We start from the raw sequence: 137,449 nt of genomic DNA on the forward strand, positions 1-137,449 counted from the left end.
GACGTCAGTTGAGCAGGGCAGGAAGGTAGGTCCAGCTGCAGTCTGGGCACTCTTCACTCACAAGCAACTCTGAATGGGGAAAAGGCAGATGAAATCCTGTCCTGGAGGAGCCCTGTCCCACCTCCTAAGTCTCTGCCTCACCTCTCCAATCCCTTTCATAACGTCAGAAAACATGGGAACCACGCTGGTGTGTGCTGAAGCCCAGGAGTGGAGATCTGTGCTGCACAACTACTGGTGAGGACCAATGGGTGGTTGCTAGGAAGCAGCCCCCCCCCAGATGTTCATTGGAGTTGCCGTGGTGATCACTACATACAGGGCTCTGTTACATCAGAGTGTGATAAGCCCGCCCTAGGGAAAAGAGGCCAAGGGAAGGCCAGGACTGAGGAGGTAGGAGGGGCCTTCATGTGTTGTTTGCTCTCTCAGCCACTCAAAAATGTCTACCAAGCACCCGCCATTTGCCAGGTGTGTGCCAGGCACACAGGGCTCAGATGCCACCAAGTGCAAAGGAAGTTCCTGGGAGTGCAAAGGGATAAGTAGAGAGAAGGACTAACTCTGTCTAGGGAAAAGGAGGCCGGGCTCACAGTAGGGCCATCTGAGCGGGATCTTGAAGGATGGGTAGGAGCTAACAGTTCAGAAGGCATGGATGTGTTCAACAGCACATGTCTGGGTCAAGGGCAACCGGGAGCAGAAGGGAAGATGCACCTGGAGCTGTCTGAGCTGGATGCCCAGGGATCGGGGACCAGGGAGTGAAACTAAAGCAGGGGTGGGACAGTGAGGGTCCTCTCTCCTCCCCTTTGACCACAAGAGCTGCAGAAGGAGAGTAACAACATTTTCTTCAGAGTAGGAGGAGGCAAGAGCCATTGGAGCCAGCACTGGCTCAGTCCTGTCTGGCTGTGGGTGGGGGGATACAGGGAGCGCCTCCTGCACGCTCAGCCTTTCAGGGTGTCCCCAGGAGGAAGAGAGCGTTGTGGCTACACTTGGGGTCCCCAGAATCTGGACCTGCCACTTACTCTGGCCAAGTTCTTTAGCTGAACTTTCCTTGTGTGGGAAACAGACATAACCCACCTTAAGGGTGAGGACGGCAGTCGGATGAAATCATTTTTGTGAAATGCCTAGCGCATCGCCTGGCATAGACAGAGACATCACAGGTAACTCTGAGCTAACTCCACAAGCAACCCAGCAGCAAGTCCGTCAAAATATGCCAGACTTGGGTCCCTTCGTCCACCTCCACAACTCTCCCTGGCCCCTGGCCCCCGGGCTCCGGTCATCCAAGCCACCCCATCACCTGCCTAGGTTAACAGTTGCTTCCTCTTTGGTCTCCCTGCTTTTGCTGGTCTCCTGTATTCATGATCTGTTGCTGCGCAATACTATTACCATGAACTTGCAGCCCAACACACGCTTATCATCTCGCAGTTGCTGTGGGTCAGGGGTCTGCGCATGACTTAGCTGGGTTCTCGGGGTTGGGGTCTTAGAAGGCTACAGTGGAGGTGTTGGCCAGGGCTGCAGTCTCACCTGGGTTCCACTGGGAATGCTGTGGGTGGGATACTGTTCCTCGTGGTCTCTTGGACTGAGGGCCTCAGGGTCTTGCTAGCTGTTGGCCAGAGGCCATCCTCAGTTCCTTGTGTGTCCCCAACATGTGACTGGCTTCAACAAAGCCACCGAAGAAAAAAGTCTTCTCACAGGATGGGCACTACAGTCTTCTGTACTGTCATCACTGAAGTGGCGTCCATCACCTTTGCCACATGTCGTTGGCTAAAACCAAGTCACAGGTCCCACCCACACTACAAGGGAGAGGATCACACAGGGCATGAGCATGAAGGGGCAGATACCACCGGTCCCACCTGGAGTCTACCCACCACATCACCTCACAGTCCTTTCTCACCTCAACGGCCAAGTGATCCTGCCAAAACCTATCACAGATCACATCACCCCTGTAATCAAAACCTTCCAGCATCTTCCCATCGACCAGAGTAAGAGCTGAAGCCCTCCCATTCTGCAAGACCCACCTGATGTGCTGCCTCCCCACCTTCTCTGCCTCAGCTCCTCCCACTCCCCCAATCGCTCCCTTGCCGCAGCCATGCTGGCACAGTCCTGCCTCAGGGCCTTTGCACTTGCTGTTCCCTCTGCTGCAACTTCCATTCCCCATGCCCCAGACATCTACATGACTGGCTTCTTGACCTCCGTAAGGACTCTGCTCACCTTCCCAGACCACACTTTTTTAAAAGACAACCTGGCCCACCCCACACCCCCATTCTTCTTACTCTGCCTGCTTCCATTGCATTTTATCCCCATCTGACAGACTATGTTTGATACATTTGTTTCTGCTTTGCCCCCAGTGGGATGCGAACCACATGTGAGATGGGAGGAAGACTTTTGCTCACCCCGTGGAGGGGAGAGAGGTCAGCCCTCCAGCCCGCCCGGCCCCTCCACTGCAGACCTGGCAGGCAGCAGCCTTCAGCCCTGCCCCAACCCGCCAGCCTGGGTGGACTTGTTCCCTGGCCCTCCGGGACTCTGTCCTCACCCCAGAAGGCTGGATAGCGGAGAGCCAGAAATCTCTGGTATGTGGGGCCTAGAATTCACCTTGCAGCCCCAAAAGAGGGTTCAGGAAGCCTGTTTCTGGGAAACCCAAAATCCAGCCACGTGGGGCTGGTCTATTGGGTTACTGTCTTCTACTGCAGCTTCCTGGCCACACTGCCGGAGCCCCCCGCCCTTCTCCCAGGGGCTGACACTGCCTCCCCAGCCCCTCCCTCTGTTGCTCCCAGAAGGTCTTGTTCTGAGGCAGGAAGGGTGCCCAAGTTGGAGGCTACCTTCCTTTTGTATCTTCTCCTATTCTGGGAGGCCCTAAGGCCGTGCGACACATCTTTGGATACTCATTTGGAAGGCCAGCTGTCCCCACCCACAGGGCTGGGCCTACAGCAGGAGGGGTTTCACCTCCCTGGCTTCCTGGTACCCCTTCCCACCCTTCCCACCTGACCTTCCAGGTAGGACCCAGCATGCTCTGGGGTGGGGCCCGCAGGACATAGATAGCAGGTGGCTTCAACTGCCAAACTTGAATGTCTTCAGTGTGGCTTTCCCAGCTAGAGGGTGCTATGAAGGTTTCTTTACTTGGGGGATTCTAAGGAATCCGATGGAAAGTTCGGGCAAGGATGGCGACCAGGAAGAGGCAGGCCAACACGCCACTCAGAAAAGGCAAAGTTTATTCCAGTGTTGACAGGGAAAGGGTGAACTTTGCACAGCAATTCTAAAAACATGTCAATCTCCTTCATCTAACAGGCACGAACCAGCTGCAGGTCCTGCTGGGGTCACTAAACTGGCTGGAGTTATGGTGAGCAGGAGAGAGGTCATGGCTCAGGCCTTCCCGCCCTTCCCCTGGGACACACGGGTCTCTGGCGGAGCCCGGCGGAACCACTCGGACCAGGAGCCGTCGTAAACGGCCACGTCGGGCTTGCCGCAGAGGTAGGCTGCCAGGGCAATGTGGCAGGCAGTGACCCCCTTGCGGCACGTGGCAATGAGGGGCTGCGAGAGATCCACCTTCTTGTCCTGGAACATAGCACGCAGCTCCTCTGGGCTCTTCTCGAAGCCGTCCTCGGTCAGGAAGTCCATGAATGGCATGTTGACTGAGCCGCGGATGTGGCCCGAGTCTAGCCCTGGGTGGGGGCAGAGGACACAGGTCAGGGGAGGCATGCGGGGTGGGGCCCGGAGGATCCACTCAGCCGTGGCTGGAAGGATAGAGAGCTTCACAAATAAAAGTAACATCCTTGCTCTTGTTGAAGCTCAATTTATTCCCAGCCCTATCTACCATCGATGCTCATGACTTAAGACATCTACATCCCCTCTCCTAAAAGCTGTCTTGAAGCAGGGATGTCCAAAATCATAGCTGCTTAAGAGGATAGAAGTATGAGTCTCAGGTCTACTAACCTTGTCATTATCCTTTACCTGGGCAAGTCACTTCACTTCTCTGAGCCTCGGTTTTCTCATCTGTAAAATGGGCTCGGTGGTACATACCTATCTCACAGGGTTGTTGAGAAGAGCAAATGAGACAAATTAATGCAAATGCTGTGTGCTGTGCCAGTGGCTAAAAACACAGCAGTGAAAGGGAGAGACACAGCCCAGGCCATCCGGGAGCTTAGAGTCTAGCAAGGAAGACAAACATTAAACAGATAACCATGTAACTCATTGAATATGAGGTCCCTCCATTTACAGATGAATGCGCCAAGGCCTGGTGCAACGGCTCACCTAAGGCCACACAGAGGGGTAAAGGCAGACCCAGGACTACACCGGGTCTGCTGGTTTTCCTGTTAAGCACACAGGTGTGGAAAGAGCATGTTACCTGGTATTAGATATAAGGTCAAATCTCACCTTAAGCAAGTCATGTCAACCCTGAGCCTCAGTTTCCCCATGGGTAAAATGGGAACTAGAGTACCCACCTGTGTCCAGGCTGCTGTAAGGAGCAGTTGTCACAGGGAAGCACGGGCCCACCCGCCCTCAGAGGCTGCAGCCCCCACCCCTTTCCGCCTGTGGGGCAGGGGGAGAATGGGGTGGGGTGGTCCCTTTCAGACTCCTCGGAGCACCTCTGAGAGCTTGGATGGAAGCAGGGTGGGGGTCTAGGCTGACTCTGGGGTCCTTCCTGGAACTGCCTCGGCACCCAGTGAGGTCCCTCTGCCAAGGCTGGCGTCAGAACAGCCAGCAAGTGGGGCAAAAAGCGGCAGGCCATGCCAGAGCTGGCGCCACCCACAGGGCCGAGGCCTCAGGCCAGTCCCCTGAGAGCCCCAGGCTGCTCCTCTCTCCCTCAGGCACCCCACACCCTGGCAGACCCGGGCACTGGAGGTGTGGCCCGACAATCCCACCACCCCGTGAAACCTGGGCTGTGCGGCAGGACAGGCGCAGGGTGGCAGGAGTGGGAGGGGAAGGACCTGACTGTGTGGCCAAGGCACACCTGGAGTCACGTGCAGCAGTGTGCAGCCAGGCAGGCCCTGCACCTGCGCCTCAGTCTCCCTTCTGTGGAATGGGGAGAGAGCCTCACCCACCCCACAGGTGTGTGGGGAGGCTCAGTTACCACAGGTACAAGCCCCTCGGGACCCCAGACGCACAACAGGTGCACAATCATGCCAGCAGTGTCCTCGTCCCCACACCCCAGGGCCAAAAAGGATTCCAGCACTCACTAGCACAAGGCAAGAGTTCTTTGATTGAGTAGATGTCCCAACTTAAAATATTATGGAATTTCTTCCTGTTGTGATTTCATCTTTTTTGTCAGGAAACTTTAATCTGAGATCAGACATGTTCTAACCGTAGCAGTGAGGAATAGCCGAGCTGCTGGCTTCTAGGGCATTCTTCCCCAAGAAACCCAGCTTGCTTTTTTTTTTCTTTTTTGAGACAGAGTCTCCCTCTGTCACCCAGGCCAGAGTGCAGGGGTGTCATCATAGCTCACTGCAACCTCAAACTCCTGGGCTCAAGTGATCCTCCTGCCTCAGCCTCCCAAGTGGCTGGAACTACAGGTGTACACTACCACACCTGGCGAATTTTTCTATTTTTAGTGGAGACAGGGTCTCACTCTTGCTCAGGTTGGGTCTTGAACTCCTGACCTCAAGCAATCCTCCAGCCTCAGCCTCCCAGTGTGCTAGGATGACAGGTGTGAGCCACAACGCCTGGCCAAGAAACCCAGCTTTAAAACGTTTCAGCGTCCAGGCAGTGGGCTGGCTTTAAGTGCATTTAAAAGCACAAATGTTTGAACGCTGTTCTGTCCCTTTGCCCCCATCCCCAATGAAACAGCTGTGTCGTTTCCTTCTGCTTACACAAAAGGCCCCTCTGCTGAGCACAGATGGAGCCAGGGAGCTTCTGTGTGTCTGGCCTCCCATACCAGGCAGCCTCTGGAGCCGGGGTCCTCCTTTTCATCTCTGCCATCGAGGGTCGGCTCAGGGCCTGCCTGGGGAATTTAAATGAGCAGGACCCAGCGGCCTGTGTGTGGGAAGGGCCACCATGGAGCTGGGCCAGAGAACCTGGGAGAGCAGCCAACCGGAGGAAAGGTGCTTCGGGCCTGGAAGCAGGGACCTGCTGTTCCTTCTGAGTCCACTGGCAGCTGCAGGGTGCTGGCTCTCCACGCTCCCAGGAGGCAGGCCACCATTCTCACAACCTCTGACGCCAGCCACCCTGAAGGCAGGTTCTCTCAAGAACTTTATCTTCCTCAATCCTCACAAAGCCAGGGAGGTTATCCTCCCAGCACAGGTGGGGAGCCCAGGCTCAGAGAGCTGAGGTAACTTGCCCCAGAACACACAGCAATGGTGTGTGAAGTGAAATCAGACTGGTCCAACCCCAAAGACTGAGAGTTGTTTGACCACTGTGAGCCTCCCTGGAAAAGGAGGCCGAGGCAGGGACTGGATGAGACGAACCTCTCATGCTCCTCAAAGGCTCAGAGGTCTGGGACTTTGTGTTCCAACTTTGGCCAAGAAGATGCCAGCCACGTTGATGAGTTAACATCCCTCATCCACTGACAGGATTTTCAAGGCCAGGCAAAGCAGTTTGGCCCTTTCTGATTTCCTCCTAAAGGCACTAAGGAACCCAGCACGGGCAGCCCCGCACCCTCCCACCTCCCTCAGCCCTAGGAGGGAGGGACCGTGGCAGAGGGGCCCCTTGGTCCCATAAAGCAACACCGTGGAGCTGGGACCTTTCCCCCAGGCCCCAAGTTTGCTCTCAGCTTGCCCCGCCCACAGCAGTGGCCTTGGGAACAGCCAGCCCCCACTTTGATGCCTGTCGACCGGGTCAAGTCTCAGGCCCTCTGCCCCACTAAGGTCTCTTCTCCCTTCCCCAGCTGTGAAGAGGGACCAGCCTACCCTGCCTCCTCCCCTGCACGGCTGCCTCAGGCGCCCAGGAGAGGCTGCACGTGAAGGGTTCTGCAGGTAAAAGGCGTCAATGTCCTCTTCACCCTCGCCCCGCCAAGGGGGACTGTAGAAAACAGTATTTATAAAGAAACTGGATGGGATAAACTCCTGCCTGTTTCCCTCACTTCCCCCTGCCCTCCTTTAAGCTGTGCAGAATTCAGTTCACAAAGGGGGAGAAGAATTCAAGGTGAAGGGACTTGCCCGAGGCCACACATCAGTGCCACACCTGGATGTAAACTCAGGTCTGACTCCTCTCCTGCACCTCTTACAAACAGGACCGAAGGCATGTGGGGACACAGAACTAAGGCCAGAGGGGACGCTGCGTGACTGAGGCCTTGCTTCCAGCTCCTCCTGGGGTCGCTCCTTCCGGGGACGCTCAGGGCCAAGGCCTGTCCCCCAGGCCTGCCACCTGCATGCCCCTGTGTGTTATATCTGGACTGCTGAACCCACTGGTGCCTCCCTGATCCCACCCCAAGCTGGGGACTGTAAATGTGGCAGAGCCTTATGTGCCTTTGTGTCCCCAAAATGCCTCGTGCAGGAGGCAAGTAAAGCCTCTTAGGGAATGAGATGCCACTGTTGTGCTAGATGGCCCTGGCCTTGGGACAATGCCTTATCTTTCTCAAAATCCCTTTCCAGCCATGGCTGCATTTAAATAAATACACACCCAGGGTAGGCCTGAGGCTATTCTTCTCATTTCAAGATAAGGAAAGCCAGAGAGGCCAAGCAATTGGATTGAGGTCACCCACAAAGGAGTGGCTCAGCTAAACTGAGAGTCCATGCTCCCTGGAGCTCCAGATGGGAACTGGAGGAAGTGGGAACAGGATCAGGGAGAAGAGGAGGGCCTTCAGGAGGCATTTCCTGCCACAGGCTGTTTCCCCTCTCTGTGCGAAATGAGAGTGGGCTGGGCCTGGCATCTCCAAGCTCTTCCTTTCACTTACATCTCAGGCTGCTTCAAGGCAGGCTGGGAAGCAGCAAGACAACCGCCCCCACTGGTCCTCCCCCAGGGGCAGCTTAAGTCCCCAGGAGAGGAGGCCTCTTGAACCAAGGTCAGGGGAGGCGACTGCAGGTGTCCCGTGCCAGGAGTCTCTGGAAGGTGCCAAATGAACTTGAATCTTCAACTCCAGACTTTCAGAGAGCAAGCCAGGGAGCACAATATGGGCATGGAAAAAGCCTCACTGGGGAGGGCGGAGGCTGCATTCCCCTGACTCTGCCACTAACTAGCTATGTGGCCTTGAGGCCTGCCTCTGTGCACCTCAGTGTCCCCTCTGTCTGATGAGGTAAGCTTTCAGGAAGAGCGTATGCAAAACAGCTTTTGTAGCAACCTCTCCCTTGGAGGTCCAGACAGGAAGAAATGTTTTTCAACAAGTTAGGTAAAATGTTGCACATGACTCAGACTCAGAGGAGGAGCTCTGACTCAGGAAAGAGCCACCAGGAAGGTGCTGGCCGCCCTGAGCTGGGAGAGGCCTGGGGAAGAGTGCGGTCCCTGCCACCTGCCACTGGAGGTGTCCAGGCAGGCACTGGAGGGCACCTAGCAGGAGTGATGACAGCAAGACTCTGGTCCTGCGTCTAGGAAAGGCAAGACCTCTGGGGTCCTCTCTGGTTAGGCGGTTCTAACACTCAGCATTTCCTCTGCTAAGGTCCCCTCGCCCCTCAAACAGGGTAGAATCCTTCCGGCCTCCCCTTCCACAGGAGGAGGACTCAAAAGCCATCTCCCTGGGGATGTCTAGCAGAAGGGACTTCCTCCTAGCCCTGGGAGGTGGGGGTGGTGCAGGATGGGACGAATCCTGGTTTAGTGCCATGCTTTGAAACAAGGTCAGGGCTGGGTTCAAATCCTGGCTTCTACCGCTTAACTGAGCAAGTAACTTAATGTCCTGGCATCTCAGTTCCATCTCACAGCTAACATGGGGGTATTGTTGGATGGGATAATGCAGTGTCAAGCGTCTAGCATGAAGTGGCAGCTGTTGTTACAGCTCTGCAGACAGGCTGCATCTGCTTGGGGAAGTTACCAACCAGGCTGACTTTCGCAAACACCACCGGTAAGGGAGCCCAGGAGAGCCGAATGGCGGGAGGCGGACTTGGGGGAAGGCACTGCGGATGTCTGTAAGGGTTTCTGGGAGACCAGAGAGGCCCTGAGAAGCTGAGGTGTCTTTGGGAGCCTTCTGTACAGCCATGCAAACTTTGGCCCATGGGCATGACGCCCTTGGGGTACCCTAGTGCTCATGGGGGAGCTGGTGCCTGGGAGTGGATGTGGGTGGACATGTCACCAGTCACTTCTGCTGATGCCACTCTACATGGATGCTAGGTCAGTTGTTAGCACATGGCCATGGGGAGATATTTGTAGGTTCTCATACATGAGAGCTGAAGAAGCCTTTAGGTTTGGCTCCACCCTCTTATTTTAAGGATAAAAGACTGAGGCCTAAAGTGGGTACTTAGGGCAAAACCTCGAGCGGGTCCCCGTCTTCCTTACTCCCTATCCCTGCATTGGGCAATACTCCCCGGGGACCACTCACCACTGGGACACCTACCTACTGCATCCGGCTCCGGCTCGGTGCCCAGGTACCGCCCTTGGGACCGTGAATCCACCAGCCGGAACCTCTTGGATTCGAGGTTCTCCAGCACCTGCTCATAGGTCTTGAGCAGGGAGCGGTCCAGTGTGGCTTTGAAGATGGCCGGCTCCGGGTGTGAGGGCTCAGATGTCACCGGGTGGCCCTCCTTCAGCCAGTTCCGGAAGCCACCATTGAGCACTGACACTGTACGGTGGCCAAACACACGGAACATCCACCAGACCCGCGGAGCATAGAAGCTGCCCAGGTTGTCACCATCATACACCACCACGTGCGTGTGGTTGCTTATGCCCAGGCGGCCCACGTAGTCGGCGAAGCTCGCCTCGCTGGGCAGCATCATCTCGTAGGGCGACGCCGTGTCCCGGCACTCCTCTATGTCAAAGAAAGAGGCGCCAGGCACATGGCGCTCTAGGTACTCCTTGCGGGCGTCACGGGTGCCCGGTGAGTACCAGGATGCGTCCAGCACCCGCAGGCCCGGCCCCAGCTTGCCAGTCCGGACCGACTCCGCCAGCCACCTGGTGGAGACCAGCGCCCGGTAGAGCACCTGATGAACCATGGTTTCAGCTCTGCGTGTCACCTGGCGCGGGTGGGAACCAGGAAAGAGAGACAGGTATGAGGAAGGCTGTGTGTGGCACGGGATGGGGCCCGGGAGGAGGAGCTGTTTCTCCCACCGCACCCCCCCAGGGTGTGGTGTTTATAGCCACCAGGGGTTCAGGGGCATGCAGCCGGGTAGGTTCGCAGAGTCCCTAAGGAAGGCCGGCCCCGCCCCTACCGGGGCCCCAGCGCAGAGGGGGCGGGGCAAGAGCTCCCGAGGGCCCAGCTGGGGGGGCTGGCCCGGAGGCTGTCTGGCCCCTGGAAGCTACAATACTCGGTCCTGCCAGAAAAGAGCAGAGAAAACATGCCCAGAACTGGGGAGACGGCATCCTGGACTTAGAATCCCCTTTCCTGGGAAGGCAGAGGGATGGGCGCACAGGGGGAGCGCGGCCGGAGACCCCCAGGGGCCCTCGCCCGCGGCCTCTCGGCAGCCCCGGCTCGCTGGCCTTCAGAATGCCCGAGTCCGGCCCCGGCTCGGTGCCCTCTGCCCTAGTTGGGCCAGGGGTTCCCGGGGCACCCCGTCCCGCTCTTGCCACCGGGATCCTTCCCTGGGCCGCAGGTGGCCCGGCCAGCGCCCTAATCCCCAGCGGCCATGGCGCCTGGCCGCCGCCCCCACCCCGCCGCACTCACTCGCCCTGGCCGCCGCGCTGGCGCTCGCCCCGGCCCGCTGGAGAAGTTGGCGGGTTCAAACCCCGAGCTCACGGCTCCCCGGGCGGCCTGCACCATCGCGCCGCCGTCCGAGGGGGGACCCCGCGCCGTCAGCCGCGACTCCGCGCCGCCCGCGCGCCGCTGCGCCAGTCCCCCGCCGCCCCTGGCGCGCGGCGCCTCCCAGACCCGCGGGGGGCTGCTGGGGGCACCAGGCGGCGCGGGGCTGACGCGGGGCCCCGCGGGGCGGGGTGGGCGGCCCCCTCAGGCCCGGCCAGTGGAAGGCGCGGGCAGCGGCGGCTCCGAGTGGCCGCGGCTGTGGGCTGTGCCGGAGTCTCCTCCCGTTGGCCGGCTGCAGGTTGGTGGCGGGAGGAGGGGATGGCTGCGGGTGCGGGGAGGGGGCGCCGCACCGCGGGGGCCCTGGCGGGGCCGTGAATCCCGGAGCCCGAGACCCGGGTAACTGCCGCGGCCTCGCGTTTCCTTTCTGGAGGGGGAGGTCGCCCTTTGGGGTGCGCGGCGGCGCGGGGCTCTCCCGCGGGGCCTGAGCAGAGGACCGGGCGCAGTCCCGTAGGGAAGGCGTGCCCCGAGGTCTGCCCTAAGGATGACTGCGGTCGCTTGGGGCGGCCGGCAGGGTGAGGTCGTGTTGAGTGGCGGGTGGGGAGCAATGGGTGGGGGGTGTAGTGACCTGGTGCCGCCAGAGAGGCTGGGGGAGACTGTGGACGACTAAAAAAAAACCTTCAGAGAGGCCAGGGAGACCAGGCCCCCCTGGCCAAGAGATTTCAGGAAGAGAAACTGGGAATGAACTTGCTGGAGTGAAAGGAAACATCGTCAGGGCCTGTTTGGTGTGGCACTTTGCTGAGACTCCCACGGTGTTGCTCAGTTCCCGCAGTAAGCCTGCAGGGCAGGCCCGAAAACTTACTTAAAGATGGGAGAGAGGAGCAGAGCAGGTTGCTGGAGGACGCACTTGGAGTTGGGGCTGGGCCTAATCGCAGTCTGAAGCCTAAGTGGTAGTAGCTGCCTTTGTTTACCTGGCTCATGCCTGAAGCCTCATGCTTTTTTAAAAAAATTGCCTTTGTTTTTAATTCGACCTATTTAATCGTAAGTTCCCATAATTTTTAACAGTAGCTGTGTTTAACAACCAATTGGCAAAATTCCTGAAAATCTAACCATTGGCTCTTGCAAACTAGTAGGACCCCACTGCTCCTGCCCAGCCTTTGCTCCAGCTAGTCTGGAAGGCTTTCCTCATTCCCCTTGTCAAAAAATTGGTTTTGTTTTGCTACTTCTGACAGCAGTCCTCTAAGCCTTGTGCTTGGCAGTCGGGGAGGGAGGGTGCTGGGAGGGACCAGGCTGGGGGAAGTCCTCGAGGAGTGGCCAAGCTCTGCTCCTCTGGGGCCCACTCTGATCTGGCCTGGGGCTCACACTTACCTTAGTGTAGCCGTGTAGACCCCCGAGGTGGTGGTATATCTTGGGGTCCTTCATTCCCAGAACACCCCCACCTACAGTGATCCTGGGCCCCTATGCACACAGGCACCTGGTCGCTTTTTCTGGTCTGCCCCTCCCTGACACCCACAGCCTGTCCTCTCAGACCCTGCTCCACTGCCTGCAGGCCTTTGTGAAAACTGCCAGTCAAGCAGAGAGGCTGGGGCAGGGTGATCTCAGACCTCTGAAGTCCCACGCAAGCCCTGAAATTCTAAGGTTCTTAGATTTGCTGCTGTCAGTTCAAGGGCCACCAATGACAGTACTGGAAGAAATAATGGGACTTTATTAAACCATTTTTAATGATTATTAAAACCAGCCATGTGTAATGCATTCTGGTGGCCCTCTCCATTCATTGTTTAATCTCTGTGAGCCGTGGGGCTTGGAAGCTCCATTACAAGGAACAGAAACCACCCAGGGATCCTGACATGGCCACCAACACACAACCAGTTAAACAGCAGAGTGGGATTTGCACTGACTTTGGGGAACTCTGACTCCCAAACAGGGTCCTTTCCACTCTAAATGGATCCTTGGGGTGGGGGGGAACCAATGAGGATCCTCATGAATGGGGGGAAGGGGCTGCTGCACCTCACAAATGGGTTCTTCAAGAAGGAACTGCAGCACCCTCTAGCATTCCCAGGTGTGGCATAACACACAGATTATTGGGATCGTCCCTTAGTTAAGCCTCCTTGGCAGTGTCCTTATCCTGAAGGTCAAGATGAGGTTTCCTGGGCCCCTGAAAGGTCAAATTAGTTTGGATTTTCACTTCCTCCAGGAGCCTTCCCACCCCTACTGCTCCCCTCCTAGGCTGAGATCGGGGCCCCTCTGTGCTCATGTTGAAGTCTAGACTCAATTACACTGTCTCTTGAGCAGGCCCAGGGCCTGTCTGTACCCCCAGGGCCTGGCAAAGTCCAGCACAAGGCCAGACTGTGTGGGCAAAGTGAGTTCCTAAAAGCCAGCCCTGAGGATACTGTAGGGGGTGGCATGGACACAGAGTGTCACACTGTGGACTCATTATGTCCTGGTCATCACGGCCCCTGGGGCTAGGGAAGTCCAGCCTTAGGAGTTGAATTCTGGCTTCAAATCCCGAGGCTCCCCTGACCAGCTCTGTGGCTGAGGGCAAGGCACTCCTCTAACTGCCTGTTGCCCCATTCGTACAACAGGCATCCTAATAGCTACTAGAGGCTGTGGTGCTTAGCATGTGGCCTGGCCCACAGGGGAACACCACAGATGTGTTCTCTACCCACCCCCTTCATCTCGCTGGCAGGACAGCCTGGTATGGATGGAAAGGTTGTGCCCTGCACAGGGGCCCAGCTGACCTGCAGCCCCCACTCCACTCACCCAGCCCTGGTGGGGGCTCTGCCTCTGCCTGGCAAAAGGGACCCGTTTCTCTCACCTGCGCAAAGGCACCTCATAGACTGTGGCTGCCCAGCACAAAAGACTTAAAAGTGAAGAGTCTACACCCTGGAAGGTTGTAGGCTGACACGTGGGCTGGGGAGCTGGTGGGCTCCCAGCCTCTGGCTTGCAGGCGGGGAGGGGGAGAGAGGCGCTGCTGCTAAAAGAAGGGCCAAAGAGAACGTGCAGGCTGCAGGGGCAAAACCTGGCCTTGCAGGTGCTCCCAGAATCAGCACAGCCAATGTTGCTGAAAAGTCTGTCGTGCCAGACTGCATAGCGTGAAGCCTGGGGCCACTGCGTCAAGTTTGTGCACTTCTGTGAGCCTCAGTGTCCCCCTCCATGAAATGGTGACAATAACAACAAACCTCTTAAGACTACTCATTCAACAAATAATTGAGAGTTTACTGTGTCAGGTATTGTGAGGATGAAAGGGTAAGGACTCAGTAAATTCCAGCTACTGATCCTATTAGGCGGCTCATGTAAATGCTTGAGGAGTGAGTGGACTAATTACAGCAGGGACCTTGGTTGGTTGCAAATGAAGCTGAGCTGCCTCTTAGGGACGGGCTGAGACTTTGCCCCAGTTTGCCTTAAAGCGCCCTCAGGGCCTTCCCCTGCACAGACCCCTACTCACTTCCTTCCCACCCAGCAAGTGGAAGTGAGGGACGCCTGGCCCTCTCCAGGGTGTCATGGTCATTCGGTGGCTGGGAGCTGTGTATTTATGCAAGGCCTGGCAGCGGGAGGGCCCTGGCAACCAACATCTGTGCTCCCGTTCAGCACCGCTGGTGTCTGCATTCCCCTAGAGACTCTGCCCTGCCCCTGCCCCACCTTCCTCTGGGCCCTTGCCCCAGCCCCAGCTGCGCCGGCGTCTCCCGCCTCAGGGTCGCCTCTCCTTGCTTCACTCCTGGCATCTTCCCTGTCGCACAGGACTGCAACCCGAGTGTAGCTGCCATGGCCCCTCCGCAGCTCTTCCGCGCACTCGTGTCGGCGCAGTGGGTGGCCGAGGCGCTGCGGGCCCCGCGTGCCGGACAACCCCTGCAGCTGCTGGACGCCTCCTGGTACCTGCCCAAGCTGGGCCGCGACCCGCGCCACGAGTTCGAGGAGCGCCACATCCCGGGCGCCGCTTTCTTCGACCTGGACCAGTGCAGCGACCACACCTCGCCCTACGACCACATGCTGCCCAGCGAGGCGCACTTCGCCGAGTATGCGGGCCGCCTGGGCGTGGGCGCGGCCACGCACGTCGTGATCTACGACGCCAGCGACCAGGGCCTCTACTCGGCCCCGCGCGTCTGGTGGATGTTCCGCGCCTTCGGCCACCAGACCGTGTCGCTGCTCGACGGCGGCCTCCGCCACTGGCTGCGCCAGGGCCTCCCGCTCAGCTCCGGCAAAAGCCACCCGGCGCCTGCGGAGTTCCGCGCTAAGCTCGACCCCGCCTTCGTCAAGACGTACGAGGACATCAAGGAGAACCTGGAATCCCGGCGCTTCCAGGTGGTGGACGCCCGCGCCGCCGGCCGGTTCCGCGGCACCGAGCCGGAGCCCCGAGATGGTGAGAGCACAGGACGACGGATGGAGGGGTCTGGGGGGCCGCCTGGGGCGCGGCGTGTGCTCTGGGCACTGCCCTAGGCTTGCCTTTGCCTTTGAGGGACCCGCACGGGCTGGGGGAGATTTAGTTTCCAGTCGCTGCACTGAGTCGCACTGGCTTTATTCCTAAAGCAGAGCCGTAATATTAATACTTGGCCCCTCCCTTCCTGTGGGCAATGACTGCCCCTACGGGTGAGACCCAGACAGTGCCCTCCCAGCCCTGTGCGTGTGTGGGGGGAGGGCGGGCCCCTAGTGTGGAAACAATCCCAGAGGGATGCGTCCTGGTCAGGCCTGCCCGCTGCCCCTGAGGATGATGCAGTGAGGGTCTCTCCCAGCCTCCAAGGCTTGGAGAGGGGTGAATGGAGGGGGCGTGAAATAGAGGTGGCTGCTGCCCCGTGCTGGGGCAGAGCCTTTTCCCTGTGGGCTGGATCTCCCCAGGCAAGAAGCCTGTGGGAAAGTTCTGTATAATGCAGGGAGGGGGCCCCACGACGCAGTCTGGTCAGTGGCCTTTCAAGAATCCCATGGGGTAGGTCCTGTCATTGTACAGAGGAAGAAGTGGAGTCTCACCCGGTCTCAGGATGCAGCCCAGGCAGGATTCAGACTGGAGCCTGCACCGGGAACTCCCCAACCCTCTCCTGCGCTTTCAGGGGTGCAAGGAGCTGGCCACTCCTGGGAAGCTCTGTCTGGGTGGCCATGCCCCAGATCGGGGTCGGAGCCTCTGCTCTGTGCTTCCGGGGCCTCTGGGGCTCACCCTGGCCCAGCACTGTTTTGGATGGCCTGAGGGCACGGACTGTCCCTGCTCCCAGCACATCCTGAGGACTAGCCCAGGACCTAGCACAGAGTCGATGTCCCAGAGAGGCTTGGTGAATTCAGAAAGTCCTGCCACACAGAATGCTCTCGAGCAGTGTTGATACTACTCCAACCATAGGAAATGGCGGGTAGCCCACCATTTTTGAACCTACCTAGGTGGCAATTTTGTGTGGTTCACCCTCATAGGGGCACCACCTTGATCCTGTTGGGTCCCCCAGCTCGGCCCCAGGGGTGGAGCAACGTAGGACAGCCAGCTGGGTGCAAACCAGAGCCCTGCCCACTTGCACGGACTGTGTGACACCTGGCAGTCGCCTCATCTCTTCTATCTGTGGAAAATGGGAGCAGGAACGCAGAGCATAAGGATGCAGAAGCGTGTGGAGCACGCAGCCCCGTCCGCACACACGGGCGTGCTGTGCTCGGTCACGCGCTCATCTGTAAGATGGGAGATGATGACGCACACCCAGTGGGCGTGTTGTCGAGATGAACTAAGTTCAGTGTCACGGAATCAGTGGTGAATACCGTCCCCCGTCACTGTCACCATCATTCCCACTCCACAGCCTGAGGCCTGGCCAAGTGCACCTGTAACTTGCCACATCGGGCCAGCAGTCAGGGGAAGAACGCTTTGGTTGGTGGAGTTCAGGGTGCAGGGACAGCCCTGCTTTGTGTATAGCTGGCTTGAGAGCTTGCTCTTCCTCCTTGCTCTGGGCTGGTCCCTGTAACGTCTCTGACTGAGCCCAGTTTCTGCACCTGTTCAGTGGGGATGACGACCCATCCCAGCCTCTCCTCGGCCCCAGGAGTGCCGTCTGCACGCTGCACTCTGAGCATAGACACCGGCCTGGGCCAGCAGCTCCCCATGGAGCTCTCGCCCCACAGTGGAGGGACACTGAGGGAGAAGCTGCTCTAGAGTCCAACCCTAAAGTCCGAATGGCTCAGATTTCAATCATTAGCTGTGATGGTCTATTTTGTTGCAACTCTCAGTCCTTTCATGAAAATGGGAATATTGGTAACACCCACCTGATGGGAGGTGGGGAATACATAATAGGTGTTTGGTTTTCAGGGGTTTGCAGAGATGTGGGTGAGGTGACGATCCTCTTAATTAATAGTTCTCTGGGTTTGCCTATCCTCTTCTTCCTGCTGCAATGAAAACAATCTTTTATTTATTTTTTATTTTATTTTATTTTATTTTTTTGCTTGATATGTACCATATGAAAACAATCTTTTAAACATGGAAGTCTGGTTTCCTTTGGTCAGCTTGAAGGCCTCCGGTCTTACTCCAGGTCAAGTCATCCGCACCCACCTGTGCTTCCTCTTGGGCCTCTGCCTCCCCACTGTCTGGGCTTTCTCCACGGTGACCTTTAACCCCTCCAAGCAACACGTGATTCCCTGCACCCATGGGATTCCCTCTGCCTGGGAGCTCTAGGCCTCCACTGCCCAGACCCCTTTACCTGGCTGAATTCTACTCATCTTTCGGGCTTTCTCAGAGAAGCATCCTTCACCCCCAGGCACAGCCCACCTGGGGTTAAATCCTCTCAGCTTGGGCAAGGTAGTGTTTATGCTTCATTCTCCCCCTCTGTACAGAAGAGAGGATAATTGCTTCTTTCCTACACAAGCTTGGGGTTGGTCAAAGGAGAAAATACAGGTGAGGGGCTCTAAACAGTGCCCGGCACAAAGGAAGCCTTCAGTAACGGCAGCTGCTGTCATTACTGGTGTTGGGCCTTTTTGTAACACCCCTCATGCTTGTGATTACTCGGTTATCGCCTGTCTGCCTGCCAGATCCAGGCCCCTTGCCTGCAAGTGCTGCCCACCCTAGCTAGGCAGGGGTCTTATCTATTGCTTTGTTGTCCCCAGGGCACATAATTAGGAAACTTTGGGGGCCAAGTGTGATTCTGGTGGTGTCTGATTCTCAGATTCAAACATCAGCCAGCAATATGCTAGATGCTTTGACCTTAGGAAGTACTTGGCCTCAGCGTCACCATCTGTAAAATGGCAATGCCGCTGAACAGTGCCTGAGTTTCATGGTGTGAGAACTAAACGAGATGGTGCACATGGAAGGTTTAGCGCCATGCTTGCACAGGACGCTCTCAGCACAGCAGGCTTCGCAAACGTGGGTGCCATTCACACCATCCTTCTACATGTTCCCTCCCTCCTGCCCCTGCTGCAGGCATCGAACCCGGCCACATCCCCGGCACTGTGAACATCCCCTTCACAGAATTCCTGACTGCGGAGGGCCTGGAGAAGAGCCCTGAGGACATCCATCACCTGTTCCAGGAGAAGAAAGTGGACCTGTCCCAGCCGCTGGTGGCCACGTGTGGCTCCGGCGTCACGGCCTGCCATGTGGCCCTGGGGGCCTACCTCTGTGGCAAGCCCGACATATCCATCTATGACGGCTCCTGGGTGGAGTGGTACATGCGTGCCCAGCCCGAGGACATCATTTCTGAGGGCCGGGGGAAGACCCACTGAGGCCGGGCCGACAGGCAAGTTTGGCGATGCCTGGGCTGCCCGGCCACCAGCAACGCACAGCCTGGTTGTTCCGACTCTGCTTTAACCAACAGAGTGTTTCTTTAGCCAACTCAGGTGGCATTTGGGGTGACATCCCAGAGGCCAGGAATTCCATTGACTTGTGGCTGCCAGTGAAGCCCGGAGAAGAGGCAGCAGGCACGGGGGAGGGAGGCCAGAGCTCTGAGATGCCCCACACGGTGCTGAGCTGAGGCCCCGCCTCCCTTCCCTTTTACTGTTGAGGAAATAAAACCACCAAGTGCCAAATCCTTGTAGCTGTGGGGCTGCCTCAGTGTCCCTAAGGAGCCAGGGGTTCCGGCATGCCCCACCCAGGCTGCTCTGGGGAGCCCAAGGATCTTGGGGGCCCTGTCTCTGCCTTTTGTACAGTGCTGGAGTCCCAGAGCCCTGGAATGGCCCCTAGGAAATGGTCCTGCACGCTGTAATCCTGAGGGTGACTCCTTTCTGGCTTCTGGGCTATTTAAGGTGAATTTTGCTGTGACATGTCTGGGGTCCCACTAAAGCACCCCCACCCAGGTAAATAGTACCTCTCATTTCAAGAAAGAGATGGGTCCAGAGCTTAATAGGAGGCTGTCGCAGCCCAGCCAGGATGTTCTGGGCAAGGGCTGAGTCTGGCTGAATTGGAGAAGAGTCTGGTTCTAAACTCTGGGAATTCACACTTGGAGGCTGCTCTCTGAAAACTGCCGGAGGTGGGCAGACCCAGGGAGCTTGATCCTTTCTGCTCAGGGAGAACATCCTCCCCACTTCCCAAGGGTAGGGCTGCTTCCTCCTCCCTCTGGATTTACCCTTTGTGAGGAGGTGGACCTGAGTGTCTAAGGAGGGCCCAAATGCCCACCCAGGACCCTCCCCCTCTTTCCAGCCCCCAGACACCCTCTCAGCAGCAAAGGGGCAGTGTCCCATCAGTTGTTACTGGGGAGAACTCTAGAAGTTACTTTGTCTGGCCTCCTTTGGAAATAAAACCAGAGAGGGGCAGTGACCTACTCAGGTCACACTGTGAGTTTATGCCAGAGTCTGGATTTCCTGACTCTGAAGTTCCTCCTTCTTCCACTTGGCCCTGCGTCCCATCAACTCCTCTCTGATGCTGAGTCATGTCCAAGCCCACAGGGGTGGGAAAGACCAACAGCACAGATTCTTGGTTTTACAAATAAGAGCCCAAAAGTAAGTCCCACCCTCTCTGAGCTTCAGTCTCCTCATCTATAAAATGGGAATAATACGTACTTTGGAACAGGGAATTCAGACAAGAACCTTTCCAAGGGCCCATTGTAGAGTCCATTTTTCTGGCCTCAGCACTGTGACGTTTGGGCTGGATAATTCTTCACCGAAGGATGCTCAGCAGCACTTCTGGCCTCTGCCCACTAGATGCCAGTAGCACTGCCCAACTGTGACAACCAAAGATGTCTCCAGATGTGGCCACATGACCCCTGGAGGGCAAAAATCACCCCAAGTTGAGAACCACTGCTCTAGGGGCAAATAACACAGCTGAGCACAGTTGCAGGAACAGTGTAGACAGGGAGCCCCAACGTGCAGGGCCCATGATAAGGCCCTTCCCCTGGAGCTGAATTTAGCAGGTTAGAAACCGCCTTCCTTCCGTGCTGTTCTCAGACAAGACTTGTTTTCCCTCCCTGGAATTTCTCTGCCCTTTAAGGAGACGAACTTGTCTGCAAGCACGTGAGGTTCTGATCGGGCCCCCTGTCCCAGCTGCTCCACACAGGCTGCCTGACCTTGGCCATGCTGCTGAGTTCAAGATGGGCATAGTAGTACCTTCCTGGGAAGTAGGAGGATTAAATGAGATAATCCACAAAAACTTTTCAGCTTGGTGCCAGTCACAGAGTAATCACCAAGTATTACCATTATTTTTTAAAGGACTTTTTACTTATTCTGTGTGTTAGGTGACATCTGTACCTCTGGCATTGGGGGAGAAGGAGCAACAGATGTGAGAATTTTTTTCCTGTCCTCACAAGGCTTCCAGACCAGGGAGGAGAAGCTAGTCTTTTATATCATATCTCCAGGGAGAAAGGAGTACTGTGAAATGATCTCTTTTACAACAGGTGAGAAAACAAGCTCAGAGAGGTTGAGCCATTTGCCTAAGGACACACAGCTAGTTTGAGAAAGGAGCCTAACTAGATTCAGAATTCGAAGGGTAGGAGCTTCTAGTGGATCTTGCCCGCAGTGGTTTTCCAGATTTTAGGATCAAGACGAGAATAGAAACTCATGTGACAAACTCATGGCAGATTGCCACGTGTTTCCCCAGTTCCACAGAGAAACCTTGACCGATGGTATTTGGGCAAAGGGTTTTGGTTAGGCTCCCTTGCCCCACCTTAGTCCAACCTCCAGCAAGGAAACTGGAGCTGATCCAAGCTGGGGCTTGTTTCTTCTGGGAAGGTCCTTGATGAGTCTGGACCAGTTCAAAGGTGACCTGCACAGAGGTGAGAGAAAGGAGATCTAACCATGCCTTTCTAGGGTTCACGGAGCTTCAGTTTAACTTTGCAAGAGCTGCTCCGTCCTGCCTCCTGCGAGCCTGGACTCCTGGAATAATTAGCGCTTGCTGCACAGGCCTGGCCTCAGCCAGAACCCACCCCTTGTGTTCAAGACAGGAACTTGCAACACTGGGCAACGCTGATGAAATTGTTGTGCACTTGGCAAATATTTGCTAAGCACCCTTCTGTGTCAGGACAGTTGGAAGTGCATTTCCCAACCTTGTCTAACCAGCTGCACTGGAATGTTTCCACTCCCTGGGTCACTGCCTGGAGGGATCAGGGTCCAAAGCCCCATCCACACAGTGGACCTAATGATGGATCAATGTGGAGATTTGGCGCTTGTGCTGTGGAATCGGCTTTGCGCCAGGCCCCAGAAATTCTGCCTTCCTGTCGGGGCCTCAGTCTTCTCATCTGAGAAACGGGAGCAAACTCAGTTCTGCCACGCACAGGGTGGGTGTGATGTCAGATAAGGTAAAGCTCAAAATAAAGTGCCACACCTACTGGAATAATGGCAGCTATATAAAAGCACAGTGGGGCTTATTATCCTTGGAGAATGAGTCATTTGGGGGAAGATGAAATGTTCAGGTTAACTGAAAGTGTTATTTTAAGCACCAAAACTTTTAGCATATTAGCCTATTGGGGGTGGAACGTGGGGTACCACGCGTGCCTGGACTCCCAGTGGCTTTGTTTTATCACTGTATTGCCATGATAACCTTCAGGGGCTGCTTGCCCCTAAACTAAACAGCCCCACCTGTTACGACTTTTCGGTACTCAAGTCCTTGATACTGCGAACTGTCCTCACTGGCTGCCCTTGCAGTTTGCTGTCCGCGTCCTCCAGAGTCCTCCTCAGCCTGCTCCGAGGTGAGCCCCCTCTCTGGATAATGCCACCCGTTCCGATGGTCAGACACTGTGCTGAGCCAGTGGCTCTTGTGTCTGGCCCTCCAGCAACTTGTGCTCTCCTGAACTCAGATCCCTGCGTCACCGCCTGCTGGGCCCCTCACCTGCTCCTCCACCGATGTCCCCACCCAGGGGTCGCTGCGCCCAGACTTGGCAGCCAGTGAGCTGAGAGTCCACCCGCTTAGCCACATCCAGTGAGCACCAGGGCTGGTGGAGTCCACCTCTTCCCACTGCCTTGGTCCAGGGACCCCCACCCCAAAGACACACACACACACACACACACACACACACAGCCTGTCTCTTCCGTTAGTTCTGGTGCACTTCCTAGGGACAGGCCCTGTACCGGGATCTGGGGACACGGAGGATGAAGGCAGTCCCTGAGGGGGGTCCCTGGCCTGGTGGGGGGGGGCAGACACAGACCCTGGCAGCAGTGTGTGTGGACTACCTGAGAGATGGAAACAGAGAGCCCGAGGAGGTGGAGGGGCTGCTTCTGGGTTTGAGAGGCACCGCCACACAGGCCACCAGCCCCTTTTACGAACTCCCTGGACTGTGCCCCCTCGCTCCAGGTGGAGACGGGTTCAAAGTGCAGCCTCTGCAGCACCCTGACTTCTATTCCCTGGCCGTGTGTGTAGGAGGGGCCTTGATGTCCCTGCCTGTGACACGGGGTGACCCACTTTATAGGGGTGCTGTGAGGATGAATGATTTGATTCATACAAAGCACCGAGAAGGGAAGCTGGCACAGTAAGCAGCACATAAATGTTTGTATTATTAATATTACTGTTTTACCGATATTCTGTCCTGCAGCTCCGTTCCTGCCTCCCTCGGCTGGGCTGTAAGCCCTTGTCGGGTGATATGTCTTGTACATGTTTCTCTTCCTGGCACCAGGACAGTGACTGAGATGGACGGGGTGTTGGGGCTCAAAACGTTACCCCAAAATATAGCGCTTGACACGAAGCAGCCTCAAGGCCTCGCTGACCTCCCCCTCGTCCTGTCTCTCAGTTCTCTGTCCCGCCCGAACACAGGGTGAAGCTATTCTCAGAAGTTTCTTGATGTCCCTAGAAACCAGCCCTGCCAGAGAGGAATACAATCGCCTGAAATTTTATTAACTGGAGAATATTAAAACTCATATCACAGAGGAAGAGACTGAACATTAAATACCCCACCTAGAGCTCAGATGAACTTCGTCTCAAACTATCATCTGTTCTCCATCCTATTCAATTTCCAAAGAAAATTATTCACTAACCATTGTTTGAACATTGGGCCCATTCATCTCCCCCTAAAAATCATTGACTGTCCCTCAAACTGCCACATTTCTCCCACCCGCTCTCCCCCGTGAAGAAGGGCATGTGAGCATCTGCGTGCACCCCCCTGGGTTCCTGGGTCATCACTGTGGTTACCCCATGCTATGCACATCAGTGTAAATTCTGTATACCTTTCTCCAATTTACCTGCCTTTTGCCAGTTGATTTTCAGCGAACTTTCAGGGGGTGAAGGGGAAACTTTCCCTTTGTCTCTACAAGGGCCCGTGAATGTTTGCCATGCATTGTCAGGGCCGAGAGAGACCTTAATAATCCTTCCTGTTTATTGGGTGCTTTCCACCTATCAGGGAGGATGCTAAGTGCTTTGCCTCCATTTAATCTAACAACCCTGAGAAATAGGGGCTAATATCCCCCAATTTACAGGAAAGGGGGCATAGACAGATCAGGTGACTCACCCATGGTCACAGGTCTGGGGCTGGGCTTTGAGTCCTGGACGGAGTGACTACAGGGCTTTCCCCTGCCAGAGGACAGAATTGGGGAGGGGATCATAGAAGGGGAGCGGGCTTCTCTTGGGTGGGGAGGTTTCATAAACCCCCTACAAACACACAGGCACACATGCACACACACACATGCACGTGAGCACATACATGTTCACGCTTTCCTACACAGGTGAGGAATCAGGCAACCAGAGTCGAATTTACTTGCCCAGCTAGATGTGCATTCTTTCATATGTTTCTCCAGGACACATTTTAAAAAAAGATGCGCTCCCTCTCTTTAAAAAGGAGGAGTAACAATCCGCAGAGAAAAATGCAAGGGAGGAGGCCATCGTCGGGTGCTAAAACCCAGACACAAGAATTAGCTGCAAGCAGGGACAAACTGCAGGCTGTGTGGCCAGGATGGGGCAGGGGCCTCCAGGAGTTCCTAGGTGGGCTGGGTGTCAGGGGGGCTTTGTGGAGGTGAAGGAGCAGGCAAGGAGCTAATTGCCCCAGGACACCTGCTGGTCTCCCCTCCTCCTCCTCCTCAGCCTTCCTCCCCTGCCAGCCCCCACCCCCCTCATCCCTCTCACAGCCTCTCACAGCCTTCCCCCATTTCAGAATCACGAAAGGCTTGAAAATCAGCTACAATCCCATGAAGAAAGCAACTCAAGTAAGAGTAACTGGGCTGAGTGGAGGCAGGAGGGCTTCTCTCCTGAATGTGTGAGTGTGGGCTTCCATGTTCATGGGAGCGACGAAAAGCTAGAGCCTCATCAAAGATGGCGACATGTTTAAGCTGCCCGGTTGCCTGTAAAATAAAAGAAGCAGTAGCTGGACATGGTGGTGGTGCACATGTGGTCCCAGTGACTCGGGAGATTGAGGCAGGAGGACTGCTTGAGCCCAGGCGTTCAAGACCAGCCTGGACAACACAGTGAGATCCCATCTCTTAAAAATAACAAAAAAAGAAAAAAGAAAAGAAGCAAGAAAGCATGTAGATATGAATTTTGTTCATCTCAGTTTATTTCTTTTTCTCCTTATGCCAAGTGGCAGGTAAGTGCTCCTCCCCAACGTGTGGAGCAGGAATGAGAGTACAAACTCAGTAGCAGACTGCGCTTGCTCTCCTGCCAGGCTTGGGCTGCACACGCAGCACCTGAAGCGGGAACCGGAGCTGAGCCTGACTCTAGCAGAGGTGAGATGCGTGATGGACAGGAACAGGCAGAAACTACTAAGACAAGAGACCAGAGCAGAGAGGCCCCTGGGGGCATGGGCCCTCCGGCATGCCCACCCTCATGCCGCCTGCCTGCTCCTCCCTCCCCCGGCTCTGAGAAATCCTGGTTGCCTGACCACCCTTTCTAGGCCCTGCATTCATGTCCAGCCTCTGCCATCTTGACTCGATGGCCCTTGGTGTGACCCACCGAAGCATTTGCTCTGGCCGTGCCAGCTCCCGCCTGGACTTGCACATCAGCCTCCCAAACCCTCACAAGCTGTCTTCTTCTTCCTTTCCTATAGCATGGGCCGTGCCAAGAGCCAGGCAGCAGCAGGCAGTGGGAGAGGAGAATCACGGGCAAGAAGGGGCAGGTAGGACCCCAAAGGTCCCCCATGGAGGCTTGGTCCTTGGCCAGTGGTCAGTGGGGAGCTGGCACTGGGCTTGGCCCCCTGGGTTGGGAGGTAGGGTAGGATTGTCAACTTTAGGTGAACCTGAACAGAAAGAGCCAGAAAGAGTTTTTGGAACTGAGTCCTTCAAAGGCAGCCCTGGAGGGTGAAAGCAGGAAGGAGAAGGGAGGCAGAGCCTTGGAGCAGTGGGGGGAAGCCCAGGAGGCTGCAGCTCTCCTGGCCTGGCCATTGGGTACGGTGGGGATGGGTGCGTTGCGCTGGCTGGCAGGTTCAGAGTGGGGCAACATGTTGCAATAGACAGTGAGACAGAGTATCATTAGAGGAGGTCACATGCTGGCCCATCAAGGACAGCACAGTCAAACAGTAGTTGCAATAACTGGGCTGTTATCATCACACTCACATGCCAACCTATTCTGCTGCCTTTTCTTTTATTTTTTATTTTTATTTATTTATTTATTTATTTTTTGAGACACAGTCTCACTCTCTTGCCTGGGCTAGAGTGGCATGGCGTCAGCCTAGCTCACAGCAACCTCAAACTCCTGGGCTCAAGCAATCCTCCTGCCTCAGCCTCCTGGGTAGCTGGGACTACAGGCATGCGCCACCATGCCTGGCTAATTTTTTTTCTATTTTTTTAGTTGTTTGGCTAATTTCTTTCTATGTATAGTAGAGATGGGGTCTTGCTCTTGCTCAGGCTGGTCTCAAACTCCTGAGCTCAAGCAATCCTCCCACCTCGGCCTCCCAGAGTGCTAGAATCACAGGCGTGAGCCACCATGCTCAGCCCCTTTGTTTTCAATTGTCTGTAAGAATTCACTTATAAAGACTGAAAAATATATTAATAATAGTAGAATAGACAAGTGGAGGAGGCTGTGAATTCACTATTTCTAAGTAATTGGCTTTTTAGAAATAAATTATTGTTTGAGGAAATAACACCTCTACTCTGAGTAAATTTCGAAAGGATTCCTGGGGAGTCTCCCTCCCAGGCCAGCCCCCAGGGAGCCAGTTCTCTTCTCCGAGGCAACCACTGTTACAGTTTCTTGTGTATCATGCAGAGATGATTTGTACATATAAAGTAAAACACTTAAATGTGTGTATAATTGCTTCCCTTTTTTGTTTTGTTCACAGCACTTTGTTGAATGGGGAAACACTAGAAGCATTTCCGCTGAGATCAGGAACAAGGCAAGACAAGGATGCCCATGGTCTCCACTACTGTTTAATACTGTACTAGAGGTGTCAGCCAATGCAATTAGACAAGAAAAGTCAAGTAGAGGCATAAGAAGTGAAAAAGTGGGAGGAAAACTATCTCTGTTTTCAAATAATATGACAGTATACCTGAAAAACCTCAGAGAATTAGTAATAAAAGTTACTCAATGTGGGTGTGGTGGCACATCTATAGTCCCAGCTACTCCAGAGGCTGAGGTGGGAGGATCTCTTGAACACAGGAGTTCAAGACCAGCCTGGGCAACATAGCAAGACTCCATCTCTAAAATAAATAAATAAATAAATAAATGAAATGAAAAAAATAAAATAAAAAATAAAAATAAAAGTTACTCAAACAGCAAAAGAAACCAGTGAGCCATAAAATTAACATATGGAAATCAATAGCCTTCATTTACTCATAGCCATAGCCAGTTGGAAGATATTATGGTAGAAAAATCACAGTGACAACAGCCACAAAAAAGACTTTAAAAGATTAAGAAAGGAAACTTAACAAGTAATGTGCAAAGCCTCTTGAGGAAAACTTTAAAATAAACTCCTAAAAGACCCAGAAGTAGATTTGAACAAATGGAAGATATCCCTTGTCCTTGAATAGGACAATTCAATATCATAAAAATGTCACTTCTAAGATAATTTATAAATTTGACCTGACCCCAATAAAAACAACAATAAGCTTCTTTATGAGGCTAAAGATGCTGACACTTAAGTTCACATGGAAAATAAAATATGCAGGAGTAGCAGGAAAACACTGAAGACAGAAGGCAACAGAGGAACTGACCCTACAAGAATACCCTAAAGACCGTAATTGAAACAGCACGTGGCTTGTGCGTGCCCGGACGCAGGCCGGGGTACTAGAATAGCAAGTCCCCAAATAGGCCCAAGTACACAGGAAACTTACTGCGTGATAAATGTGGCATCTTAAACCTTGAGGCGAAGATGGACTTGTTAGTACAGGTGCTGGGACACCCAGTGAGCGCCTGGAAGAGACAAGTTGGGGTCCACATGTCACACCATGCACAAGAACAGACTCCAAATGGATCATGGATCTAAATGGAAAAACGAAATGATCCAAGTACTGGAAGGAGATAGGGGTGAATTCCTCTATACCCTGGGTATGTGGAAAGGTTTTCTAACTGACTCAAAATCCAAATACATTGCAATAAAGCATTGATTGCATAACAAGAACAAAACACTTTCGCACAGTAAACAAAAACCCCAATAAAGTCAAAAGAAAACTGACAATCTGGGAGAAGATATTTGCAACATATATCCCATACAAAGGGATATCCCTAATATTAAAATAAAAAACCTCTCAAAAATGGAGATCATGAAAGACCAAAAGTCTGATTTTAAAATGACTTCTTTTACCCATGAGCAGACAATCCACATACCACACACACACAAATTTAAAAAATGGTCCTTAAACATATGAAAAGATGACCATTGCCCTTCACAGTTAGAGAAAACCATCTTAAAACGTCTGGGAGATACCATTTCTCACCTATCGGGAAGGTGAAAATGAAAAGTCTCACAACACGCTTGGCGTTGGTGAGGCTGTGGGAAAACAGGCATTCTCGTATTTGCTGGCGGGAATGCAAATTGGTTTCATCCTTTTGGAAGGAAATTTGGCGATATCCAGTGAAACTATATATGTACTTACCTTTTGACTCAACAACTCCTCTTCTAGGAATTTACCCTGAAGGTACACCTCCAGCAATATGAAAATACTTCTGCATAATTGAATTACTTGTTACGACATTATTTGTAAAATATTAGAAACAACTTAAATGTGGAATATATATGTTCACACGCAAGAATATCTGCACATGAATGGTTGCATAGACTATAGTGCAACCACACAGCGATGTATTGTGCAGATGTGAAAAAGGAGGGAGATCTCTTGAAATGATGTGGAGTGATTCCTAGGATATAATTGTTAAGTTAAAAAAAAAGCAATTATGCTATCTTTTGTGGAAGAAAGAAGGGGAAATTAAAAAATATGCATGTATCTATTTATGTCTGTAAAAAGAAACATCAAAGAATACAGCAGAAATGAATGAGATTGACTACCTGAGAGGATGGGTGGGAACAGGGTGGGACGGATCAGGGGTGTGGGTGACACTTTTCTACTTACCCGCATATGGCTTTTTGCACAGTTTTGACCACACTAAAATAAATCAACAAAGATGGGGGAGGGGCGATAAAACGTAATACATATAGAAACAAGTGACCCTAACTCGACTTCAAATGGATAACATAACCACACTAAATAGAGCAGGGGAGAATTAATCCAATAACTTCCCTTGCCCTCCCACCCTCCCAAGTAACTCTTGAACACGTTGTGTTGGCGGTTTGGACTGTATATCCTCAGGCAAAAGACAAAGTGAACAAACGAAAAACCTCTGAAAACAAATACTGAACTCTTCTTAGGTTTGTTTTCACAGTGTTACAGGTTACCAGTGATAAAACTAGGACTGAGCAATTAAGTAAATATATTAAAGATACTGGGAATGAACTTTTTCCCTACTGGAGAGAGGAAAAACAGATATGGAAAGGGAGAGGCTAGAACGCACTCTGCCATGCTAGACCGGAGTTGGAGGCATCAGCGTGAACTCAGGATTTCTAAGATAGATACAGAAACAGGCGTGTGACAAGGGGGTGTGTGTGTGATTCCTGGGTCTAGCTCTATTCCCTGAGAGTGCCTGGAAGCAATGACAGTCTCCAGAACAATGAGTCCCCCAAGTGCTCAGCTCTTGGTTTTAAATCCCATTAACCAACAAAAGGAACCAGCGCTGCCTGGGCAGGGAAAGTACAATATGAGCCCAGATCGTTTTTGCTGAGCCAGGAAGCAAGGGGGTGCTCCAAGCATAAAGGGGACATGTCAAAAGGAAACAGGAACAGGGGCGGGGGCGGGGGTTACTGTTTAATGGGTAGAGAGTTTCAGTTTTGCAAGATGAAAAGAATTCTGTGAATGGATGGTGGTGACGGTATCACGACAGTGTGATTGTACTTAATGCCACTAAACTGTACACTTCAAAATGATGAACATAAATTTTACATTATGTGCCTTTTACCACAATAAAGAAAGTAAAGTGTTTTATTTGAGAACCTATTTTTTTAAAAAGATACAGAAGCCAGCCTGAAGGGGCTCCCATTGACCAAGTCTTAGACAATTTGAGCATTACAATAAATAATAATAGTAACAAATTATAACCCGTCCAATAAAATAACGATCTAATAGTGCATATTGATATAAATGAATGAATGAGAAGGGAAATACCTTCCGTCAATAGAACGCCACGCAATAAATGTAGAAGGAATGATAGAGTTAGAAAATCACATAGTAATAATTATTTCAGGCAAGAATAATCAATATATACTAAACTTAATGATGAGATAAATTAGTTGGATGAGAAACAGAATATTAACACAGTCTCAGTGATTCTCCCCTAAGATACTGATTAATTCAAAGGGAAAAGGAGTAACTGGCAGACACCACCTTAGCAAAACGATCAGAGCTAACCTCAGCAGTAATGGTGACATCAGATTCCTCCAGATACAGTGCACTAGAAGAACATAGCACCACTTCTGGGGTAGTCTTGGTACATCACCTATATTCTTCAAAGCTAAAAGACAGAGAAGCTTCCAGATCAAAGCACTAAAGAGGCATGACAAGGGAATGCAATGTGTCCCAGATTGGATGCCAGGCGCTTTTTAGCATTGCTTTTTCTTTCACTGTAGAAGACATTAGAGGGACAAATGGAGAACCGAAGAAATCCATAGTGTGCGTCAACGTTAATTTCCTGACTTTGATAATTGTACTGTGGTTATGGAGAGAATGTCCTTGTTTTTCAGAAGCTACCCCGAGGAGCTTAGGAGTGAAAGGTCATTAACTGCAGTTTATTCTCAAACAGTTCACAAAAGCAAGGAAGGTGGGGAGAGAGAATGAAAAAGGAAACATAGTCAGGTGTTAACATTTGGTGATTCTGGGCAAACGCTCTATGGGATTTTTTTTTTTTTTTTTTTGGTATAATTTTTGCAACTTCTTTGAATCTGAAATTATTTTCAAAACGAAATGTTTTGTTGTTGTTATTGTTGTTTTAGTGCAGGTTTTTCTGATTCAGTTTCAGCTGAATTCTAAAACGAGGAGCTGGACCCTCTAAAGCAGTTCTTCCTACCAACGTGCTTAAGACCTACTTGCAGAAACCTTGGGAAACACCCTGTCTCCTGCGCAGCAGAGACGGGACAGATGCTTCTGGGAGCAGCTGGACAGCAGAGGGATGCTTTCTCTAGAGGCAGTTGTTGGGGTGCCCCATGGTGGGAGGTGCATGGGGTGCCTCCCCTCTCTGCAAGCTGAGAGGGGCTTCGAGGAGGCCATCTGCAGAGCTTGACCTGTGTGTCCCGGATTCTGAGGGGCTGAGGCTGGGCAGGCCCTGTGCCTGGAAAATCCTATAGGTAAGATGCTGGCCTGGCCAGCCGCTCCTTGGTGGGCTCAGGAGAGGCTGCCGTGCAGGCGAGTCTTGTCAGGGTGGCGCAGGCCTGCTGGCTCCTGGGTCCAGCTGAGGAGCTGGGTGCAGAGACGGCTTGGAGCTGTCCAAAGGGACTTTGTGCAAGAGGGCTGGGGGAGTTGCAGGCAGTGCAGCGGGACCCAGTAGAGGGGATCCTTGGACACAGTGTCCCAGGTGGCCAGCTTGAAACATCTGCTCCAACCAGACCAAAGCCACCTAGTGAAGAAAGAGCACCGTGCAAGGAAAACCTTTCCTGCCCTTCCTTCTCCTACCCCCATCCGCACTCCCCAAGGAGGAGCTGAGCTGGTGAGGGTGTAGGTGCAGGGGGAGAGGCTGGGGCCAGAAAGAGCACTGAACACCCCTTGGGCCCCTCCCAAGTTCATACATGTCCCTCTGGCTGCAGGGGAGGGAGCCCAGGGGGACAGGCAGTAGATCCCTGGTCCCCTGTGATCAAGCTGTGTCATCGAGAGGCGTTGAGTGGGGAGAAGAGGGCCCGGGGGAGGCTGATAAGAGTCAGGCCGGCTGTCACAGCCTCAGAACCCAGAGCTGAGCTGCTGAATAGAGAACCCACAGGAGCAGACAGGACTCCACGGCTGCCGGGCTGCGGCTCCAGCCCTCACCAAGGGCCTGGGCGGGCAGGGGCGCCCCTGCTGGTGAGGCTGAGTCACGGCCACACCCCCGGCCCTGTGGGGGCAGGCTGGGGAGCCCTATGAACCCCAGGCCAAGGTGGCCCAACAGGGGCCTCGGGACAGCATCCCCACCAGGCCCCACTGCACCTTCGTGCAAATTAGAGAAGGCAACCCTTGCTTCCATTCCTTCAGACCTCCTACGGCCCTTTGGAGACGTGAATGGTGCCCCCTGGAACCTGTGGACTTGGTGGGCTCTCTGTGAGCTCTTCCAGGAGAGCGTCGGATTCTATTCTATTAGTAATTCATTTCTGAAACTCCAAAGCCCCACACTTGAGGCAGGCTTGGTGAATGCTGACAATTAGACGAAGTTCTAGGTAAAAGCATGGCAACATACTTGTTACCTTCTAAATGTTCAAGCCTATGGACAGGTACTCTAGCCTCTCTGGGGATGATACTTGCAGCCCAGGACTTGGCACATTGTAGGTGCGCAGTCGTAATAGCTAATATTCACTGCATGCAAGAGCACTAAGCAGTAAGTATGAATCACATTATGATGTAAATACTGCAAATGGTATAAAGTGAGGCTTGAAGAAGTTTCGTACCTAACTAGCCAGGTGTTGTGAGCAGGGTGCTATGGAGCAGAGATTCCAGTCCCGGACCTTGGGCTTCTGGAAGCCCTTTCTTATGCGCATGTCGTTCTGGCTGGTCAGAATGCACTCTCTGATTGAACATGCCTGTCTCTCTCCTCAGGTGACTTGAAAAGGTACAGGCTTAAAACCAACACCCACACCGAGAATAAGTGAAAGAATTGGTTCCCAGGCAGTTACAAGGCTGGATTTGATATAAAGAGCAAAGTTGAGGCTAATCAGAATGTTCTGACATGCTGAACTTGGGGAAGAGGAGAACTGAATCCAAACACCCCAGCAGGGCTGAAGGACGTCAAGGAACTGACAGCGGAGGGGAAACAAGCCACTCGGGGCGGGCACGAGGCTGCTAAAGTGAGGAGGTTCAAGGCAGGACTCGGCGACGTGCTCAGGTGAGAACTTCAGGATGTGTTTTGTGCAACTTCAGCTCTATCTGCAGCAGAGAGACTCTGGGTCACTCTAGGTCACAGGGGTTTAGCATGTGGGAATGACAGCCACTCTGCTCTGGAGCCTGGGTCACTTGGGCGGCCCTCTCCCTGCCTCCAGCCCTACTAGGGAGGAGACGGTGAGGTGGGTTCAACCCTGACCAATGGGGAATGGATGTCAAGGGGCAGCCTTTGTCTCGGGCACTGATCTTGGTTCCAGACGACGACAGACAGGGCAGGACGGGCTGCACAGAGCCCATGTTCACTGGTCTCTGCACGGGTGCTGCAGCAAGTGCCCTTCACAGGTTAGCACGAGGTAGGTACTATTATCATTCCCAATTTAGAGATGGGGAGACTGAGGTTCACAGAGGTCAAGTGACTTTCTCAGGGTCACAGCTAGCAAGTCACAAAGGCTGGGCTGCTGTGCTTGTCTGGGAGCCTGTACCCTTGACCGCCTGGTCCTGTCTCCCTTTCAAGCCGAATCCAGAACTGTATTAAAAAGCGCAAGGCTGCTCTTCCCAGAAGTGGACACCAGGGGGCAGTGTAACCAGCAGAAATTTGAAGTCTGGCTGTCCTCCAGCTTAACCGTCACCCTGAAAAGCATCTGAGGAATGTCTGGTTTTTAATATTGTCCTCTAAATGGAGAGGACATGCAAAAAACCATGAAGAGTGACAGACCGTGATTACAGATAGGGCTATCTGGGAGTCCATGTTTTGTCCAAGCCTCTCAAGCCCACCTCTCCAAACCCAAACCCTCCTCTTGAGCACAGACCACCTCTGACATCCTCATCTCTGCCATCCGGTTGGTGCTGAACAAACACAGGGATGACCCAAATACTGGGTTGGTGGAGGGAGGAGTCAGAGGTCCTCTGCAGAGGTGGGCACACCCCCTCCCAACCCCAGGCTTTTCCACCCAAACGTGCCATGCCCAAAGCCCAGGCACAGGCAGGGATGTGGTGGCATCTGTTGGCTCTATTTAAGGGTCTTGGGTCTTGCCCCCTGGTACTTGGCTGTGTCCCTCCTCAGTGAGGTTGTTGCTCCAGGTGGGAGCATTTTAGGTGCTTGCAGGGATAGGTGGGAGCTACACTGGCTTAGCCAAAGCCATTCCCTCCACTGTGGGACCAAAAGTGCTGGCCAGCCTCCACCTGATACCTCCAGAGCTGTAGCCAATGGACAGCTTCGGCAGGACGATGAGCAGCCCTGCACTGGGTTCAGACGGGCCTGCGTTGGACCAGCTCTAGAACTGCGGTTTCCTCTTCCATAGCATGGTGTTATGAACACCTGCTACAAGGGCGCTGGTGGGATTCCATGGGAGGTGGGGGAGCAGAATGGCCATTGGCTTTGGCTTCAGAGTCAATGAGACCAGGCACTGAGGCCGGCTCTGCTCTTGGTACCCATTTCCAGCACGACCTAGGAAGGGCCCACGATCTCCGAGCCTTGGTCTCACCGTCTGTAAGATGGGGGTGGGAACGAGATCGATCTCATGGGGTTGTTGTGAGAATCACAAGAAATAATTCAAAGGCACTAGCTGGTCCAGAACAAACCCTGAATAAACGACAGCTGCTGCTCAGGGTGGTGTTACAGAACGTCTTTGGCACACAGTAGACGGCAAACTTGTCTTCATTGACTAAGTACACATGGTGCGTGCGGTGATGCACTTAGAACCGTGGCCAGCACATGGGAAGCAGAAAGCAGTTAAATAAGATATTAAATAAAAAGGACGTACAGCATGGAGGAAGAAGACCTGATCCCTATCCTAAAGTCAGGCCCAGTGTAGTTGTTTTTTTGTCCCATTCACCTCCACTGTCAGGCCCAGTGTTTGACACCTCTGATACCTGCAATATGGCAACAGGCAGCACAGGGATGGTGTCTGTCCTCAAGGATTTAACTGTAGGGAAAGAGAGGAGAACATGGTGCTGTGGGAAGGAGGGGGCCTCTGGGCAGGTCCCCCCCAACAGGAATGTTGGCTCTTACCCTCCCCTCCCCATTGCGCCCTCCCTGCCCCCAGGATCTCCCCACCCCTATTGTCCCCGTTGTACAACAATGCCCGATCAAGCTGCCCAAAATGCCACATCCATGACGTTCCTCCTGTACTTAAAAACTCAGCGCTGTCCAAGTTCTGCTGCAGGGCCCGCATTCCTCACTGGGGCGGGGCAGCCCCAGGTGGGCGGGGCAGCTCCAGGTGGGCGAGGGCTGGCCCAGGAACAGTGGGGGCCGATCCACATCTGCCCCAATCTGGCTGTGCAACCCATTGGAAGTTACTCAGGCGCCTCTAGGCCCCGGTTCTGTCACATTTAAGGAGTAGGTTGGGCCAGGCAAGCCTGGCTCCTACAGCTCTAGGATGTTGAACTTCACCTTCCCAAATTTCACTCCTCATGTAAACTCGTGTTTCATTCAAACTGGCCCACACTTGGCATCTGGAACACTCTTGTTCCTCCCACTCCAGCTTTGCCCTTTCCTCTGCTCCCATTTGATTCCCCCTCCCCTTCCCCATCTCCTGAGACCCTTCCCAAGGCCCCTTTCTCCAAGACCCCTTTCTCCAAAACCCCTTTCTTCAAGACCCCTTTCTCCAAGACTTTTCATGGCCTCTTTGGGGGGGTCTCCTCCGCTCCCAAGGCTGAGGACAGCTCCATCTGTTCTCTCCAGCCCATGTTGCCCTTCTGAGTGTCACACCTGGAGGGACAATTGTCACTTTCCCCACAAGCACTGCAAACATAGGTTGCCCTTAAACTGAGCTCCTCATCCCCCTGCCCGCTCCCCCAATCTGCCTCTGCCTCTCACAACCACGGTTGACTTGGTTCCAGCCAGGAACCAGGGTGTCAGCCTGACTTCCCCTTCTCCCTCTTCCATAGCCCCTTGAACCTGAGTCCTTCAGTTCCACCCCCTAAGTGCCCGTTGACTCCACCTGCTCCTGTCTGGTCCTGCTGACACCGCCTTGGCTTGGGCTGCCCTTACTCCTGACGCAGACACAGGTGGCCTCCTAACTGGTCTCTTCATGCTCCAAAACATCCTCCCTGCAACCCAAGGGGTGGTCCAAGTTGCAAATCTGACCATGTCACTCCCTTGCCTACAGCCCTTAAGTGGATAAAGAAGTATCGCCTGCTCCAGTTTTGCTTTCGCTAACAACGGTCAAGGGCTCACTAAGTACCAGGAGTGCTGCCGATCCTTCAGGGCCAGTTCACATCCCATCTCATTCATCCGTTCATCTGTTCGTCCATTCCTTCAATATGCTAAATGCCAGGGACTATGCTAGATGTTTACAGACATTATACAATTTAATCTAAACAAAGATCAGGGTCACAACTATTATAACTCCCTTTTGCAAGAGAGGAAACTGAGGCACAGGGAGGAAATTGCTCAAGAACACACTGGGGAGTTCCTAGGAGCAGGATCCTAGTGGGTCTTTGACTCACTCCCTGCCAAGAGGAAAGGCTTTATGGAGAAAGCAGGGCCTTGGGTGGAAACTTCAGTGTTCAGCATGTGACAGTTCAGCGTGTGACACTGGATCAATGAGGAAAGCCCCAGGCCCCTCCCCTATAGTCCAGGACCAGGACCGGAACAGTAAGAAGAACAGCGTCCCCTTCAGCCCTCACCCCTCCCTGGTCCCAGACCACACGAGTAACTGGCCCTCCTCCCTCCTGCAGTACACAGATGGTCAGTCTCCCCTCCAAGTTACCTGGGGAATAACTCAGAAGGGGACCCACAGAACCAATCCCTCCTCCTTCCTGATTTACAGGTGGGAAAACTGAGACCTCTCCCAGCATCTCACCCTACAAAAATGCAGTTCTCGTGACTTTGATCTAGTGCCCCTTCTACTCTTCCTCCCTCAAAGTCTTTCCCAAGGATCCCTGATAACCCCAGGTCAGGGAGCAGGAAAGAGGCGTTGGTGGTGGCAACGCACCTGGAACCCACCTGGGTTGGGCTGCCCTGCCACTCACTGGCTGTATGAGTCCACAGTCACTTCACTTCTGTGGCCCCATCTGTAAAATGGGTACAGTAATACCAGCCTCGCAGGGTTGCTGAGAGCTTAAACGAATAATACACATACACAAAACATCTGGCACATAGAAGGTGCTCAGCTAACCTTAAGTCCAACTGCTGTCCTCAAAGAACTCATGCGGTGGGAAAGAACCCACTCCCAGCCACCCCTGGCCCCCGCCCCCCAACACACAAAGGGCAGGATGACAAGATATCCGAAAACAGATACAGGCCCATGCTGTGGGAACTTCAGGAGGGAGAAGTTTCTTCCCATGTCGGCTGTTTGATAACCAGACTGCACAAAGGAAAAGCCCGAATGCGAGGACAAACGGGGGTCTCACTCGCTGTTCTCCCAGTGTGGGGGCCCCGGTCTTCCCCAGACACAGGGGCGTGGCCAAGAGTCCCGGGGTGCGGGCCCGCCGCAGCCGCAGAGCAGGGCGCGCGTGGGGCGGGCGGGGACCCCCGCGGCGCCGCCGAGCCCGCGCGGACTACAGCTCCCGGCGTGCCCCGCGCGGCACCCGCCGCCCCCGCGCCGGGCGGAGGATGCAGACGGCGGCGGGCGAGGAGGATGGAGGCCGGGGAGGCAGCGCCGGCGGGGGCGGGGGGCCGCTCCGCGGGCGGCTGGGGCAAGTGGGTGCGGCTCAACGTGGGGGGCACGGTGTTTCTGACCACCCGGCAGACGCTGTGCCGCGAGCAGAAGTCCTTCCTCAGCCGCCTGTGCCAGGGGGAAGAGCTGCAGTCGGACCGGGTGAGGCCCGCGGGGTGGGCGGCGGTCGGGCCGGGGTCCTCTGCTCCCCAGCGCGGGGCTGCTCGGCCTGGCCCGCCTGCCGGGCTGGGGACCCCGCTGGGGTGGCTTCCGAGGAGCCGGAGGCGGGAAGGACTGGCAGGAGGACGGGAGGGGAAGTGGATCTGAGAGTGCGGGATGTGTCCATTGCCGTGGCAACGGGACAACGCAGGCCGTGGCCATTTGGAGCTTTTGAGCGCGGCCCGATGGGCCCTCTCCCCCTCTTTTGGGGCCGTGGGGAAGGATAGACATGTCGGGCCTTCTCTCTTCCCCAAAGGGGAAGGAGCTGATGAGCCTGCTTTTCCCTGCCCTTTGGGGTGTGGGTGGCCGAGGGGTGCCCGGTGCGGGGTGGAGGAGTCCTGGGGTGCCTTCCAGCTGGGCTTACTCTGGGAGGAGCACTGGCCGGGAGGACACCATTTCTGGGCTCCCGTCCTGACTGCAGCAAACTGCATGACCTTTCCCTGCTCTGGGCTCAGCCTCCTCATCTGTGACCTGGTCTGGAGTTGACCTCTAAGGTCCTCTGTCCCCTACATCCTGTGACCGTCGGATACGCTGACCTTGGGCAAGTCCCCTTCACCTCTTGGTGCCTCTGTTCGCTCTGTAGAGTTGTACTGGTGCCTGCCCTGCCTGCCTGCAGGCTGCTAGCGTCCAATGAGATAGTGGCTCCTTCGCAAACTTGTAAACATCCCCCGAAAGTCTAGGGATTTGGTGGAGCTACTGGGCCTGGCTTCAGGGGGACAGCCTCTAGCAGGGACATTCACTGAGCCCGGCACTGGGCTGGGTGCCACTCAGACCTCCTCTCACTGGGTGCTCACAGGGACCCCTAATGATGGCGGAGAGGAGTGAGGCTCAGAGAGGCCAAACCACAGGCCCAAGGTCACATAGTCAGGAAAAGGCAGAGGCAGGGTTTGAACTCAGGTCTGTCTGACCCAGAGTCTTTTTTCCCATCATTTCCTCCTTGTTTCAGGGAAGAGCAGACTGCACTGTCCCTCCTTCCCTCCCTGCAGTCCTTTCCCGGGCCTGTGGTGAGGGCACATGTGCAGGTTTGGGCAAGGGAGAGGCCTCACTCCTCTCTCGCTGCCTGTCCCTTACCTCCATAGGATGAGACCGGGGCCTACCTCATCGACCGTGACCCCACCTACTTTGGGCCCATCCTGAACTTCCTCCGTCATGGCAAGCTGGTGCTGGACAAGGACATGGCCGAGGAGGGTGAGTTGGTCCAGGGGGCTGGCCTGGGGCCCACATGCTAGCCCTGCCAGGGTCTTCTGTGGCGGCTCAAAGCCATTTCTCCCAGTCAGGACAGACGTCTGCTTTCTCCCATGTTTCCTGCGTCTTGCCATCCCAGATAGGGCCGCATCCCAAAGCATCCACCTGGGCTGAGCCTGCGGGCTCTGCCAAGCTGACAGGCCCGAGCTTTCCCTGGGTGCTGCTGGGGAGGTGATGGAGACACAGGACAGAGGGAGCCAGTGAAGCCCTGCGGCGTCTGTCGTGGGCAGGGCTGCCCTTTCTCCCTGGCCTCCTGGGAAGCCAGGTATGGACGGTCACACCCAGAGGCTGGGCTCGGGAATGAGGTGGAGACAGGCGTGGGAAGAGCTGTCACTCTCTTTCTCTGGGTGATCTAGTATCTCAGATTCTGCCTGGTGAGGGCTTGCAGTCGGCAAGTGGGCGGGGCGGTGACTCTCCCCTAAGGCTGGCAGCTCTGCCGCACCGTGCTGGTTGTAGGTAGAGGCAGGGGGCAGCGAGAGGAGTCTGCTCCCCAGCAGGGCTTTGGTCCTTCCCAGGCCTGGGTAGCTAAGGCCCTGTAGGTAGATGTCCACATCTGGACCTAGCAGATGGTGGGGAAGCCCTGTCTGGGAGAATGACTGCTTAGCAGAGCCCCAGCCAAGGGCAGGGACGATAGTCAGTGCCAAGGTAACTCTTCCTTGGGGTATAGGGTATGGTCTGGGTCGGCTAACCCAGTCAGGCCAGCTCATACATGTCACTTCTCTCGGCATCTCCCATGATGTCTATAAAATGGGGGTGGTGATCTGCATCTTGGAAACACACTTTGGGACCACAGATGTGAGTCCTGTGCCTGGCACTTGTGCCTGTGTGTGGAGCACAGCCCGTGCCTCCCCACTCTGGTCCGTGGTCTCCCCTCCGTCACCCCTGTGGGATACAGTGGTCGGGAGGCCAAGCAACTCCCCAGTAGGTCAGGGCTGCGGCATCAGAGCCCACCATAGGTACCTGGCTGTGCAGAGCCCCAGGGGAGCACAGATGCCATGGGCGTGGTCTGGGCTCAGGAGCAGGTCCCACGGGGAGGGGAGGTAAACACTCCAGCTGCGTCACAGCCAACACTTGTTTACAGGTTCTGGGTTTCAGAAGGCCCTGCTACTCCTGGCACCTTCTGACAGGGCTAGGGCCCCTGCAGGGGATCTGGGGGAGACTTACTAGCTGTGTGACATTGGGAAAATCACCTAACCCTTCTGTGCCTCCGTGCCCCCATTGTGAAACGGGTGACAATAGCACCCAGCTTGTGAGCTGTCGCAAGGATAAAAGGGCTAGCACCAGGGCAGCATGTAGCTCGTGTAGCGGCTATAAATACAGACGACGCTTTGCTCGCTCACCTGCGCTCATCTCCTGCTGCGCGACCCGGTTCCTAACAGGCCACAGACTGGTACCAGTCCGAGGCCCGGGGTTGGGGACTGAAGGCTTATGAGCAACAGAAATTTATTTCTCAAAGTTCTAGAGGCTAGGAGTCCAAGAGCAGAGTGCCGGCATGTAGGGCTCTGGAGAGGGCCTTCTTCCAGGTTGCAAACTGCTGACTTCTCGTCTATCCTCACGGCAGAAAGAGAGCGCCACTAGCTCTCTGGCCTCTTATTAAAAGAACACTAATCCCATCATGGGGACTCCACCCTCCTGTCTTAATCACCTCCCAAAGGCGCCCCCCCCAATACCATCACACTGGGGATTAGTTTTCAGCATATAAACTTTGGGGGGACACAGACATTCAGTCCGTAAAAGGCCCTGTCCCCAGAGGCCCATCAAGGAAAGGGCCTGAAGGCCCCCTGCCCTGTAGAGCTTAGGGGAGTCTAAACACCTGGGAGCTCCTTCCACTTCACTGGGGGGGGTGACTTGCTTAATCTGTCAGGTCAGTTCAGTTGTAAAATGGGGACAGCGATACCTGCTTTCCTCATGTCCCCAGGACTCGTGATGAGCGCGCGGGGGCCTTTGCAGACTGTGAAGTGCTGCAGCTGGGTGGTGCACAGGCACAGAGATCGTGCATTTCTGGCGGGAAAACACGGGCTCCGTAGTCTGAGGAGCTTGAACTTACTCTGCCACTTGTTGGCTGTGCGACCTTGGACAAGCTGCTTCTCTGTCAGAGCCCGAGTCTCCCTAGTTGTTCAACGCAGAGGATGAAAGTACCTACTTCTCGTTCTGTGAATTAAATGCCGTCAAGAGTGGAATGTGCCTCCCACGGTGCCTGGCGCTCAGCATGTGCTTGATCAGTGGGGGACACGTACTCAGGGGTCAGCCAAGGCCCTCCTCGTGGTGACATTCTAGGGATCGGTCCCAGCGAGCCTGCTGTCTCTTGGTAACCCTAGAGCAGCCCAGAGCGTGGACTGCAGGGGTCCCTGGGTTCCCATGCTCAGCACAGTGGGAGGGACGCAGAGCTGGCTGAGGGGCGGCACCGGCCCCTTCCACAGGGAGCGTGGGCTCCCAGGGAGGAAGGGCTCCCTCTTGCCTGACCTCTGAACTCACAGATGCTCAGCTCACCTCTCAGATGTGGCTGGAGCAGGAGGTGGGTTTGGAGGCAGAGGGGACAAGGGGAAAATGGGGCTTGGGGGCAGTAGGAGTGACCTGGCTGCTCTGTCTTTGCCAGGGGTGCTGGAGGAAGCGGAGTTCTACAACATCGGCCCGCTGATCCGCATTATCAAAGACCGGATGGAAGAGAAGGACTACACAGTCACCCAGGTGGGACGCAGGGGCAGGTGGGGAGAGGGAGGGCGGGAGGCACCGGGGCGGGGGAGGCTGAGCTGGCCTGTAAGGAGAGGGTTGGTGTCAACGCCCCAGACTGCCCAGAATGGGAGACGTGCTGGGGTTCTATACCTGCCTTGCTGTGTGACCTTGGGCCAGGTACGCCCCTCTCTGGACCCTGATTTACTCTCGTGGGATATAGAGGTGCTGAGAGCTGCTGTCCCTTCCTCACAGGGGTCAGTGTGGGGGTTCGGGGGCCCTGCAGGGGTATGAGTAAATTGTGCATTTTGTGGCATTAGGCAGTCCCTTACTGGGCACGTCACAAGCTATTGGGGCTGGCATTTCTGAGCCTGGACCCTGGGCCTCAGTGATCAGTCTGCGGGAGGAGGTGGAGAGATTGTCTGCCCACCTGGAGGAGACGTGGGGTTTGGGGGACAAGTAGTGAGGCGCCGTCTCCCGGCCCTCTGTCTCCTGGAGGGCCTGACTAGATTGGCAGCCCAGAATGTCCCCCAAGCCCCGCCATCCTTCCCTCTTGTACCACCTGTGTCCCAGTTCTGGCTCTGCCACCCTTGAGCTGGGTGACTTGGGCAAGAAACTCATTCCCAGTGAAAAGCCCCATAATCCGCAGAGCTCTTGGAAGGGTTAAGTGAGGTCATGCGTGTTGAGTGCCTGGTACGCAGTAGGTGCTCAGGACATGGTTCCCTCCCCGGCCTCCTCCCCATCTTTCTCTCTTTTTTAGGTACATTATTGGGGGGTGGGAGCAGGTGCTTATCCCCCCCGGGGTGCCCGGTGCTCCCACAGGTGCCCTCCACGTGGCCCTTCTGTCCACAGGTCCCACCCAAGCATGTGTACCGCGTGCTGCAGTGCCAGGAGGAGGAGCTCACGCAGATGGTCTCCACTATGTCTGACGGCTGGCGCTTCGAGCAGGTGGGCTGGGGACATGGGCCACCACAGGGCCCACCCTGGTACCTCCCAGTACAGCAGGCCCCTCCCTTCCTGCAGCCCCGGCCTTGGGTTCCCCACCACAGTCCCCACCTGGGGTCTTCTTAAATCAAACTAAATGAGGTTAGGAAAGACCGCACGGCAGCAGATTGACCGAGCAGGGAGAGGACAGGAGCCCCACTTGCCACAGGGCAGCTCCAGGGTCCTCGAGGGCAGGGGTCCTCGCGGCAGCTGGGTGGTGATCTACATGGTGGTGTGGGCAAGTCTCATAATGCCAAGTGACAGCTCAGGTGCCAGGAGACCAGATCCACAAGGTGAGTGGAGTCCACCTTGAGTCCACGTGCCTTGTAACTCTCGAGTCAACACCGTATGATTGTCACAATTGCTTAGGCATAGCTTCCAGGGTCTCCCCGAGGGACATGCCCAATTAAGAGCATTGCCACATTCAGGGAAGCCCAAAGCAGTGGCTTCCTGTGCGGTATTTATGTGCCCTGTGGTTCCTCCCAGTCCAGATGCAGTTTACCAACCAGGGGAGATTTTTATCCTGAGCAGCGTGGCCCTAGTAATACAGCCGAAGTCTTGCCTCTCGCGCTTCCAGAGGAACAGAGCCGGAAAGTGACCCTGGAGTCAGATTGGCCCTTAGAGAAGGAGGAGGGTTGGCAGCCTCTGCTCCACAGCCACCCACACGCGCCTGCAGTGGAGACTCAAGCAGGCAGAAGGCCGGGCCCCCCAGGGTGGCCTGGTGTGTGACATCGAGCCCAGGGCAGGAGCCGCAGGCTGGCTTCGCCTCTAGGCCTAACACTGACAGAGTCACCACCTTGCCCAAGTCATGTCTCCTCTCTGGGCCTCAGTTTCCTCATCTGTGATGGGGGCTAATAGCACCTCCTTTGCAGGCAGGACTGCTGCGAAGATTGGAAAGGCCATCAGTAAAGTTCCTAGCCCTGGGTGGGACTCCCTGCATTGGCCCTAGTGCCATGCAGATTAGAAGAAGTATTGTAGTTAAGTCTGTAAGACTCTCAGAAGGGACTTGAGATCCCATATTCAATCCCTGTCCCCCCCCTCCCCTGCTGGGGACCTCCAGCAGGCTACCACCTCTCCAAGCCTTTTCTGCCAAAAAGGGTGACATCTTTCTGCCTGCTGAATGAGGGTCTCTGAGGGCTGAATGAGACTTGTCCTGTACAAGGACTTTATTAGCCAGAAGGGCCCTGTGGGTGTGGTTTATTCTAAGGACCCCAGAACAAAGGCGAGGCCACTCTGAGAGCCTGCGGGGGTCTTTGGCAATTGCATAGGCTCTCAGATTGAGCAGGTCAGGGGCCACTGGTCATTCGCCCGCAGCATGAGGACTGGCACCCTGTTTTACCTCTGCTTTCAAGAGTGAAGGGAATATTCTGTGGGGCTCCACCATGCCAACCTACCCTGCAGCCTTGTCCTGGGGCTGCACCAGCCACATTTGGGACAGGGGCCAGCCTGCCCGTGATGGGCCTCCACCTGTGTCTGGAAAGGGGCCGCCTGGATCTGTGGCCAGGCTGGGGTGGTGGGGAGGGGTGCTGGTGATGCTGCCTCCCTTTGCCAGGGCTTGGCCAGCCAAGCCAGGTGCAGAGGCTGGTCCTGGGGAACAGACCAGAGGTGCAGATGGGAGGGGAGGAGACTTTGCAAACCCAGGAAGAGGCCTGAGCAGGCAGCAAGGTCAGGACGTAAGCTGCAATCTTGACGGGTGCCAAGGTCCGCCTCACCCTGCCCCACTGCCCCCAACCCCAACCTGCGTCTGTCTCCCCATGCTCTGCCCCTCCAGCTGGTGAACATCGGCTCCTCCTACAATTACGGCAGTGAGGACCAGGCGGAGTTCCTGTGCGTGGTGTCCAAGGAGCTCTACAGCTCCCCACACGGGCTGAGCTCCGAGTCCAGCCGCAAAACCAAGGTGAGCCCCACCCACCCCAGCCCTTGCTGCAGAAGGCTCCCCTCTCTCTCCACCCCCCGCCTCTCCGCGCCATCCTGCCGCCTTCTCTCTCCCTCCCGCTGCACATGCATAACCCCATGGTCACAGCCGACGCCATCCATCCCATGCCGCTGCGGTCCTGTCTGCTCACATGTTACCCAGGCCCAGGCTGGGGAGCAACGAGATGGGACCATCCCGAGTGCATGGCCAGGGCGGACTCAGGTGCCGCTTAACGAATGAGGGCCACATGGTGGCCACTGGGTGCTGTGGCATGAGGGGGAGTATGCTGAACTAGGTGTCAGGGGGCAGTGTGACATCCTCTGTGTGACCTTAGACAAGGCCTGTCCTCTTTGGGCACCTTTGTTGTGTTCTCTGTGATGTGAGAGGGGTGGACTGTATACTTTCTATGGTGGCTTTAAGCTGGGAACTTCCGGGATCCCAAATGGCCAATTTATTCCCCAGGGGTGGGCGAGTGTCCCCAGCTGGTGCGAGGAAGCTGGATCTGTGAATCCCGCCCCTTTCCCAGGCCTCCTCCTTGGGCGCCCTGCAGGGCGGTGGCCAGCAGCCCTGTGGGGCCCAGCCCTGTGTTGCCGCCCTGGCCTGCGAGGCAGCCTCCCCACAGCACGTCTGGCAGCATCTGCCCATAAGGGGAGGCGGTTGAGCAGCGATCCTGCCACCCTGGACCCAGAGCTGGTCAGACACCCTCAGGGCCTCCGACAGGGCTGGCAGAGCAGGCGTGAGCCAGGGTGGGAGGAAGACTTCCTGCTGGGGCCTACCCTGTGCACTGGAGACTTAGGAACTCTGGCTTCTGTCTGTCGTCTGCCTGCCTCCCTCCCTGTCCTGCTGTGACTCCCCTGCCCACCCCACCACGCTGGTGCCAGTGGCTGGCGCTACCTTGCAAGGGCACAGAGTGAGGCCTCTGCTTCTGCCTGTCTGGCCCAAAGCCCCCGGACCGGGGTGCCAGAGATGGTGGCTGGCGTCCCAGATCTGGTGGTCTCTGCCCTGGGGCTTCCTTGGCCATGTTTCTACTCAGGGTCAGTCTTCCCAAACAAGGCCCTCCCAGATGCCCCTCGGGGATGCCCCAGCCACATGCCCACCCCGCCCCCCACCACAAGCTCTCGTCCCAGCCTCTGTAACGGCAGTCAGACCGCCCCCTGAGCATCCCTGCAGGGCCCATCCTCCGCTGGGTTCCCCACCCTCCCCCAGCTGCCCAGGGGGCTGGAGAAGATGCCCCAGCCCCTTTGGCTGGCGCCCTCTCCCCTCCTGAGGTCCCCTTCATCTTGCCTGAGATTGGGACCCTTGGGGACAGCAGCCAGCAGGCCCTGGCCCCCTTGTTAGTGTCTCCACTCTTTCTTCCCTGGGTCCGCCGGCTGGTTCACAGAGCACGGAGGAGCAGCTGGAGGAGCAGCAGCAGCAGGAGGAGGAGGTGGAGGAGGTGGAGGTGGAACAGGTGCAGGTGGAGGCAGATACCCAGGAGAAAGGTGCAGCCAACCCCCAGGAGAATGATTGCTAATCAGAGCCGGAGCCTCCCGCCCACTCCCTGCTGGAGCCAGCTGCAGAAGGGGACCCCGGGGCTGCGGGGGGTCGGGCCCGCCAGGGTTAGCTCAGCCACTCGCCTGGCCTCACCTGCATAACCATCCCTTCTCTCACTTTCTCTTTGCAGCCCAGTCATCTCAGGATCCCGCTAACCCTTCCTCCCTCCCACCACCGCCTCCTCCGCCTCCTGCTGGAGGTCCTGCCTCATCTTCATCCACCTCCTCTTCCTCCTGGATCTCATCTGCACCCTGCCTCTTCCCTCTCTGCCCCTGTCCGGGTTTTCTCTCTGCCTGCTCACGCCTCCCTCCCGGGGCTGCCCTGGTCCCAGCCTCCTGTGCCCTCCACCCAGGCCCCCCGGCCCCGTATCCCAGAGCGTCTTGCCTGCCGCCTCCTGCGCCCCTTCCAGCACCTCCTGCCTCCCAGCCTGGGGAGGGGGCGTGCAGCTGCACCTCCTCTATGCCCACCAACCCTGCCGGGCACCTCTGAGGCTGGGCCTCGACGCAGGCCCTGCCCTGTCCTGCCCCGCCGCCGCCTCACGTTTCCTCCTTGCAGGTTCCCGTCTGCACCCTCTCAGACCTGAGGCCGAGCTTGCAGTGAGGGCTTCTCCTGGGCCCCTCGCCCGCCCCCAGAGCTGCCACCCCTGGTTTGTAGCTTGGCGGAGCTGGAAAGGGGGGTGGAAGCGAAGAGGGTGCTCATCTCTTGTTCCTTGGACTTGAGCCGAGCTTTCTGCTACTTTTCTCCACCCACTAAAGTTTCGCAACTGATCTTGGCCTTGGGGGCGAGGCTGTGAGAGGAGAAGAGAGTTAAGGGGTGGGAACTCTGTCCTCCCACCTGCCAGTCAGCCCGGGGCCAGGCTGGGGAGGAGGGAAAGAAAGCTGAAGCCAGAAGCCTCTGCCTCCTCCCTGCACGTCCAGGAGGTCCTGCCTCACTGCCTGTGACACTGAGTTCCCTCATTCTGTGGGGATAGGGAAGACGGCCGCACTTGCGTACCCTTGGCCTATGAGGAGTCAGCCAGAGCCAGCTAAGGATTGCAGTGTGGCAGAAAAGCCTTGGCCAGGTGCCCACGAGCCCCTACTCTACCTTATCTGCCTGCTTTGTGACCTTGGGCAAGTCACTGTCCCTCTCTGGGCCACAGTTACCTCTGAAATGGGGACAGACAGCTGGTCTCTGTGCCTCCTTTTGCCTGGGGCGGTGCTGACCTGCCTCTCCTGGCCTTGACCCCGGGGTCAGAGTCTTGGCCGCATCTGGCCACCCCTGGGCAGATTCCAAGATGGGGCCTGGGGCTCCTGGACGGGTTGGTTGGGGTACCCCTCCTGCTCCCCTCCTCCTCAGTTCTGAACCCGCCTCCTCCGGGCCTCGGCCCCCCTCCCCCCCACAGAAGGGAGCCTGTGACTCACCTGCCTTTCTCTCTCCCTCTCCCCCCCCATTTCAATCTCCTCTCTGCATCACCCCCTCCTCACCGCCCGTCCTCTCCCATCTTCCTGCCCCTTCCCCTCCCCCTCTTATTTTCTAGCTGTTACAAGCCAGAGGCACCCGGATGTGAGGCCCCAGATCACCTCCAGGGACTTGGGGTTCCCATCTGAAATCCTTTATTTTTGTTCCACGGGGTGGGCTCCCGGCCTGAGACGGAAGAAGCGCTCTCCCCGCTGCCACCTCTGTCTGCGCCTGTGGGGCTGTGATGCACCCCTGCCTCCAGGGGCGGGCGGGAGGCGCACTGGGACCTCTCAAGGCCTGAGGTGGGCCCTGGGACCCCTGGGCAGAGCCACCTGCCCCTGGCCAAAGTGTGGCACTGTCCAGCTGCATCTCCCAGGCCCCCATGTCCCCTCCCCCGGGTACCCCTGCTGCATGGTGGATGCGCTCCCCCCCTGCCCAGTCACATCACCTCCTTGAGCCCTAGGCATCCAGGGGGGTGACTCCTCCCACCCCCCCACATCACAGGGTTGTGGTTAGGGTGCAAGAGAAGCAAGGCCCCCGGAAGCCCTGGGGAATGTCTCGGGGCTGCCCTCCCCTCCCCTCCCCCTGGAGGGGGAGGACCCAGCCCCAGCCCCAGGCAGAACGCTGGGTCTGTGAGTGGAGATTCAGGGACTGGTGGGGGTGAAGCGTGTGGGGGTTTGGCCCTGTCAGAGGAGGGGTGGGTGACTTGGCCTTCGCTTTGGCTGTCCCACCTACCCACAGCCATCTGCATCGCTGGCAGAGTGCCCTGGCCTGGCGGGGGGCAGAGGGGGCTCGGCAGGGGCAGTGGAGCGACTCAGGAACTTGTGATAGGGAAGGGGACACTCCCCTCTGCCGAGGGGAGGGTCGGGTGTGACGGGGCTGAGCGAGGGGCCCCTCCTGCATTTGGCCTCCTCGGCTGGGCACGGGCTTCTCATCCGCGTCCGACCCCCACCATGTAATAAAACCTGAAACCTAAAGAAACAGCCCGGCCTGGCCACCTCCCTCTTTCTCTGGACCACTTGTGGGGACAGAGGCTAAACTCAAGGCAAGGTGGACTGACCCAAAGGAATGGGGCTTTTCCTAAAGCCCAGGGACCCTGCCTGTGGGGGTGAGGGGCTGGGGGGCACTCTAGCTCCTCTGCCCAGAGGCCAGACAGGGAGAGCACCTACTCTACGCGGCTGGGAGCCAGCAGGTGAGAACTGTAGGCAGAGGCCCAGCCTGCCTCTGCTGCATCCTGACCCTGGGATGCCCCCTCCACTGCTGCTCTGACACCTCTGCCCTCCCTACTGCTGCCACCCTCTGCCCCTACTGCCAGGAAGTATGGACACCCAGGACCCCACACTCTCCGCCTTCTCTTTCCTGCCCAGCCAGGACCCCGGCCCCTCACCCCACCCTGGCCGATTCCCTCGACTCCCTAGTCCTGCCTCGTCTCCCGGCTGGGCGGCAATCCCTGCCAGGCAGTGCCCCTAGGTGAAGACCCTCCATGGGCGGGGTGGGGCACCCCCCTCACCACTCCCTCTGGGGACACTCCACTCCCAAAGGTGACCTCACATTCTGCATCCAACTTTGCTTGCAAGGGTCACCAGGAGGCTTGTCAACAGATTACCCTCCTCTCCACCAGGATTCTGATCAGTTAAGACTGGGGTGGGGCCCAGGGATTTGCACTTTAGCAAAGCACCCAAGGTGACCCCAGCTCTGTTCTGCCCACCCCGCTGAGAACTGTGAGCAGCTTTAGCATCCTGCCCACCAAGCTGGCCCATCCCTTCCGGCAGGACCCAGCTGGGGCTCTCCCTGTCCCCTCCCTGTCTCCCTGTTCCACCTCATCCACCCACGCACAGGTCAGCGGCTCCCCTCTCCGGTCTGGGTCCCCCTCGGAGCACCCTCTTTTCCTTCTCCCAGTTAGGCTTCAAGAAAGAGTGGTCCACACTTGTCTCTCCCACACCCACCTCCAGCTGGCCTCCTGGCCCCATCGCCACTGCCCCCGTGGGTCCTGGTGACCCTGCGTCCTGAGCAAGCCTCCGGTCCATCGCACTGTGCAGCTCGGTCCAGGCCCCATCCTCTCCCTGACGGCCTCACTGCCTGCAGCTCCCTCCACACTGGTGTCAGTGGGTGGTCCCGAGATAAGAATCCACTGTGTGACCCCTCTGCTAGAGCCTTCCATGGCGCCCCACGGCACTCAGGGTCAAGTCCGCAGCTCAGCTCCAGGCTTCTCGTCATCCAACCTCAGTCTGCCCCCTGAGCTCCTCTTCAGTCCTTCCGCTCCCAACGTCTGCTCTAACAAACACATGACTTGCTGTTCCCTAACATGCCATGTTCTTTTCGGACTCTACGCCTTGCACATGGTCTTCCCCTGTCTGGAATGCCCTTCCCCACCTTGGCCACCTGTGAAGCCCAGCTCAAGTCTCATCCTCCAGGCAGCCTTCCCTGACATTCCTGGTGCCACCCATAGCCCCCTCCGCTTGGTCATCCTCCCCGCTGTTCCTGAGGTCAGGGGCGTGGCCCTAAACAGTCCTTGGCACAGTGGGAGCCCATGAAATGCTTGTTCAGTAGGTGACTCAGACAATGCAGAGGGAGGGAGAGAGTCGTGCTGGAGGGAGCCAGGAGGTCCACACTGCCTCCACTGCTAACCCCCAGCGCTGTCGTGAGGGCTGAGGATGCCCTTGCCCCTCTCTTGAGTCTGTTTCCTCCCACGGTTCCAGAAAGAGCCCATCACTGGACTGATCCCTCACTCTGACCTGAGGGTCCCAAACCATTGCTTTCCTGGGGTTTCTCCTGGGACCTGGGCAGCTGCCCTGGAGGCTCCAGCTCTCAGTGGCCACGCCTGCCTCCCCTGACCCCACCCAGCCTTCTGGACACCAGGGGAACAGGCTGAGCAGGAAGCAGGGTCTACTTCAGTCAAGGGCATGAGGCTGGTGCCGGGTCCCCATTCAAAGTCCAGCAGCAGAACGTTGGGTCAGGTGGCTTTATTCCCCAGGGCGGCTGGGCTCATCTCACCGCCAGGGGGAATCTGGGCGGTGAAGGCCCAGATGGCAGGTAGGGGAGGGGCAAGGACCCTGGAGCCGGGGCTTCCCCATCCTTTGGCTTATGGTGGCAGCTGGCCCACCCAGCAGTCTCCAGGGCTCACTCTGAGGGTCCCCTCCTGTGGGGCACCTTCCACCCCCACCTCCCACATTAGACCGGGGCTCCACAGGCTGGAGGCTGCTCTCTGGAGCCAGGGCTGCCCCCGCAGCCCCTGTCCTGGGAGGGCGTTCTCAGACACTCCTGATGGGGACCTGGACGCCAGCATTATCACTGCGGAACCACTTGCCCGGAAGGCAGGAAGGCAGGCAGCCGTGCAAGAAGGGGAGGGAGGAGAGAGATTGGGAGACAGAAGGGCTGGATGTGAACCCCTCCAGCAGGGACTGGTGGGCCTGGGTCCGGGGACGTCTCGACCGCCAGCGGGGGGCCCAGCTCACTCCTCCTGCCGTCACTGCGGCAGACTTCAGGGAGCAGGTTGGGGACACGATGCCACCTCCTGCCTCCATAGGGCCTGCCTGCCCCTGCCTGGTGCATGCCCTGGGCTCTGAGTCCAGCAGGTAGGCCCCAGCTCTCCAGAGGCAGCTCCTCAGGTGAGCACTTGCTGGATCCAGCCGATCACACCTGTGATGCGGGTGTAGACGCCAAAGTAGTTGGGCCGGCCACAGCCCAGGCCCCAGCTGACCAGTCCTGCCAGGAACCAGCGGCCACTGGGTGCCTTGCACACCAGCGGACCACCCGAGTCACCCTGAAAGGGAGAGAGAGGAGACAGGGCTGCGTCAGGGCAAGGGAACTCCCTTCCGGACAAAGGGGTGTGGGGGCCCCAGTCCTGACTGTTGGGAATTTGCTGGGTGCAAGAAAGTCACGTCCTCTTTTGAAGCCCTGCTTCCCTGCACCTGCTAAATGGAGAGAGCCCAGACCAGCCTGCCCCAGCGGGTGCCGGCTCTCGTGGAACCGCATCCCCACGCCCCCACTCTACCTCTGCCTTCTGTGGCTGACACCCCTCCCTTCCTCCCCATGTCCACTTTGCTGTGTGACCCTGGGCCAAGTGCCAGGGTGGGCAAGAAGCAGAACTGGGTTTGGGCCACCACAGGTTCTCTCCTGATCTGTGGCCCTGTGACCCTGGGCAAACCCCTGACCCTCTCTGAGCTTCAGTCTCCTCATTTGAAAACTGGGGACAGCCATCGCCACCTGGCTGGGAGGCTGGGAGGCTTCAGCAGGCAGATGTGCGTGAAGGGCCAGGCCCTCCTCTTGCCCATGCCTCAGGGGAGTCACCTGACAGGCGTCCTTCTTGCCCTTGCGGTAGCCGGCACACAGCATGCGTGGTGTCACCTGATAGCGGTAGGCCTCGCTGCACAGGTCCTGCGGGATCAGCTGCACATCCACCTTCTGCAGCGCGTTGCTGGTGGGGCCTGCCGTGGGGTCGAGGGCGAGGTGAGAAGGTCTGGGTGGCCAGGAGCCCCCCACTGTCCTTTCCATTATTCCCCTCACACCCCATGGGCTCTGCCCACCCCACCCCTCCTGGGCGTAGCGCCTGCCCTTCCACCTCAGTCACCCGTTCTGGCTCCTTCTCTGCGTGGTTCATGGTGACAGAGCCCCCAGCCAAAGCCTATAGGACTAAGGTCTTCCCCAGCCTCCTGCCCCTCCTCCTGCTCCAGCACCCCTGGAAAATGGAAAATGCTAATAATTAAGAGCCTCCACCCTCGCTGCCCAAGGTGCAGAGGGCTGGAGCTTGCACTTGGGCATGGAGTCCCTGGCCTACCCCTTTGCCTCACATATGTCTGTGACCTCGATTCTCCTTAAATGCCTTCTAGAAGGAAGGGAAGAGCCAGGAGGGTAGGGGGCGGGGGCCTGTGGACCATATTAAAAGGCGATTTTCTTCTGTAAAATCCAACCCAGTGGAATGCCAGGACTAGAGAGCCCGGGGGCTGGGCCCCAGACCCCTGCCCCCTCCTCCACGCCCAGATGTTGCAGCTGTCTCCCTCAGTCCCCTGCCTCGTGTCCCTTGCTCACCACCCTCGCGCAGGGCGCCCCAGCCCGTGATCCAGCAGTGCAGGCCCGGCTCGAAGAAGTGGGAGCGCGCGGGCAGGCAGACGGGGCGCACGGCGGCCGAGCGCACCACGGGGTGGTCGAGCTGCAGCAGCGCCACGTCGTAGTCGTGGCTGTCCTCTTCGTGGTACGGGTGCAGGAGCAGGCGGCTCACCTTGAAGGACACCTCGCCAGGCCAGCGCGAGCTCTGCCACACCTTGCCCAGGAACACGGTCCACAGCGCTGGGGACGCCATGCTGGGGGCAGGGGCGGGAGGAAGGTGTCCTGCTGCACAGCTGCCTCTGCCCATCCAGGGACCCTCACGATGGCCAGCTTCCCCGCCTGGGACACTGTCGTCTACACCCACCCCTCCCCTTCCCGCGAAGGCCGCCGCAGCCGGGGGCACAATGTTCGGCGTTTGCACTGGAGGCACCTGCCTGGGTCCAACCCCAGCTTCATCGCGCCCTAGATGCACATGTGTGCCTCTCTAGGCCTCTGTCTCTGCATCTGTGAAATGGGAGTGGCATTTTCTACTCATGTTCTTGGGAATAAAACCATGTATGTAAAAAATTTAGCACAGTGCCAGGCCCGGACAAATATTTCTCTTTTTTTTTCCTGTGCTCTTTACAGACTGGGGCTGCCCTGAGCTCTGTCGTGGGGAGGGAGCGGGAGTTGAGTGTGCAGGAGCCAGGAGGGCCCCCGCAGCCTGGATGCCAGGTCCGCCCGCGGCCTTGAGGCCTCTCTTTACCTGAGGGCACTGCGGAGCCGGGCATGGGGCTAAAGAGAGCGGGCGGTCAGAGCGCCCTGGCCCCTGGCAGGGGACGAGAAAGGGAGCTGGCCTCTGCTAGGGGTGGGCTCTGGAGCCTGGCCCGGCTGGAGGTCAGGGGAGGTTTCAGCCCACCAGGTGGGCAGGGAAGATGGCCATGGGGCTGGACGAGATGTCCCCTGGGGGCTTTCCTGGCCCTGCCCACCACGCCGTGTTGGCTCAGTCACACCTGGGGGAGCATGGCTCATGACCAGGTCGGGCAGTTCCGTCCTTTACTGTATCCCCAGCGTCTAGCACAGCTCCTTGCACATAGTAGGGGCACAACAGACATTGCTGAATGAATGAATGGGTGAACGAATGAATGAATCACTGACCCAACTTAAAGCAAGATACCAAAAGTAGGTTGCAGAGAGGCTGGGCGTGTCTGTCGGGGAACACAGTGCGTTCACGGTGGAGCCAGGATTAGAACCCCTTGCCCCGGCAGCCAGGCTGGGGGCTCTTCACCCCCATCGCTCTGTCTGTGAAGAGCTCCGACACACTGCACCTCCCGCCCGGCCTTCCCTGCCCACATCCCAGTCTCCGCCCGCGCCCGCCCCCTCACCTGTCCTCCTGGAAGCAGTGGGCAGCCGTTATCACCCAGCGGTCGGCGATGAGGGCCCCCCCACAGATGTGTCGACCCCGAACCTGGAGGCTGGCCTGCCATGGCCACTCACCCTCGGAGGACACAGCCCCGCCCACGATGCGGCTGGAGGGGCCCTGGAGGCCACAGTCTGGGGGGGCAGGGGTGGACAGAGGAGGGGGGGACAGGCCCGTGAGACACGGACAGAGACAGAGGTGGAGCAAAGGAAAGAGATGGAGAGAGACAGGGAAAGAGAGGGGCAGAGGCCAGGACAGAGAGAGACGGGAGGACCAACTGTGAGATTTCCCGCCGTGGCCCCCCTCCCCCGCCCCCCGATCTCAGCTTGGGGCAGCTGCGGGCTCACCACAGTGCTGCTCATCAGAGCCGTCCCTGCAGTCGGGCCACCCATCACACTGCGGGTTGGGCTTCTTCACGCAGCTCCGGTCTCCACACTGGAAGGTGAATGTCCCGCAGGGCACCCCTGGGGTGGAGGGGTGCAGGGCACGGAAGGTGGGTCTCTGAGCCCCAAGGAAAGATGGAGCCAGAAGAGGCCAGGGGGTGATGGGGGAGGGGTCTCTTGATCACACTGAAGTGTCCCCCTGAGTCTCCTTTAGGGTCTCCTAAAAGGCCATGTCCCCCATTGTCCTCTACACTCCGACGGGTGTGTGGAGAATGAGGCTGTGTCTCCCCTCTCAGCCTGGGGCTCCTGACACTGGTCAGCTAAGGCTCCCCCCTCAGCTTGGCAGTGCCCCTGGCCCTGCTGGCTGCCCACCTTCTCCCTGCTCTCACCAGCCTGGTCTTTGCCTGCTGTCCTTCCCTCTTGCCTATTTCCATTTTAGCTCTTGTCAAGGCCCAGTGAAAAAGCCTACCTCCGCTAGGAAGCCTTCCCTGCCTGACCTCCTCCCTGCCCCCAACCTTCCCACACTACTGGACATGATGTCCAGGAGGCTTTGCGTCAGGAGAGTCTCCTATGATATCTTCCTGATAACAGACCACCCCGGAGGGTGGGGACCACATCTCTGGTGTCTGTTCCCACTTCCTCACCCCACCTTGCCTATCCTTGCCTAGTCTGCAAGTATTGGTCAGTTGGGTGGATGGATGGGTGGGTGGATGCATAGAACAATGGACCCAGGCAGAAGGTTGGGCAGACCAACCAATGGTGGGTGGGTGGTCCAGCAGGGAGACTGACAAGCAGCTGGAAGGATGGATAAATGAATGGATGAAAGGACCAGTGGGTAAACAGGTGGCTGGGGAGATCAGTGGATGGCTGGACGGATGGACAGGTGAACAATGACAGACAGGTAGTTGGGCAAAGCAAGATGTGGGTAGACTGAGAGTTCAGTGGCTATGGAAACTGATGATTGGACAGGTCGGTGGAAGGATGGATGAATGAGTGGATGTATGAATCGGTGGAGACAAGGTGATCGGACCGGAAGATGGACAGCCGGAAGGATGGGCATACAGGCGCAGGCACAGGGGCGTTGGTGGGTGTTTGCGTGAGAGGCAGAAACCCCTGCAGAAGCAGGCAGCAGGCCAGACTCCGGTCGGGCCCCCCTACCTTGCCGGCACTGCTCCTCGTCACTGCCGTTGAGACAGTCAGGCCGCCCGTCACAGACCCGGGACAGTGAGATGCACGTGCTGTCCTCTTGGCACTGGAATGTGGCTCTGCAAACTGTGTGGGGACACAGAGGAGGCGGGTGGGAGGAAGCCAGAGGAAGCCAGCAGGACCCGGCCATGCCCATAGAAGGCACACTGTACAGAACGTCACCAGCCACAACAGCTCTCTCTCAGCTACTTCACACATGCATTTCTTTCTTGCTTTTTTTTTTTTTTTTTTTTTTTTTGAGACAGAGTCTCACTCTGTTGCCCGGACTAGAGTGCCGTGGCGTCAGCCTAGCTCACAGCAACCTCAAACTCCCGGGCTCAAGCGATCCTCCTGCCTCAGCCTCCCGAGGAGCTGGGACTACAGGCATGTGCCACCATGCCTGGCTAACTTTTCTACATATATTTTTAGCTGTCCATATAATTTCTTTCTATTTTTAGTAGAGACGGGGGTCTTACTCTTGCTCAGGCTGGTCTCGAACTCCTGAACTCGAGCAACCCACCCGCCTCGGCCTCCCAGAGTGCTAGGATTACAGGCGTGAGCCGCCATGCCCGGCCCCACATGTGCATTTCACAGCAACCCTGTGGGACCCCCATTTCATTGGTGGAAACAGAGATGAAGTGACTGTTCCAGGGTCACTTGGCTGAGCCAGAACTTGGAGCCAGATGTTCAGTTTCCACATACGAGCCACCCTCTCCAGCACCGCGGCAGGACCCCCGGCAGGCACGTCTCTTCCCACATATTTAAAACTTTGTCGGGGCAAGGAAGGGGCTGTCTCCTGCCTGAGTTGTGGCTCTAGGGTCCAGAAGCTGGGGTTCAGAGGGAGAGTACTTTTCCAAGAGAGCCCTGGATTAGGGACCCACCAGGACCCTGAGCCCCTTCTCCCAGGGCTGGGCAGTGTCGAGAGCAACTCCAGGGAGAGCTGGCCGCTCCTAGTCTGAGCCCCTGGGGTGGGCGGGACCAGGCCCCCTTCAAGGGAGGGAGTTAAAGGACTCTGTCTCTGCCTAACAGCCGCCCCCGTCCCCTCACCCACTCTGTTCTTTCTTGGAGGGCTGCCAGCACAGAAGGCAGGGGGGATAGCCTAGTGGGGAGAAGCCCTGCGTGGGAGTCAGGAGACCTGGGTCCCCCCTTGTCCCTGCCACTGCCCCATGGGGCAGTCCTGGCAAGGCCACTTTCCCGCTTTGTGTTTCTCATGCTATCTCCGCACAGCGAGAGACCCCTCACTTCCTGGGTGCTGATAGTGGGACCTGCATGTGGGGGGAGGGGCGGTCTCTGCTCAGCTCAGCAGGGAAGGTGAGGAGGGCAGGGCTGGGCGGGCTGCTCACCACAGTTTCTCTCGTCCAGGCCATTGGGGCAGTCCTTGACCCCGTCACAGGCGGGGACACAGAGTCCATTCACGGAGCAGAGGAACTCTCCGGGGCAAGCTAGGAAACCACAGGAGATGGTGGAGACAAGAAGGGCGCCATGGGGACATGCAGAATCGTGCAAACACATGAAGAAGCACATGCACCTGTGTGCTCACACATGCGTGATCAGGTTCCCACAGACACCTGTCTCTGAGCACCCGTGTACACAGTCCACTCAGACACACATATTCAGACACGTGCACACAACACGTAAACGGCTATGTATGAACGTGGATACCTGCAAGCCCATGTGACTGCCTTGCACACGTGGGCACGCACAAAGCTGCATATGTTTGTGCATGCACACACACGCACACACACGCACACGCATGCACATGCTCACACATGCTTCCTCTCACTCCTTTTGTCCAGCCCCATGAGCAGCTGCCTGCACACCCCTTGGCTCCAGGCATGGCAGAGAGGCAGGGAGATGCTGCAGGGGCTCAGGGGCTGCCCAGCCAGCCCATACTCACGGTCCGACTGGTTGTACAAGCCGTAGTGCACCTGCACGCCGGGCCCCGTGAGGGAGATCTGGGAGGTGAAGTTGATGGTGATGCCGGCCGTGGCCACCACGGGGATCCTCTCGGCGTAGGGCTGCAGGGTGCGCAGGCCACACAGCCTGGGGGTGATCAGAGACGACTCAGGGCCACACCGGCTCATCTCCCAGCCCAAGGGAAGGCACAGCCTGGGTGCTTGTGCACAGACAGGGCAAGGACAGGGCAGCCAGAGGGGAACGGGGAGCCACACCCCCACCCACACCTCCTGTCTTCATTTCTCCCTTAAGCGACTGCTCATCCCCAGAGTCATCTTCTAGAAAGCAGCCTGGCTATATCACTTTCCTGCTCAAAAACCTTCAATGGCTCCCTAGTGCCTGTGGGATAAAATCCAAAGTCTGGATTCTAGTCCCAGTCACCTAGGAAACTGTGAGATTCTAGCAGGTCAGGGGCCTTCTCTGACCTCACTTTTCTTTCATATAAAACAGGGAAAATTATTATTTCTGTTGACCTTGGATATGACAAAAGGCTTCAGTGTGTCAGCAGTGTCTTTGGCCCACTCGGTGTGGGGTAAGCGGGCAGCAGCACTCCCCATTCAGGCGCTGTCCCTCCTGCTGAGACACCGCCACAGCCCTGGTGGTCTCCCTGTGACCCTCTGGGCTTAAGGGAATGACCTTCTCCCAGGCCTAGTAGCATCTCCGTGCGTGGCCACACCGGGGTGGTAGCCCCCACTCCAGCCAGGAGAGCACCCTCATATCCCTGCTGGACAGCGGCTCCCCCCAAGAAGATGCTCTTGTCCAAACAGAGCAGGTGGGAGAACCTCCACAGAGAGGCCGAGACTGTCTCTCCTACCCAGAGAACAGGTAGGAGCCATTCCGTCTCCGGGTGGGGTACGGGGGCTCCTCACCCACAGCGCAGGTGGGCTCGCCTTCACGGTGGGACCCTCCCCACACAGCACCCGGGGGTTCCCTTCCACCCCAGGTGGGACACCCTTGCAAAACAGACGGGGACAGCTCCATCAGCTCACAGGAATGCCCCCCACAGGGCAGGGAATACCCCCACAGAGCAAATAGGAGCGCCGTAGCAGATGGGGGAACATACCCAGCGCATCGGCTAAAAGATCTCCAGAGAGAGTGAAAATGCCCCAGCAGAGAAAGTGGAAGGAAACCAAGACAGCAGGCGGAATGCCCCAGAAGCCTGGTGGGAACATCACACGACAGGTGCAGCACCCCACAAGGCAGGGCACCTCATTCCCAGGGCACAGATGCTTGCTAAGAACGTCTAGAACACGGCAAGCACTTAACAGTTCCATCAGTTAGTCAATCAATTAGTCAGTGAGCAACTGAGGATGAGCTGAGGTGGTTTTGACATCCCGAGGGTGGGGCTGGGGCTGGGCCTCCGGTCTGGCCCCGCCCTCATCGGCGGCAGCATCGCGAGACCTCATTGCACAGGGGTCCTGAGGTTCCACCAGGAGGGAGGAATCGTTCTCATCACACTTAGGGATGAGGTTCATGAGGGCAAGAGCGGAGGGGGGGCAGGAGAACTCGCCCAGCCCGCCCGGCGGGGGTCATCACCATTCGCACTGCAACGGGGGCTCCGGGGTCTGAGCCGCTCGCATCCCACGTGTGCCCCAGGGCCTGGCCTGGACCCCGGCCTCCCCGCAGGTCTGTCTGGCCACGGTGACTATGTTCTTGTCCTAACGCCAACCGGCAGTTTCCAAAGTGCAGTCCAGGGACCCCTGGGGTCCAAAACTCATTGTCCTAGCAATGCTCAGATGTCACTTGCCTTGTTGCCCTCACTCTGTCACAAGGATACAGTGGAGTTTTCCAGGGGCTACACGATGTGTGATATTGTGACCAAGCGAATTCCGAGTTCACAGGTCCAGCTGTGGCCTGTGAACCCCCTCATTAAAGATATTTATAAAAATGTAGCACAATGGTACTCTTGTCACTAAATGGTTTTAGTTTTGGAAAATGTAAATAATTTTCATGGAATGTTATTTATGTTAAAATGTAATGGGCTTATTATTATATTAAAGGAATTAATAAACATTTTTAAATTTTCCCAGTTTTAAACAAACAAAAATCCCAAGAAACAAAATAATCAGAGTTGCAAGGAAAAAAACAAAAACCAAGAAACAAATTTTCCCAGTTTTAACTTCTAATACTGCAAATATAGATATATAACCTATATAAGCAAAAACTCTTTGAGGTGCTGAATAATTTCAAAGAGACTCAGGAGACCTGAGACAGAGCATTTGGAGAACCCCTGTCCCCTGCCCCCTGCCCCTGCCCCCTGCCCCCTGCCCTCTGCCCCCTGCTGAGGTTCCCACAGCCCCGCACTGGCCCGGGTGGGCAGAGCCACCACTAGGAGGTGCCCCTGAGCAAGCCTGGCCCTTCTTGCCCTTTAAAACTAAGTGTGGGTTTTGTTGTGCCTTTAAAGTTATTGTGGATTGTTTTCCCCTAAGAATAGCCCCAGGAAGTGGGGGTTGGGAAATTGGGAAGTGCTGGGCCGGGAGCATGAGGAGTCAGTCTACCCCTAACAAGCTTGAGGTTCAGGGACCTGGGGGTGGGGGTGTTCCCACACAGTCACAGAAACTGGAGAGACAGGGAAGGAACCAGAGTCGGCGGAGGGAGGCAAGTGGAACGCTTCAACCCAGCAGAAACTGCCTGGGGGGCTGCGTAGTCACCCCGAGTCGTGGGCAGGGATCTCTAAGGCACCTGCACCTGCCAACGGGAGGTTCTCTCCGCTGGGCTCCAGGAAGAACACCAGAATCACCCGCAAGGCCAACCTCAGACCCAGGAACTTGCCTCTGGAGGGCTGGGGGCAGGGGCAGAGGGGCTGGAGGTCCTGGGGCAAACGTCGCCTTTGGAGGGGCCAGACAAGCATTCGAGGCAACAGCTGCAATCTAGTGATTGAAGCTGAGTCACTCAACTTAAAGATGATCTGTTTAGTCTATGCAGTGTTAAAAAAATTATGTTTAATTTCGTTTTCAGCTAATTTCACACAATCATCTAGAGTCTTGCTCCTCCTAAAGAATAACAAGCCCCCAAAACACTGGCTGGAGCTAATCGGGCGGGGCACATGCTGCCCTGCTTCTCCCGGCCCTCCCTACGCATCCTGCCCTCGGAAGTTTGAGCTGGTCCAGCCCCTTGGCCCATCTGGGTTTCTGGTTCCTGCTGCAGAGCCTTCTGGGGGGGTGGGGTGCACATTCTCTGGCTCTCCAACTCCTCCCATCCACCCAGTGCTCCCCCCAAGCCCTCTCCAAGAAGCAGCAGAATTCTGACAGCTGTGATACCGGCCCACTCATCTCAGCTACAAAGTGCTGAGTGCCTGAAGGCACGTTTTTGCATCTCGTGGCCTGCCTTGCTTTCCCACCTCTCTGGATTTGGGGGAGATTTCAGGGACGCTGTCAACTTTCTTGCAGATCAGCGAGTCTACCTGGAGGAATCTGAGAAGTACTGAATGGATGGATGGATGGATGGATGGAGGGGTGAGTGGGTGGATGGAAGGAAGGGTGAGGGGTAGGTAGGTGGGTGGGTCGGGAGAGAAGGAAGGAAGGGAGGAAGGAAAACCGGGTGGGTGGGGGCTGAATGCACGCCTGCACGCCCTTTCCTAAGGACAGGCTGGACGGGAGGAAGGGCCAGAGATGACAAGCACTGAAGGGAAGAGGAGAACAGCATCTGACGTGGTGGCCAGAGCCCTGGACCTGGAGTTGCAGAGCTGAGTTTGCGGCCCAGCTTTGCCACACGTACACGCTGTGTGACCTGGGGCAAGTGGCTCAACCTCAGTGAGCTTCACTTTTCACGTCTGTAAGACAGGGCGACCGTGTCTCCCTTGTAGGAGGTTTTAGGGATACGTAATAAAATGACTGCTTTGAAAGCCGGGTGCCGACGTCTCGGGCTGTGAGCTCACCTGGGCAGAGCTGGAGCTCCACCGCACGCCAGCCCCAGGACATCGGGACTTGGCAGTGTCCAGCACATGGGCAGTGCTGGCCACAGGGGCTCCGGGAGCACAAGGGCCACACACAGCCAGGCCAGGCCAGAGGGGGCTCCAGCCAGCCTAGGAGCCTGTGGCTCTGCCTGTCCCCATTGGCCGGGAGTGACTGGAAACGGTTGGGCAGATCACAAGAGAAGTGACATCACAGGAGAGGAAGCTGGAGGGAGGCAGGTTCCCGGAAAGGGGGAAGCCTGAGCTGCGGTGGTGCCCAGAGAGTGGCTTCTGTGACGCTGAGCAGCTGGTGGCCAGATCTCATGAGGCCAAGTCCCTCCAGTGTCCCCAGGCCACTAGAGGGCATGAAGCCTCAGCGAGGGTCCGGGGGAAACTGGGAGAAGCTGGGTAGGAAACAGGGCGGTTGGGGTGGGGACAGGCACAAAGGGCTCAGAGGAGTTGGGGAGTTGGGCGATGGGCCCCAGGGTGCCCAGCCAGTGGAGGGTGCCCGGGCCCTTTCCTGGTCCCTATGCAGGCACCTGAGGATTAAGACACCCTCTCCCCTAAACCCTGTGCCTGAAAATCTACCCCTGCCCGACTGCTCTTGTCTTTGCCACCCACACAGGCAGATTTCCAACAAATGCTCATTCACAGAATTTCCCAGCATCTGCATGGGATGATCATTATCACAAGTGGTGACGACTAGAGGAAACGGCTGGCCGGGGCTCATGGCTTGCAGGGCCACCTCTGCCTTCCCTGCCACACTCAGACACGGGCAGGAGCCTGGGAGGGGTGGGGGAAGAACGCGGTTATCCCCCTGGGGACCCCGGATCCTTAAGGACGGTCTGAGCAGGGCTGGGACTTTGCAGGCTGCTCTCGGAACTGGCGGGAGAGCCACAGAAAGCATCGATTCTCCCGCTGGGATGCCAGCGGATTGCCTGGGAATGCCTTGGCCGAGAGAGTTGACAGCTGGCAGGGGCTGCGCAGAGGCTCTGGGGGAGGAGTCCACACGGGTGTGAGCGCTGCGCTCACACACACGCACACTCATGCACACACACACACACGCACGCTCTGGATCTTGCTGCCTGGGCTCAACTCTGGCTCAACAAGCTGGGTGACTTTGTGCAGATTACTTCGCCTCTCTGTGCCTCAGGTCCCTCACTGGTCTATGAAGGCAGCGCAAGCACCTGCCTCCTCACTGGGTTGTTGCGGCGACAGAGCCGGCGCCGTAAAGCCCTTAGCGTGTGCCTGCCCGGCGCAGTGAGAGCTGGTTACCAATGTGGGGTGCTACGCTTCCTCCGGGTGGGGGGGGGTGTCTCTTTTATGCCCATTTTCCAGATGAGCCACCTGCAGCCGGGAGAGTAGAGGAGCCAGGTTTTGAACCCTGGTCCCTCTGGCTTCGACACTCGGGCTATTTTTGCCTCACCAGCCTGATTGGAATGACGTCTTGTTAGGAATTAATAAACACAACTTATTTGGCAGACAACGTCCTCCTGACAAGTTAATAGTAAAAGATTGGGGCCCTGGGCTGGCCTGAACCCCTGTTTCACAGATGAGGAAGGGGTGCATGCAGAGTTCCACTCAGAGCCAGACGGCCAGAAATCTCTGAGCACCTTCCAGCCCCCAGGAGGCCAGGGAGGCTCGGAATGGGGGGTGGTGGGACCAGTGGGTCCTGGCAAGCCTCACCCTCCCACCACCTGTCACTTGGCTGCACCCCGAAGTCCATCCCCACCACTTAGAGGCAGAAGAGTCAAGGACAAGAGGCCAAGTCCTTAGCCTCTCCAGGCCTCAGTTTCCCCGCCTGTACAATGGGTGAGGGTTGGGCACTGTGTCCAGTCCAGCGCACACATTCTGTAGCGCCATGGTGCTTACAGACACTGGGAGAGACCCCTCCCAAGCCTGCTGGAGCCTGTCACAGTGCCTAAAACCCACCATCATGGCGGCATTCCTTTTAAGACTAGCCCCATCCATACTCCACATTTAAAACACCCTCTGTCACTGCCCCAGGGCAGCTCATGGAGTCCCTAGTGCCTCAGCCCCAGACCCTGGCCCGAATCACTCCCTGCTGCATCAGAGAGGGAGGAGGCGGCTCTCCCCTGGGGCGTGTGGTACCGGTCCTGTGTCCTGCTATTTGTGGCTGGTGATGGGTACGGGAGAGGCCCTACCTGTGGACCCACCTGCATGCCACCTACTCCCACCGAACCTCCATCCCCTCCTCTGGGAAATGGGAGCGACACCACTGACCACCCAGGTTGCTGGGCCAGTGGCCTGAGTGCCCCTAGCTCCGCGCTGCCGTGCCCCTGGCGCTGGGGTCGGCCTCTGGCAGACGGAATTTCCACGGGGTGGGGTAAGAGAGGGGGTGTCAGACCCAAGACTGTTCGCTCTCCTTCCTAGGACTCCCCGAGACACCAAATTCAGCTCTGGGTGGGGGGAGGGGTGGCAGGAACCCACGTTATCATTATTCACAGAACTGTGAATCATGGGTCAATCTCAGGGTGGTGACGCTGAGGGGTGGGCCCAGCCCTCCTCAGCCCAGATGGGTAGCAAGAGGGCCCCAAGGGAGCTCAGGAAGGACGGGGACAGCCATGCCAAGAAATGCTGCCCTCACACCTGAAGTCACACCACCAGCATGTCACCCCCTCAACAGGACATGTCTGAAGTCACACCGCCAGCATGTCACCCCCTCAACAGGACATGTCTGAAGTCACACCGCCAGCATGTCACCCCCTCAACAGGACATGTCTGAAGTCACACCGCCAGCATGTCACCCCCTCCACAGGACATGTCTGAAGTCACACCACCAGCATGTCACCCCCTCAACAGGACATGTCTGAAGTCACACCACCAGCACGTCACCCCCTCAACAGGACATGTCTGAAGTCACACCGCCAGCATGTCACCCCCTCAACAGGACATGTCTGAAGTCACACCGCCAGCATGTCACCCCCTCAATAGGACAGGCCTGAAGTCACACCGCCAGCATGTCACCCCCTCAATAAGACAGGCCTGAAGTCACACCGCCAGCATGTCACCCCCTCCACAGGACAGGCCTGAAGTCACACCACCAGCATGTCACCCCCTCAACAGGACATGTCTGAAGTCACACCACCAGTATGTCACCCCCTCAACAGGACATGTCTGAAGTCACACCACCAGTATGTCACCCCCTCCACAGGACAGGCCTGAAGTCACACCACCAGCATGTCACCCCCTCAACAGGACATGTCTGAAGTCACACCACCAGCATGTCACCCCCTCAACAGGACATGTCTGAAGTCACACCACCAGCACGTCACCCCCTCCACAGGACAGGCCTGAAGTCACACCACCAGTATGTCACCCCCTCAACAGGACAGGCTTGAAGTCACACCACCAGCATGTCACCCCCTCAACAGGACAGGCCTAAGTCGCACCTTGGGTACTTCTCCTTCCTTTTAATCACAGTCCCTGATAAATTGCCAAAGTCCTGCGAAGGAGTAAGCATCAAACAAGCATTGTCAATCCCTGTCGCCTTTTGTCTGGATGATCCTTTTGAACAGGATCAGCCAACAAGCAGAGTGTAAGCGTTGGTGAATGGGAACAGCCTTTGAAACTTCCAATTTTAGCATCTTCCACTATTGGAATCCTGGATGCTGGAAACCGTGAAGCAAGAAGTGAAGCATCTTGCACACTAGAATTCAGCCTGTCACGCCCCGAATCCCAGGACTGGGAGGGAGGGTGGGGCCCAGCCTGCTATTAGACTTGGGATCTCCTCTTGGGATGGTCTCCAGGTGAGCACGGGTCTCCCTGGCTCGGCAATGGCTACTTCGAGATCCTTCCTGTCCCCCCAAACCTCTGCCCCCAACAGTGGAGCCACAGGAGGGCCTCATTCTGCTCTCCCCCTTCTGTCCCCCAGACCTCCCCCTGTGAGCATTGCCCCCTGCACCTGCACCCCCTTCTCTCCCTCTGCAGGGTGCTCTCCTCCGTCTTACGTGCCCCCTTCCTTCACGCTGTCAGGACGACCCATGGTCTCCCGGCTGCTAGACTCAGTCCTCACGAAACTGCCCAAACGCCAGCCACGGCTGGCCCTGGGGATGGCTCCTCGCCCTGCCTGATTCCACCGTCTCCTGCCTGCCTCCTTGGAAGGACTCACTTCTTTGTCAGAAACTGAGTTGCCAGGGGGCCCAAGGGCAGGAGCAGGGACCAGGGTGGGCGCCCTGCAGGGGTGCGGGGGCCCAGGGCATTTGATTGCCACCTTCCTGCAGAAGCAGCTGGGGTGGCACCAACGGCGACCGGCTCTGGCTGTGCAGCAGGGAGCCGGGGTAGGGGAGAGGCGCCCCGGCCACAGGTGTGGGTTTAGGGGCAAGGCACTCGGGCACCTGCGAGGCCCAGGCTCCCACATCTTCTCATTTAAGGATCCGGGTGCCAGACGTGGGGTTACAGCACCCAAGGAAATGAGACCATTTGCTCTGACTAGGATCAACATCCAGAGTGTCCGATGACCAAACGTGTCTGAGACCTCTGGGGCAGGAGGAGGGGAGGCTGGGGCTGGGACCAGGGCCAGACGGGGACAAGATGAGGGGTGACGGGCCCAATACCAGCCAGTGCTGCTGCTCTGAAGTCTGAGTCTTGGGCTCCCAGGGGGGCAGCTGTGGGGGAGCGAGAGAGAATGGGGGCCCCAGGGGGTGGGTACCTCCTGTTCTGGATCGTCCACTGGCCCTGGGTACATGGCAAGTCATATTTCTGCCTCCGCAGCGCATAGGCGTCAAACCAGAGGGCCAAGCCGTAGTCCAGAGAGGGCACCTGGGAAGGAGGGGCGGGTCTTCCGGTGGCCGGTGGGGTGTGGCCGGCTCGGGACCCCCACCGCCCCAGACAAGGCGGGGAGAGGGAGGCCAACTGACACAGAACCCCCGCTGGGGCTGAAGTCTGCCAGTCGCTCAATAAACAGGCATCGGGTGACCAGCTGAGGAAGACCTTGGGCACACCGGCTACCCGCCCTGGCAGGATTTGGACCCAGGGCTCAGCCTGTGGGGGCTTCAGTAGAGGCAGAACACCCCTCCCCTCCCATCCCAGGGCCCCGGAGGCCCGTGGGGTGCTTTGGGCCGAGGGCAGGAGGGCAGGCAGGCTGGGCTCACCGTGAAGTGCCAGGAGCAGTGGGTGCTGGGCGAGTAGTAGCTAGGGAAGTAGGGGGTGCTGAGGACGCCCTGTGGCTCCAGCCGGCCCTCCAGCGTCAGGTCCACCTCGCAGCCTGGGCCCCGAGAGTAGCCATCACACAGGGTCCCTGGGCCCCTCCAGGGTGCACCTCCCACCTCCCCTGCCACCACTACCAGTAAAACCCAGTGGCTGAGTGTGGCTGTGTGAACTTGAGCCTCGGTTTCCTCATCTGTAAAATGGGCACAATACCAGTAGATACCTCATAGGGTAATTGAGTGGATTAAATAGATATAAAAAGCTCAAATAGCCTGGCATATAGTAAGTGCTCAATAAATGTTCGTAATTGACATTACAGTACTCAATAGTTTACCAAATGCACTCACAACTGCACAAACCTCCCTTTCTGGTGGATTGGGGGAGAGTTATTCCCTTTTTCAAAGCCGAGTTTTGGAGAAGAGGAGTGGCTTGTTGGGGTCACACGGGGGAGGTTGAGGGGCCAAAGGGTGAGGAGCAGGAGCGTCCTCCGCTGCTCTGGCCATCTCTGTACGTGGCCAAGGGCCTTAAAGCCCCTCGTTCCCTCCCGCTAGGGCCTGTGTCAGGGACTCCCCAGAGAACCCAGCCATCTCTGGCACCCCAGCGGGGCTGGCTGGGGGGTGAGTCACTGCTGCAGACCTTGGGGCGACCCAGGAGAGGGAGGGGACACTGAGCCGGAAGGAGCAGAGTGGGGGCAAGTGGGGGCGTGGGGGAGAAGCTACTCGCCATCCTCCCTTCCTGCCCAGAGGCAGCGACCTGGAGTGCAGGGCGGGGTGGGCTTCCTGGGAAAGGGGAAGGGGAGGGAGACCAAGAAACAGGAGGAAGGCAGGGCGGGGCTGGGAAGGGCAACAACAGGGGCAGCCTGGGGGCACCTGCCAGGCGAGTGGCCTTGGCCTTGCAGTGCTGTCATTGCCCCTCCGCAAGCGCCCCGCACCCTCACCCCTGGCAGCGAGAGGACTGTCTGGGGCCGAATGGAGGTCTCAGTTCTGCTGCACACAGACGTGCTGCAGCTCAGCCAGCCCTGGGTGCAGAGGGAAGGTGCAGGGGAGGAGACAGGTCCAGGGGGGAGGGGGGGGAGCGGAGGGAGGGCAGACGTAGCATAGGAAGGAGAAGACCGGAAGATGACAGGGGAGAGGAAGGGCAGTGAGAGCTGAGGAGGACATGAGAGAGCAGGAACCTGGGGCAGGGCAGGAGGGGAAAGGGAAGGTGGAAATGAATAAGAACAGCAGAAAGAAGAGGGCTAGGGTGCTGGGTGGAGAGCAGAGGAGCTTCCAGAACCTTCCCCTGCCCCATCCCACCCCCAGCTAGGGCACAGAAGGTGAAAGGCATGCCCCAGGGAGGGCTCTGGGTTTCCGCACGGCCCCTCCCCTGCCCCAGGGACCCGACCCCTCACCCTGGAAGGCCACGGGCTGCACGGAGAGCGCGAAGGGGTCGTAGTAGCTGTGCAGGCCCTTCTTCCAGACCACCGCCATGATGGCGCCCGATGCCAGGACCTCCACCACGGGCTCCTGGCGGCTGCAGCCGTAGACCCTGGCGGAACAGAGAAGGGTGTCGAGGGCGGGCCTGGGTCTGGGAGGGAGTGGCGGGGAGGGTGGCAGGGTGGCTACTGGAGGGACAGAGGAGGGTAGAGGCGCATCTGTGTCCCTGGGTTCCTGGCCTGGGTCTGCTCCCAGCCCGCTGTGTGTCCTGGCAGGTGTCTGCCCCTCTCTGGCCCCAGGGAACTGGCCGGAGGCCCTCCAGGGGCCAGTCAGCTCCTCAGGTGAGAGAGGCCAGGAGGTTGCCCAGACTTCTGGAGCTTACAACGCAATTATGGCATCTGGCTGCAGTCCCGCAGCACCCACATCTACAGCCCCTCACAATCACCTTTGACCCTGAGTGTTTCCCGCAGGGACCCTGGCACCTGCAGGGACCACCTTTCTGGCTGCCCACAGCCTGACTCCTGGCCTCATTCGAGGCTGGGACAGGGAGAAAGCAGGTCTGTTGTCTGGTGACCCTGGGGTGCCCCAGGAATCTACCCACGTGGTTAAAGTCAGGCGAGGGTCCCACCTGCTCCATCTTCCCATCCCCACCGACCCCCACCCCCACTCCCCAGCATGTCTCTGGGGTGCAAGTTTGAGGACCCCCAATCTTGTCTGACCAGTCATTTTAGACCTTCTCCAAGGGGCCAGGACGAATGAGCTGCCAGCTGCCACAGTGAGCAGGCGCAGAGCCTGGCAGCTAGGTCCCCTCCCCAACAGCAGGCTTTCGGGAGCACTCAGAGAAGCCCCAGGGAAAGCCCCTGAGTGTCCCCATCCTCCCCGGACTTCGATGTCAGAAGGTGTCTGGCTTCTCTGCACTTCCCAGAGCCTTCCAGGAACTCAGCCCACACACACCCCAGATTGAGGTCACCACACAGCAGGGCAGCAGGAGGGAGGCCCGGGGGGGGGGAGGCAGAGTGTCCTTGATCTGAACGCTCAGGTCCCACCGCCGTCTGCCTGGAAGCTGAGCATGGCCCAAGTGAGACAGAAGAGCCCCCCGCCTGGCGCCTGGCACAAAGTAAGTGCTCAGCAAACAATGTCTGAGAGCTGCCATCTCACATGTCCCCCCCACGACCTCCTACACGGCCTTGGAGGCCAACACCCTCCCCCAACCCTGTGGGGGAGTGACCAGGCTCCTGGAGGCCAAGGCCATTTCCAGTCCCTCCTCCCTATCCCCTACCACCTGCCCTTGGATTCTAGTAACTTCTGCACTCCACACCAGGCTCCTGCTCTAAGGCCCTAATCCTCTGCTCAAGAACTTTCAGGTTGAGTGCGGTGGCTCACGCCTGCAATCCTAGCACTCTGGGAGGCCAAGGCGGGAGGATCACTCAAGGTCAGGAGTTCAAGACCAGCCTGAGCAAGAGCGAGACCCCATCTCTACTAAAGAAATTAGCTGGACAACTAAAAATTTATAGAAAAAATTAGCCAGGCATGGTGGCGCATGCCTGTAGTCCCAGCTACTTGGGGAGGCTTAGGCAGGAGGATTGCTTGAGCCCAGGAGTTTGAGGTTGCTGTGAGCTAGGCTGACGCCATGGCACTCTAGCCCAGGCAACAGAGCAAGACTCTGTCTCAAAAAAAAAAAAAAAAAAAAAAAAAACTTTCAGTAGCTCCCACTTACCAAACATCAAAGTCCACATTGCTCCTGGCACTCAATGCCCTCTGTGGCCCAGTCCCGAGTAGACTATGCACAGTGACAGAATGATGGCTAGCGTTTACTGGGCTCTCACTGTGTGTGAAGAGCGTGGCATAGAGAGTCTGAATTGAATCCTCCAATAACCCTCCAAGGCAAGCATGATCGTACACCCATTTCACAGGTGAGAAAAGTGAGGTTCAGAGAGGCAACATAACTTCACTTAGGGCACACAGATAGGAAGCAGCAGAGGAAATTGGAAGTCCAAGCCGCTGCCAAACTCTGAAACATTCCAACAAACCGTGTTGCCTCCCAGAGTTGATCTTAGGATCATCTAGAACAACTGCTTTGTTACAGATGGGAGAACTGAGGCTCAGAGAGGGGAGGGTGACTGCACACAGTACACGGCCATTGCCAGCCTCTTCTCCTGTCTCCCAGGTACCGAGGCCCAGGGTCACGCAGCCCCATCTCAGAATTCTGGGCATGATCTTTGACCACCCCACCACATCACCCACCCCCTTTCCAGTCCTCCCCCCCCACCTTGCCAGGGACTCACGAGGTGATGAGCCTCCTCTCCAGGGGCCCGGCTGCGTCATACATGGCCAGTCGGTCCCGGCACTCGGCCAGCGTCCACTCGAGCCGGAGTTTGAGCATGAGCTCCTCGGGGCCCTGCAGGTGCCACAGGCAGCTGGAGGCCAGTTGGTCGGGACCCTTCAGCCGGAGGACCTGGCCCGGGCCCACGTAGCTGTAGCGGTAACAGCCTGGAGCGGGGAGAGGGGCAGAGCCCCTGACTCCTGTGAGCCGGAAGGAGAGGTCCCCCCGGGCTGGGGTGGGGCGGGAGAGGAGCCCGAGGGGGACGGCCAGATGTGTTCTGCCCATCTCCCCCCTTCCCTGCTGCTTCCCCTTCCCAGCCTCCTCTTTCACACATTCATTCACTGAACAACACCCCACGCCTGGCCAGTGCCCTGATAAAGGTCCAGCTGCTGCTGGGGGTGCCGAGAACAGCGGGGACAGACGCAGAGACAGGCGGTGAGGGTGCAACCCCGGCCTGTGGCTCAGGGGCATCCCGGGGTCACAGAGCGAGCAAGACGCCCGGTGAGCACAGGACGTGTGTGGCAAGAGGACAAGCCAGGGACCGGAGGGCAGAGCCCAGACCACGCCCAGGACGGGCGCTGCTTTCTCCTGCGGCCACAGGGAGCCGTGGGAGGTTAGGCAGGGCTGGGATGCGCAAGGAACAAGGGGAAAAGGAATGAGGGCTTCACTTCTGGAGGAAAGAAGGGGGTGCACCCCGGAGGGGTCTGGGAGGCAGCCCCGGGGGAGGACAAGCCTTGAGCTAACGATGCGACCACGAGAAGGAAACAGGTTGAGCTTACCAAGCACCTGCCACAAGCCCTGCACTGCGCCAAGCGCGTCACACTCAGCTCCTCCCGGATGCTCAGGACTGCTCCACGACAAACTTTGTATCGTGGTGCTCATTTTAGCCACCTGGGCTGGACAGATCTGGCTTCGCCTAACCACCACCTAATCTCTCCTGGGCCTTGGAATGGGGGCAGTAACACCGCCCTTGCATAAGGCTTGGGGGTGACTGGTGTTCAGTGCTCAGCATAGCTAGGGCCCCGCACAGTGGGGGCTCATCATCGGGTAGTGACTGTGGGGAGGGAGCAGGTGGGGCTGGGGAGAGAGACCTGTGACCTGTCACCCTGCAGCTGCCCCATCTCTTGGCTGCCTCGACTGATGCCGCCTTCCCCGCCACCCGCACCGCACCCCACACACCAGGGAGCCTCCTCTCCCGTCTACTCCCCCAGCTTCCATGCGCTGCTAGAACTTGCACAGCAGAACCACCCACATCTTTCGTTCCTTCACTCATAGTAGCTGTTGAGCAGCGACTGCGTGTTCGATCTGGGCACCAGGGTCCCTGTCCTCTCCCGTGGAGCCACAGCATCTCATTTAAACCTCCCCACACAAGCAGGGAGGTTGGGTGTTCTGCCGGGAAGAAGCTGGGATTTAGGATTGAACCCGTTTTATAATTTGGTGACTCCAAATTATAAAACCTGAGTTTTCAGCCTATTTCCTCTGCTTTAAAGTGTCTTTCTTGAAAGGTTACAGACAAGCAAAGGCCCCTCTGTCCGGTTGGCCAACCTGTGGCAGGAACAGCTGTCTGCTGGGCCCCAGTGGGGGCCACGGCGGAGGAAACTAGAGAGGAGGGGACAGATAGGGGCAGCACCTTCACCACCACTCCTCGGCTGTGCGACTCTAGGCCAGTGGCTTAGCCACTGTGAGTTCTTTCAAGAGGACACAATAATAATCCCTGTCCCATCTTCTCGGGGTGTTCTGAGGGCCAAGAAGGCACAGAGGTGAGCGTGCTTCGCTCTGGTGCTGTGGCCTGTGGCCCAGCTCACCCCTGGCCACCCTGACTGCCGCGGGGAGCTGACCTCCCCAGGGAGAGACCCCTGACGTCCGCCTGGGTCAGGGTCAGGGCCTCTGATATCTGCCTCCACCAGCAGCTGCGGGAAGGGGCCTGGCTGCTCCCCAGTGTTTATGTCCTTTAAGTCTTGCTCCAAGCTGATGCTTTGCTCTTGCTACTTTAATATTTTTTTTTCCTTAAGGCTAATTAAGTGGAGAGGTATGTTTTGATCTCTGTTGTAAATCGGAAACACGTTCGGGGAACCTGGTGCCTCTGGTCACTGGGCGAGAGTAAGGAGCTTGCCTGGGGCGTTCTCCTCTCCTGGCCTCTACACAAGCTGCTCCAACCTGACAAATCCCTACCTATCCCCCATGCCTGAGTCTGACGCTGCCTCCAAGAAGTCTTCCTGGGTGCCCCAGTCAGGAGCAACTCCTTCCTCCTGGGTTCCCAGTGTCCTGTGTTGTGTCCCCAAAGGAACAAATGCTCCTTCTGCTGCTTTGGATCGCAGCCCCCGGGGTCCCTCTGTGGCCCCAGGACAGAACGGCTCCCTCTCTCCACTGCCTCTGGGGCCCCTTTCCTCACAAGGGCACGTGGAGTTATAAGAATCTATTTATGTGTCTGTCTCCCTCATGGGGCTCGGAGCTCCACAGGACACAGTCACCCTGACGTCCTCAGTGCAGGCACGGGCCTGGCATGGAGAAAGTGGTGCTCAAAACATCTGCTCAGAGGATCTGAATTGTCATCTCCACCCCTGGGACTCTGCTCCTGGAGGGCAGGGCTCTGGACTCGCGCTGAACCACACACGGGTAATGAATGACAGAGCAAGAACACAGAAACCCAGGGACACGGGGACACGGGGTGCAGACACACAGGGCAGGCTAGGGTAACACGAGTATCCTTGCAGGGCGCACTCACACAGAGGCTCAGCGTCAGTACCGATTCCTCAGGAGGCCCAGCCAGGTGGCAGTGGCTCGCTGCCCCAACTGGGTGCCCGCCCCTCCTCTCTGGTTCCCGCCCCTTCGTCCCTCACTGGGGCCCAGCGGATGGCCGGCCCTGGGGGCGGCCTACAGGCTGACCAAGCTGACAGAGGGGCTTCTGCTCCTTTGTGACCTTCCGGAGAAGATGTTTTAAGGCAGAGAAAATAGACAGAAAGGGTTTTCACTTGCAAAAGCGCTTGAGAGGTTGGGGCATGCGCAGAGCCACGCCAGGGGGAGGGCAGAGCTCAGGGACTGTGCTACTTGTTTCAAGCCAGTGTTTCTCCGGTTCTCACCCTAACCCCAGCCCCATCTCCTGGGGCTGCAAATTAAATTGCAGATTCCCGAGGGGAGTGTGGGTTCTGCATTTTAATTTACTTCCCGGGGTCCTGGGAGCCTCAGAGCTTGAGAACCAATGCTATAAACCAAGAGTAGGGGAAAGGCATGCAGTGATAAAAGCCAGCCAAAAAAATAAAAAAATTATTCACAATTTGGAAATAAAGCAAGACTATACTGAGAGCCATTTCGACCCCACGCGGGAGCAGGGGTTCTCAATATGGCGCCCCACGGGGTCCCTGAGACCCTTTCAGGGGCACCTCAAGGTCAAAGCTATTGTCACAGTCCTACTATGGGATGTTGGTGTTGCCTTTTGTGCACAGTGGGGCTCCCAAGGCCGTGTGGCCTGTGGCACGAGAGCAGACTGAGCAGAAGCAGATGCGAGCACCCAGCTGTCCGCCGGGCACCAGAGATGCACAGAAATGTACAACGGTGCCCGTCTTCGAAAGAAATTTTTATTTTTTTGGAAAATAGTTATTTTTTATAAAAATACTATGCTAATATGGAAAGGTTTATTATTGTTTTAAAAATAGATAAAAATGAATTAATAAATTTTTAATTTAATTCATTAATAATTTAATTAATTTATTTATTGATTTTTAAATTTTTCTGTTTTAATTTCTATGGTAAATATTGACACCTACAATTCACATAAAACCTCTTTGGGAGGCCTCAAAAATTTCTAAAAGTACCAAGGAGTCCTGAAATCAAAAAAAAAGTTTGAGAGGCATTGCCTTAGATCAGGGGTCAGCAAACGTCTTCTGTAAATGGCCAGATAGCTAATATTTTAGGCTTTGAGAATTAAGAGGTAAAACTGAGGCTATTATTAAATATATAGGTACTTCTATAACAAGAGAAAAAACAAATTTCCATAGGATTTTTTTCAATCATTAAAAAATGTAAAAATCGTTCGTGGGCCCCACAAAATCAGGAAGCAGCGGGCCAGGTGTGCTGGGACGGCTGCAAGGCTGACTGACTGCTGACGTTGACTACCAAGTCCCAGACTCTGCGGTGTTACACGTTAACTTTTAGAAGACTAATAAGCTCTAAATGATTTTGGTTCACTAGGAAAGATAACAACAAAGGTTAGAGTTTTATTGCCTGGTAGGACAGTAGCCAGCTGCCGATCTAACTTGGTAAACTTAGTCCAACAATTCTTTTTGTCCACTACTGATACGTAGATAGATAGATAGACAGACAGATGATAGATAGGTAGGTAGGTAGATAATAGATGATTATCTAGATGGATAGATGATAGATCAGTTTCTTGTGTTCTCTTCCATCCTACTGGTTCCCTCATCAATGAGTTAAATACATTTTTGACACATGCTCACTCTATCTTTGTATGGGAATCAAGATTTTAACTTTTTGAAAATTGACTTTGACCTCATCACTTCCACCCACCAATGAAATAAGCATCTGACCATCAGGATGGGAACAGAGAAAGGTCAGAAAGAATATAACTAGGATTTAAACTCTGCCTCCCTCCCTGAGAAGGGGTTGAGATGCTCACTCCCACCACATATCTGGGTGGAAACTCTGCATAGTATAGGAGGAATCTGAGGATTCAGGGGGCTTGTGCTCAGGGCCATAGCGTACAGCAGCCCAGGTGGTGCACTGCACAACTCCAGGGGTTGCCAGTCCCACAGACTACAGCATGAATGTTGCCTCCTGGCATGGTGCAGCATGGGAGCTCTGCTGGTGCTTTGCTTCCCAGGGGTCAGTGGAAGACTGTGGGGACTCTTGGAGAAAAGCAAGGGGCACTAGCAACATGATACCAGGTGGGGAGGGAGGGCAGATTAGTCTGGTTGAGAAGGGAAGGAAAAGGTGGAAGGAGTATTCTTGAATGTGACAGAATTGTTATCTCCAAAAGACCGAGTTTTAAATCCAAAGTGACGCACCTTCAGCTGGCAAGATCATTTTCTACCATCAGTGGAAACAGTGGCTTGTGGGCAAGTTGAATTCAGCAATAGACAATCAGAGTCACGTTTATGTGTGACTAAACCTGCAGCTGACCTCACACCCCACCCAGGCAATAGATGCACACCCGAGGGTAAGACACACGCACACGCGTGCACATCACCAGCTCCCCTCCCCCCACAGGCCCCATGCCTTGCTCAGGACCGGTCACACAGTCTGCCACGGCACCCCCTGGGTGACCCTAGACCGGGACTCCCTGCACCCTCTCTAGCAGCCATGTGGGCCCCTGACACTTGACCAAACCAAGAAAAACACTAACTCAAAAGGAAAGCGGGCAGGAAAATAAAAGTCGCGTACCCAGCGTGGAATTCAGTGTGACTATGTCTTTCACGCTGGCTTCTGTTAAAAGGAAATGAACAAACAAAGACAAAATGAATAGATAAAATAAAATGCAAAGAAAATAAAAATAGAGGAGACTATTGGAGCCAGCCTCATCTGAGAGTCACCCTAAATGCCCCCACCCCACCCTTCAGTCCTGGCTCTGGTCACTTGGGGGCCCACCCTCAGCACCCCCCAGCCTTGGCTGGTGGCCTTCCCAGCCTTGTCACCAGCTTGTCTCCCTCGGCCTCGCCAGGCCGACCCCACATTCCCCCTCCCAATACTGACCCAGGATCACCAGGCCCTCGGGGTCCACCTCGTACTCAGCCCTGTAGGGGGCGGGGGCCGAGCCATTGGCCGTGGACAGCAGCTCCTCCACCAGCAGCGCCTGCACCACCTCGGGGCCCAGCATCAGCCGGCGGTGCTCGGGGATTTGGAGAATGAACCAGAAGAAGCAGGTGAGGGGTCCCTCCCTAAGGCAGGCAGAAGCGAGAGGGCCGGGAAGGAGCCTGAAGTCTCCCTCTGCCCGGCCCCCGCTCGGGTGGGGGAGAAAACCAGCTGTGGCTCACGCACGCTGAGCGCCCACTACATCCCAGGCAGCGTTCTCCCTCCTCCCGGGGAAGCCTCCTAGCAAGCTGTGAGGGAGGTGCTCTCACCATCCCCATCTTACAGGTGAGGAAACTGAGGCACAGGGCGTTGAGCTGTGTGCCACAGTCCACGCCATACCATGGCCATCGTCCAGTGTAACCCCCACACCACTGCACCCGGGCAACAGATGAGGAAACCAAGTTCAGCAAGGGGAGGTCACATGCAGGGTGCCGAGTTCCCTCTCCATGCCTCAGTTTCCCCATTTTAAAAATTGCATCAGAAGCCCACAGGGTCACTGCCCATCCTTTGAGTCTGAGGCTCTAGCAGGGGCTGGCAGGGGCCGGGGCAGACTCACCCGAAGGAGTAGACGGAGCTGGAGTTGTAGTAGGTTCCCAGGCGGGTGCTGGCGATGAGCTCCTTGAGCTGTGAGGAGGGAAGACAAGAGCCCTGGGGACCCTGTGCGGGGCAGACAGCACGAGCTCCCTACCCTTGCTCCTCCTGGCAGGCCTGCTTCCGCAGGAGCCTGCGGGGCGCAGAGGCTCGCTCATGGTCACATAGTGGCCGGTGGCCCAGCCAGGCACAAATCTCACACCCCGCCCACGTTTTTCTCCTCCCCCCACAGCCAGCTCTCACTTCCACCAGAACCCCAGCGACCTCTCTGCCCCTCGTCAAGGTCACTCCCCACTGGGCTCATGGGTCCCCCCCAGGGGCCTGGGGTACAGCCGGCCGCTCTGCTGGGGGCTCAGCTGGTTGAGTGTCTGCACAGGCCTGACTATGGCACCGATGCAGGGTACGAACAGCGCGGCCACGTTGTCTCACTCGCACTCCAACCCGGTAACTACCCTACCCCTACGGCCAGGTCCTGTCATCACCCCAACTTTACAGAGGAGGAAGCAGAGGGTCTCAGGCAGGGTCCCCCAGCAGCAGACCCTGTGTGAGGGATGTGAGGCAAGTGGTTTATCCAGAGGTGATTCTGGAAAACACTAATCGTGAAGGGGAGAGACAGGAAGGGTGGCCGCCAACACGGGCTGTTAAGGCACACACTCAAGCTATGGGCATCTGAGGCTCAGCCCAGCAGGGCGCCCCTGGGGGACGCCATGGGACATCCTCAGAACTGGCCCCACTGGGGCCAGGGAAGCTGGGGGATTTATCCACCCACTCCAGCTCTCCTGGCTGAGGGGTGCCCGGGGTGTAACTCCCCGCACGTCTGGCCTGCCCCGCTGGGCAGTGGTCCTGCCCTGTAAGCGAGGGACAGGTGTGGCTCCGAGAGCAGAGCTGCACTGTGTGGCCTCTCCTAAGGCCACACACACTTCACCCCTAGTAAGCGGCACCACCCGGCACCCGCTGACTTTCCCACCACCCCAAACCACGCCCCTTCCCCGGTGCCTAGAACAGGCCGTGCTCCCTGCGAGTGCTCCAGCGGGGCCAGCCAACTGGCTTGACCCGATCAGACCCCTCCCCTCTCCCTTCGTGCCCCCACATTCCCTTCCCCTCATCCCTGAAATCCTTTCCTACCATCTTCTGGGCTTTGGCGGTTTCGCTGCGGAAGGCGCTGGACTCCCGGCGGGCGAGATCCTGGGAGAAGTGGCGATTGAGCACTCGGAGGCTGCCTGAGTACACCTGGCTGACCGTCACCTCCGCCTTGTACCCTGCCCAGGAGGGAAGCAGCAGGGTTAACCGCGGAGGCAGATGAGAAAGGCTCCTGCTTCTCCCACGCCTTCTCCTGCCACCCCCGACCACGGCTCAGCCTCAGTGTCTCGGGCTCCAAGGCACCATCATCGTCATCATCATCTTTGTCACTGGTATTTGCACCATGGTTATCCAGAGTTTCTATGATGACAAACTGGCTGCAAGGGGCCAGGGAGGAGAGAGGCCACAGATGGATGGTGGCCACAGGCTCCTGGTGAGAGGCTGACACAGTGACCAGTGCAGGACATGAACGACATGAAGGCCAGGAAACCCACACTGACCCAGAAGGCCAAGGGTGTGGGTCAGCGACTCCGTGCCTCTGTCCTTCCATCACCAGGCTGTCCGGGGGCTCCACGGGTATGTGCTAGGCACCTACGGTGTGGGGTACACTAGTCAACCAAGACAGACGTGTCTCCCCTTGTGGAGCTGACATTACCCCAGTAGCCACCATGCATCTGTGAGGAGTGCCACCAAGGGGAAGCACAGGTGCTATTAAAGGGACATGACACAGAAACTCAGCCCAGCCAGAATGACCGTTCAGCTGAGATGTAAGGCCTGGGAAACCATGCACTGGGACCAGGGTAAGCCCCCGGGATGGAGCAATCAGAGCCAGGAGGGGCATCAGCAGGGCAGGTTCTGCTCTTTATCCGACGAACAAGGGAAACCACGAAAGGTTTATAATCAGGGATGATGTCATCGGATTCCTGTTTTCCCAAGACCATTTTGGCTGATGTGAAGAGAGTGGATTCATAGCCCTGGGTTATACCCTAGTCATTTGTTTATTCTTTTGCTCAACAAATATTAATATTTACTGAGAACCTACTGTGGGTAGGGACAGTCTAAAGCACTTGGGAATGTATCGGTGTGACAACGAACAGAACAACAAAGGGAAAAACCCTCCCCTTGATAGGTTCTAGTCCAGCAAGGAAGACAGACAGTAAACGGCTCACATGGTCTGCGACACCTTAGAGGTGGCGAGTGCTGAGCAAACCAGGGGCTGGGGTAAGGTGCAATGTAGTGGCCAGGTAGGAAGGTGATGTGTGTCCCCGGAGAGTGTTCCAGGCAGAGGAACCCGCAAGTGCAAAGGCCTGGAGGCAGCAGTTTGCTGCTGTGGTTGAAGAGCCGCGGAGTGAGTGAGGGGAGAGTAGGAGGAGGCGAGAAGGGGAAGGGCATGACCGTGCAGGGCTTGCCAGCCCGGGAGGACTTGGGCTGGGATGGGAGCCTCGGGAGGTTTTAGCAGAGAAGTTAGGTGGTTAGATTTGCTGTATGCAATGGTCGCTCTGCTGTTACATGGAGCAAGGCTCCAAGGAGGCGAGGGCAGTGGCAGGGAGGGCATGGGGGAGGCGCCTGCAGTCATGCCGGCGGCACTCGTGCAGGTGAGGCAGGGGTGACAGAGCCTGGCCGGGGCTGCGGCAGTGAGAGGGTGAGAAGTGGTTGGTGTCAGGAAAGATTCTGGAAAATTTGGGCTGGAGTGGAAAAGAAAGGGAGAAACAGCCAGAAGGAAGAAACGGCCACCAACGGGGATGTGGGCGAAATGACAGAGTGCCGCTCTGCACACGTGGGTCTGCAGTGCCCTTTAGACACGTGGCAGGCGGGGCAGGGACAGCCATCGAGCCAGGCTCAAGGGCGAGGCCCAGGCCGGAAATGCAAATTTGGGAGTCGGGGTGTAGAGGGCATTTAAAGCTAAGGGTACCCATGAGACCCCGAAAGGCGTGGGTGGAGAGAGAAGGACGAGGGCCCTCCACCTGCAAGGGACTCGGAGACAACACAACCTGCCGAGGGGAGAGACCAGGTGGTCTGAAGCCAAGGGAGAAAACGGTTTCAAGGAGGAGGGGTGACCCCCAAGTGCAACGAAGCCTGAGGACTGGGCACTGGGCTTAGCAGCCTGGCTATTGGCCACCTTGGCAGTGACTGTTGGAGTTGGGGGGAGGGGGGTCGGAAAGGGCACAGAGAGCCTGGGGTGTGGCTTGGAGGCAGCAGCACACACAGACAGCCCCTTGGAGGAGTTTGCTGTAAAGGGAGTAGAGAAATGCGGTGGCTCACGCCTGCAATCCTAGCACTCTGGGAGGCCGAGGCAGGAGGATCGCTTGAGATCAGGGGTTCGAGACCAGCCTGAGCAAGAGCGAGACCCCCGTCTCTTCTAAAAAATAGAAAGAAATTAACTAGACAACTAAAAATATATAGAAAAAATTAGCCGGGCATGGTGGTGCATGCCTGTAGTCCCAGCTACTTGGGAGGCTGAGGCAGGAGGATTGCTTGAGCCCAGGAGTTTGAGGTTGCTGTGAGCTAGGCTGATGCCACGGCACTCTAGCCTGGGCAACAGAGTGAGACTCTGTCTCAAAGGAAAAAAAAAAAAAAAGGGAGTAGAGAAATGGAGGCGGCACCCAAAGGGACACTGACAGGTGACACTGCTAGAGGAGAGTGGGGGTCTTGTTGGTGCCAGGCCCTTGCACGGGCAGAGGGGTGGGAGTGCGGGGCGGCCAGCATCCATGGGGCTGCTCTCTGAGCAGCTCTGTTCTCTCAGTCTGCAGGAGGCAAGGGCAGGGGTGCCGGGGGCTTGAGAAGAAAGCATTAGCTGCTGCCCGGGACAGCAGGAGCAGGAAAGGACCCAGGAAGTACCCACTAGGGTATTTGGGTCAGGCCGCCACCCCTCACCCGGAGCCTGTCCTGCTCCAGTGCAATCAGCCCTGAGCCCGCCTCCTTCCAGACCGTGCAGGGCGTGTCTCTGATCCACCTCCTCGCCCAGCGCCCAGGACCAGGAGCACAGCCGGGCCCAGGCGGGAGGAGTCGTTCAAACAGCTCCCAAAGTGCCTCCTCTGCCCTCAATCCCTGGACAGGAGGCAGGGAGCGGAGGAGGGAGTCGGCTTCCCCCAGCTGAGGCTTGGGAGCACTCCCTGCCTGGGCCCTGAGCCCCAGAGAGCACCCCTGCTGGGGGATGATTTACCCCAGGAGCATAATCAGGAGGAATTCAGCTTCTCTGCAAAGAGAGACAACTGGCAGGTGAGCTCCTTGCTGGCCCTCCAACCCAGTGCCCCATGGTTTACCCTGAAGACTAATTATCCCGCTAACCAAGGGGGCTCCGCCCTGCGCTATTTGGGGCACTGGCTTTCTGCCAGTGGTGAAATGCACACAGTGTCTACGCCCTGCCCACCTTGCTCGGCTCTGAGTAGAATCACTATGGGTCATTGCAAGCGGGTCCTCGTCAGACCTGGGGTTCCCAACAGTCACCCCCAGAGGCTGGTTCCAGAGATCCCACCCTGACCCCCTTAGAAGCAAAGGCACTAGGTGGATTTATCTCCGTTGCTCTGAGGTTGGTCTCTGGGTTCCTTTCAACAGGCCTGAAATTCCACCGGGAGATTTAGCCGTAAGGTGACTATCTAACTTTTGCAAAACATTTAACGGGGAGTCTCTGGTCACTTGGGCGAGTGGAGCTGTCCTTGCTGTGGCTTCCCAGCTGCTCAGCCTCCTCTACGGCAGCACGTGCCGTGCATTAGTATAATTGCAGCGTCCGACTCCGCAGCTAAGTCTTGGGGCAGGGCTGTCCCCAGAACCTGACACACCCAGGTGCTCAGCACTGAATGAATGAAGGAGACTTCTACCGTGTACAAGGCGCCTTTGCACGGGCACAGTCTACTTTGTTTCTCCATTACTTCCCGCTGCCAAGCGCTGAAGGAATGACATACAGTCTCCATCGGTTTCAGAGAAAGACAGTGGATGCCCAAGAGCATTTCATCCGATGGATGAATGAAGGAAGGCTGGAGGAACGGGCCGGAGCATGGGCCAGTTGCTCCTGGGGCGCCAGGGCGCTGACTGAGGGCTGTGATATCAGGGAGGGAGGGCCAGGATCAGGAACATGGGAGAGGCACCCAAGGCTGGTGGCTCTCTAGCTCCCGGCTCCGTCCCCCATTTGTGCTGGGCCCTGGAGCCCCAGAGGTGATGGAGCTGGGGTCCCCACCCCAGAGGAGCATTAGGCTGGGCTCACGTGAGCAGAGGCACTAATTGGCACCAGGCCCCACTGGTGCCTCCGGGCCTCCTGCAGCAGAGCCGGCTGGCTCCGAGCATCAGGGCGAGCCAGGAGGGCTGAGGGAGGGGAGGGCCTTGGGCTTGTGGGCTCAGAACTGGTGCTGCAGAGCCCTCCTGCCCCTGCGCGGGGAGCTGTGGGGCACTTGGCCCACGCAGGGAGCAGACCTGAGCCACAGGACCTGGAACAGAGGTCCGCCAACATGCTCAACTCGAGGGACATGGAGGGGAACCCCGGGAGAGGAAGTGCCCTGTCACGTATCGAGTTGCTAAGCATTGCTGAGCCTAGAGTCCAGGTCTGTTCTGCTGTGCCCGCCACGGCCTCCCCAGGTCCACCCCAGGTGCCCACACCATTACCTAGGAAGTACCAGAGCAGCACCCCCGCTGCCGCCAGCGCCACCAGGGCCAGCCACAGGGGTGCCAGGCGGAGGTAGTCCCGGGCTCTTCTCTTGGCGTCCTCAGAGGCCTTGAACCTGCCCTCCGGCTCGGCTTCCTCGCCATCACCTCCATCGCCCTGCCCACCAGCCACCTGGGGGGCCTTGGCCAGGGGCATCCTGGCGGGGAAACAGACCAGAGTTGGAAACAGCCTGGCATTTGCAAGGGAGCCTTTGCTGAGCACTGATGGTGCACGGAAGCAAGACAGCGCCCCTGCCTTTCGGAGTGGCAGGGTAACGACCCCAGGTGGGAGTGACGGGGGGTGCTGAGCCAGCTCACAGAGGAGGAAAGGGAGTCTTAGCGTGGCTTGCATGGAGCTGGACCCAAGAACCTCACCTTTGCACCCCACTGTCCTCCCCACGGTCAGAGGACAGACAGGTTTCAGTGCTGGAACCCCACAGATAGAGCAGGAGAACATGGGTACAAACTCATGTAGCACTTCCTGCCCTGCTGACCAGGGCAGCCAAGGCACTTAGCACTTAGCACTTAGCACAGCGCGGGGCCGGGGCCCTGGCCTCCTTCGTGAAGTGCCATCTCCCCTTTCCCTACCCTCTCAAAGTCTCCCAGGGCCAAGGAAGGGGACAAACTCTAATACTCATTTAGTGCCTTCATGAAACATTTCACATTTAACCCTCAGGTCACCTGGGGATGTGGGACCGTTGTCCTGTGTGTTTTCTTTCTCAGGCCCACTCTGCAAGGGCACTTGACATTTGGTATCTCATTTACAGCTCAAAACACTTCTCAAGGTGCTGCACCCATTGAACGGATCAGGAAACTGAGACTCAGCGTGTTCTAGCAACGACTCAGAGAGGGTTTTTCTGGCCTCATTGTCCCAATGCCTTTGGACTATCTGGCATTCACTACCAGCCACATTTTACAGATTAAAAAAACCGAAGCCCAGAGAGGCTAAGCCACTTGCTCAAGGTCACACTGCAGGTAAGTGGGGGTGGAGTCCAGGTGTCTGACTCCCTGCTCTTTCCACTATTTTGGGATGCCTCTTGCAAATGAGCTGTGAATTAACAAACTGTGATTAAAGAACAACTGAATGTCACCCTTCTCATGCCCTGGATCTGAGGCTCTATCTTCAGACCCATCCAAACAAACATCTGAAGGTGTTTGGTGTCTCAATCAGGTTTCCCCACAGCTCAGAGAAGGCTGCACCCGCCCACCAGCACGGCAGGGAGCCAGGACCCCTGGGAGGTTCGTCTCTTCTTACAACACCCGTAAATGCCACATGGCACTTCCTTTGGGCGCATCTTGGGTTTTTACATGGTGAGTTTCCTGAAAATGTAGCTCCTTAGTGATGCTCAAAGCCCTCCCAGATGCATGTGAGGGGCCCGGCCCTCCTCCCTCCTCCCTGCTCCCTGCACGGCTGTCCCCCGACCCTCATGATAGTCCTACATGTGGGAGGGGCCCTACTGGGTTTCACGGGGCCAGGGAATGGTAAACGTCAATGGCAATGGGGGGGACAGCCTCACCCACTTCCCCAAACGTCCACAGCATCCCTGGCGAGAAACAGACGAGAGACAGATGAGGAACAGGACGCTGAGTCTCTCACAGGCCATGCAGTGGTGCGAGTCCCCAGTGCAGGCTGCCTCTTTGTCCTGGCTGGCCACCTGTGTCCGAGGTGGCTGTCCCCCACCACCTGGGCAGGGTGGCTGAACTGCAGAGAGCCCAAGTGGTGGGCGGCTCCTCACGTCTCTCAGCCCCGGGCTCTTCTCTCCACCCAAAGAGGCCACGCCCCTGTCTAACTCTTGAGTCTGGGTCACCAAGGAGCGATTTGTGGATGACTCATAGAGCCACGGGGACTCAGGGGCACCGAGGCCACAACAGTTGACATTGATTTTGACTGTTTCCAGGGCTTCATATGCACTCTGTCAGGTAAGCCTCGCACAGACCCCGTGGGGGGCGGTGTTCTCTGATAGTCCTGATTCCGATCTAGGACCCCGGGGGCACCTTTCAGAACAGCCATTAGGGCCCAGACGGAAGCCCTGGTGGGAGCTGCTGTAACTGGGTGTCCCTGAGTGAGTGGGGGACTGGGTGGGAGTCCCTTCCTCACGTATAAACACACTCCCAGACTCGCACACAGACACACACAGACGGAGACACACCGCGGGCTATACACACACCTATTCGTGACACATAGACTCACAGATGCACGCCCTCACTGCACGCATGCGCGCACGCTGACTCGGGGCCTGCGAGCCCAGGGCCCGTGCTGAGGTCAGTACACGGGGGCGGTGTGGGGCTCTGGGCCTGTCTCCACAGCAGGAGGCCGGCGGGGGGACCTGGACGTGGAAGAGGCAACATGTCCAGTCCTGCGGGCAGCAGGTGGGGTGCACAGCTGGCTAAACCAGGCCTCTCCCCTGCCCCTGTCCCTGCCGACCTAAATCCCAGGCCACCCAGCATCCGGCACTGCCCCTGTCCACACACCTGGCCTCGCTCCGCCCCCTCCTTCCCAACCCGGCTCCGTGGACCCCTCACCTTCTGCTCACTGGTCACTCTCTGGCCGAGGAGGCCCTGCAGACCTGGCCTCAGAGCAGGACAAGTGGCTCAGGCCTCAGGGGCCAGGCCCAGCTCTCAGAGTGGACACAGTCACCAGATCATCCCTAGGTCCTGGTCCCCTGTCCTGGAGGCCCCGCTTACCTTTGGGAGTGGCAGGTAGGTGCCGGGCCTGCACGTAGGCCTCAGGAGCCTCTGTTTGTCCAGGCCAAGGTCTCCCAACCCCCACCTGGCCAGCCTGGGCTGGATCAATGGCCTGGAGCCATGGCCAGGGTGCCTGTCCCTTGTCCCCTGTGGCCTGTGGCCCCAGGCTCCATGGGCCTCCTGCTGGGTCTGGGACGGCACTGTGACTGAGCACAGGTAAACAGGCAGGAGGCAGGAGGCAGCCAGTGCCCGCCCCGTGGCACCCCGGAGGCTGGTGGGCAGGTGCGGGAGACCTGAGCTCTCCCCCGGGGCCCGTTGCCTGGTGACATTCCTGCCTGGTTACAGCCCCTGGTCCCCGAGAGCATGAGGCGGGGGCGGCCGGGGACCGGGGGCTGTGCAGAGGCCTGTGCAGGTGAGGGCAGGGGCTCACAGCATCTGCTTACCTGGACAGAGGAGACCAGAGGAGCCACGGGCCCAAGAGAGAAAAGAGGCCAGGCCCACGAACTCCGGGGACAGGAGAGGGGAAAGTGGAGGTGGGGGTGGGGTTGAGGCCATTTTCTGTTTAGCTGGGAATTAGTTGAATTCCTACCCTATTCTATAGTGCTGTGCTGTCCATGGCAGCAGCCCCTGGCCACCTATGGCTCTCGGGCACTCGGGATGTGGCCAGTCTGAACTGAGCCAGGCTGCACAGGTGAGAGGCACACCAGGTTTCCAAGTCCAAGTGCAAACGAGGCATATAAATTATCTTGACAATTTTTATATTGAATGCACATCAAAATGATAACCTTTTGGCTTCTTGGGTTAAATAAAATTTATCATTAAAATTCATTTCACCTGCTTCTTTTTGCATTATTAAAGGTGACCACTAGAAAAGTTAGATTACGAGTGTGGCTCACGCTATTGTTGCATGGAACAGGGCTGGAGTGGAGGCGGCTTCCTCCAGAGTGTGCGCCGGGGCATGATGGGACCTGGGTTTCCTGGGCTGTGTCCGTGCTGACAGGGGCTGTCTCAGTCACGGGCTGACTTCCGGCAAGGGTGCGTCCTGAGCCCGTGCGGTGTGCATGCCTGGGACCCATGTGCATGGGAGAGTGTGGATTACACGTGTGTGGAAGGTGTGTGTGCGGGAGTGTGGAGTGGAGGGTGTCTGGGTGGTGTGTGTGAGTGTGAGGTGTGTGCATGTGTGTGAGTGTGTGTGTACATGCTCACAGCGTGGAGGGCACGTGTGGGGGGGCGTGAGGTGCCCGTGGGTGGGACAGGCTGGGGGTGTGGGCCCCGCACGCCCCATCTGCGGTGCCCGCTGGGTTTTCATCCCGGCCCGGCCCTTTTTTAGCCACAGGAACGTGGGCAGCTCTCTGACCTCTGAGCTGTGTTTCCTCATCTGCCAAATGCAGAAAATCAGCCCCTCCTTGGCGCAAGGCACCCTGCAGGATGTCCTCCTGGTCACACGGTGACACCCCGTGTATATTGAAGCCAGGTCAGTGTGTGCATGGAAGGCCAGGACGACAGGCTGCGTGTGCGCGGTCCCTACCTGCACGGCCCCTCACGTGTGTCTCGTGCACACACTCACCCCTGCCCTGACATGTGCTCTCCGGGCCTGCCGCAGGACGAGTGCATGGGGGCACACGTGTGTCCTGAGGTGTGAAGACCTGTGCCCACGGCGTCTGGGCACGAGCTCGGCAGAGCAGCGTCTCCAGCAGGGCGGGGTCTGGGTGGGGCACAGGGCACACTGGGGGGCTGGTTAGGATTCTGGGTGGGGGACACCTTCCTCCCCTTCTCCTGTTCTTCAGCCCTGCCCATGGGCCTGACCCTGACCTGTGACCTCGCCCCATTGTCCCTCGCCCCAGCCCCCAGCAATTCTCCCTCCCTCCTCCTCCGAGCTCCCCTCTTCCCAGGCCCTGGCTCCCACCTTGCAAACTTTCCAAGGGAAGGTGGTTGGAACGGGAGTGGGGACAATGTGCGGGGCTTGGGCAAAAACACTCGAGCCTGCCCTGTATACCACCCCGTCCTTTGGAAGGTCAGGAGGCCCCACCGGCGCAGGCTGGTAGCTGGACAGTCTGAAAAGTGGATCTTGCACAATCAGCGTCCTCTGTACCTAGTGGCTACGCGGCCATCGATCAGCCATGGCCTGGGGGAGGGGCTGGCACCAGGAAGGGCAGTGGCAAAATGCTGGGGCGGCATTTGAAAGCGTGTGCGAGGGTCCCAGGGAGCCGTGGCCGGGGGCAGCCTCCCCTGAGTCAGGGCTTCCCTCTGCCAGCAAGGGTAAGTGTGTGAGCTGCATTCTCTGTCCCTGCAGCAGAGGGACCTGTTCCCAAACAGGCTTTGCTGCTTCTGGGAATCTGCATGTCACACCAACACTGGGCCTCAGCCTCCTCGGTCCCCAGGACAGAGAAGCCACCTGGAGGCCTGGCTGAGGTGAGGCTTGGAGGCCGGGGCGGTGGGGGGGCAGGGGGGCACAGCAGGCCTGACCCAGCAGGACAGGGAAGAGACAGGCCTGGGTGTGCCGGCCACAGTCAGGTGACAGAGACCCAGCTGGGGGCCGAGAGTCAGAGGACCTGGCTGAAATCCCCGTCCCCCCACCTGTTGGTGACCCAGCAAGATGTCCCCAGGCTGTCATCTCATGGCCTGTGGGACGAGAGTGACAAAGCTGAGCTGCTGGCAGGAGAAAGACGCAGGGTGGGCCCCTCACCAGACAGGACTGGCATCCTTATAGAAAAGGGGAATTTGGGGACAGAAGCGCATGCGTCCCGGGAGAATGTCACGTGGACATGAAGGCAGACAGCAGGCGATACTTTCACGAGCCAAGGAACCCCAAAGATTGCCAGCAAACTCCCAGACGCTGAGAGAGAGACACAGGACAGACTCTTCCGCACACCCTTGGAAGGAGCCAACCCTGCCGACACCTTCATCCCAGACTTCCGGCCTCCAGGACTGGGAGACAGTAAATTGCAGCTGTTTAAGCCGCCCGGTTGGTGGCACTTTGTTACGGCAGCCTGGCCAACAGACACAGGCTCATTGAACTGGCGCTGGGTTAATGCTGTGCAAAGCCTGTCTGTGGGTTCGACTTCCTCCCAGGGCCCTGCACACAGCAGGTGCTCACTCATTGTCCACTGAAGAGGCTGAAGACCCAGATATCTGCATTATTTAAATCAGAGGCCTTCAGGCACATGATGGCGTGGAACAAGGTAGAAACTCAGGCACAGTGGGGCTGGGGGCAACCTTCTCCCAGCTCAAGGACAGCCCTGCTGCACAAAGAACTCCAGCAACCCCGCCTGCAGGCACAACGCCCCCACCGCGTCACGGCGCTTATTCTCTGAAATTATCCAGTTTAGTGGTTCACGCGTTTCCCTCCCTGCTCTCCCCACCCCGTTTAGACTGTGAGCCCCATGAAGTCAGTGGCCTTGTCTGCCTTGCCCCTTGCTGGATCCCAGCCTAGAACAGTGCCTGGCACACGGGAGGGATAAATATTTGTTGAGTGAACAAATAAGAGTTACTACCAATTCCTTTCATGGTAACCCAGTAAGGATTTTTAGAGCGGGGCCCTTCGCAAACACAGTCGACCACATAGATGCCTCAAGTCCAAGCTTCAGGGTGGGAATATGTGTCTCCACTTAGCAGAAGAGGAGACTGAGGTTCTGAGAGGAGGCGTTGACCTGCTCCAGGTCCTGTAGCCTATTGCAGGCAGAACAGAGCCTCCAGCCTGTTCTCTCTGATGGGGACTGTCGCAGGTTCCAAATGATCACAAACTGGGTGGCTAAAAACAAGAATTTGTTCTTTCACAGCTCTGGGGGCCAGACGTCTGAAATGAGAGTGTTGGCAGGTCCACTCTCTCCCCGAAGGCTCTGGGAGAGAATCCTTCCCTGCCTCTCCCCAGCATCTGGTGGTCCTGGCAGTCCCGGCATCCCTTGGCTTGGAGATGCACCACTCTGGTCCCCGCCTCCGCTGTCACCTGGCCTTCCTCCTGCTCCTGCCTCATTGCCACACACACGTGCTTACTGCAACTTCACTCACAATTGTCAAAAGTTGGAAACAACGCAAATGTCCATCAACTGGTGAATGGATAAGGAGATTGTGGTGCACACATCAATAGTAACTATTCAACAATCAAAAGCAATGAACGACTAATACATAAAGGTGCAGAGAATCTCCAAAGAATTACACTGAGAGACAGACTCAAAAAGCTACATATGATTCCATTTATATGACATTTTAGAAAAGGCAAAACCATAGGAACAGAAATCAGATCGCTGATGGCAAGTGACTGGGGATGGGAGGAGGGGACTGACTGCAAAGGCGCTCAGGGAACTTTCTGTGGTGACGGACGTATTCTATATCCTGACTGCGGTAGTGGTTACATGAGTGTATTGTTTGTCAAAATCCATAGAAATGTAGCCTTAAAAGGATAAAATTTCACTCATGTAAATTATACCTGAACAAATAAAAAATATAGGCCGGGCGCGGTGGCTCACGCCTGTAATCCTAGCACTCTGGGAGGCCGAGGTGGGCGGATCGTTTGAGCTCAGGAGTTCGAGCCCAGCCTGAGCAAGAGTGAGACCCCATCTCTACTAAAAATAGAAAGAAATTATATGGACAGCTAAAAATATATATAGAAAAAATTAGCCGGGCATGGTGGCACATGCCTGTAGTCCCAGCTACTCGGGAGGCTGAGACAGGAGGATCGCTTGAGCTCAGGAGTTTGAGGTTGCTGTGAGCTAGGCTAACGCCACGGCACTCACTCTAGCCGGGGCAACACAGTGAGACTCTGTCTCAAAAAAAAAAAAAAAAAAAAAAAAACAAATAAAAAATATATAATCCCCCTTAAAAAATAATAATAGCCCTTTTCCCCTTCCACCACAGAGGAGTTAGCACAGCAGCTAAGGATCAGGCAGGTGGGGAGTCGAAGAATCATAAGGGGCAGGGTGCGGTGGCTCACACCTGTAATCCCAGCGCTTTGGGGAGCCGAGGATGGGGGTCACTGGAGGTCAGGAGTTTGAGACCAGCCTGGGCAACATAGGGAGACCTCATCTCTACAGAAAATTTTAAAAATTAGCCGGGTGTGGTGGCACGTGCCTGTAGTCCGAGGGCGTGGTGGCACGTGCCTGTAGTCCGAGGGCGTGGTGGCACGTGCCTGTAGTCCAAGGGCGTGGAGGCACGTGACTGTAGTCCAAGGGCGTGGTGGCACGTGTCTGTAGTCCAAGCTACTCGGGAGGCTCCTCCCCTAGAGCCTGCGGAGAGAGCATGGCGCCGCTGGCACCCTGAGTTTGGCCTCCCAGCCTCCGGAACTGGGAAAGGATAAACGTCTGTTGTGCCGTCCTTGCAGACACCTGTCTAGACAGTGTCTGGCTGGGGCTCACGGAGCCCACCCCCTCACCTCCTCACCGCAGCCCCTGGGCCTCCCCAGGGGGTTTCAGAGAGAGCTGCAGCTTAGCAAAGAGCCTTCTCCAGGGTGGGCTGGACTCTCCCCACGCAAGATGAAGAGGTGAACGTGACATTATTTGCAAATAGGGTCCTTGCAGATGTAAACAAGTTAATATGAGGTCATACTGGATTAGGGTGGACCTTGCATTCCATGTGACTGGTGTCTTTAAAAAAGGAAGGAAATTGGACACGGAGACACAGACACATGCGGACTTCAATGTGCTGTTTGGAGGACACAGTTCAGCCCCGGACAGGTGGGGCGAGGGGCAGGTGCAGGCTGGCTATTGACAATGCGAGGACCAGTGTTCCACAGGTTCCATGTGGCCTGGAGTCCTTGAGTCACTGCTGAAGCGTATTCTCTCTGCACCTGAGCCACTGCCTCGAAAACACGAGTGTCACCTGCTCCCTGCTCGCTCCCGCAGGCCTCTGGAGCCGGAGTCACCCTGCTGCTGGATGGAAGGGAAACTCACAGAGTTGCTTACTGGGCACAGTTTCCCACCCAGGCAGGGTCCCCGGAGGCCACTGTGTCCCCTCTGTCCAATGCACAGTGTAGGTACTGCAACTCGCTTGCTCATCCATTAAACTGGTGTTGAGCCTCAACACGGCCACAAAAAAGAACAAGCACAACAACAAGAAAAAGAACACGAAAAAGACTGAAAAGGAAAAATAATGAGGTTCAGTTGCTCCTCTGGAAGGAAGCAGCAGAGCCCGGGGAGAGGAGCGGGCAGAGGGCAGGCCCCTGGCCGTGGCGCTGCCTCCCCTCTGTCTCCCACCCCCACCGCAGGACAGGCCCTCAGCGACACTTAGGGATGCCCCTTAGGGGCTTCTAGGAGCAAGAGTGCGTCAGGGTGGCCTGTGACTGACTCATGTGTGAGACTTCTCAGGAGTCACCACCTCGGTGGCCCGTCTTCCTCCACCTGAACAGGGGCTCATGGTCCCTAAGTGTCATCTGACTTATAATACAGCTAACCGGGCCCAAGATGGGCCTCATCCCAGTGAGAAAAATGGTCATTTCTCCCCATTTGACAGGTGAGAAACTAGAGGCTCAGAGAGGGTGTGACCAGAGAGGGCTGTGACCACACAGCCAGGACGTGCTGGGAGCCAGGGTCCAAACCCAGGACGCTCTGACTTCAGAGCCAGTGGCCCGTTCCCAGTGCCACCCTTCCCATCTCTGTGTCCCTCCCTCCTTCCCACTCCACCCCTTCTGTCCCAGCCCAGGGGCCCGGCCTCTGGCCTCTGTCTGAAGGTTCCACTGGGACGCACCCACCAGGCCCCCAGCCGCCCCCTCACTGCTTCCGCAGACGGGCGGTCGGGGACGCGGACGCTGAGCACGGGCTGGGGTTTGAGAGGTGCTGCCTCGAGCCATGTCGGGGTCACAGAATGGAAACTCTGCATGCGTCACCCAGTCTGACCTTCTCCTCCACCGCGGTGTCCCAGCAAGAGGGCTCCTGGAACAGACACGGCAGACAGAGCCCCAGAGAGGGGGTGGAGACTACCCAAGGTCACACAGCAACGGAGTTGGGACTGGAACCCACGTAAGTGACCTGGTTCCCAGTCCCGTGCCCTTCTCAGTATTCTATCCAAAAATAAATCCTAAAAAATAAAATACAAGAGCAACGTCATTACTCTACACATAGACCTTAGGCAGAGAGTTAATAAAAATTTCCAAAGGACACAAAATTCCAATTTTTAACTTTTTTTTTTTCTTGCCTCCAAATGTTGCAGACACATCCCCTCCTGCGGACAGTCCAGTTTTCAGATCCGGCTCTTGCCCTCGAAGGGAGCCCTGTCCAAGATCACGGGCACCCAAGGTTCTCCTGGGAGGCTGTGCTTTCATGGGAAGCCCCAGCACTCACTCAGGTCTCCCCGAACGCCTCTCTTCTCCCCGGTAAGCTGTGTCACCAGGCCGCTGTTGACTTGGTGAGCAGAGAGGGCTCCCGATGCCAGTGGTCTCTGTCCCTTCTTCTGTCCACGTTGGTTTCTCAGAACCTGTAACTGCGTCCCTCTGTTCCTTCCTTTCTTCTCTCCTTCCTCCCCTGCACCCAGTTACCACCCGACACGTGCATTCAATGAGCAGCCTGTGGCAGGTGCTGGGATCTGGCGACGGATGGTGGGTCATGAGGCTCATGGCCTGCAGAGGGTCACAGCCGGCCTCAGAGAGCAGGGGGCTGGGGGACAGAGCACCCAGCCCAGCCAGGCTCAGGAAGAAGTGACCTTTACAACAAATCGTGTTGGATGGCTTTCCTTTCTTCTCCCTTCTAGTGTGCAGACACATTTTTCTTGGCCTGCTTGTCTTCAATTTTTAAAATTAGCGGCCAATATTTAAAAATAAGGATGCTTTGCATAAGAAGTGGAATTTCCTGCCTCTCCTAAAAATGTAGAAGATCTGGTCTGCCTCCCAACATGGCAACAATCAGTGCCGGCTGCCCTGGAGCAATTTCAGTTTGACACAGACCCCACCACTCCCTATTGTATCACACTGTGTGGGTTACAAACTGTTACTAGAGTCAGAAGCCTGGGTTCAGGTCCTGGCTCCACCGCTTGTTAGCCACATGACCTTGAGCTATAGGTTATCTGATCTTATGGTGCCTCTGTTTCCTCATAGAGAAAATGAGACAATAACCCTAAGTGTTGTTGTGGGAATTAAAAGACATAACCTATGGGAGGAACTTAGAACCGTGCCTGCACCTGCTAAGTGCTTACTACACATTGCTGTAATCATTGTCATTACTGTTGCTATTAATACTACCTACCCAGCCTCCACCCCCGTCAGCATCTGGGTTTGGGATCCCAGCAGTAAAGCTTTCATTGTTAGTTTACATTTGCATAAATCACAAGCAATAGAACTCTCTTGCCGACATATTCTGGTCCTGGCTGATTGCTCGGACCAGCGCCCTGGCAGGTGCCCTCCTACACAAACTGTTCCAAGAATCATTGCACTGTTGGCCTGGGACCCCCACCCAAACACTGGGGTTCCCCAACCCCAGCTCCCTCAAATCGAAATGTCCAACTTGAAGAGTCCAGCGCACATAGTAGGATTTCAACAAACACGTTATAACGAATGAGTAATGGGTTGCCTACCAAACATGTCACATTGGGTTCTTCCAGGCAGTACCTTGCCCAGGGAATTTCAAGTTGAGATGGGAGTTGGGGAAAGACTCTCGTGACAAATTTGCTGTGTCTTTTTAAAGAGTGAGCAGAGTCCCCTCCCCATCCTCCCAGAGGCCACAGAACAGACTAGTTCAGCCAAAAGGGAGCTTGTAAGACAGATCCCCGTTCTTTGTGCCCTTCACCCCATTTTACAGATGAGGAGACTGAGGCTCAAAGGGGCCAAGTGGGACAGGACTGGGAGGGACACAATGCCCTTGGCCCTGGACTAGGCTGGCAGCAGCTAACACAGCTGGATTTGAGAGGGAGGAGGAAGACCTCATAGCTTTCTTTCAGCATTTTTCACGCTTCCTAGAATCTAGTCACTAGGGATTCAGGCCACACCTCAAACCATTACCCTTGAGACCTAGCCGGGTGCTTGGAGGAGCTGGGCCACCAGGAACAGGAGGCTGGACAAGCAAGGCGGTGACAGAGGCCCCAGCCTGCAGTGGCGTCCAGCTCAGCCCTGCCCCAAGCAGCATCGCCAAGGCAGCAGCAGCGTATCGGAGAGGACGGCCAGCACGTCAGGGCTTCCACACCTGCAGCCCCTGGGCTGCCTGTCACAGCCCTGTCCCTGTCTACCTGCCCCCCACCCAGCTCCTCTCTCCTAAGTACTTTGCATGCACTTACTTCCTTCATCCTCCTGACAGTCCTGGCATTCCCTCCTTTTACAGAGCGGGAAACTGAGGCACAGAGAGGCTTAGGTATTTGCCCCAAGTCACAGCTGGTAGGCAACAGAACCAGGACTTAACCCAGGCTGCCCAGGTCCAGAGTGAGGGCTATAACCACTGCCCCACACTGCCCCGGGGACCACAGGGCTGCAGGAGCAGGGAGGAGGAGGTTTTGTCCACTGCCAGAGCATGTAATAGGCTCTCCCAAATGTGTATTGAGTGAATGAATAAATGAATGAACAATTCTACCCTCTTTCAAGAACCAGCCTCAACCATTTCCCAAACTAGCTGAACTCTGGCTGGGCCCCCTCGCTAAAGAGGTTAGAAGGCTTCTTTGGAGTGTTCTCATGCAACATTTCCCGGCAAAGATTTGTGCTAACGGGACCAGGTTGATTTTCTTCCACGCTGCGGAGGGTCGTGACTGCTGGTTTACGTGTCTGCGTCCTCCAGGGTCACTCCCTCCCCCACAAGGCTGGGGACTCTGCAGACAGGGCAGTAGCCTGCCTCCTCCGTGGCCCGGAGGAATGGAAGATGATGCGGCTTCTGCCGGTCCCTCCCTCCCCTCTGCGTCCTGGCTTCCTGGAATCGTCATCTGGGTACCCCCCACCTGCGCCTCTCGCCACTCAGCGCTTCCTGCCTTGCTTTCGCACAGCCCCCCCACCCCAGGCTCTGTGATGGGAGCATCGGTGTGTCATAGCCCTGGTGGTGGAAAATGTCTGAGCAAGTCGGCGAAGGGGATGTCCCCAGGCTGTCACAGGGGCCAGGCCTCAGTGCTGGTGGTGAGCCCAAGTTTAATCAACATCCCCTCCCCCTCTACCAAACTCATTGTGTGGCCTGGGACGTGGCGACAAACTCTCAGGGCCTCCTAACCTCAACTGCAGAACAGGACTCAGAATTGCTGTCATTCCTGTCTTGCTAGGTTGCCATGACAGTGTATGAAATGCTAGTTGTGCGCACACTTTAAAAGCTGTCTACAGTTGTGCCCATGTGAGTGCTAAATATTGCCTGGGTTTAATTCCTTACTCCACTGTGTTGTAGCTGTGTGATTATGGGCAAGTCACTAAACCACTCTGAGCCTTAGTCTCATCTGTAAATGGGCGAAGAATAGTACCTCCCCTGTGGCAGTTTTATAAGGATCAAGTGAGTAAATAACACAATGTTTTTAGAAAACAGTCTGACGCACCTAAGTGCTCAATAAATGCAGCTCTTGAAGAGACCACGAAGGACTGAGAATGTTCCACTGTGGCCCTCACGGGTCCTTGTCCCCACAGTTGTCCCTCCCACCTGCCCGATGATAAAATCCAAATCGCCAAACAGTGACCGCTAATCTTCGAGAATAATTCCTCACTCTTCCAAAAACCATCCTCAACCAACTATATCCAAAACTAGCCGACCTCTGGCTGAGCCTCCTTGCTAAAGGCCCGTGCAATATTGCACTCTCCTTCTCCAAGTTAAAGGCTCCTTCAGAGTCTTCTTGGGCCTGGCGTTTCTGAACAAAGGTTTGTGCTCAAGGGGCTCTGGCCGATTTTCTCCCACAGCTATTATCACCCCCATGTCCCCAGAATCCAGCCCAGGGTCTGGCCCACAAATGGCTATAACAGAGGTAACTCAGGAGGGGGACAGTAGTTGGAAGTAATCAACTCTACTTGGAGCAAATCAGAGGGCCTCCCAGAATTGGAGATGCTTGAGTGGGGTTCTGAGGGATGTGTAGGAGTCTTGGGGGAGATTGTTTGGACAGCAGGACTGTTTCAAACCAAGGGGTTAGCAGGTGCCAAAGTGAATGAGTCAGTTGTGGTCCCTGCAGTCATCCCCACCCCCTACCCCCCAGCCTCCAATTTTTGAGGTGAAATACTAATAGTTCTGTCCTGAAGCCACATTCCGTGTATCACCTGGAAACACAGAATATCAGGGCTAGGAGAGCACTTAGAGATCATCCTATCTGACTGCCCACTTCACAGATGGGACAACTGAGGGCAGAAGGGACCTCCCCAAGGTTTCCCAAGGCATGGACCGTCACATTAGGGACTTCATTCTCCTGAAAACAACAGGGATCACTGGAGGCTGAGGCAGGGGCATGGTGTGGCCAGATGTGACTCAGGGTTGGAAGGATTAGGGGGCCAGGTGGTAGGGACAGGTGGACCCAGAAGGAGAATGAGCAGCGATCCGAGGAGAGGTCACGGTGCTGGGTCAGTGGCGCAGGGGTCACAAAGGTGGGGACAGGGGCAGCCAGTGAAATGCTGGCCCAGTGGGACGCTGGATCGGCCGGGAGGGTGGAGGCAGCGGCAGGAGGGCTCAGGCAGGCAGGAGGAAGGGGGAGGCACAGGCGAGACCCTCTCGGCCTGACCAGCCAGCAGGGCCCTCGGCCACTCCTCCCGGCCACTCAGCCTACCCACCCAAAGGGCTTTTCTCTTTCCCCCACGATCATAGTCAGGGATCGTGCATTCCCTTTTCTTCTTTGCTTTTCTAAATTGTCTACTGGGAGGGTGAGAATGGAATTTTGCTGGCTTTTTTCCATTAGTATAATTGTCTTCTATGCAGCCTTGTGTATGCAAAGGGCCAAAAGTTCTGGAGCCAAATGCACCTGTGTTTGATTGAATCCTGGCTCTACCAGCCATCAGCTATATTTCCTAACCTCCCTGAGCCTCAGTTTCCTCATTGGCAAAATGGAGAACAAAACATGATGCTCGGGAAGTGCCTGGCACAGTGTCTGGAACGTGAGTATTAGTTCTCTTACCCCTGTTAATGTGCTTCTGGATCTCCCCTCGCCCCGTTAGCCAGGATAGCAGTGACGAGGACAGCGGTGGGTAACTCATCCTAGACCTGGACCTGTGGTTTCCGTCATGATGTGCTTGAGAACTGTGGGCACAGAAGTTGCTTAGAGAGGGAGCTGGGAGGTGGGGGGATTGGGAAGGCCCTCCCACCTCTCCTCTTTTTCTCTCATCCCCCATCTGCCCTGGCCACCTCCTGCTTCCCGCTCTGCACCTGATGGTTCTCCAGGGCCCCCGGCTGCTGCCTGGCCCCCAGCTGGTGCCGCCCCTCCCTCCTGCAACGTGACCCAGGTGGGCCTGTGTCTCCTCCACCCCTGCCAGCTGCTCCCTCTTTGTCCCCTCGTCCGAGGTCCACACTCTGATCCACACCAGACATGACACACGGTGGCTGCTGGCTCATCACTCCATCTCTGCCTGGTGTAAGGTGGCCCCTGACTCGGCCCCCTGCCAGCTCAGGTCTCTCATTAGACACGGTGGGGACAGCTGGTCTCCCTGGGCCTGCCTGCTTGTGGGCCCTCTCAGCTTTCCAGACTCCGTCATCTCAGCCCCCGTTTTCCCTGCCTGGAAAACCAGAGTTGGGAAACATAAGAGCTCCGTTTGAGGAAGGAATCTGAGGGATTATGACGACCAGAGATGTCACCAGGTGTCAGCTCTGATCAACTGGGGGCTGCCTACAGCACAGCATTTCAGAACATACAGCTGCACCCCGGCTCTGCAGGAAGGAGGGCTGTGTTCAATCGGAAATGCCTGCTGGGCATGCGTGCAGCCGGTCAGCGTGGCTTTACGAATGCCATGAATTGCCACCCATGATCTGGTCCTGCTTTTTTTTTTTCAGAGCACTGAAAAAATATACATAGGTAGGTAGGTAGGTAGGTGGGTAGAGACATCCATCATCAAGTGCAGCATTTTCCTAAGCATAGACTTGTGAGGCTTGGCTGTGCGATGAGGTCAGATGATGCCTGGAGACAGAATAAGATAAACCTTTCTCCTGCTTGTCAAAAAGCTGTTCCCTTTACAGTCCTTTCGCTTCCTCTCAGGGAGGAATTTCCCATTTGGTGCTGGTATGTGTTCAACACTTCTCAGCACTTGCTGATTTCCCCTTTAACTCAACAGCTGTCCAGCAGACAATGAATGTCAACATTGTTTTATTTTATTGTACGTATTTTGTACAGGTACATTTTAGTTATAGTGAAAATCTGCTTTTCCATTTACAGAAGCAATATAAAGATCTTTCCTTAAATAAATGCATTTAAACAAAAACTTGAATTGATTTGAAGAAAAAGATTAGGAAAATAACAACAAAGATAGTACACCCAAATCATTAAGAGATATATATAAATATATATCTCATAAATGACCAAGACTTGAGAAACGTAACCCTCCGAGCACTCTTCAAAGTGAAGCAGGCAAGTAGTATTTTGGGATGCGGACGCTGACTTGCAGAGCGGTTTGGTAGTCTGCCCCAGAACGCACCGCAAAGGCGTGGACACGCGGCGCAGGCCTGACACGCAGGCCGGGACCGCGGAGCCCGGTGGCCTGGAAGATGCCGCATCCTATGGCAGGTGGCGCCAGGTAATTAAGCTCTTTCCAAGGGAAGGACCCAAGACTCAGACAACCTCAAGAAAGGGGAGTTTATTTTGGGCATCGGGGAAACAAGAATCCGGACCAAATGATGAGCAGCGCATCAGCCGTAGGAGCTTTTCTCTAGCGGGAGCCCAGGGTCCCTTGCTCAGGTGGCTCAGCTCCTGCCTACGTTTTCCTGGGGACCTTGGCCTCAAGCACCTGTTCCCAGGGGCCTCCCTGAGTCCAAATGAGAGGTGATCTGATTGGCTAGCTCAGGTCTGGCCTCCCTGATTGGACAGAGCTTCATGCCAAGCCCCCTCATAGGCTGCCGGTCAGCCTGGGGCTGGGCTGGTGGTCAGGCGCCCACTTAGCCGGGCGCAGGGCCTGTAAGTGCAGGCACTGAGCACTCCTGAGTCACAGTTAGCTGGGACTGAGTCCATGCCTTCCTGGGGCAGAAGGTCGTGACAGCCGTCACGGTGTGATCCGTGCTCGGGGCAGAGGAAAGAGGAGGGGTGGTGGCGGAACCCGCGTGCAGGACCTCGGCTCCTCTGCGTGAAGGCAGCCCGGAGCAGGGAGCCCGGGCAGGGTGGGGCCGGAGAGTCCATTAAGTCATCCAAGGAACGCGATGGGGCCCTGCCCTGTGGAGCTGCCCTTCTGGAGGCCAGTGCGCCAGCCCCTGGGGGGCAGAGGAGACCCCTCGGTGGGAGGATGGAGCGGGAGGGGCCCCAGCTTGGGCTCGTCTGGTGGCATCAGGACCTGCCACTAGGAGGGGCTGCTGCCTGGGCTGCCTGGGCTGCCAGCCCCCAGGGTTTGCTTTCCAGCCGCTTCCCTCAGGCGCCTGTGAAGGCCCTGTGAAATGATCCAGCAGGCATCCGCTTGATGAGGGCATTTGTGTCCATACTTGGGCCACAACATTAAGGACGCAGCAGCCAAGCATTCTGAGGTCTAAGAGATCCCAAGGGAGAAGCGACAGAGCCCCTTTCTCCAGCCACCCTGGGACCCTGCGAGCTTCTCCTTCCAGCGCTGACGCTGGAAGTTTTGGCACATTAAGGGAGGCAGCGCTTCCCTCCAGGGGAAGTGGGACCGACACTTGAAGGATAAGGGGAACTTGTCACCTAGATGAGGGAGAGGGCACACCAGGCATAGGGAACAACACGTGCAAAGGTGTGGGAGTGGGAGGGAGCCCCCGTGGCTCAGGAGGACTGTTGTGAGGGTTCCAGGAGGGAATGTCCCAACATGACACTGGAGGGGCAAGTGCCAGGCCAACAAGTGGTGCGGAGGGCAGAGGGGAGCCACGGCAGGGTTTTGCACCAGGGGAGAGCATGGCCATGTTTGTGTCGTGGAAAGCACGCTCTGGCTGCCCTGTGCAGGGTGGTTGGGAGGCGGTGAGGCCAGGGCAGGAGACCCAGGGAGGAGGTGGAGGCCAAGACCCCTGGAGAGCCACGAGGACTGACGTCAGCAAGTAGCTGTGGGCTGCACAGAGTGATGCTCCAGAGACAAAGCTCATGGGACTCCGTGATTACAGAGGGAGGTGGGGAGTCAACTACCCCCACCACTCCGCAGTTCCTGGCTTGGGCAGTAGGACCAGGGAGCAGCAATTGAGGTTTGGAAGTGGATGGGCCGAGTGTGCGGGGCTGGGGGCCATCTGGGTGGAGATGTCCAGGAGGCAACTGGACACTGAGTTCCCTCAGCAGTGGACAAGCCTCAAGGACACAGAGTCCTCAACTGGGCCCTCCTCAGGCCTGGTGCAACAGCGGGCAGCTGCCTGCCTCCCACCCCTGGCCATCTGTCTACACCAAGTGAGCCGGGTCCTGATCCTGGAGTTCTTGGAGGGACAGGTAAACATCACTGATCGGAGTCAGGTGGGAGGTAGGGGCTCTGTCCTGGCCCTGCCCAGGAGGGCAGACCCAGGGGAAACCGGCCCCCTCCCCAGGGCCGGGGACAGGGACCTCCTCCCCAGCCTCTCCCAGTGCCAGCTCTGGGGAGCACTGGAAATCCACCAGGTCAGGAGCTCTTGGGGTGGGAGGCCTCGGGGGCTGAGGGGCCCAGTGTCCGGGGACTCCCTCCTGCAGGGAGGGGGGCAGCCTCCCTTCACCGGCCCCACTGCCCCCAGGGGCAGTATTTGGGGGGCTGGGGCCACCGAGGAGACCGGGGGAGAAGAGCAGCAGGTCCTCCCCAGGAGGGAAGGTGCAGTAGGCATCGTCCTCCCCCGACAGAGGCTGCAGGGGCGGGAAGGGAGGCTGCACGGGCACCCCAGGCCCGCCCGCGCCCTCGTCAGGCTCCTCCTCTGTGCAGGGGTCGTACGTGAAGTACACCTGGCAGGCCTCGATCTCCAAGGCGTCCGGGAGGTGGAAGAAGAAGTAGCCCTGGTTGGTGAAGCAGCTGGTCAGCGAGTGGCCGCTGGTGGAGGGCGAGGGCGAGGCCACCTTGTCCTGCTGCAGCAGCAGCAGCTGCGCGGCCTTGGCATCCGTCTCCAGCACCTCCAGCGGGGAGATCTCAGGCGCGGGGCCGCCAGGGCTGAAGGAGGATGAGGGGAAGGGCGACGAGAGCCACTTCTGCCAGGACAAAGGCCAGGAGGTGAGTGGGGCCTCCTCCATACTCAACAAAAACTCCTAACTCCTCTTCACCTCCAGCAACCCCCTCCAGGGCTGCCCCCTCCGGGAAGCCCTCCCTGACTGTACCGCACGCTCCCCCCACGCACCCGCTGCCAGCGCCACATGCCTGGGAATGGTGCAAGAGTGACTGTGTGTCGAGCACCTGCTATGAGCCTGGCACTGTTCTAGGTGCTGGGGAGACAGCAAAGGACAGAATCCTCTGTGTCCGGTGGGGACTAGCACGAACGTGTGAATCCACCAACCAACGCCCAGGCAGGAGGGGCCCCGAGCACATCTTGTTCACTTCCTGAGTCCCCAGTGAAGGGACGTGTCTCAGACCCGATCGCAGCTGGTGGCAGAGCTGGGACCCAGGTCCCTGCTCACTGCGGTGGAAACGTCTCTGGTGGGGAGCTGATGGTCCCCCAGTTCACCTGTCCCGCCCGTGCCCTGCACCCCCCACAGCCCCCCATGCCCTCCCTGCACAGAGAGAAAAGCGCCGGTCAGAGCCCTTCTCGGCTGCTCGGGAGCCCAGAGAGCCCTGGTAAGGAGTGGGATGAGCCCCGGCCCTGGCACCCACTAGCTGTGTGACCTTGGGCAGCCCACTGCACCTCTCTGAGCCTCAATTTCCACAACACTCAGCCACCTCTTTTCTAACTTCCTCCCTGTTATCTATTGGGTCGCAGGGAGATGTCAAATAAGAAAATGGGCGTGGAAACACCTGGCACGGGGTAAAATGCAGGCTACACGGCAGAGGTGGGGGGCGATGGTAAGTTTGAGAGCCCCGACTGCCCTCTGTCCTGGGAGCCCTCGGCACGAGGACGGGCCCGCGGGCTGCCCTGTGCTCCGTGTCCAGTCACTGTGTTTCAGATGGAGCAATGGACCGGCAGAGCATCGCCCTGGCTCCCCTCCCCAGCGGGAGTCCCTGGGGCTGAGCCGGCCGTCCCACATACACACCCGCACACACATGTACACGCCGCTCCATGAAATCCACCCCTGCCCCAAAGCGGGACACGGGAGAGACAGAAAGGGCACACCAGTGATGACCACCAGCTAGACAGACCGCCAGCTGGCTAGGAAGGGAGGAGAAGTGTGGGTCGGCGAGGTTGGCCATCCTGGAGCAGGGGGCAGAGGGCACCGCCGGGCGGCAGCTGGAGGGTACAGCGAGAAGAGGGAGAGGCCAGGCCTATGGCCAGCGCCGGTGCCCAGGGGCTCACCGGGCCCCAGCGGGGCTGTGTGATCAGTCACTTCCTGGGCCTGAGCCTCTGCCCACAGGGCCCTGAATGGGGCCCAGGAGAAGCTCGCGCCCCTTCACCACACTCCCACACCCGCACGCATACGCCTGTATCCCCTGCACAGGTTGGCAGGCCCTGTGGCCTGGAGCTGGGGTCCCAGGTGCAATAGGAGGGCTCCCTCCAGACCAGCCCCCAACCCAGCTTTCAGGTGGTTCTGATGATGGAATCCTTTCTGCCAGGTTTCTCACACACGGTCAGCCAAGCCTTGCTTGGATACCTGTATCGATGGGGACCTCGCTACCTGCATGGTTGAGGGAAGAATTTTAAGGAGATACATTCCCCCACATCAAGAGCACTGTAGGTAAGAGATCCTTAGTCTTGGGAGTTTTCCAAAGAATTCCAGCAGGGGCCCTGATCAGCCCTGGTGGAGAACTGCAAAGCTGGCACCTGATGCCCCCGGTCCGGCATGGCCTTCTCGCCCCTGACCACTCCTCCTGCCCCCTGCCCCCACCTCGGCACCAATCTTGGGAGCCTGGAGTGGAGCTAGGGTGGTAGAACCAGCCCTTCACTGCTCTCTCCTCTTAAGGCGTCCTGCCTGGAGCAGGTGTAGGCTGCGGGTGGGGGGAGACGACAACTCAAAATGGAGTTTGGGGTGTTACTGCTATGTGGGCCTGCGCCTTTAAAATGAATCTATGTTTTGTGACTTGAAGTCACTAGAGGACTTGTTAGTATTTGTGCCCGGGAATTCTGGGCAGGGGCAGGAGAAATACTGACCCTGCAGAGCCTGTGTGCTCAGCGGGCGGGGTGGAGAGGGTTTGCACTGGCAAGCCCTGCGGGGTCAGCAGACTGGTGACAGTAGTCCCAGCGAGGGTCCCCTGTGCTCTTACTGTGTGCCAGGCAGACTTCCCAGGGCAATACACACAGTAACATTGTTTTTCTCCCCATTTTACAGGTGAGGAAACTGAGGCACAGAGAGGTTCTGTAACTTGCCCGAGGTCACGCAGCCAGGAAGTGGTGGAGCTGGGATTAGAACCCAGGCATCTGGCTCAGAGGGAAGGTGCCACGCCTTCCAGAAGGCTGCTTGCTTCAGCATTTTGTCTCTTTTCACGAAGTGCCAAACCAGCTACTCCCATGCCGCCTCCCACCCTGCTCGCACCACTGCCCAGCCCTGTCCCCCACTCCAGACTCCTACCTGGAAATCTCCTCCATGCTCTGAGCTCAGCTGGGAGAAGAACTCCGAGGGGTCTGGGATGTGACACTTCAGAACCTTCTTCAGCCTGCACAGAAGACAGGAGGGAGGGAGGGGTGAGAGCAGGAAGGCCACGGTGTCCTGCCATCTGCCCCACAGGTGTGAGGGCAGGGCACAGAGCCATGCCACGCTCGTTCATTTATTCAGCCCATATCGATAGAGTGCCCACTACAGGAGGATGCTGTGCTGGGCACTGGACACAGAGTGGCCAACAGAGAAGGTCTCTTCTCTCAAGGAGCTGCCATTCTGATGGGAAGACAGACACAAAGCAAGTGTGCAACATTACCACTCATTCTGTGAAGACAAACAGCAGAGTGCTACACAAGATGGAGAGGCGGGGGTCCGTGCGTGTGGCGGGGTCAGGGGGGAGCTACACAAGCCAGAGCAGTCAGGGATGGAGATGGCTAGAGGAGAGTGAACCAGAAGGAGGGAGGGAGGCGAGAGGCCTAGTTATGATTGCCATGGATGGTGGTTCAGGTTGTGCACTGCCCAAGATCATCTGGCTTTGTGGGGTGGGGATGGTGAGTGGGGCTGAATTGCGGCCCATGTTCTGCTTGCCAAGTTAGTGCCCAGGACCTACATGCCTCTGCCTGGAGACAGGTACACCATTTTCTGATGTGTACAAAGGTTCCACACAGGGGGGCCCTCAAGAGTCAAGGTGTGTTCCAGGTGCGATGGGCAGCCTCTGAAGAGTGTTAAACAGGGGAGTGACATGGTTAAGCGTGTACTGAAGGGGAGCAGGGATGCGGGTGAGGGGATCCCTCCCCTTGTCTGGGAGCAAGGTATTCAGCAGGGAGAAGCTTTCCCCTGAAGGCCCGCGTGGAGCTGGGGGAGGACGTGGGTGGGAGAGGCGTGTCTGTCTTCCTGGGAGAAAAGGGGAAACGGCGCTGGGTACTGCTCAGAACCATGCCAGGACGGGGGTCAGGAGAGTGGCACTCCTGCCCCGGCCTCACTAGTCACGGCTGTGTGACCTTGGGCAGGTCGGCTGGCTTCTCTGGCCCACACCGGCATCAGTCAAAAGGAAACAGCAGCCCCTGACTCCCGCCTTCCCGGTGCCCTGGAGTCAAGGGAGACGGTGCACGTGGGCACACCTGCATACTGCAAAGTGCGTCTCTCCTCTTGAGAGGAGCGGGCAGCTCCTTGGGTAGGAGCATCACTTCCTCACCACTCTGCCCTGCGCCAGGCCACCGTCCACACAAGAGCCAGAGCCACAGCCCGCAAAGCTGAGCTCGCCCTGCTCCTGCAGACGACCTCCCAGGGCCACCTCGTGCACAGCCCCGCGGCCCCAGAAAGCCTGACTGCTGCCCACAGGTCCAGCCCAAGTTCAGCCCTGTCCTCCACCCCCTTCTGATCTCTGGCCACACCAGCCTCTCTGCATGCACCCTGTTCCTGGGATGTTCCTCCCTCCTTCCTGCCAGGGCCTTTGCACATGCCGTTTCCTGTCTGGGATGCTCCCCCTCCCCTCCCCCGCCATCTGCTAAGCTTCTCCTTCGGATTTGAAGAGAATCCTCACTTCCCCGGAAACTCCCCCTGGCCACCCCCAGCCAAGCAAGGCTCCTCTCCCTGCTGTCTGCTCCTAACGCAGTCAGCCCTCTGCATCTGTGGGTTCTGCATCCACGATTCAACCAACCTCAGATTGAAAATATTTGGGGGAAAAACCCAAATAGCAATACTACAATAAAAAATAATACAAATTTTTAAAATACAATATAACAACTATTTGCACAGTATTTACATTAAGTATTATAAGTAAGCCAGAGAGGATTTAAAGTATCCGGGAGGATGTGCATTGGTCATGTGCAAATACTACGTGTGCCATTTTATATCAGGGACTTGAGCATCCACTGAGTGGCCTTTGGTGTCCTCAGGCAGTCCTGGAGCCAGGCCCCCGTGGACACTGAGGGAGACTGTGCACTGGTACCGTCCTTCGCCAGCCTGCTCCTGGTGTGCCGTCACACACAAGTGTGACCAATATGTATCTGCCCTCCCCACTGGGCCCTGCGCTCCATGGAGCTGGGACACATGCGTGTGGCTTGCCACTGTGTTCCCAGCACCTTGTGCTGTGCCTGGCATGGGGCTGGTGCTCAGTAAATAAACAATGAATGAATGAATGCCCAGACCTAGATGGACGCACAAGGACCCATACACGTAGACAGCTGACGTGCGCACATGCACGTCCTCAAGTCCAGAGATAAATGCTCTGGGCAGGGCCCAGGGGGCTCCCCCGCCACCCTGCTCCCCTTGGGCTGGTTCCCTGGCGTTCCACCCGAGGGGATGTTGGGCAGGAAGGGCTCCTGGGAGGGCAGGGGAAGCACAGGAGTGTCGGAGCGCGTGGTGGACGGGAGCAGAGAGGAAGGGAAGAGCGCTCTTACCACAGCCTGACGTAGCGGCAGTTGACCAGCAAGGAGACTAAGATGATGAAGCCGAAGGCACCGCCGAGGCCCACGAGGATGTGGCCGAACCAAGGGAGGGGCGGGGTCTCCTTCTTGGGGGCTGCCCAGGGGTGGGAGGAGCAGCAAGGAGAGGGTTAGAGAAGGGCCCTCACTCACCCTGTCACTCAGCACCCTGCCTCCAGCTCAGTGCCCTGCCCAGTCACCCTGTCGGTTTGGGCTCTGCCAGCAGGCCTGTTCCCCCGGGGCTCGGGGGCAGGGCTCTGCTTAGGTTCCGCTCCAGTTCTCTGGGAAGCCTGATTTGATGCTAAAATGAAATGACACCCCGGGTGGGGATGCAGCCTTGGGGCCACATGTGGCCTTCTGAATCCTTGAGTGCTGCCTTTTGACAGAATCCAAATTTTATAAAACAAATCCTTTTAATAATTTGGGCCCACCTGGCGGGCCCACAGCCTCAGCTCCACCCGGCCATGCTCCTCCCTCCGCCCTCCTCTGTGCACCACACGGAGAACCCAGGGCTCACTTACGCGGGAACTCAAAGTGAGATGTGCTGACGGAACAGCCGCCCGGCACATCTGCTGCATGCCAGGTGACAGGGGCATCGCATGCCTTATCACAGCCGCCCTGCCCTGGGGTTGCGGTACCCATCTTACAGATGGGGCCGAGAGGCAAAAGCAGCCACCCCCAGCCCTGGCAGAAACCAGGAGTTTGAGGTTTCGGGGTGGAAAAAAGTGAAAAGAGCTGTTCTGCCCAAACCCCAAACTCACAAGGCCGTGGGCATGTCCCACCCGCTCACTGAGCCCCTGCTCCCGTGGTAAAGGGGCCCCCTGCAGGGCCCCCCAGCTAATAAGGAAGGATGGAGATGAACAGTGCAGCCCCCAGGAGGGAGGGGCACCGTAGCTCTTCCCCCACCTGCTGCTCCCAGAGCCAGTCCCCCTCCCCCGGCCAGCCACCCCCGCTGCCTGCCAGTACCTTCAGGCCTTGTCCTAAAGGCCAGGGGCTGGCTCCAGGGGCTCCACACCGTGTGGTCACCTTGCTGGGGCTTGACCCGCACCTGAAGCTCATAGTGGGTGTCTGGGGTGAGTGTCTCCAGACAGATCCATTGCTGCTTCTGCTTGAGGGTCAGCAGGGGGGCCTCCTGGGGCAGAGATGGGGCTGTCAGGGCAGAAAGGTCCCCACTGCCCACGTCGCCTCCCCTGGCTGGGCCGGAAGGCTGAGCAAAGCAGCACCCCCTTTGATCTGCACCGGCCACAACCCCTCCTCCCCTCCCACCCAAAGCCTCCCTGACCCCCCAGTTGCTGGGGCCCCAAACCCCAGGGCTGTCCTAAACCCCTCCTCCTCACTCATCCTCACATCCCAAGCCGGCTGCCAATCAGCTGGTTCCGCCTCCAGAACCGTTCTGGTCCCCTCCCCTTCTGTCCTCCCCTCCCAAGCCTGCAGCCTTTGCAGTGGCTGGTCCCTCTGTCTGCAAAACCCTCCCCAGGTCTTTGCAGGGGCAGCTCCTTCTTGACACCCAGATCTCAGGGAAGCCTTCCCTGGCCACCTGAGGCTGAAGGAGCTGCCCCGCCACTCTCAAACTCCTTATCCCATTTCAGATTCTCAATGGAACTTATCAACACCCTGCAGTCTCCTGCTGCTGTGTCTGCTGGCTGCCTGACCCCCGGTGAGCTTCCTGCCAGCAGGAGGCCTCCCAGCCTGGCCCTCCACTCTCCCTCATCCCCCGTCACAGAGCAGGTGCTCAGTAAATACGTGTGGTGTGAACCAGCGAGCGAATAAAGGAACGAGTAAGTGAATGGATAAGCGACGGATGCCCATGGACACGGGGCAGCCGGCACAGCCGTGCGGAGGGGCGGCTCCCCGGCCTCCGGAATCCTGTGGGGTGTCAGCCTGGAATCCGCCACCAGCCGATCCCCAGGGTTAGAGGGGGCACGTGGAGGGAGTGTGCAGCACCAGGCAGTACGGAAGGGGCACGGAGGGTGGGGGGACTCGGCGCCCCCTGTCTACCTGGGGCTGAGGTGGCCTCGCTGAGATGAGTGTGAACAGGACAGAAGGGACCAGCACAGGAAGGAGGAGTCGGGGCAAGTGGGACTGGGCCACGTACTCACCTCCCAGCTCTGGCCTGAGGACCGTGTCCGCGCCTCAAACTCCAAGTAACTTTCAATGTAGTGGGAGGAGTGGGAGACGGCCCAGGTGACGTTGCATCTGTGGGTCCCTATGTGGATGACTTGGAGGGAGACCGGGGCCATCAGGCGAACTGGAGACAGGATGGAGGAAGGAGAGGAAGCCGGGCGCTGGGTGGTGATGCTCCACGTGCCCTTTCCCCTCCCCTGCGCTCTGCCCGCCGCACCCCCAGACTCAGGCTGTGCCCTCCCTTCCTCCAGGCCTCTGCTCTAGCCTCACCTGTGCAGAGAAGCCTGCCCTGCCCACCCACCGCTCGCCAGCCCCCTCACCCGTTTTATTTTTCTTCCCAGCACTTATCACCACCTGACTTGTTAAATACATGGTTTGGGGTCTTTATTCATTTTCTGTCTCCCCACCCCCAGACTGTGAGCTTGTTGAGGGCAGGGACTGTGCCCAGAACATCACCTGGCACTTGGCCTAGTATCTGCTGCATGAATGAGTCAGGGCAGCCTTCCTCCGCACTTAGCATTGCCCTCAGAGTTTCATGAGGATCATCTCACTCATTCTAAATGTGATATTATAACACTTTATGGTTCTGAAGTTAAATTGATCTAAGTTCCTGTAATTCTGAGGCTCTGTAGAACTACACAAATAGTGACTGTTTACCGAGTCTTGACGACACGCAAAGCAGTTTCTGTGCCTGGGCTCAGAGATGTCTTACAAGCCTGAGCAGTAGGTGACTCCGATTATCCCCATTTTGCAAACGAGGAAACTGAGGCTCTGATATGTTAAATGGTCCACCAGTCAGATCACATCCAGTTAAGGCGGCTGCACTTTGAACCCTGTCTGGATCTCACTTTCTATCCCACCTCTTCCCTGGAGAGGGTCCCCAAGGTCAGGCATGGAGGGCAGGCACTGAGTCATTCAACAAACCTTCCCGGAGCATTCCTGAGCAGACCTAGTGCTGGGTGCTCATAAAAGAGACACAGGGGTGGCAGACATTCTGCCCTCAAGGAGCTCACAGCCCAGCGAAGGAGATAGACCTACATCAGGAAGTGATGACCCAGGACATAAATGTCCTGAAAGAGGAGGTGCAAGGGCCTGGAGAGTCTAGGAAGGTCTCCTGGAAAAGGCTACTCTTCTCTGAGCCTTGAAGGATAAGTGGGAACTCTCCAGGTGGGAAAAGCCTTTCAGGCAGCAGGACCAGTATGTGCGAGGGCTCAGAGGCATGGACGGGCAAGGCGAGTCTGGACAGCTGGCCTTTGCGGCAGAAATATAGGCCGGAGAGGAGGACTGCTGGGGAGGAGGGCCAGGGCTGGATCCTGAGTGGCCTTGAACGCCAGGGGAAGGAGCCAGGACTTCACGCCCTGGGCAGCGGGCAGCGAGCTGGTCAGATGTGAGTGTGGAGGTTGGTGGGGAGACAGACCAGAGCAGGGAGGATCCCAGAGGGGAAGGCAGGGAAAGAGGGGCCCAGACCTGCCCCAGCCCCACGCTGGCTTCCCCACTCACGGTTCTCAAAGGGCTTGAAGGCCTGGCTCGTCACCAGGCTCCACCGCTTCCCTTCCCGGCACATCACGCTCATGTTGACAGTGTCAGCGGCGGTCAGCGTCTGAGACTGCAGGGGCAGGAGGGCAGGGATGAAGCGGCCAGCAGCTGGGGACAGCCACTGGGGGGACAGGGGAGGACGGGAGCCCTCCATACCCCTGCCATCCAAAGCAGGGGGCAGCACACATTCTCTGTAAAGGGCCAGGTGTGACTATTTTTGCCAGCCACATGTTCTCTGTCACAACCACTCAACTCTGCCATTGTGCTGTGAAGCAGCCACAGACAACATGTAAACAACTGGCATGGCCGTGTTCCAATAAAACTTTATTCACAAATGCAGGCAGTGGGCTGGATTTGGCCCACAGGCCATAGTTTACCAACTCCTGATCTAAAGTGAAATGAGCTGCCTTGGGAGGAAGGAAGTTCCCTGTCACAAGGGGCATGCAAGCAGGTGAGCCCCCAAAAGGTGCAGATCTGGAACTGTACCTGTTTCATGGCTTTGAGTGTGAAAGTCTCCCCTCCCCATCTCCTCCCCGCATCCTGACTTTTCTGGAAGGAAATGCCCAGGTATTGAGTGTATCCTGTGGGCAGTCCTTGCTCAGGTGCCACTAATCTCACTGATGCACACAGCAGTCCATCCCACGGTGGGTGAGAAGCCCGAGGTTCACACTGGTCAAAGGACTTGCCCAGCGTCACCCGCTGGTCAGCAGGGGCGCCCAGGTTCCAAGCCCCGCCCTGCGTCCACAGCCCCACAAAGCAACTGCACCTCTGAGTCCTGGCCTGTCCTGCCTGACCCAGGGCTGCAGGGCGAGCAGTCCCAGGCAGCCTCCCACTGTGCCAGCAGGTCTGTGGGTAGGATTTGGGGTCCAGGGGGTGGTTTCAGGTCCAGCACCCTGGGCACAGTCCCTCTGACCCGCACAAGACCTACCATGCGTAAACCCGACCATCGGAGTTTCCCACACTGCCAGCCAGGAAACAATTCCTTCCTCTCCAGCCCAAGGACTCTACCCTAGCCTTCTTACAGCTGCTGTCGTGGCCACATCTTCCCAGATAACAACAGTATTATCATCACTATTGTTGTTGTTGTTGCCAATAATGCATTCTTATGAGCACTCACCCTGGGCCAGGCTGAGCCCTTTACACACCTTAGCTCATTCAATTTTCTCAGCACCCTCAGACATGGGCACTATTACTACCCCCATCCTCTGGCTGAGGAAACTGAAGCCCAGAGAGGCTTAGGGACTTGCCTGAGGTCACACAGCCAGGAAATGGTGGAGCCAGGCTGGGAAGCCAGGCCACCCGCAGAGCTCCCTGGACGGGCACAGCATCTGCTTCCAGAGGCTGCGCTTTCATAGCTCCACGGCGTGGCCCCTCTTCCCTTTCTCCTGCCCTTTGAGAATACGTGTAACCTGATCACGGCTGAACAACGTGGTCTGGGCGTCCCTGGTGCCCGCTGCCGCCAGGATTCATTTGACGCACTCCCATATGGACACGGCCATGCGCTTTGCAAGAGGCAGCCTAGGGCAACGGTCAAACGCCAGGCTGGGCCCAGCTCGGCTACTCCCTGGCTGCACGGCCGTGGGCAGGGTCCACACCTCTCTGGGCCTCAGTTGCTTCATGGGTAAGAAGGGGACAGTGTTGGTGCCCACCTACGGGGTGTGGGGACCCGCTGACGACAGGGCCGAGTTCAGGCTCTGTTCTGGATGGCATTCTAAGTCCTTTAGCCCTAGAATAAGCCAATCAGGTAGGCACCATTCTTATTCCCATTTTACAGAAGGGGAGACGGGCACAGAGGGGGCCCAACGTCACCCAGCTGGCGCAAGGCAGAGCCAGGCCTGGAACATCCTGCTCTGTGATCCCCACTGTTAGGCCCGCACTGCCCTGCCTGCCAAGACCCTGGGAAGAGCTGGGTGTGGTGGTTGTCATGGTTACCGGAGTGCTCTCCACACCTGATAAGGGACACAGGGTGTCCCAGGACCCCCAGGGCAGGCATCGGGGGCAGAGGCAGAATGGCAGGTGCCTCACACCAGCCTCCCTCGCCCGGGGTCAGGCCCGAGTTGGTGCTCTTGGGTGCGGCCTCAGCCCCAGGCAGCTGCCAGCGGGCGGCCGGGCCCCCGCTCCTCCCTGGCACCCAGCCCACCCGGAGACTGGCTGCAGCTGGAAGGACACCCATGCGCCCTCCCCGGGTGGCTACTCACATCTGGGGCTCCAAGGATCAGGTTACAGGCCCAGGATGTCCGCCTCACAGGGACCAGCTCACAGGTTTTGTTCCACGACCTGGAACAAAAGAAACTCCTTAGAAGACAAAGAGGGACTCAGAGAGCTGGCCCACGGGACCCGTCCCCAGGGGCCCTTCTCAGTCTCTGCTCTCGGGATGGCCCCAGGCAGTAAGGTGGGGTGGGGGAAACTCCATGCCGGGCCCTCTTGCTCCACAGTGCTCCTGTCCTCATTGCCTGCCCTTCTCATCCCAGCCTGGCCTTGTGGCAGCCAGAATGATCTAGAAACACAAACCAGTTCAAGGCACGTGGCCCTCCCTGCCCTGAAGCCCTCCACAGCTCCACAGGCTTTGAGCAGACAGATCCTTAATTCAGCCTTTGGAGCCCCGAGGAATCAACACCACCAGAAGCCAGGGCCCACACCCGCCTCTGCCCCTCCTCCCCGCTCCCCGCTGCCCCACACGCCAGGGACCCCACCTCGGCCCCAGCCACCCCTCTGTGATCTTGCCCTCCGCCTGCCCCCCACCACACCTGCCTGGGCGCAGACCCTCCTAACCTGCCACCTGGACGTGTGGATCACAGCCACGCCCCAGCTCCCAAGCGCCCCAACCCCCTCCCAGGCCCCTGTCCCCACAGCCGCCTGTGGGTCTCTCATAATTGCTGCTCACTTCAAAAGCTTGGGGAGACCCTCTCTTCCCCTGCTTGCCTCTGAAGTAGAGTCCAGCCTTGGCATAGCAGGCGCAGAGCCCAATGTCCCCAAACCACCTTGTCCAGCTTGTCCCCAGCCCCTGCACCGTCACCTGAACCCACCCAGGTTCAGGAGCCTAAACATCTGACTCCCACACTCTCATGAACAATGCCTCACTTCTAGGCGTGCTCCCAAACTCCTGCGGTTCTAGGAGGCTGTGGGTCCCGTGAGTCCGAGGTTCTGTAAGAGCAGATCCCCGGAGTCCAGTATTTAGGATTCCGAGAGTCTGAAAGTCCACGACTATAAGATCCCACCTTCCTAAGGTTCTGCACTCACCGCTTGTTCGACTGGGCTTGGATGTGGCAGGAGATGCCCCGCAGACCCCCGTCCCGGCTCCAGACACAGGAGATGTTGGCTTTCGAGTTGTAGAAGCAGGTGAGCTGGGAAGTGTCTGCCGGGCAAGGCGAGGTGTGAGTGGCCGGCTGCAGGGATCCCCCGGCCCTCTGCGGCACACCTGCCACCCCTACTCGGGCACCCCGTGCCTGCCAGAGGCAACTCTGGTGGGCAGAGAAGGGATTAGTGGGACAGAGAGGAGAACACTGAGCCCCAGAGCCTGCAAGTTCACGCAAGCAGACCCAGGCAGGGCGGGGACGAGAAAGCGGTGTGTGCGAACACGCGGGCAGGGAGGGGGTGGGAGGCAGGAGGTGGATGCCCGAGCTCTGGCCCCCTTTGCCGTCCCCTCCCCTCCTGCCTCCTGCCCTGCTCAGGGACCTGCTGCCCAGAAGCAGGGTCTTGGCCTCCTCCCCCAGGGGAAGCACAGCTGTCCAGATGCCAGGGTCCTCACCGTTCACCGCTGCAGATACCCGACAGGCAGCCAGGGGCAGGAGGATGAGGAGGGACAGACACCAGGACAGGGCAGGGGCCGCCATCACATCCACAGGGTGGAGCAGGGGAAGTGAGCCCTGGGGAAGGAGGAGGGGAGAGAGCAGGTGAATACTCACCCCAGGGCCTGCTGCCCCAGAGGCAGGCTGGGCCCTGCCCCCGGGGTGCGGGGTCTGCGCTCCAGCCGCCCTGCTGCCCCGCTGCCCTGCTGCCCTGCTGCCCCGCTGCCCTCCTGCCCTGCTGCCCCGCTGCCCTCCTGCCCTGCTGCCCCGCACTCCCTTCCTTTAAGTTTCTGCTCAAATGTCACCTCCATAGAGAGGTCTTCCCAGACCAGACTATATAAAAAGGCAGCCTTTCTTACTCACCCTCTCTAAACAGTACTTCATTGTTCATCGCGGTGCGATGTGCTTATTTATGCATTTGTTCTCTCGCTCTCTCCACACACACTCAAACACACACACACATAGTCACGTAGCACAGCGAGGGAGGGTTTTGTGCTTTGTCCACTATCAGGTCCCCCGTTCCTAGAACAGTGCCTGGCACATGGTAAGCAGCCGCCAAAAAAAAAAATATATGGAATGAACAGAAGATGGAATGAATACGGACAGAGCTGGAGGCAGCCGGCCAGAGGGGCTTCCAGGGCTCCAGGCTATCCCCGCCTCTGCCCGGCACGCTCCCTCGAGGGAGCGGAATGGTCTGAAGGCAGCAAGACGTGAACTTGCAAAGAGAAGCTGCCGACAGGAGCTCTGACTTCAGCACTGAAGAGCGCCGAGGGCGAGGTTGCCCCCTGCTCTGGCGGCTCTGGGGGCAGGAGGGAGCCCAGCAGCCCCCTGCCTGGAAGGACGAGGCCGGGGGGAGGGGGAGCAGGCGGGGCACGAGGAGGCCGTTGCACCCCAGTCTCACTCCGGGGTCAGACGCTCTCAGGCACCTCGAGGCCCTCCGTGTTCAAGATGGACTGTTTGTGACGCGGGTCCTAAAATCCAGCCCTGAGGAAGCGGGGGGAGCATTAGGCAAACACAGGAACGTGGTGTTTAGCTCCAAAAGGGAAATCACATAGTAATCTCATGACAATAATACCTCACACCTGGAGGATGCTGTTTTTAGTGTTGATTCATCTAATCCTCCCAATACCTTATGAGGTGGCACTTTTGTTGTTCCCACTTTGCGGACGAGGAAAGCGAGGGGAGGACCCTGGACACACCCTCTCGCCACCCGCCTGCAAGGTCCCTGGGGGCTGCGCAGGGGCAGCCCAGCCAGGTCACCGCCCAGGGGGAAAAGAAACGCGGAGTCCCTCACCCGGCCTCGCAGGAGGAGCCAGGGTTTCCCTGAGTATCTGTTAAACACGGGCCCTGACCGGTGCTTTTATAGGTGTCAGCCCAGACAATCGTCCCTGTCCCTGTCTTCCAAGATCCGCACCCGGAAATGTCTGCTGCCAAAGCCCCTGGGGCCTGGCCAGCCACCTTCCCACTTCAGCGAAGGCACTATTGTCCCCCCAAGGGGGCTTCGAGGGAGGCCCAGTGGCTAAAGACGTCTCTGCCAGAGACTCTTCTCAGAGGGCTTCCAGCCCCACCACGGAAACTCCGGCTCAGCCCAAAGGAGAGGCACGCAGCTGTCCCCACCCCTGCAGGAGCTTGTTGGGGGTGAGGGAGGGGAGTGGGGAAAGTGAGCAGGTGGAGAGTGGGCTAGGGAGGCAGGGAGATGAGGAAGGGCTTCCAGAGAGAGGCGATGGTGGCTCTAGTCGGGGGGCAGACGGAGAATCAGGTGAGTCCAGAGGCGCTGAGGAGGTGGCGTGTCCCCCCAACCCCATGCCCTTTGATCCCAAGTGTGGCCAAGTGTTGTTGCCCTCCTCCCCCTCCCCTAGGCTCCCCCACCGGGGCTGTCTCTCCCCTACTTCCCTTCTCGCTCTGAGTGTCTCCCTGGCTCCAGCCCTCAGCTCCAAGGGCCTTTCTCCAACTCAGCACCTCCCCGAACCTCCATCTCCCTCCCAATGGCCTGTGGGACCCCCAGCGAAAGCCCAGCTCACCCCCCACTCTCCTCTCGCCTGACTCTTGGGTCTGGGACAATTGCGCCATTGTTGTCCTGGTGTCTATGCTCTTTGCCCCCCTTTGCCCCCACACCCAGCCAGCCAGGATGCCCTATAGACAGGACAGCCCAATGACAACTTGCTGTCTCTCCCTCTCCACCCTCCCAGCCAGCGCAGTGCCATCCCAGCCTGGGCGATGGCATGGGCTCTTCTGCAGGCGCTTGGCTGCATTTCCCAAAGCCCCCCTCCCTGCCCAGAAACCTGCAGTGGCCTGTCTACAACCAGAGCCTAAATTCCTGCTTTCGAGACTTCTCTGGGACCCAGACCCGGACAGCCAGTCCTTCCGGCCTTTGCCTTCACAGCGGCAGGTGCACGCACCTGAGTGAGGGTGCGCACACGCCACATCCACCTGCCTATGTGAGCAGCGCTCCAGCAGCCAGGAAGCCAAGGCTTGTCTTCCCAATGGCCTTCCCAAGTCCCTCTCCCTCCTCACCCCTACACATCCTGCCATCCTTCCAGGCCCATTTCAAACTCCCCCTCTCTCTTTCTCCATGAAGCGCCCCCTGATTTCTCCAGTGGAGGGTGAGGGCCTCCTCCTCTGAGCCCCTCGTTCCTCCCTGCGGACGGCAGCAGGGCTGGCCAGCAGTGTGCGCACTGCACAGACTACTGCGTACAGGGCCCGGCACACAGTGGGTGCTCGATAAGTGCAGTTAAATGAACAAATGCAGTCAGAGGCCTCCAGTACCGCAGAAAAAGCAGGGCTGTTTGGGTGGCACTGGGCCTTCTCATAGTTGACATCGGAGCCAGCATGGAGCAGGGACCCAGCACCCTGGGTGCCATGTCCCAAGACAGGTGTCGCAGGAAGGTACTGATGGCCGAGAGAATGAGAGCTGAGGACCCGCGTGCTGTCAGAGCTGAAAGGGCTCCCTGAGCAAGCCCACCCCTTGTTCTGCAGTTGGGGACATTGAGACCCCAAAACAGGAAAGACTTGCTCAAGGTCCCGTAGCACAGAGCTGGGGTTAGAGCCCCCCTCCAGTCTACCCTGCTGCCCCCTTAACCACACCCCAAACCATCCAGGGACAGGTTACTCTGAGCCAGCCTCTGTTTAAACCCTCTAAAAGCAGCAATGAGAGCATCTGGTAGAGATACGCTTATGAGCCCCATTTCCAGATGAGGAAACTGAGGCACGAAGAGGTGAAGCACATTGCCCAAGTTCACACGTCTAGTAAGAGGCAGACCTGGAGCGTGTGCCGGGGCAGACTGCCCAGAGCCCAGGCAGGGCCCTCTCGCCGCTCCTCCTCAGACACACCTCCCCGTGGCAGTTCCCGAGACAGTGGACACGACTGAGGACCGAGCAGCAACACTCACCAGGCCAGGCCCTGTGCCAGGTGCTTCGCACACACTCGCTCACCTGATCTGCCCGGCACCCGGGGTGGGTGTTTTCACTAATCACAGATGAGGGAACTGAGGCTCCAAGTCACTCACTCACCCAGGATCACACACATGGTAGGAGGCAGAGCTGGGATTCCAGCCCAAGGCCCGTTCTCACATGGCTCCACCCTGCCCAGACGCCGGGCCCAGGGGTGAGGCTGGTGGCCTCCCTGCCCTGGCACTGGTCCCTGGCCGGTGCTCGTCCTGGCTATGGCAGGAGCCCAGAGAGGTGCCCGTGGGCTCGCCCTGCCCGGCCGGCCATCCCCACCGGAGGGCGAGCTCCCAGGCTGGGGGCTGGTTGCCTCCTCCTTTGGATCCTCCAATAGCACAGGGCAAAGGTAAGCCTTGCTCTGGGGCCAATCCTTTGTGAGGGTGTCGCCCCAGGTAGGGCCCAGCCATCAGGATGACCCCATGCCCAGGACAGGACTGGGCAGAGAGCCCCAGGGCGACAGGAAGAAGGCAGGGAGCACAGGGTGCAAGGTCAAAGGAAGGTTAGCGCCAAACCACGGGGCCCAGCAAAGGGGTGAGCCGGGCAGGGGACAGCACATCTGGAGTCCACTCCTGCCACCCACAGCCGAAGGGGTGCAGGGACATACAGAGGGCAGGGCCAGCAGGAGGGCGGTGCAGAGGGCACCGGGGGGCCAGAGCTGGGGCTCCCAGCAGCCAGCGAGGCTGCACCCTCATTCTGCAAGGAGAAACTGAGTCTCAGGGAGGTTAAGGAACCTGCTCACGTCACACAGCAAGGGACAGGCCCAGCCTCAGGTGAGAGCGAGTGAAGCCCAGGACCTCTGCACCTGAGCACCCGTCCCCCTAAGTCCTCACCCCACCCAGCCCCTCATGGCTGTAAAGCCATCGTGTCCCCACCACAACCCTGTGAGGTGGGTCTTCTTAGCCCACTTGATCGAGGCCAAAAGCCGAGCTCGGGGCTGCTCCGGCCCAGGTCATCTGATGTCAGGCTGGCAGCGGCTGGCGATGACAGCTCTCCCTGCGCCCAGCGCTGCCTGAGCACTTTGGGGCTATTACAGCATTTAGTGCTCACAGCAACCCCCCGAGTGGGCTCTGTTATCACTCCTCTTGTCAGATGAGGAGACCGAGGCACAGGCCAGCCTCTGGCCCAGGCTAGACAGCGGCAGTGCTGGGATTCGAGCTCAGCTAGGTACAGTCTGGGGCCCCCGCTGGTACGTGGGGGGTGTGGTGGCGGGGGGGTGGGCAGGATGATAAAGCAGCCTATGGTGCGTCCCGCCTGACCTCTGAACACGGAGGGCCCCTCTCCCATCTCCCCTCACCCTCTCTGGCCATCTCCAGCCCTGCCCCCAACACACACACAGGCTCACCTGTTGCTGCTTAACGCCAGGGGCACCTCCCCAGCTGGGCATGAGACCCTGGCTGTGGGGGAAGGAAGGGGACCCTTGGGGATAGCCCAGCCCCACACTCCACCCCCGGGGCTCTACAAACACAGTTAAGAGTGGGAGGTCCTGGCCCAGGAGAGGAGAGGGCATGAGCTCCAGGCAGCCCTCCCATCCCCAACGCCAGGAGACGCTGCTGACCTGTCAGTCACACAGCCAAGGAAGGGACAAACCCAGACTGGAACCCCAGGCTCTGGCATCCAGCCCAGGGCTCCCAGAGACCTCCCAGCACAGCTCACCTCGTAGTCAGCTCTCCGAGGGGACCCCTCTCCCTTGCCCCACAAGCCTCTTAAGGAGCGGTCTGCACAGAGGGACCCCCGCCTCCGCCAGCGTGGGCCCCACTTCTCAGAGGTCAGCGGGGGACTCCTGACTCCCTCATCCATACCCTGCACCCTCTCTGGGCACCCAGCCCTTCTCCCACTCCTCCACCCTCTGGGTTGGGGGCCCAGTACACAGCCTCTCATCCCAGAGCAGCCCCAGCCTCCCCCTGGGCAGGCTGGGAAGGAGGGGTGGCCTGGGACTGGGGACCAGTGTTTCCTCCCCCAGGAGCGAGAGAGCTGGGCCCATCCCGTCCCCAGGGGGATGAGGATGGGGGACGGAAGCTCAGGCAGGAACGTTTAGGGGAACTGAGTCAGAGCCCAAAGTCTTCCCATGACCTTCACTCCCAGCCCCCCGGCTGGTCCACATGGGCCAGGAGGGAGGCAGGGGTCCCTGGCAGGGCGGGGGCAGGGCGGGGCAGTCACCTGGCTGAGACATGGGGCTGCGGCAGCGTGCTCTCTCCAGTCCTGCCCGCTGCTGGGACCACGGCCATCTCCCCAGGGCCCGGCTCGGCTCTGGCCCAGGTAGCGGCTGGGGCCGGCAAAGACCAAACCCCGGAGCCAGCCCACTTCCTGTGCAGAGGATGCAGGGCAAGGCCTGGGCTGGGGAGGCGGAGCGAGACCAGGCTGTGAGAAAGCCTGAAACTCCTGAAGCACCCAGAGGCCAGATAAAGATCTGCCTCCTACGCTGGGGGCGGCACACACGCGCACACACAGACACACACACACACACACACACAGTCACCCTCAAACAGGGGCCTAGATGCACACAGAGTCCAAGGGGCGCAGGCCTTTCTTCCCCTCCTACACCACCGACACCACACCTCACACGGGACCCACCACAGCGCTGACACCTCCATCTGGTCACACACACCCCCACTAACACCCAGGCCTGTCCCCAGCGCATCTCACCCCAGTCCCAGGCTGCGACATACCATCTCTCAGAGATTCCCTTTTCACCCAGCCTTCCAGGAAGCCCCTTACTCAGTTTAGCTTTCAGAGGTGACTATTTATCTGGGCTTTTCAAACACTTTGACAGCCACTTGTTGCATATTCTAGAATTTTCCCTTTCCTCCCAAGTCATGATTCCTAATCCTTTTCCCTCTTTTTTGGGTGGAGTGGGTGGGAGGTTCAGCTCAGGGCTCTTTTTTTTTTTTTTTTAAATGATGACACGTTATGGACTGCTCTTTAGAAAAATGCACATCTATTTACGTGCAGTGTCACGGATCCTACGAGGGTCCATCCCCAGAGCCCAGGAGAAGCAGCGCTACTTTCTCCTCTCCTGACTTTCACAGCACTGCTTCTGAGGGGGTTTGTCGTAAGCTGCTGCCTCTTCCAAGAAGAGGAGGGGGGACGGCAGGGGGGGAATTGGGAGGGCAGCTCTGCAGATGTGAGAAAGAGGAATTGAAGACCCTAAAAAGGGCATCAAGACCAACTCCCTTGTGCAAAGCCCAGAGCTAAGCTGGGGAATGGGCAGCGCTGGGCACAGTCGCCCAAGAGCCACAGGACCTGAGGTGGAGGCTGCCACCAGCTAGGTGACCTTGGCCTCGCTGTGCTTCGATGTGCACACCTGCAAAAGGACGAGATGACAGCTCCTTCCTGGGATTGTGTCGAGAGGATTGCACACTCAGGTGTCCATTAAGCACCTAATGTGACCACACATAGCAGGCTTGCAATACGGGCCAGTTCCCCCCATGCCCCTGCCCTCCTCCCCCAGAGCGAGGCGGGCCGGCTGCAGGAGAGGGTAGCAAACACAGCAGCCACAACGGCGAGACGCATGCCCAGGATTTATTAAGCAGAGACTGTTTTCAGAAGCTTCTCAAGAGACCAGGAGCGCTGGTCTCCCAGGGAGGAGGGCCAGGAGAAGAAGGGGCAGGAGGGATGCTTTTCTCTACAGCCCCAAAGTACCTCATGAAGGTATTTCCTACCCCAAATAAATGAATTCAGTTAAACCTTTAAAAGCACATACATATAAGGGGAAAAAAGCATCCCCAGACAAAGCCAGAAGTCACAGCCCCAGCTTGTGCCGAGCGGCCGCGTTCAGTACAGTTTTGTCCATGGGACGGCATCAGCCATGCGGGGGGCGGGGGGATCCCGCATTTGCCACAGGGCCCAGGCAGGGCGCCGCGGGCGGAAAGGCAGGAGGAGGGCTGTGCAGAGCAGGGGGGGCGTGAACACGGGCACGACCTAGGCATCCTCTGCGGAGCATCTCACGGCGGTGGCAGCACACAGGAGGGGCACGTCATGCAACGAGGGAGAATGTGGGGATGTGCTCCCCACACCCGGGGCCCCCTTTCCTCCCGGCATCCGCTGGACTCCACTTCCCAGCCACCGTGCAGCCAGGTGGGGCCCCAGGACGGAGTCTGGCCGATGGGATGTGGGAGGAAGTGATTTATTCTACTTCCAAGGCTAGAAAAACTCACCTTTCGTCTTCTTTTCTCTCCCTCCCTCTTTCTCATTCCCCTTCCCTCTCCCCTCCCCCTCCACCCTCAGACAGTCCACACTGGGCTGTAACAGAGCGAAAAATAAACCACCTCTGGAGTTGGGGGCTCCTGTTTCAGCAGTTGGCAGGTGGGCTTCACCCCGGGTGCATGAGCTGGATCTAAAACCAGCTGAGGAAGGCGGCATGGGATGCAGGCAGAGCCCCGGGGGCTCGGGTGCCGGGCAGGTGTGTGCAGAGATGCGCACCTGCTTCCCTCCACCCCACCCTGTGCAGATTTGTCATCTCCCGCCCCGCAAGGCCCGCAGTGGCTGCCGGCTTGGTCTCCCTGTTGCAGCTCCTGACCCTCCAGCCTGTTCTCCGCTCGGCAGCCGGAACTATCTTTCCCAAGCCCAGATCGGGTCATTTCACTGCCCCTTCCTTCCCAGGACATTTATGATAAATCCAAACCCTCAATCTTGGCCCAAAAGTCCTGCAGGAGCTGGCCCTGCCTTCACCTCTCAGCCTGTCCCCTTCGCTGTCCCCGTCTGTCCAGCTCAGGCTTTCCTGCTGTTCATCGACCAGCCGAGCTCCTCATACCGCAGGGTCTATAGGCTGAGCTGCTCATTCCTTCGTGTCTCACAGGCAGAGAAACTGAGGCGCAGCCGTCATCCTACCAGCATGCGGCAGAGCCGGGATTAGAACCTGGGTCTGTCCCAGAGGACTTCAGATTCTCTCAGATGAAACCTGATACATAATCCAGAAGGTCCCCTGATGGCAGGGCCTCACCTCTGTCTCAGGAGGGCCAGGGGTTGGACCCAGCCTCCTCTGGCAGGGCCCCTCCTCCCCGCACCCAAACCCCTATTCCTACAACTGCTTCTCCTGCGTCTTCGCACCCCACTGTCCCTCCATGTCCTCCCGGAGTCCCACTGTGAACAAACCGCCCCGCACTCTCAGCTTCCATGGACACGGCCCCACTCAGCCACCACTGAGCCCAGCCCCTACCCAAGGACCTCACGCTCATGGGGCCATGGGACAAGCACACACTGGGGTTTTCTGGCCCTGGTGTCCCTTCCTGACCGTGACTTCTCCCCTTGCCCCATCACAGGGCTGCCTCTTTTGGGGGCCAAGCCGCGCTGTGCCCTCCTCAGCCCTGGCATCTACCACATGCCCCTCCCCACCGCTGCCCCCACTGGAGCTCTGGCTTTGGTTCCCAGCCTCCGGCTCCACTCCAGCTCCGGGGGGCGTCAGGGTCCATGTTGCAGCCTCCAGATTCCTGCACCGTCTCCCCACCATCCTCTGATCCACCCCACATCCGTGCCCTGCTCGGGCCCACACTCGGACCTTGTCATCATTCCTGCCTGTGTTAACCCAGACCCCTCAAAATGCCACCTCGACCCACCCCACTTGCTGCCGCCACCCCCTCCGCTCTGCCACAGTGTCCCAGTTAGGATCAAGTCCAGCTGCGAGTGTCCAGATAGGATAGAAGATAACGCTGACCTAAAATAAGAGAAGGTTTTGTTTCCCTCACCTCAAAGCATTCCAGAGGCAGGCGGGCCAGGGCGGGTGGCTTTGTGATGTCAGGATCCTGAGCTAAATCTGTCTTGCCACCGGGGCATCCTCAGTAGCTCTCTCCCGCCTCCTCACAGGCCAAGAGAGCTGCTCACATCCACCCATCACACCTGTGTTCCTGCAGCTGGAAGGTGGAGGAAGGAGCAAAAGAGGGCACGTCTCTGCCTGTTAAGAATCCTTCCCCGAAACTGCCCTTGCCCTTCTAGCAGACATCTCCTTGGCTACGACTGAGTCACAACCAAGCTGCAAGGGAGGCTGGGAGATGTGCCCAGCTATAAATAGAGGGTATGTGGGCAGGGAAGGACAGGCTGGGGATCACCATTAACTGTCTCTGCCACAACCTGTCCTTTGGCATCATAAAGACCTCCGGTATCTCCTGGCCACCCCCCCACCCCCCACCACCCTTCTTTGCTCAGCCAGCTGACACTGTCACCCACCCACAAGTCCTTGTGCCCCGCCCACCCCTCCCTGGTCGGTGCTATGACTCGCCTTCTGGAAAGTCAGCAGGTAGCCGAGTCCGCAGCTGGAGAAAGCCCCAGCCCCAAGCCCAGGCCTCACCAGTGACCCAGACGCAAGTCTTGGTTCCTGGCCGGGAGGGCAATGCCGTGTATAATTTGGCGCCTCATGTCATGACCTTGCTTTTCTGTCCACACTAGGAGTTCTGGGAGAACAGGAACCACGTGCGATTCATCCATACTGAGCCAGGACCTAGAAAATTCCCTACACTGTGTCCAGGAAAAGGAAGAAAACGGGAAAGAGGAAGAATCAAAGGTTTTGAGTCTATAATACCCTGAAGATTCCAGAAAACGCAAATCAAAAACAACACTGGAAGTATATATTTGAAGTTTCAGAAGGCTTGCCACCAAAGGTAGGTGTGAGGGCACGTCACCTTGCTGATGTGGGCTTAAAGTGGCACCACCTCCCTGGAAGGGAATCTGGCGACATCTACCAGCATCTCTGGTGCGTGACTCAGCAATTCACACCTAACACGCATCAACACAGAGACAGCCGTGTAGAAAGTGCGTTTACAAAGTCACTCCTGCAGTCATGAGACCAGAGGCGGCCGAAACGTGTACCAACAAGGGACAGGGGACAAGTGATTCAAGGAACTTGCAGCCCCAGCAGACAATGTCGCTGCCGAGACATCGGAACAGGTGGCTCTCCACGTCCTGACAGGCAACAACCCCCAAATGCAGGTGAAGTGACAGAAAGCAAAGATCAGAACAAGGCGTGTAGCGTGCCACCACGCGTGTGCACATAAAGCGGGTACCCGTGAGGGGCCGTGTGGGAAGGGCAGCCTGTCTGTGCGTGAGGGCGTGCGTGTGCTGTGCGTTTGCAAAGGTGTGTGCACTGCTATGCACATGCGCTGAGCCGTTCTGGAAGGAACCCCTAGAGACTGGTGACAGCCACGTCCTCCAGAGAGGGGAGCCGGGACACCCGGGAAGCAGAGGAAGGAGAGAAACTTCCCTGAATAACCTTTTGTACCATTTGAACTGTGTTTCATGGGAATATAATACCTACTTGCAAAAATAAAACAAATTAGAACCAAAACCAAAATAAAAAGTGTGGGACCCTTTAGGGGCGATGGAGCTCTTCCCAGGCCTCCCCAAACACCGGTGCTCCTACCACTCCGATTATTTCTAACCTTGCCCAAGGACCCTGAAAATGTCCCCGAGTCACCAGGCCCATGGGACCACCTCACTGGTCGGTGGCAAGGCCGACTCCTAACCCGGGTCTCCTCGCTGCCGGGCCAGAGTCCCTTTACGGAGCCAGCGAGGAAAGCCCCAAGCCCCTCTGACAGCACCACGGCCATTTCCCTGTTTCCCGTGGGAAGCAGCTAGAGTCAAAGGATTCTCTTTGCTTTTTCTTATTTTTAAGCAGGTTTCACCAAGATCTGTGATCTTTCTCAGAAGCCAATCTAGGTGTTGCCGTGAGGAAAGAGGACGTGTGATGTTTGCAAGGTGTCTGTGAGAAGTTCCTCTCTATCAAGAAGTAACGCTTGCTTTTTTTTTCTTAGTATTTTTTTTTTTTATTAAAGAATCGGAAAAAATAAAAACGTCCCTCTAAGAAGGTTACGCCTGGCTGTCACCATTGTCTACAGCATCTGCTTCGGAGAGAGAAGAAAGTGGGGTCAGAGACATGCTCCCACTCTGGAATGGTGCCCCCAGTCAGGCCTGGCAGCAAGAGCCGGTGACCCTGGACCACCAGAAAACAGGGGACTCTGAAGTCCCTGAGCAGGAAAGATGCCCATTGCAGGCAGCGGTCGGGAGCGAGGCAGGCCAGGGCTGGGTGCCACCTGCCCCTGCAGCACACAGGGAGGGTGACTATAAACGGCTCCGCCACTTGGTCCCCGCCCGCTGGTGTCCTGGCACGTCTGCTTCATTCCGTCTCAGGAATCTGAACGGGCCGAGAGCGGAGAGGCAGATCCTTAAACAGGTCGCAGTGAGGATGCAGAGAAGACCCCCGCCCCCGGGCATAGGGGCTGAACTGAGCCTGCAGAAGGGGAGCTCTGGGCTACTCTGAGGCCCCCAAAAGTGCCAGGCCAGTGACAAGGATTTACCGAGAAGGGCCCCTGTTGGGCGGTGCTCAGGGAAGTGTGCTGGTGTGAGGGCCACCTGTCCCTATCCCGTGCACCTGCAGCCCGAGCCTTCCCCACCTGCGTGCTCACGCGGTGCTTAGCCAAGTTTAAAACGGGACTCTCTTGATATCACATCTATTCCTATGGGTTTGCAGGCACACGCCGAGGGCCACCCCTACTGCCCTGTGAAGACATCATGGACCAAATGCAGTCTTGGGACAATCAGCGATTAGATAAAGTATACCCTACTCTTGTCCTCCCAACATCAAAGACTGCACATCCCCGACCAGAGGACACCTGGCACACCCCACTGTCTGAGGGGCCGGTCACTGGCTGGTTGGGGCAGTGATGGAAGCTCCCGGGAAGCAGAAAGCACGGCAGCGGCTCCATGCTGAGGGAGCATCGCTCAGGTGTATGGGACTCAGCAGGGTGGCGGTCACACCCAGGCAGGCCTGGGGGGCGGGGGCGGCACATGCAAGGCTGGGGCTAAGGGAACAAGTACCACCCAGCGCAGTCATGAAGAACGAGGCCTGTTCTCCCCCTCAGGGTGGGTGACTGGGGACCAACCACGGCAAACCGGAGACTCCATCCACGGGGGCTGGCAGATGGGAATGTTGGCTCAATGCAGCCAGGAAATCCTGAATTTCCAAGAGAATCTAAAATCAGGATTTAAAAAAATGTGAAATCCTCCCACGTAAAATATTGGCCGTTAATTCTAACTTCAACACACAGCAAAACAACGCCACCACGCAGGCCACTGTGTGAGGAAGGGGCACTTTCAGAGGGACGGTGCCACTGAGGGCAGGGGCAGACAGAGGGACCCTCTGTCAGGCATGTTTCTTCTCAGGTGCTGTCCTGAGATATTCTTCTTATGTGGTGGTCTCACAGAATCTTCGAGAACCTCTCCCGGGTTGGAGGAGTCTCCTTCTCTAGGAGTCTTGTGCCCCAACCGATAGGCCCAGACTTTACCTTTCCAGCCTCCCTTGCAGCTGGGGCACGGGCATGTGACCCTGTTCCCCCTCAGGCATCTCCGCTCTATTCGGGAGACTGAGCCTGTGACCAGGCAGCCCTGGCCCCCGCCCTCCGACCGGGAGCGCGTGGGAAGGAGGAGGGCAGCGCCCGGCAGGCTGGTGAGGGTGGCGTCTGAACAGTCCTTGCCTCTGAGAGGCAGCCCCTCCCCGAGACTCCCCAAGCCTAATTCGTGGGTCCTGCCAGAGCCTCCTGAGCTTCAGAATAGCCTGAATAATTCCTTCCCAAATGTGGTGGCCGGGCTGGGTATGCGATTTTGCAGCTGAAATTCCTAGCTGGCATGAGTGCCCTTGCCAAGCACAGGGGACGTCCGTTTAGCACAGATTTAAGATTTGAAATCATCCTTAATTACAGCAATGGCTGCCTCGGGTGACGGCGATCGAGTGAGAGGGCAGCAGGGGGAAGTGTGCCTGCCTGCGGTTCTCTCTGCGGGGCCCTTGGAGCGGGATCAGTGTTGCCCCGCAGGACCAGTAGCCCGTGCGCACTGGATGCTCAGGGGCAGGGCCAAAGGATCTAAGATAAAAACCTCCTCCACCCGGTGTCCTGTGGGGTAGGGGACCCGAAAAAGGGGGAAGGGAGGAAGGCTGTCCCTGAGCTCACAGCGGATGTCTCGCTGGCGGGCTACCTGAATGCCGGACTTGGAAGGCCTGGTGAGGCCCGGGCACACCCCAGCCGGCTGGCTGACCTTGAATCTGTCTTGCTGCCTGGTTTCTACTTTGGGAGGCTGGTTGAGAAGGAGACAGGCTGCCACAGCTTTCAGAACTAGCAGGGCCCCCGTGTTTGGTGGGTGGCTGGTTTCACTTTCAGAGTGAGTTAGAGATGGCCCCACCGTGAATCCTCCGCCACACAGAGTCACAGACCCGCTCTGGTTGGTCTGAACCAGGTCAGGCACATGCTCTGTTTACCAAATCCTCCTCCTCTGGGGCTTCCTGAACCCCTGACCACCACCCCACCCCACCCCTCTACCCTGGACTAGAATTCCTACCATGAGCCAGGGGGCCTGGGGAGGGGCCGGGGATATGTGAGGGTCAAAGACAGCCTCCCTGGCTGACCCCTACCCACCCCACCCCCACCCCCACCTAGTTTCTCTGCTCCTCCTCACACTCTGCCCAGCGGCAAACCACCAACACCCACACCCCAGCACCAGGCCATAAGCTGAGAACACACATTTCTTCTCTTCGGTTCCACTTCATTTCAGTACCACCACTGTCCCCAGGCCAGAGGCCCCGCCCAAAGGGCATGAGCACTGGACTCAGAGTCCAAAGGCCTGGGTTTGAGTCCCAACAGTGCCCCCAACTCACAAGGCCCGTGTCTTTCCCTGCAGTAAGCACCGCTCTGGTGCTACAGACCACAGAACAGGCTGTGGCTAACTTGAGCCAAACAGAACCAGACAGAAAGATGTGGAGGGGTTCTCTGGTTCTCGGAAATGCTGAAGACCCAGACCTCAGGAGAGGCAGGCTCCCGACCAGCACCAGAGGCAAGGGCCCAGCTGCAGAGAGCCCTCCGAGCCACCAAGCTCCAGCTGTTTCCTGGCTTCATCCAGCAGAATCCAGAGTCTCACTGGCCAAGAGTGTCCAATGCCCCCCCCACCCCCAGCTGGAGAGGTGGGGTGCTTTGATTGACAGCTCCACCAAGATGTCACCCAACTCATAAAGGTAGATCCCCAAGGGGCAACGGGGTGCTGTTTCCAGAAGCAGCAGGAGACCAGACGGGTGCTGAGCAAGCCGGAGTGTGCCCAGCCTCCCGGCCCACAAAGACGGGCGTGGGTTGGATGATCCTGAAAACTCTTCCAGGAAAGGCATCCTCTGATTCGGGGTCCAAACCGGCACCCTGCCCTCTTCAAGGGAGGAGGGACCCTTCCCAGCCTTGGCAGGGCTCCTGGCTTTGCCCCCAACCCCGAGGCCCCCCATTCAGGAGGAAGCCAGGCAGGGGGGTCAGCGCTGCTGCCTGCGTGGAAGGGAGGGACGCTCACCCCCGCCCCCACATGGGCTTGAACCCACGACTTTGATCTCACGGGCCTCCGGGAACTCATGAGCAAACCTGAAAGCAACGGAGGATGAAGGGCCCCAGGCTTGTCACCCTCCCTGGGCAAGGCTGGAGGAGCCGTACGACTAGCTCACTCCCGGCCGCCGGGAGCTGCTCTCTGAGATGAGCCGCACAGCAGGCACAGGCCGGAGTCCCGCTCACGCGCCTCAGGGATGAAGGCGCTTTGCTGTCCCCAGACCACTTTTCACAGGTCGCACGTGGGACCCCCGGAAACAACCCTGGGACCATCGCCTGCTTCACAGATGAGGGTGCGCGAGGACAGGAAGCTCGCAAGGGCACAGCTGAAAGAGACACGCGGCCACCCAGGCTCTCAGCACGGGGTCCTCCCTCTATACCTCTCAGCCCCTTCCCTTCGCCCACCCCCAACCTCCTGCACCTCTTCAAAAGTACCCTCACTCCTCCGCAAGCCGGGGGTCGGGGTGGCCAGTGCACGAGGGGCCGTGGGGGTGCTTTGATCCAGAGGATGTGGTCACTGGCTTCAGGCCTGTGGCTCTAGCCCAGAGGTGCTGCTGGCACCCTGCTGAAGTCACCTGTGCTTTCCTGCACGGGAGTGAGGGGGCAGGGATGGGGGGCGGGGGTGGTGGAGCTGCAAGCTGTGTGGTTCAGGCTGTGAAGCTCACACCAAGCCTGGACTCTCTGGGGACTGGGCCTGGTGAGCCCCTCTCACCGCTGGGCACTTCTTCCTGTTTCTCGTTGTAGCTCTGTCCTGAAATCACCTCCTGCCTGTCCCCGACACCTGTCCCTCCTCAGAGCCTAGAGTGCGGACCACCAAGCAGGCTCAGCACCGCCACCTGAAAGACATCAGAGGCTACAGCAACACCAGGGATGCAGAGGGTAGAATGCTACAGGGAAGAAAGTTCTAGAAGCATAGCCTTCTCCAGGAGGTCCCAGGGAATAGCACTAACAGTCCCCACCCACCCCACCCTCACCCTTACTATGTGCCAGGCCCTGTTCTAAGCACTTTGCAATTATTCATTCCTGACTATGCTGAGTGTGGTTCAAAGTCCGACAGCATCAACATCCACCCCCCCACTCAGAGATGCAGAATCCCAGGCCCCACCCCAGACCTGCTGAGTCAGAATCTGCATTTTAACCAGATCCCCAAGTGATTCATGTACACTGGGGAAGTTTGTGAAGTCTTGTATTAACTCATTTAATCCTAACAACAGCCCTTGCAGATTGGGACCCCTTGTTATCCTATTTTACAGATGACGAAACTGAGGCACAGGAAAGTCAAATAACTTACTCAAGGCCACACAAGCGGTAAGTGGTGCCAGGGGTGGGATTTGAACCCAGGCCATCTGGCCCTAGAGCACACACTCCTAACTGCTGGGCTGCTGCTGCCTCTGGAATGAAAGCGCCTGTGGGAATTCCAGGTCCTGGCGCCACGTCTGGGCCAGCTCTGGCTGTGCAGCTCTGGCCGCCCAGAACCCACTCTGGCCTTCCCGCATTTCTCTGGCCCCGGCCTCTCCAGGGAGAGTCCACATCATGCTTTTCCCCAGACATAGAAGGTAAAACCTCCTGCCAGTCCACATGGAGCATTTGTCCAGCATCTACACTCTCCCAGCTCTGGGCTGGGAGTTACGGTGGCTACAACGACCCGCCCCAGCTGGCACAGAGTCCAAGGCCTAGCTACAGAGGCAGGAAATGGGCAGTGAACTGGTGCAAGGTAACCACAACCAGAGTTTGTGGGAGGTGTTTGGGCGCTCACCCCTGGGCAGCTGCCTCTTCAGGGCAGACTTCCTGGAGGAGGGGGCTTTGAGCCTTGCACAGGGCCAGAGTCAGAGGGGCCAGACTGAGGAAAAGGGCAGAGGCAGGAGGGACACTGTGGCAACTGCCCTGTCCAGCTTGAGCAGACGCCTGGAGCTGTGAACGTCCCGAGTCCAGCTTTATCCGAGGCCCAAGTCCCCTCCACATTGTCCCCCCTAGGTGCGCAGACCCTCCCCATTTCCTGTGACGAGGAAATCATGCCCCCAGAGAAGCCAGCGCAGTCCATCCCTGGTGTGCACGTGTGTCTGTGCGCACAGGTGTGTCCTGCCCAGCGCGCCTGTGCATACGCCGCCGCCTCCACGCAAACCTGAGCTGGGGAGTGAGAGGTGACCCCACACGCACGGTCTCTGCTGCACTGGACAGGCTCCGCACCCCTAGGCCCCGGACACCCCGGCTCCTTGAAGTGCCCCTCCACTGCGCAGAGGGGACGGCAATGGAAAGGGGCCCCTCAGCACCTGCACGTGCCCTGCCGGGAGGACGCCCACAGCTGGCACGTCCACGCACAGAGCAGCGTGCCCCTTTTGAAGTCCCTGTGTGCACCGCGCGTGTTATAAACGGAGCCTGTGCTTCCTGGCCAGGAGAGGGCTGAGACGCACTGCTCACCCTCTGCCACTTCACCCTCACTGCCGCCGCGGGGGCCTGGTGGGACTGTCGCTCCCACCGTGGAGGTGAGGACACCCAGGACTCGCCAGAGACCCAGGGCACACAGAGCCAAGCTCCAAGTGCCACATGCAGGATGCCCGCCCTCCTTACCCTGACTGCCGGGGACCTCACCCCTGCCTCAGGACGGCAGGCAGAGGCGCTCAGTATTCACTTTGAGAATAAGTGAGTTAAAAGGCAGCAGCCACGGTGACCGGCGGGCCCAGATGCTGCCACCAGAGGGCAGTGCGCGCTCCTCCCCGACCGCTGCATGGGCTCCTTCTGCAGGGGAGGGCAGGGGCAGGCCAGGAGAGTGGCCCACACCAAACAGGATCTGCTGCCACCCTGTGAGCTCCAAGCGCCCGCAGGGCAAGAGGGGCAGCAAGCTGGACCCCTGGACACCAGGAAGGACATGAGGGCAGCCCAGGGAAGAAGAAAGCCAAGACCAGCAGAGCTGCAAGGGATCTTGGGGGCCCTCAGGCCCAGCTCCTCCCTGTACAGATGATGATCTGGGCCCAGAGAGAGACGGCTATCAGCCTTAGGTCACACAGCAGGGTGGGGGCACGACCTCTGTCCTCCAGCCTCCAAAGTCCCCTCATGCCACCTAACCCTCAGATTCAGAGAAGGGAACTTAACCCAGGTGGTTTCTCACCTTCCCCTTAGTTGGTGAAGACAGAAACAGGGTCATCTCCTTCTCCTGGCCCTGATGGTTGGGATTCCTGAGATAGCCCCCGGCCCAGCCCTCTGCCCCTCCTGCATCTCTTCCCTCAGCCCTGGGTGACAGCCTCCCTCCCACCCCCGGCCCTGACAGTCCCCCAGTGCCAAGGCCTCACAGTCCTCTACTCCAGCCCTGACTGCCACCCTTGGTCTTGGCCTCCCGAGGCCCATTGCCATGGCTTTAGCCCCAGCCCCTTCCTCTTAAAATGAAGATCAGATGATGTCACGTCCCTGCTTCAACCCCCCAGTGGCTTCCTGCTGCGAGGATGCTGCAGCCTAGCCTCGCGGTGCTAGGTCCAGCCCTGCGGCCTCTCGGCCTCTTCTCCCTTGTCCAGCTGCCCCTGGCTGCCCGTCAGCTCCTCGAAGCCTCCAAGCTCTTCCCCACCTTGGGCCTGCACCCATGTTCCCTCTGCCCCAGGCCTCAGCCTGTGGTCACTTTCTCAGGGAGGCTTTCCTGGCCACCACCTCACCACCATCTAAACAGACACTGTCCTGCTCTGTCCGAGCATGTTGCTAATCGGCTGGGCATTGGCAGGAGGATTTGCTTGGTGTCTGAATTCCTGGCTGGACTATGGCACCTCAAGTTCACAGGTGAAGTCCATGGGGTCCCACGGCTTCTCTGGTACCTAAAGCCATGTGTGCACAGGTAGGAGCTCAAATTGTGTTTGTTGAAGGAAGGAAGGAAGTTAGTTGGTTCACCCTTTCACTGACTCAGTAAGGATTTATTGAGTATCTGCCAGCAGCACCTGCCGGGCGCCGTGGGAGTTACCGGGCCGTGCGGGACTTGGGTCTGCCTAGCTCAAAGTACCTTCTCTTAATAAGAGGTAGGACAAATATGCAAACCGTCATAACTAAGGAAAAATGTTGGTCTGATGACCATTGGCCTGGATTTTCGGGACAGTCCTGAGAGCAAGTGATGAGTGTAGGTACATGTGATTTGATTCTAAACCTGTTTGGACTTTATTAAATTACTTAACAAGACAGAAAAAATTTTCAGGCTATATGTAATTTTGTCTTTAGCAAATGTGATCATAACGAGGACTGCTTGACTCTGCACCAGCCACACACTGTCCCCCCGCCCCCATTCCCTTCCTTGGTGCCTCCACAGACACACATAGATTCTTGCTGCTTCTAGGACTTTACTGCTGATCTCCAAAGAGATGACGCCATCAAGAAGGTAAACGCACAGCACATCTAGAGAAAGGCTGTGAAATCCTGGGGGCTCCTTTCTGCGGCTGGAAGTCGAGCACGTGGAGGACGGTACTGCCAGCCGGTGGGACTCCGCATTGCGGATGAGGATGGGTTTTATTCCAGTCCCCCTCCTCCACACATACACCCTTAACCTCCCCAAATTCTAGGACTCACACTCTTCCAGTCAAAGAATATTAGCTGAGTAGCTACTATGTGCCAAGCTCTTTTTCTAGGTGCTTTTTCTAGGTGCTATACCAGTGAACAGAACAGAGCTGCCTGCCCTCGTGAAGCTTACAGTCTGATGTCAGGGTAGTGGGGGAAAACAGACAAGAACCACAAGAACTAAGTAAATGTCATGAGATGTTAGAAGATGACAAGTGCTATGGATCAGGAGCACAATTTTAAACAAGGCGGTCAGAGCCGACCTCGTGAGAAAGTGATAGGAAACTCTGAAGGAAGGAGGGAGCCAGGCAGAACTGGAGGAAGGTTGAAAACTATGGGATGCCTCCTGAATTCGCAAGACAATTTATAACTCCCTGAAATGTGCCACACGCTTCCCAGTGTGTGCTTTGCCCATGCTAGCCTGTAAGCTCCACGTGAGAAAGGCCCATTTGACTTGCTCTCCAAAATATTTACGGGATTTATAGATTAGAATGTACAGAATGGAATGCTACCTGCAACCCTCTTCTTCACCCTGACTCCTAGAAAACTCCTACTCAGCCTTCAAAACCCAAACACAAATGGGCAGAGTCAGTTGCTCCCTCCTTTGGGCTACCCTACCCTGGCACCTTACACAAACTTCTTTTACGGCACCAGTGCACTGTGTTTCTCTCGCTTTCCTGCAGATCGGGGCCTTCGAGGGGATCTGACCTGCCCCAGGTATTTTTGGGTCCCACTACTTCTTGTGGGGGATGCTTGGTTAATGGTGTCAGAACTGAAATTACCTGTCCCCTTTAATGCTTCCTCTCAGGTAAGTTGTCTGCATTTCTGAGGACCTGTGTAAACATCTGTTAAGGTTCTTTTGGTTGAGAACTCAACTCCTGTTAGCTAAAGTTAAAGAAAAACAGTGATCTTGGGAGGGGGGCAAGAGGCTAGAGCGCCAACCAAACTTCAGGGAGGGAAAAGCCAGGGCAGCCCCAGGACCTTGGCACCTCCCTGGCCACACCCTTAATGTGCTTAGCTCCATCAGCTCCCAGCTGTGGCCCTGCCTCCCAGATCCCAGGAGCAGGACTCGGGCTGGCCCCGCTGGGGTTGGGGCCTCCCTTGGGGCCATCAACCACCCAATAGTGGGGAGAGTGGCAGAGACAGATGGGCCCAAGGTTGAGGAAGGGGTTGAGGTTTGGGGGATGGGCAGCAGTGAGGGGTCCCTGGAAAAGAGGAGTCACTGTGAGTCTGGGGGCCACACCCAAAGTGCCTCCCCACGGGGCCCAGCCCCTGTCCAAGCCTGCCCACTCCCTTCCTGACGTGCAAGTGGCCGGGCACTCCCGCCCTGTGCAAATGGTAGCACCGGGGAGCTAGCTGCACTGGGGGGCAGCTTTCTACCATGCGGGCTGCATTTTTAACGAAGGCCTTGTTTTGTAACAATATCATAACTAGGAATTGGCAAATTGGAACATCTGCCCATTTCTATGGTGTAAATACTGCCACCGTGCCCATTTCACCTTAACACGGCACTGTCTCCCGACCCGGGGCTGGGAAGGGAAGATGCGCTCGGCTCTCGAGAGCTGCTGCAAGGTGGTCCCGGCACCCGCCGGTGGGGCCAAGGGCGCAAGGCTCCCCACAGACTCCTGTAAGGCGTCCTGCCCTGCCACGGCCCCCACCCAGAGTGCTGAAGGAGGCGTCACATCCTCCAGCCACCCTCTGAGAAATAATAGCTCAGGCCCTGGACCAGGGTGGGACAGGCCTGGATTCACCAGTTCCCCAGGGCCTGTGACTCCCCAGGCTCCCCGTGAGATAGGAGCCAGTCCCCCAGGTTCCTGCAGCACCTGCCTCCCTCCTGCTGCCAGGTGCTTCCTTCAGCTTCCACCTCCCGGCCTTGACCTATGCTGACCTCTCTGCCTGCTGGGCCATTTTCCCCACTAATCTTGGGGTCTCAGTGGAACCACCTCTCCCACAGACAGGCCTTCGCTGACCGCCTCTCCTTCCAAATTCCCTTCTCCCCCAGTTCCTGGAGAGCACTCACCCCGAACTGAAGTCCCGCTGTGACTGTCTGTGTAAGTCCGTCCTCCCCCATCAGACTGTGAGCCACAGGAGGGCAGGGACCCTGTGGGTTTGCGTTCACCACTCTGTCCCCTGTGCCTAGCACAGGGCCAAGCCTACGACAGTTATCAATCCATAAGCGCTGATTGCATGAACCAATGATGCACGAATGAATGATGTTGATCAGTCTCTGTACTTCACAGTCCCTTCTGTAAAATAAGTGTGACAAAGTGTCTACCTTAAAACAAGATGTAGCACTTGGAGAGCCTCCAATGTGCCAATGTCTTACATGTGCTCACTCCTTTAATCCTCACAACAGCCCTATGGGGTAGATACAGTTATTATCAGCCACATTTTACAGGTGGGGAAACTGAGGCACAGAGCAGCTCAGTGGACCTGCCCTGATTTACTCAGTTACGTGTGAACCCAGGCAGTGCCTCTAGCAGCCTTGGCCTTAACCACGCTCTGAGCTGCCCAGGGAAGCTCGGCTCTGCTCAGGAGGGTTGGGGAGGACTCCCGGAGGTGGTGACAAGGGGGCTGCTATAGCCCCGGTGCCCCAGGAGCTTGAAGCCGAACGGCAGGGCCGACAACTGATCAGCACTGTGATCAGGGGACAATGTGGCCAGAGAACTTTTGTGAAACGTGAGCCTACCGGACTCCCGACAGCTTCTCCCCACCCCTCCCCACCCCAGTGGGACTCTGATCTCCTTGGGGTCCGGCCCGGCCCCTCAGGGTGCAGGGGTAAGTCTTGCTTCCCATAATCCTATACTCCTTCCCAGAGACTGGGTTAGGTACAGTCATGTGACCGGTTCTGGCCAATGAGCCGTGAGGAGAAACTGCTAGACAAAAGAATCTCTGATTGCCCTACCTGGGACTTAGGCTGTTTGTGTGTTTGTTAAGCTTTGTGTTGAATATGTGTACCTTGCAGCCAGAAGCATCCTAACAAACACAGAGCGATGTGTAGCACAAGGCAGAGGAGGAAAGGGAGTCTTTCACAGGTTCTTACATTTCAAAACCCAGGAGCTCAGCCACAAGCTTGGGGAGAGGAAGGCTGAGCTGGCACTCACGGTGCCCTCCCCCCAGCTCTCAGGGCAGCTCAAGATGTCCCCTGGGGGGTCACAGAGGGGAAACAAGCAATGTGTTGGTTCCTGATCACAGTCAACCCCAACCCACCCACCCAGCAGGGCATCTAAGCTTCAGGGGAGCCATTCTCCTCTAGCTGGACAGAAGCCCAGGAAGGTGGCTGAGACCCCAGGGAAGACGTGGCCCCATGCCACACCCGGGTCCAGCCCTGAGAGAGACAAGGACTCTGTGAGGTAAGCGTGTGTGCAACCAGGACCCGGGCGTCCCGGGAGGCAGGAGGACCCAGGAGGCTCTGCGGGAATGAGCGAGATTCAGCAGGTATGTGAGCAGGACCAGGAGCCCGGAGCAGATGGGACATTGCCAAATTCTGCAGACGACACGTGGACATGGGAATGCCCGGTGGCTCCTCCCCGCTGCCAGGGAGGGGCACTGACATGCGGCCCCAGGGAAACGTGGCAGGGAGGAGGAATCCCAGCTGGCCCAGATCACATTTCTTCGGCTTCAGCTGATGGGAATGCCTCACGGACATGAAGTTGATGCGGAGAAATACAGCACGGTCTATTTAGTGTCCATCTGAGTTTGGGGGTCAGCTCACCCCCCCAGGGCTGGGCTGCAGTCACCCAGACGGAGGTCAGCCACCGGCAGGAGCCCCCAGCCCACCCTGCTGCTGACTGGCCGGGGATCACCTGCTGCTGCCACGCGCCCGGACCCCTCTCCCACGACTCCCTCCACCCATCCCCCATCCTGACCCTGTGCTACAGCCCTGGCTGGGTCCTGACCCCCACCCAGCCTCTTGTCGTCCTGGCATTGGAGGCCAGCTGCTCCAAAGCCACACAGCTTAGCCCTGAGCACTCCTGACTCGTGTCCTGGAAATCCCTCCTTCCTCTCTGGCCCCGCAGCCACCCGCTGGCCTCCCCGATAATGTTCTTGACATCTGTTTCTGCTCGTGGTAAGTTCCTGCCTGTTTCTCCCTTCCCTCCAGACGCACTCGTGGCAGTAGGTGGCTACTGTGACGTGGCAGTAGGTGGCTACTGTGACGGGCCAGCCGAGCGGAGGAGAAGGGAGAGGACAGGGCGCTGCAGGGTCTCCTCCCCCAGCCAGGGCTCCCCTCCCCCCCTCCCCCAACGCTCGGTGAAAGGAAAGTCATTCACGGGGCAAACGCTGTCTGAGCACCACTGTGTGCCAGACACTGCTAGTGCACAGACACGGCGTCACTCAACCCTCAGTCGGAACAAACCAAGGCTCACAGAGAGGAAGTGACAAGCCTGGGTCACACTACAGGAAAAATGATGTTGTGTGCTCTGAGCCAGGAGCTGCTCTAGGGAACCCGTGGACCGGGGTGAGAACCTGCGGCCTGGCTCTAGGCTCCACGCACTCTGCAGTCTGAGCGCTCACCCTTCCCTCAAACTTCTCCAGTGTGCACTTCATGTCTTCTGGGACAAATGGCACTAATTTCACATTTGCTGCCCATTGCCACTGCCCCACAGGCCCTGGTTTGGGGTCCTGAAAATGTAGTGACCCCCTAAAGCCTCGGTGGGGTAAGAGAAAAGGGATTTTGAATCTTATGTTACAGATGGACAAGGTGGGGGCCCAAAGAGGCTGAACAAGTCACCCAGCATCCTCCAGTCCTCCAGCCGAACAGGTGACCTCCTGGGCAGAGCTGGGACAGGAAGCCACCTCCTGGCACCCAGGCCTGCTCACCTCTCACTGTCAGAGAACATTCTTGCAGGAAGAACAAAGCCTGGTGGACGCTTTATCCAAGCTGGACGTCCCCTGGGCTCAAACCTGGCTGCCCTTCTCCCTTCCCTCTGCTATGAAATCTCTCA

General features: G+C 57.5%; 5 protein-coding genes across 8 annotated transcripts; 2 read left to right on the plus strand and 3 right to left on the minus strand.

The window, feature by feature from the left end:
- Positions 1-3,180: 3,180 nt before the first annotated feature.
- TST (thiosulfate sulfurtransferase) lies at positions 3,181-10,816 on the minus strand. Its single transcript, XM_069490935.1, has 3 exons — positions 10,664-10,816; positions 9,401-10,016; positions 3,181-3,647 (listed from the first exon to the last, which is right to left on the minus strand). Exons 1-3 carry the CDS (start codon positions 10,757-10,759, stop codon positions 3,349-3,351), a joined length of 1,011 nt encoding a protein of 336 aa, XP_069347036.1. The 5' UTR covers positions 10,760-10,816; the 3' UTR covers positions 3,181-3,348.
- A 4-nt stretch (positions 10,817-10,820) lies between these two features.
- Positions 10,821-18,706, plus strand: MPST (mercaptopyruvate sulfurtransferase). Of its 2 annotated transcripts, none has more exons than XM_069490937.1 (3): positions 10,821-11,036; positions 14,474-15,092; positions 18,099-18,706. In XM_069490937.1, the coding sequence occupies exons 2-3, from the start codon at positions 14,498-14,500 to the stop codon at positions 18,395-18,397; spliced, it is 894 nt and encodes a 297-aa protein (XP_069347038.1). In that variant the 5' UTR covers positions 10,821-11,036; positions 14,474-14,497; the 3' UTR covers positions 18,398-18,706. The 2 variants fall into 2 exon arrangements, with proteins under 2 accessions (XP_069347038.1, XP_069347037.1); XM_069490936.1 differs by lacking the exon at positions 10,821-11,036 and adding an exon at positions 11,069-11,134.
- Positions 18,707-36,100: 17,394 nt separating this feature from the next.
- On the plus strand, positions 36,101-48,178 carry KCTD17 (potassium channel tetramerization domain containing 17). The gene is made up of 10 exons (XM_069491257.1): positions 36,101-36,245; positions 36,926-37,317; positions 38,454-38,562; positions 41,216-41,307; positions 42,142-42,237; positions 44,045-44,170; positions 45,570-45,669; positions 45,852-45,920; positions 46,277-46,367; positions 47,238-48,178. Exons 1-10 carry the CDS (start codon positions 36,101-36,103, stop codon positions 47,305-47,307), a joined length of 1,290 nt encoding a protein of 429 aa, XP_069347358.1. The 3' UTR covers positions 47,308-48,178.
- Positions 48,179-50,096: 1,918 nt separating this feature from the next.
- Positions 50,097-85,439, minus strand: TMPRSS6 (transmembrane serine protease 6). 3 transcript variants are annotated; one of them, XM_069490522.1, is made up of 18 exons: positions 84,723-85,439; positions 81,999-82,195; positions 77,448-77,581; positions 76,288-76,355; positions 75,633-75,817; positions 75,324-75,365; positions 69,889-70,093; positions 67,579-67,715; positions 66,134-66,246; positions 65,692-65,801; positions 57,069-57,214; positions 56,515-56,613; positions 55,145-55,258; positions 53,951-54,067; positions 53,569-53,737; positions 52,187-52,458; positions 51,449-51,585; positions 50,097-50,921 (listed from the first exon to the last, which is right to left on the minus strand). In XM_069490522.1, the coding sequence occupies exons 2-18, from the start codon at positions 82,192-82,194 to the stop codon at positions 50,763-50,765; spliced, it is 2,403 nt and encodes an 800-aa protein (XP_069346623.1). In that variant the 5' UTR covers position 82,195; positions 84,723-85,439; the 3' UTR covers positions 50,097-50,762. The 3 variants fall into 3 exon arrangements, with proteins under 3 accessions (XP_069346623.1, XP_069346624.1, XP_069346625.1); XM_069490523.1 differs by lacking the exon at positions 84,723-85,439 and adding an exon at positions 84,561-84,716; XM_069490524.1 differs by lacking the exon at positions 84,723-85,439 and adding an exon at positions 82,294-82,367.
- A 12,796-nt stretch (positions 85,440-98,235) lies between these two features.
- On the minus strand, positions 98,236-118,852 carry IL2RB (interleukin 2 receptor subunit beta). The gene is made up of 10 exons (XM_069490045.1): positions 118,807-118,852; positions 113,166-113,283; positions 112,658-112,772; positions 111,616-111,694; positions 109,382-109,487; positions 107,857-108,005; positions 106,724-106,889; positions 105,734-105,854; positions 103,305-103,389; positions 98,236-100,841 (listed from the first exon to the last, which is right to left on the minus strand). Exons 2-10 carry the CDS (start codon positions 113,248-113,250, stop codon positions 100,077-100,079), a joined length of 1,671 nt encoding a protein of 556 aa, XP_069346146.1. The 5' UTR covers positions 113,251-113,283; positions 118,807-118,852; the 3' UTR covers positions 98,236-100,076.
- Positions 118,853-137,449: the final 18,597 nt, after the last annotated feature.

Source organism: Eulemur rufifrons, chromosome 16, assembly GCF_041146395.1.
Source record: "Eulemur rufifrons isolate Redbay chromosome 16, OSU_ERuf_1, whole genome shotgun sequence".
In the NCBI taxonomy this organism is placed as follows: Eukaryota; Metazoa; Chordata; class Mammalia; order Primates; family Lemuridae; genus Eulemur; species Eulemur rufifrons.

What these genes read in the sequence shown, in the direction of transcription:
- TMPRSS6 (XM_069490522.1), bottom strand. Translation starts at nt 82,194, where the DNA reads ATGCCCCTGGCCAAGGCCCCCCAGGTGGCTGGTGGGCAGGGCGATGGA. An exon ending in CGAGGAGCAGTGCCGGCAAG is followed by an intron (nt 54,068 to 55,144) that starts GTAGGGGGGCCC and finishes CCTCCACCCCAG; the next exon opens with GGGTGCCCTGCGGGACATTC. An exon ending in CTCTGATGAGCAGCACTGTG is followed by an intron (nt 53,738 to 53,950) that starts GTGAGCCCGCAG and finishes CTGCCCCCCCAG; the next exon opens with ACTGTGGCCTCCAGGGCCCC.
- MPST (XM_069490937.1), top strand. Translation starts at nt 14,498, where the DNA reads ATGGCCCCTCCGCAGCTCTTCCGCGCACTCGTGTCGGCGCAGTGGGTG. An exon ending in CGAGCCGGAGCCCCGAGATG is followed by an intron (nt 15,093 to 18,098) that starts GTGAGAGCACAG and finishes CCCCTGCTGCAG; the next exon opens with GCATCGAACCCGGCCACATC.
- IL2RB (XM_069490045.1), bottom strand. Translation starts at nt 113,250, where the DNA reads ATGGCGGCCCCTGCCCTGTCCTGGTGTCTGTCCCTCCTCATCCTCCTG. An exon ending in CTTTAGGACAAGGCCTGAAG is followed by an intron (nt 105,855 to 106,723) that starts GTACTGGCAGGC and finishes ACCCCTGGGCAG; the next exon opens with CCCCCAAGAAGGAGACCCCG. An exon ending in TGCCGCTACGTCAGGCTGTG is followed by an intron (nt 103,390 to 105,733) that starts GTAAGAGCGCTC and finishes TCTTCTGTGCAG; the next exon opens with GCTGAAGAAGGTTCTGAAGT.
- KCTD17 (XM_069491257.1), top strand. Translation starts at nt 36,101, where the DNA reads ATGAGGAAAGCCCCAGGCCCCTCCCCTATAGTCCAGGACCAGGACCGG. An exon ending in ACGGCTGGCGCTTCGAGCAG is followed by an intron (nt 42,238 to 44,044) that starts GTGGGCTGGGGA and finishes CTGCCCCTCCAG; the next exon opens with CTGGTGAACATCGGCTCCTC. An exon ending in TCCTCCGCCTCCTGCTGGAG is followed by an intron (nt 45,921 to 46,276) that starts GTCCTGCCTCAT and finishes TCCTCCTTGCAG; the next exon opens with GTTCCCGTCTGCACCCTCTC.
- TST (XM_069490935.1), bottom strand. Translation starts at nt 10,759, where the DNA reads ATGGTGCAGGCCGCCCGGGGAGCCGTGAGCTCGGGGTTTGAACCCGCC. An exon ending in CAGCGCGGCGGCCAGGGCGA is followed by an intron (nt 10,017 to 10,663) that starts GTGAGTGCGGCG and finishes CACCCGCGCCAG; the next exon opens with GTGACACGCAGAGCTGAAAC. An exon ending in GCCGGAGCCGGATGCAGTAG is followed by an intron (nt 3,648 to 9,400) that starts GTAGGTGTCCCA and finishes GCCCCCACCCAG; the next exon opens with GGCTAGACTCGGGCCACATC.